This window comes from Rhinolophus ferrumequinum, chromosome 20 (assembly GCF_004115265.2).
Source record: "Rhinolophus ferrumequinum isolate MPI-CBG mRhiFer1 chromosome 20, mRhiFer1_v1.p, whole genome shotgun sequence".
Lineage (NCBI taxonomy): Eukaryota > Metazoa > Chordata > Mammalia > Chiroptera > Rhinolophidae > Rhinolophus > Rhinolophus ferrumequinum.
In genome coordinates, this window is record NC_046303.1 from 11,817,078 (window position 1) to 11,961,256 (window position 144,179).

Here is a 144,179-nt window from a genome sequence, read left to right on the forward strand (position 1 = left end):
CTTCTCATGCCTTCACTGGAAACAGATTCTGGGCTCCGCCTCACCCTCTCCCACCCCTTAAGTTGAATGTTAAGGTCTTTATGGCTGAAGGAAGGAGAAGGACGAGGTCCTTCCTTGGAAATGATGGATTCTTTTCCTTAGAAAAATAGAAGTGTCTAAAATGTAAAATTACAGTGTATTAAAGAGTGCACAGAATTTGTACAGAAATCCTCAGAAGAACCACAGACCCACGTTTAAGAGCCCCTGACCCCATAAAATTGAAACGCTCTAATTTAGCTGATAAGGACTAATTGATGGTGCTCAAGCCTGTCTGTGTTAGAAGCACCAGGGCATTGTACGCCTCTCGGCTTTCTGAGCCCACTCCAGATCTCATGAAACACAAGCCGGGAGGTGTGAACGTGCACTTTTCCCACTCCAGGGTGGTTCTCGCGGAGGCAGGAGGGCTCCGTGGCTCTTCGCCTCTGCTTGCTGTGTCCCCATGGTGCCACCACCCCCCGTGACAGGCAACGCCACCTTCCCGCCTGGGCCAAGCGCTCCTGGGTGTCCACACTCACCTGCTGTATATAAGGCTGGCTCTGTGAATAGCTGGGAGGCAGGGCCTTGTTTGGCCCAGCCCCGAACTGCTAGTACCCGAGAAACATCAGGGTTCCAAGACAGATTTCATTTGAACAAAGGATTCCAAAAGCATGAATCTGAAAGCTACTAAATGTATACCATCTTAGTCCCTTGTACTCTTTCCTCTTGGTGCCTGGGGATAGGGAATTGTTCTCTAAGTGAGACTGCTAGAGGGACCTTCTCCTGAAGCACAGTGGAAGGAAACAAGACACAATACACAGTACACAGGCCAGGCCAGATGTAGCCGTCGTGGAATGCGGAGGGCCAAGGACGGAAGTGAGCACTGCACGCCTCTGCATGGCAGACTAGAGTAAAAGTCTCACCAGTACTTTCTCATTTAATCCTCTTGAAAATCCTGCAGGATGGGAACATTCAGTTTAAAAAGGAAAAAGAGCAAAATGAGCTGAACGATCCAAGATGGCAGAGCAGCTACACGCTGTGCTTGCCTCATCCCGTGAACATATCAAAATGACAATTAAATTATAGAACAATCAACCTGGAGAACCATCTGAAGTCTAGCCAAACAGAAGTCTTATAACTGAAAATATAAAGGAGCCGCGTGGATACTGGTAGGTGGGGGCAGAGACGCGAAACAGGCTGCAAGCCTCCGTGTGGTGGATGCCAACTGGGAAGGACATCTCGGCCACGGAGGTTCCCTGGGAGGAGCAGGGACCCCAGCCTCACACCAGGCTCCCCACCCAGGAGTACCGGCGCCGGGAAGAGGCGCCCCCATAACATCTGGCTGTGAAAAAGTGGGGATTCCAACCATCCACGTGGGATGGAAGGCTGCGGGAAACCCAGACGTCCTCTTACACGGCCTGCGCAGACTCGCTCGCAGGCGCTCACCTTGGGCTCCGGCGGAGGGATGGGGACTCGGGGAGCGTCTGAGGCATGCGTGGGGCAGACTGAGGTGTGTGGCATCGGCGGGTGGCCTGGAGGACTGTCAGCACTTTCCCTGTGAGGTCTTCCTCCCAAGCAGCAGGCAGGCGGGCGCCCTCTTTCTTGTGTTGAGCCTGCCCCCTCCGTTACGGCCAAATCTGAATCTGATTGGCCTGGTGAGCTCTGCAGCTCCGCCCTGCCGGCTCACCGAGACCCGCCACACCTAACTCAGCACAGCAGGCGGCTTTATCAGCAGCTGAACTTGACTGGAGCCAGCAACCAGCAGCAGGTGGCAGCAGGCCTCGGTCTGTTGTGGCTTTTTGCAGTTACCCCAGGCCCGGTACTGTCGGCAGCCATCCTCAGTTCACAGCATGGCCTCTCCCACATGCCTCCAGGTCCAGCACAAGCAGCAACCAACCATGGATTGCTTTGTAGCTCCTACCAGGCAGTCCCCAGGCAGTGGGTGACCTGGGCCTGCACTGGAGACCCTCCCAAGAGGCTCCAGAACCAACATATGTGGAGGCTGGCTTCAGACCACAGCAGAGCACCGCCCAATTAGCCCCATGAGTGGCACACCCAAAGGGCGGCCTCAACAGGCACTTGCTGGGGTGAATCCTGCTCTGTGTGTTAAGCCCCCGCAAAGTAGCCTGTAAGCTATGGATGTGGCCCAACTGCACAGCCAGCCTGAGGATCAATCCCATCCACTGACATGCAAATAGCAATCAAGCCTCAACTATAACAGGAGGGCAGATACAACCCACACAAGGGACACTCCTGGAATCCTCGGAGCAGGTGACCAGGGAGACTGTGACAGGGCCCCAAAGGTCACCTATTACATAAGGGCACCCAGCAAGAAACATAGCAGATCTGCCTAATACATAGAAACAAACAGAGGCAGCTAAAATGAAGAAACAAAGAAATATATCCTAAATTAAAGAACAGGAGAAAAATCCAGAACAAGAACTAAACAAAATGGAGGCAAGCAACCTACCAATGACAGAATTCAAAACAACAGTTATAAAGGATGTTCAAGGAACTTAGTGAGAACTTCTACAAAGAGATAGCAAGCATAAAAAAAGGACATTGAAACCATAAAAAAGAACCAGTCAGAAGTGAAGAATACAATAAGTGAAATGAAGAATGCAGCAGAAGGAATCACCAGCAGACTAGATGAAGCAGAGGATCAAATTAGTGATTTGGAAGACAAGGTAGCAGAAAACACCCAATCAGAACAGCGAAAGGAAAAAAAAATTTTTTTAAATGAGGATAGTTTAAGAGACCTCTGGAACAACATCAAACATTACCAACACTTGCTGTTCTGACTGGATGTTTTCTGCTACCTTGTCTTCCAAATCACTAATTTGATCCTCTGCTTCATCTAGTCTGCTGGTGATTCACCTCATAGGGGTACCAGAAGACAGAAAGCAAGGGATTGAGAACCTATTTGAAGAAATAATGACTGAAAACTCCTAACCTGGCGAAGGAAACAGACATACAAGCACAGGAAACACAGAGAGTCCCAAAGAGTCCTAAACAAGATGAACCCAAACATACCCACACCGAGGCACTAATAATTAAAAGGGCAAAGGTTAAACACAAAGAAAGAATCCTAAATGCAGCAAGAGAAAGGCAACTAGTAACTTATAAGGGACCTCCCATAAGATTGTCAGCTGATTTCTCAAGAGAAACTTTGCAGACCAGAAGGAATTGGCAGAAAATATTCAAAGTGATGAAAAGCAAGGACCTACAACCAAGAGTACTCCACCCAGCAAGGCTGTCTTTTAGATTAGAAGGACAGATGAAGAGCTTCCCAGACAAGAAAAAGCTAAAGGAGTTCATCATTACCAAGCCAGTATTACAAAGAATGTTAGAGGCACTTCTTTAAGATGAAAAAACAAAACAAAACAAAAAAACCCCAAAAATATGAATAAAATGGTAATAGTTAATATCTATCAACAATTACTTTCAATGTAAGTGTATTAAATGCTTTGATCAAAAACATAAGGTGGCTGAATGCATAAGAAAACAAAACCCTTACATATGCTGCCTACAAGAGACTTCAGATTGAAAGACATACACAGACTGAAAGGGATGGAAAAAGGTATTTTATGAAAATGGAAATGGAAAGAAACAAAAAAGCTGGGGTAGCAATGCTTGTACCAGACAAAATAGACTTTAAAACAAAGGATTGCGGGGCAGGGTGAAAAGGGGAAGGGATTAAGAAGTACAAATCGGTAGTTACAAAACAGTCACGGGGGTGTAAAGCCTAGAGAATACAGTCAATAAGATGGTGATAACTATGTATAGTGCCAGGTGAGTATTACATTAGTCAGGGGATCACTTACATTATATAAATGTCTAACCACTATGTTTTGCACCTGAAATTAATACAAAATAATACTGAATGTTAACTGTAATTAAAAATTAAAAGAAGGGGGAAGTGAAGGGGAATAAGAGGCTCAAATTTCCAGATATAAAATTATCAGTCATGGGGATGTAATGTACAGTAGCATGGGGAATATAGTCAATAATACTGTGACAGCACAGGACAGTGTCATATGGTTGCTGGACTCATGGTGAACACGTCTTTAGGTCTATAAATGTTGAACAACTATGGTGGACACCTGAAACTGATGTAATATATTGTATGTTAGCTATATTTTTAAATAAAAATCTTAAAAATAAAAAGAAAAAACATAAAAACAAAAACAAAACTGTAGCTATGATAAGCTACTAGTTCCTTTCAAGGAGCCTCACCCAGCCCCGGGAATTCCTGTCCCCAAAAGGTCTTTAAGTCTTAGAGTTCTCTGCCTAGAACCTATTCTCAGAGTCTCCAAGTTTTATAAGAATTTTTAAATTTACCCTTTTCATTTTAGTGATTAAAATCTAGTGATAACCTTAAAAATGTAGTAATCTTAAAAAATATTTTGCCTTAAAATACCTTTTCACAGTGTCTACGGGAAGATAGTTTAATTGTACAAAACATTAGCGGAAGTTTCTCACACCGGGGATTCCCTGATGAATTCCATGGGGTTTTGAGATTGTGTTTCCTCTGCAAAGGCCACCACAATCCTAAGTGTGAGAACCTGCCTTGGGACGAACCACTCAGTGGCCCCTCGGCTTTTATTAAGTGGGGATGAGTTTGGGGCCAAAAGCTGAGCCATGTAGGTATGTCAGGGAGTAGACATTTCGAAATAAGCCAATGTTTACACCAAAATACTAAATGTGGGAGCTCCCCTGGAGGAGAAGATTCATTTGTAAGTCATTCACCTATTTATTGAGCATCTACTGAGTACAAGGCACTTCTCTGGGCATAACAGGCTATAGCCTTGAATGAAACAGACCCAAATCCTCGTCCTCGTGGAACTTACATTCTGATAGAGAGACTGGAAATTAAATAAGACAAAGACGTAACATATGCTATGAAGTGTTAAGCATGGAAGAGAGCAGAGAGAACAGGAATGGGCTATGAAGTGTGTGTGTGTGTGTGTGTGTGTAGAAGATGTGGCCCACCACTGAAGTGGCTGGGGAGGGCTCACGGAGGGCCTACTGAATGAAGCCCGGAGGAAGCGAGGGAAACGTGAGGATCAGCGGTGGGAAGCATTGCACAGATGGAGCAGCCAGTGGCAAGGTCCTGTAACCGAGGGAAATGCTCGTCTCACTCCATCCGGTTCAACCTGAGGGGTTCCCGTGGCCTTCAGGCTAAGAGCTCCTGCTTCAGACATGCTAGTCATTACAGGAATTCTGCTTGGGGATTGAGGTTTTATAAAAACAGCGTCCCCCTCCCCTGCGATTTTCCCTCCTCTAGACCTAAAGAAGCCTGAACGCTGTACTTTCTTAAGATGGATTTGAGGAACTACTAGGGCCCTCATCTCCTAGGCTGGCACCTTCCGAATCAAGAAACCTTTCCTCGTTCCAAACTCTGACGTTTTGAGTTTTGGCTGTTTGAAGCGTCAGCCAAGTGGACTATGGATGGGTAACAGCAGCAGGCCTGCTTCTGGGTGTGCTGGGGCAACAGGGAAGAGAGAGAGACAGAGAGAGACAGGAAGGGCCGCGCTGGGGTCACTCAGGGGTTCGTTCTAGACAAGGTCTTTCGCAATAAACCAGGTGGGAGATGGTGGTGGCTTGGACCAGGGTGGTAGCCCGATTCTGAATATCAAGTGAAGCTGGAGTTGATGGCCTGGACGTGGCCTGTGAGAGAAAAGAGAAGTCAAGACCGTCATGAGGAGCTGTCACCAACCGAGACGACAGCTTCATGGAGCGGACTAGCTTGCAAGCTTGCTTCCGAATTCTTTTCGGAAAAATGAAAGGTCTGGTCTCAATTTAAAAAAGAATGTTAATAAAGATTTTTTTAAAGCTTGTCAGAGTTTCTTTTTTCTTTTTCCAATGATCTCATTTTGCTTCATCTCACTACCAATTAGCTCACACTCAGATGCCGAACAGTGAGTTTTGATGAGCCAAAAAAGGTTTCAATTAGAGTAAGCTGTTTTAGTTAGCATACCTGCTTTTGTGCTAATTGTTGGTGACTGAGTTTTAAGACCTAACCACCACTGCAGACACAGGAGGCCTCCCTCACATGTGCCCCAAGTCCTGAGCCTGAAAATAGGAAGGCAGAGAGCTCTGGCTCCCAAAGAGAGGGCTCTCTCTTCCCAGCCTCAAGCTCATGAAACTACCATGAGGTTCAGACACAGGTTGTGGTCTGGAACTGAGGCAGGGAAGGTTAGAGCAGGGCTGTTCCAGCAGGATTCTAGAAGAGTCAGGACTCGAAGCCACTTCATTCCCAGCGTAAAGCTCACCAAACCCCTCTGACTTCAGCCCCACCCTCGCCGTCCAGCATGATCATGACTCAGTAAGAGCATCCAGGGACTGAAATCCCACTGCTCGCCTCCCCACACCCACACCTGCCTGTTTCATTATCTCACTACATACAAGGTTTGCATAAATTTACATTCTCAAAGGGAAACCCCTTTGGGGAGAGCAATGGGTCCCGCCTTCCACACAGCAATAAAGTTCACAATGCAGCAAAAGTAGGAAAACACTACAAGGCAACGACCCCCGCAGAGGGATCCCCTATAGCTCATGTTGACGACCTCATCCCGCCTCCAACACACACAGTACATAGAATCCAGGCTCCCACGGAGTCAAGAGCCAGTGCACATTTGTAAATTCAAACAGACCCCTTTCTCTTTGAAATTGCACATAACCCAGACTGATGCCTCCCCATCCAGTGTCCAGCCAGGGCTGTGGCTCCACCGTGCCCTCTTCGGCCACTTTCAAGGCGACTTGGATTAAAATAATAATAATAATAACAAGGCAGAAATGACTCCTTAGTCAGCTTTGTTCACTTAACACAAGGCCCATCCAGCCCACTGGGCCCAACACAGGTCCATCTACCCGAAGCTCTGCTGATGGAGGGCTTTTTTTCTTCTTTCTTCTCTTTCTCTTTCTCTTTCTCTCTCTCTCTCTGTCTCTCTCTAAGTGAAGACAGTTTCTTTAATGGTCAAGGATGGTCTGCTTTAGGTCATACAAATTGCAAGGTAACAAGGTAACACTACCCGTAGTGTCAGAGCCTGACTCTCACATCTGCCTCCAACGTCTGTCGTCTGACTGTTATAATACCGCACCAGCAGGAAATGATATTGGGCAAGAAAATGAAAATGGTTGCAGATTCTGAACCCAGCTATTAACAAGCACAGAGAAGTCAGGCGAAGGACAGTGCCCTGATGGCAACTCCAAGGAGTGCAGGGGAGAGACGTATTGCTCAGCTGTTTCATGGACAGACTTACTAAAATCATTCTATGCAACCAGCTTTCAGAAAAGGAAACAAACCCTCAAGGAGAGGAGCAAAAGGACCGAGTGACTCAAGTGACAACTCAGCGCTCCCCTCTCCAAGCAAGGGCCCTACCTCATAGTTCCTTTTAGAACAGTTCTCACAGCATTATCCACCACGTAACCTGCCGAGCTTTATGCCCTAACTGCTTGGACTGGGGTCTCAGTTCCCTGACACGTGCGTATCCTGGCCAAGAGAACCTTAAATGGCTTCACAAATAACGCGTAAGTGCTTTTGGTAAATCGAGGTACCAAGGCAAACAGGAATGCTCTGAAAGGACCACCTGATGCCAAGTAAAGCTGTATATGCTTTGTGGTAACCACCCCAAGTGGGCTAACACTGAAGAGTGGACAAGAGGTGAAAGTGGGGAGATGAGCAAGGGCCAGATCAGACAGAAAGAGAGAGAGGAGAGAGGAGACGAGAAAGCAAGCCAGACAGGACATTACGCAAAACCAGTGTCTGAGGACAGAAACCGGGGTACGTGGAGACAGAAACTCACAGAGGGCCGATAAACAGTCTTCTCGCCCCTTCTCTCAGCGTCTCTCCAGTCCTAGCAACACCCTCAAGGAGTTCTATAGACAAGGTTCCCTTGAAACAAATCTTGGCTGATAAACGACTTCCTAGCCCGGCTAGGAATCTGCTTTTACCAACTTCAAAGTGTGGGGCAAGAAGGAAAAATCTTGAGTCGTGGGGCAAGGTTATGGACAAATAAGCATTTCTCCATAGCAACGAACTGTTTCAACTTTGTAATGAGGGACTGAGTGTGGCTGCGGTGCAGTCAGGATGGTGAGAGGACAGGAAGGAAAGCAGCAGGCTTCTCCGGACCTCTTCTCTTACAGACCTAGGAGCCTGTCCAGTTAGCCACAAAGCCGCCTCCAGGATCCCGAGACAGTGACGAAGCCGGCTCTCGGCTCAGGGTCAGCCTTTCTGACGGCAAGAGCTCACGCTTTCCCTACACTTGACAAGGTAAGTGTGCACCGCTGTCAGAGCACAAGGCTTTCCTGGTTCAGCGAGGCTGCTCTCCTGGAGTACTTCTCTTTTTAAAAGAAAGCTTTCCTGAGACCCTTCCTCTAGTCCTCTTCATCCTTAGGCACAAAAGCTAGAAACTAGCAACACAAATGGCAGCCTACTGTGACATAATCATGGACTCTGAACATGGTTCAAAACTGGTTGTCCCCTGCTATCAAAGTGAACCTGAGAAGTGAACATTTATGGAAAAGGACTATAATACTCAAATGACTGTGAGGGTTAAAAGAGATCAACACATAGGAACCCCCTTAGCAGACAGCCTGGCACATAGTAGGCACCCCACAAATGAGCCTTTCTCCCTGGAAACACTGCTGCGACTTCACTGAAGTCTCTGGGGAAACAGGCGGCCACGCTCACGAGGCAGAGAGGGATTCAGCCCCCAATCCTACACAAGGGGGGCAGGACATAAGCTGTCGAGATGCCTGGGGTTTCTGAGAGCACATTTATGGTCATCTCAGTGGAGTAACACAAACAGTGCCCCTGAAAGTCATCTTTTCTGGACACTTTGGTACTGACAGCTTGACCCCTATTGTCAGAAGACACCCCTCGTTCAACAGACTCCTCCCCACTCTGGGGGTCAAGCTGAGGCATCCGTTATAGCAGGGCTTCTCCTAAGGAGCTTTCAGAGTAATACTGATCCCCAGGCCCCACCATTGAGAAACCCATTATATCGGTCCGAGGGGGGCACAGACGTGAGTATCTTTTAAAGCTCAAGCGATTCTAATGTGCAGCCAGGGTTGAGGACACTGCCCCTACATCTTCTGTTGCTGCAACAGGTTTAAAAAGGTGTGTCCTCTGACATGCAGGGAAGAGGTACCATGCAGCTGGGCGAACAGCATGTCACCAGCACAAGAGGAGCTCCTGGAAGGAGGGCAGAGCCACAGGCTGCTTCTCAGGCAATTCCTGCCCAAGCTCCCAAATTATATCCCAATTTCCGGAAGAGACATTAATTCCATCCACGTGGTCTTAACACAATTACTGCACAGAGGCAGCCCAATGACCAAGAATTACTGAAGAGGTAATCAGAGGTGAATTTTGAGGCACAGCAAAATTATTCATCTGTTCACTTACTGCATCTTCAATTACATTTCTTTGCGGTATTGGCGAAATGCCAAAAACAAAAAACAAAAAAGCCCTGCTTTAAACAGTCAGACTATCTGCAAAGATGCTGGTGCCAGGCTGTTTGACAGGTGCGATGCTAGCAAAAACCTCTCCATTCTAGCCCCACCCAAGAGATACAGAGTAACACTTTTCCCTGGGGACAGGGGCTTAATTTATATGCAGCTCCATCCAGAGATAATTAGGATTATTTCCAGGGTATCTGCTTCTTTCAGGAATAGATTCCACTGGCTGACAGTCACTACCATTACCCAAAGTTTATCCTGGTTAAGGGAACAGTACATAAAAGTCTAGAATGAACCTATTTTCAGTGATTTATTGAACAAAAAACTTATGCCAGTTGTTGTCACAAAGAACTCTGACATCTCTAGTACCAGCTCATGCAATGGGTAAGATCATTTCTACACTCATGACTTAACAATGAATTCTTTTCCCAGAACATCCATCTATATTCAGTATTTTGCTATTTAAGCCGTTAAGCAATAGTACGTTTCTCCTACAGAAGGCAGGCACAGACCCCTCTCTAGACATAACTCCTTATGGTATTTGACTGAATACCCTAAATTCCAACCCAAAATAGATTTTTAAAGAAACTACTATGTTATGTAATTCCATGGAAACCAGATAGAATCTGACCTTTCCCCAAAACTGCTTTTGGGGAGAGTGATGAACAGGAGCAATTTCTCTGAGAGACACTGCTATTTATCTAGCTCTGATTGAGCTAGTCCAGTTTGAGACAAACAAATACATAAATAATAATAAAAAGGCCTCACAGAGCATCAAGCCAAAAAGACCCTGGTTTTAAATCCACATTGGGCTTGCACAGAAGAGGGGGTGTGTGTGTGTGCGTGTGTGTGTACAACTAGTGTGTAGAGACCTTCTTCGTTTAGAGAACAGCTCTGCACCTGCTTGTGCTAAGAATCCAGCATACAAACAGAACTGGACAGCTCTGCTGCCGGCCCTCCTTCCCGACTCAGGTAATCAATCCCTTTAGAGACAGCACGTGTTCTCTCAGGAGAAATCATGCACTGCACTTAGGGGAAGGAAGAGAGAAAGGGAGGGCTTATGCATTTAATATCCAGCATCTAACTCAAGACAAATGTACTTGCCAATGAAAAGTGAAGAGAGCTTTGGTTCCAATCCCTTTATGATCCCACTACGTATTTAATACATCTTTTCTTGTTAGTGAGCACCTAACAATGCCAGAGGTGGTGTTGATCGTTTGACTATGGAGGTACCTGCTGTAAAAGAAGCACACAAATGGGAAGAAGTAAAGACAAACCGCTGTGAGAAAGCTCGAGTATATGTTAAGGAGCAGAAGGAATTTGAGGGGAAAGGACTCCCTGGAAACTGAGAACTCAGTTTATTTAAAACTGAGTTCCTTCTGATCTGATCACGAATGCTTTAAAAAGCACCCAGCAGAAGAGAAAAAAGATTTGTTCGGAAATTCAAGACTTACCCAAAGTCTGTAACTGTGCTGAGTCCTTGCTGTGCTGAGCATCGTCGGAGATAAGACATGAACGAGAGCAGCCCCGTGACTCACTGCACTGCTCCTAACACTCAGGACAAAGGAAAACATTCTGGAGGACACCTTTCCCCTCCCCTTACTGTACGAGGGGAAGTACAGGCACTAGGCAAGGGCTTAACTCTGCAGATAAAAAGCGCATCCTTCAATTTTTTCCTAACAAACACATGTGCTCCGAGTGGTCTGTACAAAAATATAATGGAAGTAAAGTCCCTCAAAAGCTGAGCCAAAACCTCCTAGGCTAGAATGAAGAACTGTGATGGCTGAAAACTGCTAAGCCAGACAGGGCAGGTGGGTTCCTCCAGCATCGGGACCGAGCGCATTGATTTCCAGGGCTACTTCTTCTGCCCACACACCCCTCCTGGAGACTTTAAAGAGCAAAGACTTCTGTCCGTCGAACACTGGGGTGGCAGCCCTACACCTCACACCACAATGCCCCCTTCTCCCCACCCATTGCTCCCCCAACCCCATCCCACCTCAGCTTTTCCACATGCCGTTCCACCCACTTAGAGATGGCTATCTCTTGAACACAGTGCATCACTTTCTCAGAAAGACAGAAAAATAGAACAGGCAATCTAGAGAGAGAGAGAGAGTAGAGAAGTGGCTGCCTGGGGCTGGGCTGGGAATGTGGAGTGACCCAAACGCGCGGATTTCTTTCCGCAGCGATGGAAATGTTCTAAAATTCAATTTAGTGGTGGCTGCACAGCACTGTGAATATGTTAAACATCACTGAACTATATATGTAAAACTGGTGAATTTTATGGTATGCAAATTATATTCCCAAAAAGCTATTCATTAAAAAAAATTGTTAGTGTTTAACATTAAGCTATGAGCATGTCCATCCAAAGGCGGGAGAAAGAGCTTTGCTACAAATGCGGAAATACGAGCCAGTGGAGTACAAGTTTGTTCAGAATTCCTCCAACTTTAATTATGGGTCAGGTCAGGCAGCCTGAGGGTCAAATGCAGTCCCTGGGAGCGTCGCAAACAATGCTGTTTTTTTATAAAGTGGACACGATAAGTTATTTTATTACAGCAAGTGGTCACAGGTTGCCAAAATCGTCCTCATTCCTCACTATCTCTTTTTTACCAGTCTCTTGCCCTTCAAAGAGAGGATACCTGGCCTCCACATTGGCCCACGTGATGCTGCCATTGGCCAGATCGCGGACGACACTGGGTAGTTCAGAGACCTGGGGTAAAACGAAAGAGAAGTCCAAGAATCAATCAACTTGATTAGACTGCCGGAAAGGATTCACCCTGAATTCAGGAAACTTTAGAGAGCCAACTTGGTGTCTATATAATGACAGGCTGCCTCTACAAACCGGTCCCCACAGAATGCTTCTCGTCGCTTCTTACTTCATTACACTCACCTCCCTTCCAGACCTGGGTTTCTGCCTAGAACGCCTGCCGAGTCCCCCTGGATCACTCAAGTCTCCCACAAGGCCTTTCCTGATTATTCCAAATCTCCATGTCACCTGCAGTTACTTCAGCATTCAGTCAAGTCACAGGCGTGAGGGGAACTAGGGTAGACCGGCACACTAGAGAGCCCGACTGAGGAGCCAGCCTGTTCCTCAGCCACACAGCAGTGCTCAGACTTGGGTAGGTATGAGCCTCACCTGGAGGGCTCGGCAGGACGGTGCTACCTGCCCTGTCTCCCTCCCCAAGCCCTGTCCCCACCCCACACTCTGCCCGGGATGGAGAAGTCGACCAGGTGATGGGCGCTGCCGGTGCGGGGAGCACATGCAGAACCACTGTCAGATGGGAATGCAGGGCTAGAGAAGCCAGATGGGCTTTTGTAAAACAACAAGCCAGAAACCCGTGACTTCTGAGTTAGACTAGAAATGCCTTTGGAAAAAGCCACCTTTTACTTCTGTTTTCCCTATTACTAACTCTCCGTGTCAAGCTGAGCACTTAATAGACACTCTAAATAAAAACCTGCTCAAAATTAATAAATGAATCAGGCGGTTGTCAATTAAAGTGGCCACTCTTTCCCTCTGTACTTTTCCCATCTCCATTATTACCTTCCCATTGTGTAAAATTACAGAAACATTATTCACTGCTTTGAATGGACTAGCATGGACAAGTTTATACATATACATGTATACATTTCTAGAGAAATATAAAAGATAAAAATGTCTAAGCCCCCCAACGCCTGCCACAAAAACGATGGCAACAACCACTGGGGATCCTATTTCTCTTGCCCAAATGTAAACAAACACTTATAAAAGCAAACTGCCAGAGAATGAGCCCAGAGTGATCCAAATGGCTATAAAATATTGGAGAAGCGTTAATGGATATTTTCATAATGAAACCAAGGGGATTTGGTATCTGTACTCCGTCTGCTACAAGCCTATGATTCTAATTAAAAAGAAAAAAAAAAGGGGGAGCATAAATACGTCAAATCCCGCCTCCGATCAGAAGGAGCCGGCTTCTAAGGAGCCCATTTCTAAGACCGAGACAACCAAAGACAAGGGCAGCACCTCTGCTCGTATCTGCCGCATGGAGTCTCGGTCCCGCAGAGTTGCCGTGTGCGGGGTCTTGTTCACGGTGTCAAAGTCGATGGTGATGCCGAAAGCCACGCCGATCTCGTCAGTCCTGGCGTAGCGCTTTCCGATAGACCCAGAGGAATCGTCTACTTTGTGAGAGACGCCGTTCCGTGTCAGGGCTTCCGCTGTCCATAAAGAAGTAAATTCAAAATAAAACAACCGAGAGTCCCAATGTCATCTAAATGTTGTCTTAGGTGTTGAGGAAACTTACAAATGGGACGAAGGTAGACATGCATAAGTTACCGTTTAAGGGATAATGAAGTCCCTGGCTGGAGCCCAACCCGTGTCTCCTACCTTCACCTCCCACGGCTCCAGGGGAACGAGTTTCAGCCCAAGAGCCAAAGCCGGAGGCTGCTCCTGCCGCCACCACCTCCATGGGCGGGACCTTAAGCAGCCAATAAACTCTTCCCACTGCCCGACTCGGAAATGTGTGGGCCCCACCAGATGACCACGAGGCTCCCTTTCCGGGCTATGGGCCCAGTGGCTGGGGACCCACTAAGATTGTTAAGCTCCACCAGGGTCCCCCATGGAGTGAGCACTAAAGTCAATAGGAGAAGCAAGGATGTTTGTAATCTGGCTCCAGGGTCCCACCCTGACTCATTCAAATGCTAGGAGAAAACCTCCTGAGCAAGCACACTCTCTCTTGGAGCTAAGAGCAGAGGCTAAAATCACTTTGATTTATTCCTTATTCAATACATATTTTTATTGGGAAAAAAAGAGCATTTCCTAAAATTCATTCTACTTGACAGTGTTCCCATGACAATTACTCAACTGGATTTGCTTACATAATTCCCTGACAAATGGCATGAATTCCTGGTTTTGGCTCAGTGGAAGGACGGAACATTTGAACGGAGCTACCACGGCAGGAAAACTGAAGAACTGGAAAGAAATCCAAACATGTTAGCTGATAAAAATCTGAATATGAATGTCCAAACTTCACTATCAAAATACCAGAAAACACAATATGAAAAGCTGTGTGACAAATGAGAAAAAGCAGGACAACCAGAACCAGAATCGGAAAGATCTTCTGTTCAGCTTTGAATTTGGACCAACTCAGTGAACTCTCTCTGCACATTAGTTTCTCCATTTAAAAAGCAGGTCTCTACCTCTGCTCAGCTTGCTTCACAGGTCTGTTGTAAAAGTTAAATGACGTGAAATGAAAGCACTCTGAAACCTACCACAGAAGATGCTCTTTTTTTTGGTGCTACATAAAAAGCCTTACAGCCTCACTTCTTTCTGCGGAGCTCCCTAAAGAACCTCCAGCCAAATCGTCAAATGATAAGTGGCAGTGCCAAGAAACAAAATCCCATTCTGTTCTTCAAGAGTTTCAGCATAACAGACGGATCTATGAATCTTGGTGACCGAGTAAAACCAAACAGTTTAATTAGCGCACGAACGTATGTCTAAAAGAAATCATACAGAATGAAATGAAACAAAAAGATGTTCTGTATACGTATACTGAAAAGTACAGCTCTCTCAAACTGCCATTGAAATACATTTCAGAGGTATTCAGAAATAAAAGAAAGAAAAGATATTCTGTGGAAGATAAACTAGTCTACCATTTTGGATTGGAAATAAGAGCTGAAGACAATTTTTAAATAATATTTATACATAAGTTTCACTTGAAGGCAAGAATATGGAACTCAGAATGATTAGGTCCCATAAAAATAATAAATGACACAGGTTCCAGTTTAGCCCCGAACCCCCAAAACCTAATTAACGCTAAGTGCCAAGCAGTGGTGTATATCCCACTGTAAGTTCACCCCAGACACCACCAGTATGTCTGAGTGACAGAACACCAATTCTTAGAACAGAACAAGTATCTTGTGATAATTCTATGTGAGAGAGAAATGGGGACCTGCCTTTATAGAAATACTTTTTTTTTTTTTAAATCTTACAAGCAATGTTTTTATACCAAATTTATAGGAAAATGGATTGAGGGCCCATGTGCTAATAATTTAGAAACAGTTTTGGTTTCCTATAGCCTAACTAAATTTTTCTTCATGACAGGAAACTGCAATTCATAAAACACTGTCACTAATTTATTATTGCTCAGCCCTTATGAAATTGCTATCAAAGCTCTAGTTTTATCAATACTGTTACAGTTAAAGGAACAGCTAAAAGATTTTTTAAACACTTTTGTATTAGCACCATAAACAGGAAGGGCTAGAAGCAAACTTGACATGTAAAAAGAACACATCCAGTCATGTCACCAATTCCTCAAGAAGAACCATGCCTACGTATATATGTACGGTATGCCTGGTGTCTAGCCCAGGTTTTTACTCTGGTGAATGAATGAAAAGCTGCTCCTTAAATATCAGGAGATGAAGATATAATTTTAGGGCAGAGAATAAAACAGTAAGTTTACTAGCTACATATTACCAACAGTACGCCAGACTTTTTAAAACACTGACCCCAAGAGCTCAGCAGTCCATTGTTTAGGGTTAAATGTCCTAGGGAGAATCTCAAAGTTGACGTCCAACACTAGCACACCGCCAGCTTGAGAATGGTCTTAATCTGACATATACAACCTCTCTTGCCTAACCATTTTTCTTCTGATTGATTTTCCTGGAAATCTGTGCCAGTACGTTAAAAGAGTTTAATTTCTGCAAGCAGAGGCGAGGAGAGAAAGGTGAAGTCAGGCAGAATGAAGAGATAAAGTGGAAAGCATGGAGCCATTCAGAAGCATCAGAACCAACAGAAAACTTAGGGAGTTGATGAAGACTTTTTACAAATATTTACCATTAGCAATGCCCAAATGCTAGGAAAGGCTATACCCCAAATACTAGTGCCCAATCTGTGAGCTGTCAATTTCCCACACTAGAATCATCTGCGGTTCTTGTTAAAAAAAAAAGAGTACAGATCTCTGGGTCTCAGACTTCGTGAGTCAGTTATTTCTGAAACAGAACCCAGGAATTTACATCCCCAGAAAATTTTATGCCGGTTGAGGTTCCCTTTAATGCTTTATCAGCACAGAGATACTGTTTTTTGGTTTGGCTGAATTCTGAGCTCTCTTCCTTTCTGATTTTCTGAAAACACGAGTATATGTAGAATGTGTCATTCCTTCCATTGATGCAACACAGACAGTTTCCTAAAGTCGTGTGTTCTGTCTCAGAACAGAAAGCACCAGGCAACTAAAACAATGGCATCTAGAATAACCTGCACACTCTACACGCAAATGAAGCAATGCAAGACAGTGCACTGCTTTGTCAACGGTTATGCAAAGACGAGTGTTAACAGCATCAGCACATTACAGTGAATAACAAACAATTGATCACTCGGAGTCTTATTAACGTGCTTGAGCACATTTCATTTCTGATACTATCAGAGAAGAGTATAGGACAACTTACTGTTCTCTGTTCGTCTCCCTCTCGTACATGGAATGTATGTTCAAATACCGTATACATGATCCTGCCCAGGCCAAAGGAGGGTTCAATTACATTCGGAACAACTTCTTCCACTGCAAGAGAGAAATTCAATAACATTCTCTCAAACTCCACATACTGCATTTCGGGTCCTCTCTAAACAATCCTTATTAGCACTAAAAATATCTCTATTCTGGATGAAACAAAGAAATTAGAACAAAAAACTACTTGCTGGTAGGAAACACGATGACTTTCAAGAGAAACCTGGAATGAAAAAAATGTTTTCACCAAATTAAATTCTTTGTTTACATAGCATCAAAATGAAACAAGGTACCAAGGTATTTCATCTATCATCTGCCTTGCCTATGCAGAAAGTATTAAAACTCTAGAGCTTTTATAAGACTTTGCTAGAATTAAAAATCTACCACCATAGCTGGCAAAATGAACAAGAACAATTCCTACACACAGGTATCAAATGGTTTGTTTGTTTTACTTCCTATCTTGCTATCTTGATGAGAACTCTTTTTTAAGAAAGCCAAGTTGCTGCCATTGTATTTCCAAGGTTCTGGGGTCAGGAGGCCCTTACAGAAGTTTGCTCAGGGATCAGCACTCAATCAAAGACATTTACCAAGCTCTTGCCATGGGTGAGGCTGTATCTGTGACATATTATAGGAAATGTATTCATTATTACCTATTCACAAAAGAAGCACTGGCCAGGTCTAAGGCAACTGATCCTAACCTTGGAGAGTTTGTTTCAAGGGAATCAGATAAATAGAACTAAAACATTTTTGTCTATGATAAAGAGTAACTCTTTAGAAATATCATCAAGGCGTTTTCTGCCCATTCTTCCATGGCATCTGAGCAATGGTGAAGTATGGCTCCGAAGCACCTGCTAGGTCGGTGGCTAAAAAGCCCCAGATCATGAAGAATCCCCTGCTTACTCTTACCACTGCAGACTGCTTCTATAGCTCCCTGAAGCCTGGCTACCCAGCAGGCAAGAAAAAGATGGAAAAGGAGGCCTGTTCTCTCAATTGGCATAGCTTCCAAATGCCGACTGGAAATTAAAGCCATTTCCAGCTTTAATTCAGCCACAATTAACCATAAGCATTCTTCATATACGTTCCAAAATATTCAGTTCCCAATTCACAGAATTTGTTCTATGAAAAATCATTATCTCCTCGGCTTTTAAAAAAGCATGAAAGATCACTAATCTAAATGAATTTTAGCAAGTTAATTTGCCAACAAAAGACAGAATGGGTGAATTCCCTCTTTTGCTTAGGAAAAAAAAGCACTTTTCCTTAAAATGAAAAAAAGATCTTTTTAATCAGAGATAAATTCTTCATATGCACCTCAGGTCATAGAAATAATAAAGCTAACATCATAAATTATTCTGCTGTATGAGTATAATTATGTTTTTTTAAAAAGAGGCCCAAGATAATGTCTTAAACATACTCATTAAATTTAGGGTTGTGACATTAATTTTTTTTTCCTCTTCAAATTTTCTGTAAAATGGTTACATTATAAAACTTAAAAAAAAAGTTTAAGGAGTAATATTTTTTTGTTTCTTAACTATTTTTACAAATTTACCATATAGTGTTTTCTGGAATCTCTTCACATTAACCATGTCTTCCGTTAACTGAAATGTTTTCCCTTCAGTTTCAATAGTGAATTCCCTACAAAGAAACAAAGCACATTATATGTTAGTAAAAACATGCATCCCTATGCCTTAAAGATTGCCAAACTGTTTTTCATTTTAGGTATAATACAACTCAGTCAACTCTCCAGATATAACAGCTGAAGTCAAATTTAAATTATTTCATAACGAATACCAAATTAAATATTATTTTAACAATGGCACCAAACTATTCTGGGAGGCATCCAAACATGTGACTAGTTTTACAAAATTCCACAAGTGACTTAATGACTAATTCCTTTGGTTTTGAGATCAAGGTAAAACTAAAAACAATTTTTTAAAAAAAATTCCATTTTAGAATAATTACAATAAATTTGTCAGAAACAGGCCTGTTGGCAAAAGATCACTAGTCTCTTTATTGTCTGAACAAACGTAAACATGACCAGCTTGCCGTCTTACATTAAGTAATTTTAAAACCCTCACACTATTTCCAAATAAACTTTGCTGTTTATGCTGATGGAGATCAGCTTAAAAGAAGCTTAATAATTCAGTTTGATATGTCAATATAAACTCTCCCCCCAAAAATCACTGACCACAGTGTATTCATATCCTGAGATACACCAGTTTTGGTTTCGGGTTATAAGACTTCACTTGTATAAAGCGTTTCGTGTAATGCCTCTATTTCAGCTTATGGGGTACTTCCTCATGTTATGAAGATCAATTTGCCTCTGTCCTGTCTCACAAGCACCTCAGTGCTGGGAAAAGAGCGCCCCCGTGTGGTGTGTTCGACGCTGTGGAGCGGGTACACGCCGCACTGCGTTTTACAGCGGTGATAATTTCGTGCATCATAGGAATGGTTTTCATGCTCACATTCTGTCTGAAGTTTGCGTGCACGTGCATTAAAGATTCCATTACATAAGCATCACACATATTCTCTCTGTAAGCATAGTCTAACTGCAGAATCGCTAACAGTTATTAAAAAGCTGAAATTAGCCATTAATTGAGAACAATTAAAGGAAAGTGATTTGTGGATAATGGTACCTAACTAGTGATCTAATAACTATATCCATTTTAATGGGATTTGATGTTTTAGCATAAATAGATGTTAATTCTAGGCGACCAGAAATGTTTTAAAATTTTCCTACTGAAATTTTCCTATTTTCAACCTATAAGACTTCATCTTGTGATAGTTCTTTTGACAGGCACATGCAACCACTATCACCCTAGATGTCCCGGGTCCCTTCTCTTTCAATCCCCCCCACCCCAGTTAACCACTGATATGCTTTCTCTCACTGTAAACTAGGTTTGTCTTTCCCAGAGTTTCACACAGAACCTTTTGTGTAAGACTTCTCTCACTTCGCCTAATGTCTGTGACAAGTGTTGGCAAGCACTCTGTACAGGGCCAGATATAAAATATTCCAGGGTGTGCAGGCCATCTGTAGTCGCTCGTATTCTTTGTTTTTTTAAACAACCCTTTGAAAATGCAAAACTCATTCTCAGCTGGAGGGCTGTATAAAAAACAGTATGAAAGCTATTTCAAGTGCACTTAAAAAAATGTCCACACTGATTTTTAGACAGTCTATAACTGGCAATGAAGTCGACTGATAGTACTTAGATCTTCGAATTCCTATTGATGTTTTTGTCTACTTGCTCTACCAGTTACTAACAGATGGGTGTAGCAGTCTCCAACTAGAATGGTGAATCTGTCTATTTGACCTTTCAGTTCTGTCAAGTTTGCTTTATATATTTTGAGGTTCTGTTTTTCGTTGCATACCCAGTTTAGAAGCGATGTGCCTTCCTGATGAATGGAACCCTTTACCATTATGAAATCCAATTCTGTCCCTGGTAATTTTCCTTGTTCTGGTGTCCACTTTGTCTGACATTAATACAGCCATTCCAACTTGATTATGGAAATTTGTATGGAAATACTTTCTGATTCTTTTACTTTTAGACCTATTTGTATATTACAATTACAGTAAGTTTCCTGTAAAACAGCATCTAATCGGGTCTTGAGTTTTTTAAGCAGAATGACAATAAATGGCTATTACTCAAGTATTTAGGTCATTATATCTAATGTAATTATCAATATTGCTGAGTTTAAATCTACCATCTCACATTTTCTATTTATTCCATTTGTTCTTTGTCATTTTTCCTCTTCTGTCTTCTTTTGGGCTATTTTTTTATTATTCTATTTTATTTTCCTTATTGGTTTATTAGTTATATCCCTTTGGTTTTTATGTGTTTTTTCCAAATAGTTGCTCTGGAATTTACTGTTATGTACTTTTTAAACTTATCGTTGTCTACCTTCAAATAACATTATGCCACTTCACTTTATAACAGTACATTCTCAATTCTTTGCTCCCATCCTTTGAGCTATGGATGGCATATATTTTACTTCTATGTGTATTCTAAACTTCACAATATATTGTTATTGTTTTTGCTTTAAACGGTCCATTCTCTTTTTAAAAAATTAAGAGATGTCATTTTAAAGAAATTAAGGAGAATGTCATTTATATTCACCCACATATTTATCTAGAGTTCCTAATTTTTTTGGATAGATCTAGATTTCTGCAATTCTGCCTAAAGAACTTCCTTTAACATGTCTTGCACTGCAGGTCTGCTGACAATGTATTCTCTGAGCTTCTGTTTATCTGAAAGTATTTTCTCTTCACTTTTGAAAGGTATTTTTGCTGAGTATAGGATTTTTGTCTGTAAGCACTTTAAAAGATTTCACTCCATTGTACTGTGGCTGGTACGGTTTTTGAGGACAACTTTAATCATTCTTATTTTTGCTCCTTTTTATGTAATGAGCCTTTTTTCCCTGGCTACTTTAAAGATTTTTCTCTTCATTATTGGTTTTTAGCAATTTAATTCTGATGTGCTTTTATATGGTTTCTTTGTGTTTATTCTGCTGGGGCTGAACTTCTTGAATCTGAGGGTTAATAGTTTGCATCAAATTAGAAAATTTTTCAGCTACTGATGTATCTTTAGATATTTTCTCTGTATACCCTCTTTCTGTGACTCCCAATTACACACTAGGCTGCCTCATATTGACCCAAAGGACATTTTTTTCTCCCAGTCTCTTTTTCTATGCCTCATTTTGAATAGTTTGTATTGCTATGTTAAGTTCAATGGTCTTTTCTGCAATGTTTAATCCCATTCAGTTATTTTAATTTGAGATATTGCCTCTAGATGTTCCGTTTGGTTCTTATATATATTTCCATTTCTCACCTCATCTGTTCATGTTTTCCCTTATGTCTTTGAGCATATGAAGCATATTTATAACTGTTTTAACATCCTTATGTATGTATTCCATCATGTTTGCCATTTCTGGGTGGTTCTTTTCATTGACTTTCCCTCATTATGGATCACATTTTCCTATGTCTAGCAATTTCTATTGTTGGCCAGACATAGTACATTTTACACTGCTTAGTGCTGGATTTTTGTTGTATTCATTTGAAGATTCTTCTCTATTGTTTTTATATTTATGCTTAAAACAATTAGAGACCACGCCAAAGCTCAAAATAAGAACACTGACTTGAAGATAGATGTAGTTTCTAATCCTTCCTGAGGCACTACCTTCGGCAAGTCTCCCCATCCAAGAAATTTACTGAGGAAAAAAAGATCTTTATAGTCCATTTCAAATCCATTTCTGGCTACAATACCCAAATCTCACCCAACCCAGTCCTTTAAATGTACTCAAGAGATAGTACTTACCTGCAAAAAATTTCTAAAGAAACTAATCTCACCCTAACTTACAGAACTGGCAGAGTCCATATAATAGCACAGATCTTAAATCTTACCCTTTTTCATTCAATAGTTTCTCCATTTCTGTAATGTAACACTCGTCACACATGGCAAGGTACTCCATCACCAGCTTTGCATCCTTCTTATACGCCTTCCCAATTGCTCCCTTATTGGGTTCAAACTGAACAACATTGACTGTTTTGTATGCAGTAGTCAAGGAATCCAAAAGTACAGAGCTGCCTCAGTATTTCGAGAAATGATTTTGAGAACCACAATATCATTCAAAATAAGTAAACACCATCAACAGAGACTTTTTTAAAATTACAGTGAGATAAAAGGGATATTATCTAATCAGAAATATAACCGAACACACAGCTTAATAACCTCTGATAACAATTTATTCATTTCTAAAATGTTCCAACACAACAGGATCTATTTCCTGCCAGTGGCCTAGCCCTAAGCTCAGCTCACAGCCTCAATCCCTGGTAAAGGAAGGAAATTTCTACTGTGCTGATTAAGATACCAAGTGAGCTAAATTATTGTTTCATCTACCATCAAATCGCACTTGTCTTTTAATAGAGCCAGTATTCACCAGGTACCCTTTATCTAAAGAGCATGGAGGAAGGTGCAGGTGTGGAGAAATGCATTTTGGAAATGGCTGAGAAAAACAGGTCCACACTCTGAAAGACATTTGGAGCATTTTTCTGAAAATGCTTATTTTAAGGACCAAACACTGAGTGGGCACATTACAAGTAAAGAGAATAGGAAAGGAGCAGTGAGATGGTAAAGTAATAGGGTTAAGTAAGTGTTGCCACCATATCCCAAACATCTCAGTTTATCCATAGAACAAGGCACAGACCAGGACTCATCCATCTCCAAGATGCTGACACTTGAGTCTTGAGGTGTGACGTGACTAGAAAGGATATGGGCTCTTTCAGAGACTTCTCAGCTACAAGTGGGACTTTGGTGGCTCGTGCGTGACAAGAAAGGTCATAACAGGACCTATCAGCACATCCGACAATCTCAATCCAGCCCTAAGAAGACAGAATGGATAGAAGCATTGGTTACTTACACTGGGTTCATTCACAAATGTAAGCAGATTGTAACTAACTCACATCCTCAAGAATAACTCAATACAGAATCTCCCCTCAACTTTTATACATGTTTGAAATGGGAACAGTTTTATACATCAGGCAGCTAACAACCCTATAAAAACATAATCCACACAGACACACAAAGTAGTCTTATTTTCTGGACAGATTTATTTTGCTATATTGTGAATGTGGGGTAAACTAATACGTTCTCTGATTTAATTATGGAAATAAAATGTGAACCAAGACAAAACTGGCAGAAAAAAAAAATCGGTTTCAAATTTGTGACCAGGCTTTCCAATGAGTATGGCAGAAACCACTAGTCTCTTTGCATGAAGTGTCTTAACTGCTCTCACAACTTGGCAGCAGGTGGCGGAACGACACACATCTCAGCACCTGACCACAGACGTGGGCATTTGTACTCGATTCACTTTCCTACCCAACAAAGGAAAGTTCAGTAAAAGAGCAGGTAATATTTAGGTCACAGAATATAATAACAGCGTGGGTGCCAGGTTCCATTTCTTGTTAATACTTAAGTTACTTTTCAAAAGCATAACCTAAATTGTTTTCAAAGACCCTTAAGAACCTGTTATTTGAATAGGAACAAAAGAGGTAAGAGGCTTATTTTAGCAGCCATCTAGTTAGTCTTTCTCATGACTGTTTATTTTTTGCCTTTGGTCCAAAGAGTTTGGGAAAATTCAACCATCATGACCTTTCCAAGCACCTGTTACCACATGCTGCACTTGGAAGAAAGAGGGCAAATATAAAACTCATGTGAATTCAGAAACGTCAACACACAACACCAACAACCAAATAGGAATTAAAGAACAAAGCCTAAAAACATGTAACTTATCATCTAACATTCACTAAAGACGTCAACTAGCATATTTACATTCTTAAATGTACAGACTTGGTGATGACCAGTTACCAAAGATGTCAATTAACAAACTGATGTAGTAAAAGATAAAATTACAAAAACATGCCTGAGAATGGTAAACAACTTTGGGATAGTGGTTACCTCTGAGGAGGGAGGGGCGGGTGGAGCATTAGCTGTGATCAGTCACTTTTTTTGAATTAAATAAATAAAATATGAAACAAATACAAAAAGAAAGTATTACAGCCTTTAAAGGCGTTCTCCCCTCTCCTGAAGTTTCTGTTACTCTAGAGCTTCTGGTTTGTTTAGTCCTGGCTTCCCACAGCCTTAGCTTCAGCTCAATGCCAGGCTCATGTCATCTCTTTTCTCATTTTTCTTCAATTTTTTTAAATTTCGGAATAACTTACATATACTAGTTCCAGGCATAATGATTGGGTACAGCGTAATGATTGGGTATCTGTATATATTGGAAAATGGTCACCACAATAAGTCTAGTCAACAACCATCACCACACATAGTTACAGAATTTTTTTTTCTTGTGATAAGAACTTTTAAGATCTATTCGTTTAGCAACTTTCAACTATGCAACACTGTGTTGTTAGCTGTAGTCTCCATGCTGTACACGACATCCCCAGGACTTAGTAAGCCCACGATTTCTGATCCCGTCCTGGAGTGTTTGGCCACAGCTCACGGCTGCACTCAGTAGACAATGATCAGAAACGCCGGAGGGCTGAATTACTACAGCAGGGAGGCACGCTGGCTAAGGGTCTGGCTAAGGGCACGGACCCGAGACAGACAGCCCCGGGTTCCTGTCCCAGCTCTACTCACTAGCTGTGGGACCCCAGCCAATTAATTCCTTTACTTCTCAGCACTTCAGTTCCTTCAGAAATAGGACCTATAAACAGGATTATTGTGAGGATTACATCAAGTAATACATTAGAAGCACTTAGAAGTCTATACAGCTCTTGACAATTACAAATGTTGGAGGACTAAAGAAAAGAAACAAATGAACTGTAATCCAGGACAGATTCAGAATCTAAATTGAGAGCAAGAATCTGTGTCTGGTTTAATTTGAATTTAGAGTAGAGCAAACTCAGAAAGGGAACTGGTATGGAACAAAGAGAAAAGAAATAAACTTTTCTTACACAAAATTGAAAATATTTTATTGGTTTGATATGAAAATAAAAAGAAATTCCAGAAAATCTAAAACGTGTAAAGAAACATCTATAATCCAAAAATAATTACTAAGATTGTTTTGACCTACACATGTCAAAGAAAAACCTAACAGATACAGAAATGCTTTCCTCATTCCACAAAGGAAAAAGAATATATTAAAAACACTATCAATAATGGCCACTATAGCTAGACGCATATCATTACGCATGATGTTTGTAATGCATACATATTAAAGCATCTAGAATAGGGTTTGACAAACCAACGCCCATGTGGCTAAGAATGGTTTTTACATTTTTAAAGAGTTGTAAAAAAAACAAAAAACAACCAGTCAACAACAAAGAAGATGGGCAAAAGAGATCTGCAAAGCCTAAAATATTTGCTATATTTACTACAGAAAATCTCTGATCTAGAAAAGAAATCTGAAACGCTTTTGGGGAGACATTTTACTTTCTATACAGTATTCTTCAGAATTTTTTGGTTTTTTGTTTCAGAAAAGGGAGTATTTTTTATGACTAATTTTTATTTTTAATTTTAAAAATGAATCTAGTAAAAGAAAGTCACTTGAAAAAGTAAAAAGTGAAACCAAGGGCATTGGGACAATGACCCTGGGCTAAAGTGTCTAAATGGGTTTAAGTAAGGGTTAAGCTTCTAGGACCAAATAAGGGGAATGCCAGAAGGCTCTCACCCCTTACTCCCACGGCCACCAGTGCACAAAGCATCTTTTATATACAAACGCCTTTCAATCCTAAACTTCAGTACAGATGTTCACGTTTGGGGGGTAGGGATGAGAAGGAGCAGTGAAGAGGTCACCTGGAGGTCTTCTTCGAATTATCATTAAATACAGAGAAATTGAGCAAAGGTAGTTCCTAAACAAGAAATCAGAATCTACTAGTCTATCTCCAAATCTACCAAATAGTTCTCTAAACAAAGAGCATCATGACTTTCTTTGCTCAGCCCACCCCATTTCCAACGTTTGCGGGGTCCTTGTCAGGAGGAAGGCCCCCCACACCCACCTTAGCTGCACTCAGGGAGAAGACCAACGACACTGCCCACCCCAGGGATGTACACCCAGCGCAGCCTCATCATGGGCACCTCCTTTCTCTCTCTCCCCACTCCCCAAAAGCCATCTAAGTCTAAAAGGGCTCCCTCCTTATGAGAAGACAGGAGGGCAAGTGCTGTTTTCCATTTTGCTCAGGGTCTCTTTTCTTTGTGTTCTGTTCTGACATACAGTATACAAAAGGCCATTTAGATATCCGTGTCTAAGGATTCACAATGTGAGAAAGTGTCTAAGTTCACAATGCGAGAATCACCCTAAAACCATCCCACTCTGCTTACATAGGACGTCTTGGATTCAGCGTCCCAACAGTCACAGGCGTAATGGGCCATCTCGTTCTCCATGTGCTGCCGGAAGCGGAGTTTATCTGGAGACACTCCAACCTTCATGAGGTAGAGGTAGATGCGGCCAATGAAATAGCCTAACACTGAGTTGTTAATCACACCCTGCAGTAAATGAATAAACAAATCAGTTAATAAACACGAAAGTAAGCACTGAGGATGGAAACACACCTACTGAGACTTTGAAGGCCTGGTACCACAACCTGCTGAGAGGTATCTGAAACATGAGGGACACTGTATTATCCAGCTTTCAGAAGAATCTCAAAACCAGAACGTGACTGTGGCTATTTCCAAAGGGGTTAATGTCAAGTCAACAGGTTGGTAATAATGGAGTTATTTAAAATCGTTCTACCAGAGTCACTGGTCAGCAAAAATTCAGGCCAATACTTCATACCTTCTACATCTATAGTACCAAAAAGGACATTCATAATAATGACCCCAGGAATGGCAAATCTACTCCTCCTGAATTAACAAAAGTAGTGAGACATGTTGAGGGGATTTTAATGTATGCTATCCACCGAAATCTGGGGACCCCCTACAGTATATGTACTCTTACAATTTTAGTACCGGAAGGATCTTAGCCATCATCTCGCCCCATCTCCTACCCCCCACTACAGGACTCTTCTCTGCAAAATGGCCTAGTTACCACCCAGCCTCTCCTTGAATATTTTCAGGGGCAGGAAGCTCACTGCTCCCCAGGGCAATTCACTGCATTATCGGGCAGCAGCTGCCATTAGACAGTTTTCACTCATTTCTTTAGGCAAATAATTAGAGAAATTCTATTATATGAAAGACTTTATGCCATTTGCCATGGGGAACAGAGTTTAAAACCAGAGGGCTTACTCTCTGTAAGTCAAAGTGTCTCCCCAATAGTAGTATATATTGTTAAGGGTCGGATTGATGGGCACAGTTCAAACCAAGACCTCTTTTCCAAGTGCTCTCTGAAACACAGTTTTCATGTTGGCCCCAATGGCCCCAAAACTGCCATGTTCGGGTAATTTCCTCCCATATAATAACAGTATATAATAAATACTGTATAAAAGCGAATAATAAAATGACTACTAAAATAAAACACTGTGCCATCCAGTACATAGAATTTGCTAAGTGCTTCAAACCCTGAATAGGTATAATCTGAATTAAGCTACCTATGAAATCTTACCTGTTCAACAGCATCCCCGAGGCGCATTTTCCGAGCAGACTGTCCGCTGACCTGGGCTTTTGCTGAATACAAATAAAGGTGGAGGTCTGCAACATTCTGGAACTTCGGGTGGTCTTTCTCATTGGGATCTACAAAGTGCTCGATTTCTGCCATTGTGAATTCTCTGAAAGCAAAAAATAGAAGGGACAAAAGTTGCAGGCTCAACTATAAAAAACAATAAACAAGGCCCTTATTTTCAACTTCATTCTGTAACGGTATCGGCTCTCACGCTATAGGAATCTCATCACTAAACAGAAAATTGTTTCCTAAGGGAATGGTTAAAAAAAAAAAAAAAGGTTGGATTAGATTGTGGTTATTGTTAAACACATTAATGAAAACAATTACTCATTTAAATAGTATTTTAAATAAATACAATCAAACTTCTCTCAAATATTAATTCCTTCTGTGTAGTGACAAAGATTCTTTACTTGACCAAACTTTAGCCAGTCTTCTGAAATTTCTCCTAGGCCCATCTGTGCAATTCCTTGTAAAATCCAGTTTGAGCAAGAACTCTAAGTCAGTTTGACCAGAACCGCTCCCCCTTATTATCTGATCATCCTCAATATTTTATCAGGTTGGTCATCTTGCACCCACGAGCCCCCGCCCAGGTGATGTCTGATCACCCTGGCCTGTCTTCAGCAAGCATCCTGTTAGAGCAGTTTAGCCAGAATCCCCTTTGGCCCTGACATTCCCTCTTAGTAATTCCCTATCCGCGGACCTCCACCCTGCTCCTTGGCTAGAAATCCCCATGATGTACAGTAGAAGCCCCTTATCCACAGTTCTGCTTTCCATGGTTTCAGTTACCCTTAGTCAACTGCAGTCTGAAAATATTAAATGGAAAATTCCAGAAGTCAATAATTCATGTTTTTAATTGCATGCCGCTCTGAGCAGCCTGGTGAAATCTCACACTGTCCTGTTCCATCCTGCCCAGGATGTGAATCATCCCTTTGTCCAGCATGTCTACGCTGTATCCACCACCCGCCCATTAGTCACTCAGTAGCCTCTTGGTTTTCAGATCGACTGCCATGGTATCGAAATGCTTATGTTCAAGTCACCCTTACAGCAGCTCATGTTACATCACGATGCTTCCATCATTCACCTCACTTCATCTCTTCACACAGACATTGTATCATCTCACATCATCACAAGAAGGGTGAGTACAGTACAATAAGATATTCTGAGACCACATTCATGTAACTTTTATTACAGTATATTGCTACAACTGTTCTATTTCACTATTATTGTAGTTAATCTCTTACTGTGCCTAATTTATAAATTAAACTTATCACAGGCGTGTATGTATAGGAAAAACATGGTATACGTATATAGGCTTTGGTACTAAACGTGATTTCAAGCATCTACTGGGGGTCTTAGAACACATCCCCTGCGGGTATTTCGGGTGAAAACCCGTGTTCAGAATTGAGCCCTGTTCTATACTGAGATCTCTCTGTCCTACTGCAATAGTTCTGAATCAATTCTGTTTTTACCACTTTAACTACTGTTCATGTCTGTTTTTTTCTTTGACACTAGCCACAACCACAAAAGATTATTCCTTTTAATGGAAAATAATTTTTAAAGAACAGATTAATAGTTTCTAAAATTAAAAACTTAAGCAAATTTAAAACTAAAGCAAATGTCAGACACAAAAAAAGAAATGAGATACTGAATAGTGGCTTCCAAATGAAATGGTTTTCCTTAAAGCAAAAGCAAGTCTTATAAATCTACACTAAACGAAACTCCCAATGTTTACTCTTCGAAGAATGGGAAATTAAAAGTGAATCAAAATTGTTCTTTGGCTTTTATAGTAGTTTGATTTCTTCATTTTTATTGCTCTGAACAAGTAAATGACTGATAATGACACCATACAGCTGGTTTCTTTAGAGTAACAGCTTCTTAAAAAACAGTATTATTCAAGACAGAGGACAGAAGGCACGAGTTGAACAAGCTAACATCAAGCTAACTCCATATTGATTAAATAAATATGCACATAGTAATGGTTTCCCAAAGAGATTCTTCTGAATGACAATTTCACAGCTATTGGAGGGAAAAGTGTTTTAAGTTAATTTTATGATTTAAAATCAAATCTCTCTTTAAAACACACACATTTACTAGAGTGCTTCATGATTATATCAAGTGTTTTAGAAGTAATGAAAAATTGCTTAAATGGGTCCTAAAAATATATGAAATGCATTGCAAAAGAGCTTTGATTTTTGAATTTTATTTTTTAATGGTATCTCTTCTTTGGTCCTGTAGCACCTATGTCTTAATTGTCTTTCAACAACTATCAAACATTTTCTGTGTGCACAGAGATATGAGAAAGACAGAGAAGCACATTGTCTGTCCTCGCAGAGCTTATAAATGGGCTGGGCTGACAGCAACAGAATATCTAAAATGCAAGACAGATCAAAATAAGGGCCTGGCCCAGATTCCCAAAAAAAGCTGCTGCCAAAGTCTTTACATCTGTTCTGTCAAACCATTGCAGCTAAGACAGAAGACAGAAATCAACGCTAACACTGATTTTACCAGCTGTCTCTTGTCTCTGAGTTCAGAGACTATATCTGGAACTACGGAGAACTAAAAAATACATATAGGCTATTGAGATGAAGCAAAAAGCCCCAAATGGAGTCACTTGTGCTAAGCCCCATGACAGCAAACTAAGACTTAATACATAATCTAATTATAGTTTTCAACTTCTCCCAGAAATGTAACCTGGAAATGTTGAAGTTCCAATGTGAACTTGGAAATTACCTGGCCATCACTAGTGAGGTGTATGGAGGCCCCTTCCGTTCCTCTTAAGAAAGTGAACATGCTGAACCAATGTATTCTTTGCTAATCATTCCTTTTACCACCCCCTTTCTGGCTTTAAAAAATCTTCCATTCTGTACAACCCTTTGGAAGTCCTTTCTATTTCCTAGATGGGATGTTGCCTGATTCATGAATCATTCAATAAAGCCAATTAGATCTTTAAAATGTACTTGGTTGAATTTTTGTTATTTAACAAGGCCTAGAAGACAAAACCAATCTAAATTAAATTAAATAAAAAAAAATCATATGAACAATCTAATACACCCAGCCTAAACAGAAGAAATCATAGCTATACAAAACTAATCACTTGATAAGTCTGTTAACAAAAAGAAATTATAACACTAAACAAATTCTAGCCCTACCCTGGAACAAAAAAGAAGGGGACACTGACTCATGGAAGAAAGAGTGTACTTTGAGTCAGGATCTTGCAGAGGCACATGACAAAAATGAGAGAAAATCCAGATAGGGTGCTCTGAAGTGAAAAAGACCAAGGGATATAGTGTCAGGAAGCCCCAAGGGCCCTTCACCAGTTAACACCTGGGATGGCTCATCAGTTCTGAGCTGCTTTTCCTGTCTGCCACTTCTTAATCCACAAGCCGCAGGTTTTGCCTTACTTCACAGTCCTTTATAATCTCCTAATAGCTACTCTACTTGTAAATGCTCTCCAAAACACTGGTGTTGGACAAGGTCAGTCTTACACAGCTGCCTCAGTATTTTGAAAGCAGGCTTGCAGATGCTACTGGAACAGAGCGGAAGCCAAAAAACAAAAGGAAAAACAGATAAAAAAAAAAATCCAGACATTGAGAAATAAAACATACTCAAATTTGACAAGTGTTTCATTGTGACAATACCTGGTTCAAGTTTCTGACTGCCTCTTCTTTCTTCATGAAGGCCCAGGGGGTTCCTCCCCACCCCATTTCTCTAAGTTGAGCAAACTCTTTCCTCGTAAGTCTCTCCTTTCTAATAGGCTGAAGGGACTATAGGCCTAAATATACAGTTTGGTCAGAACATAAGGACATTTCCTCATAGGGTGTCATGGGGACTAACAAGACGAGGCAGACGAGGCAGGCGGTTGGGGTGCTTTGATGTAGAGTCAGTGGCTGGGTTGTGCTTTGACTGAAGTCTGTAATTACAGCGAGTAAAAAAAGAGGAGAGGAAATGGGTGGGGCTGCAGAAAATACTTTGGGAGCCTAAGAAAGTTAAGTTTACTAGCATATCCTATTTTTTATTTGGAATTTATTGTCCTAAGAGATATCAGTAAGAAAATGTACAGAAATCACAAAAAGCTTAAGTCATACACAGATAAGTCAAAATAAGTCTCTAAGGAAAAATGTAACTAAACAGTGTCACTGTGCCTTCCCACACATGTATCCAGATGTTCTGTCTGGATACCTCTGACTAGGGAAGGTTATCAGAACCAGCCAAGAAAGTGTCTAAACTAGAGCAGATGGAGTAAGCTTGCTAGCTGGCCTTTCTGTCACAAAGGCCTTTCTTCCCCAAATATCTGGAAGAATGGTTACTGAAACACCGTCACCCCAACTCCAGCAACGCTCTCCTGGACACCTACATGTCATGACGGTCACCCCAGCCCCACCTCACCCTATTCTTACATCCATCACCACTGCCATAAAATGCCTTGGTTTAGACAATCAAGACCTTGCCGTCTTCAAAACATATGATGAACAAGGGGAAAAGATCATTTTGGAGCAGGAAAGAAACTTAGGCCACTCTTCACCTTCCTTTCCTTTCCCTTCAAGTTTACTTTAGTTCCTCAAAACTGCCAATCATCTCAGAGATTACATTTGGAGATATAAATGTAAAACATGCTTTTTATGTGGGACAAAAAATAAATACATAATCATGTAAGAATTAAGCAGAATTGTCTAAAAATAGCACACTTTCATTCCCAATTCAATGCCAAGGCATTGCCTCATTTACCAGCAGAGTAACATGGGCAGTACCTGACTCGGATCAGTCCAGATCGAGGGGAGATCTCGTTTCTGAAAGAATTTCCAATCTGGGCAGCAGCAAAGGGTAACTTTCCTTGGTTGAATTCCAGAAGTCGTTTGAAATTCAGGAAAATCCCCTGTGCAGTTTCTGGTCTCAAGTACCTATAAATTTAAATAAATCAGTCCGTTATAAAGTAAGAAATTATGTTTTCTACCAAATCTGAAATTCCTAAAAGTCCTAAATGGACTCTTTTCACACAATGCTGTATAAGCCCTAAAACAAAGTATTAGAAATAGGTATTTTCCTCAGTAGCCAACATTCCCAAGCCAGGATTAGAGAAAGCATCAGTAACAGGTATGGCAACACTTCTGTCAGAAATGTCACTTTATTTCATCACTTGGGTGAGTCAACACCACGTCTCGCATAATGGCCTTAAAACGTCTGATATTCTCCTGACTAACCATTTCCATGGAGACAGATGACAATTGTATTCCTTCTGAAAATCAGACCCATGCCTAAGCATACCTCTGTCACCCCACGTATTAAAGTGTAACTGTGGGCTAAAAAGAAGCCAGTGTGGCTTAGCATGTCACTTCAGAGTTCACGCATTGCAATCACCACACTATGCCAGGCAATTTTTGAGGTTTTTCATGTCATGTTCTTTTTTGTGGCAGTTTACGTTTTTAGCCAGAGGCTGCTTCTAATATTTCTCCAGATTTTAAAAATAGAGCCAAGCAAATATACCATTAGAGTCACGGTCCCTCTTTGAATTTCACAGAAAATATTCTGTGCAAAACAACTAAGAAAACATACCCAACAGCCTACTTCAAAATCAGTATTTTACGAAAACAACTTTAAAACAAAGGAAAAAAATCAATAAAATGTTACTCTCTTCTCACTCTAACACACCCAGCTCTTTTGATATTTGTGGTACTTTCCAGATTTCACCCAAATGTAAGTATAGCTACAGTTTAGATGCATATTTATAAGTAGAATGTATAAAATTATGTACTTTCATTTATTTTGTATTTTCCCATTTTCTAAATAACTGTAAAATTTTTTCATATTTAATAGCTACAGAGTATTCCACTAAAATGTTCTACTTTGCTATAATCTATTTAACCATCTTCAAATTATTGGATAAATAGGTTATTTCCACTTTTAATTTATAGACCCTTGACAGCTATAACTTCCTTTCCTTTTGAATCATTTTCTTAGATAAATTACGTGGAGATGGATGATAGATCAGAAGATATGGCCCATCTTACGCCTCTCTGTATGTATTGCCAAGATGAAAGGCTTACCTTTGGCCTCTTTCCACAAAATATTGCAAATCAACCCTGCGTCTTATTAAAATAATTCCAGTAATACATTCTGCCACATTAATTTTTATTATTCTTTAGTTTCTATTCCAGGAAACATGATCCATTTAGTTTCATCTTGTAAAAAACCCTACCCTCTCTTACCCTAAAATGAAACCATAAGGTAAATATCTGAAGCTATGAAATGGAATACTTTGGCTAAGTTTGTTAACAATAGACAAGGAACCTGGAAATACAGAGTCTAGTTCTGGATCGTACTGTAAACTCCAGGTTTTCTTTACTCCGTGAAAACCACATCTTTTAAATCAACATGCTAACCCTGTGTTGTGCAATGTGGTAGGCCACTAGTCACATATCTATTTAAATTTAATTAAAATGAAATCAACTTAAAAATCCCATTCCTCAGAAGTACCAGCCCCATTGTAAGTGCGCAACGAGCACACATGGCTACCACACTGGACAGCACAGAATACAGAACATTCCATCACTGCAGAACACTGTACTGACTGGACAGTGCTGATCCTGACGAAACGGTTTCTAAAAGTCTCCCTCAGCAATAAGTTCAATGACTTTCAAAATCATTCTTCAACTGCCTTCCTTGCACGATGCAACTGTAACTACAAGATGTGATGCTCACACACTTTTATGTTTATTTTATGGCAAGAAAATCAGCATATACACTAAAAAAATAATATTCAGAGAGAATTAGAATTTAAGAATATGTCTGTCATAACTTCTCCTTAATATATTTATCTGCACTTTCTCCATATCACTTTTCCAAATTTTTTCTTTGTGGCTGAGATGGTATTTACCTTTTATTACAAGCAATTTTAATAACTTTGTTACATAAACAGTAAGTGGTACATACCCAGGCATGTTTCCTCCAGGCCCAATGAAGGTCTTGAACATTAAGTTAAAAGATACTGGAGGGGACAGATCATTTCCAGTAATGGGAGATTTTACATTATAGTTCACAAAAAGATCCCCAAGTTCTTGCTGTCCATAGTTATCGAGCTAAAGAACATGCCAAGAAAATAATTAGTGTAAAAGACTGGGAAAAAACAAGGCATAAGATAAAGTATTGCATATTAAATTTCATCCATCGTTAAAATTCACCCAAAATGAGATCGGAATTAACCTAACCTTCAAGATATCCACAGTAAAACTACAACCAGTCTACATGCTTTTCATTTAGCGATAGGGAAATGAAGTATCTTTCTGGGATTGACCTAAAACTCACGCATTCACCATTTCACAATGAAAGATAATGCAAAATACCTCTCGTTCAATTGTAAATTACTGGTTGTCAAGAAATCTGAAATCATTGTAAATAAATTTTCAAAGTTGAATTTTACCACTCTTTATATTTAAGAGTCAGGTGTACATCCCTGTCTGTTAATTAAATGCGCACATAACTTTCCTTTCCCACTCTACATTAAGCTTCTTGCAGGTAGAAGCTGTGTCTTATTTCTCTGTGTATTTGCCAGGATATTGAACATTCTATAGATTGATGATCAATGCCAAACCCTCTAAAATGACATTTGACCTACAATTCAAGAATTTCAAATAACTATGACAAACCATCTGATAGTAAAGAATATTTAAAACTTAAAAAATATATCCTAATGGAAACAAAATAATTAGATAAATCAACTCATGGCTGTAAGAACTAAGGCTGTGGAGTCAGAAAATCCTGGGGAAATCATTCAACTCTACCACTTATGGGTTGTGTGACTCAGGATTAAGCTCTTCCCTAACCACTCTGAGTCTCAGTTTGCTTATGTGGAAAATGGGGGAACAGAATCTACCTCACTATAAAGGGTTACTATGAAGATTAAATAAAGTAACATATGTAAAGTATGCAGCACGGGGCTGGCACATAGCACTGACTCAATAAAATGACAATTTATATTTTCTCCCCTCATAAATCCAGTGGACACTTTCATTCCAGAGAAAGGTATCTTACTCACATTAACTACATGTCCCAAATTTGAATGAACAATTAAAAAAAAAATTAAGCCCTCCAGTCTCTATTTCTATGGACATTCTTGGGAAAATTCACTAAATGTTGTATCATACCATTGTCCAGGAGACTGGATCAATGAGGAAACTGTTCCAGAGTCTTCAAGATATGAATACCATAAAAATAAACGGTTCTCCCTACTTGAGGAGAAAGTCAGAGCATGGGGAACATCTGTTTCCCAAGCAATTCAAGAATATATAGTGCTTTTCAGTAGAAGACATAATGAAAAAAAAAAGTCAGGAAGGAAACGTTCCAAGGACACAGACAGAAATCAAAATCCCATGAAAGGGAAGGATTTGGCAGTATCTAGCAAAATTATATTTGCATGTACCTTTTGATTGAGCAATTCCACTTCCAGGAATCTATGCCAAAGATGCAACAGCAAAAATATGAAAAGATACAAGCACAAGGCTCACCGCAGAAGTATTTGTAAAGGCAAAGGTGGGAAAGACTACCTCCATCAGTAGGTGACTGGTTCTATAAACTCGTGCATCCACACAATGGAGAATTATGTGGCTATAAAATGGAATAAGGTGTATCTCTATATACTATTCTGAAGCATTCTGAGATATTTTGTTATATGAAAAAAGCAAGTTGGAGAAATGTATGGAATGCTACCATTTACTGTGTTTCCCCAAAACTAAGACCTAGCTGGACAATCAGCTCTAATGCATCTTTTAGAGCAAAAATTAATATAAGACCCGGTATTATATTATATCATATCATATTATACTATACCCGGTCTTAAATAAGACCGGGTCTTATATTAATTTTTGCTCCAAAAGATGCATTAGAGCTGATTGTCCAGCTAGGTCTTATTTTCGGGGAAACACGGTACCTAGAAAGGGGACATAAAATACCTGTACGTCTTTGTTCATATTCCATAAAAAAAAATTAAAAAGGTTTTTTATTCCCCCCCAAGGTTAAAACTGATTACCTGTGGGAATAGGAAGGGAATAGGGAAAAGGAACAGACACTAGATTTATTTGAATGTACATTGTTTTGAAAGTTTAACTTTGAATAGGAAATTTTTTTGCTGTAACTATAAAATAAACATAAATTAAAAAAAATAAAACTCTAAAAATTCAAATTAAAACAAAATAGTAGACTAACTGCATATCCAGCTGGTGGCTGAGCTATTCAGAGAGAATGACTCCATGTGATTTTAAACAGTTATTAGACTCCAAGTACTAGTGTGTCCCTAAGGAAATAAAGAACAAAACAATTTTTTCAGCGGATTTCAATATTCATATTGTTGAGGGTAATGTTGGTGTCGTTATTCTGAGGCTATTCATGTGTGTAGTATGGGACAAAGCATATCAGAAATTATCCTGGAGCTACTGAGAACTCGAGTTTTTGGTGTAGATAAGAGAGATACAGGTTTAGACTAATAAAACAAAGCCAAGTCCCATACCCAATGTTAAGTAAAAGTATCAATATGAACTCATGATTTTTATTTTAAAACAAACAAAAGACCAATTCCCTAGCTCAGTCCACTTAAAAGGTCTGATAGCAATGACTAACAGCAGTCCCACTAATAACCACCAGGGTTCCTTGGAGAAATGGCTGATTAGAAGTCTGCGACAAGAAATGTACAAGATGAGTCTGAAATATCTTATCACTCAAAACAAGTGATCAAAGATTACTGGGCTTGTGTCAAAAGGATTTAGCAAACAACTACTATTGGCAAAGATTAGACAATTTGACCAGCAATAAGAATAATAAGTACAACTGAGTGAAAAAGATCAAATGTTTTCATCTGTAAATTCATAATGGAAGAAGGGAGGGAGAGAGGAAGAGGTACACAGGAACTCATTGCACATTTCTGAAGGACGCCAGGGACCCAACTAATTGAAAATAGGTTAAAAAAAAAAAAGATGGGAGCAAAGGGAGTGGAAATCAAGCCTTAGCCTCACTTTTCATTAAAAATGGTGTCTCAGAAATCAAAGAGTTGATGAGGGAAAGTTTTTCTATATGGAAATACTCTAGCTAATAAAAAAAGGAAGAACAAAATGATAAAATCATCATTTGGAAACTCCTAATCAACTAATGAATCCAGACAACGATCATCTCACAGAAGACATAACCAGGCATCATGTGCCTCCTAATAGAAGTACGTTTATCACTTGCTAAGCGTCTTGCCAAAAATAGCTGATCAAGACTCTAGATCCAACTGCCCAATTATAAGAAATATAGAAACAAAGGAACATATTAAACATCACCAAACGAATGTAATCAGCCAAAATCCAGATAGTAGAAAACGTTAAAGAAATGTTTCAACTTAAAACATTTTTTCAATGAAAATATAAAGAGATAAAGAACCTATAGACTGAAATAGATTTAAGAAACATATCAACCAATCACAAAGTATGAACTTCATCTGAATCCCAATTTAAACAAAGTACTTGTAACATTTAAGACCATCAGGGAAATGTGACAATATTACACCTTATTAGTATTTACTGAAATAACAGCAGTGAGGTTCATGTTTTTGGGATTTTTATCTTTTAGAGATATATAATGAAATATTTACAGATGTAATAAAATGATATTTGAGATACGCGTCAAAAAATTGAGGAGGGGCAAAGGCAGGAAAGAGTAGGGAATAGGCTCAACAAATCTGCTAACACGGAAACATGCTGATGAGTATAAAGTATTTATTATTTGATTTTCTATTTTTAGATGTTTTGAATTTTTCATAACACAAAGTAAAAAATGACTTTACAAACTGGTATATGCAGAGATGGGTCAGCAAAAATGGACAGAGAGGAAAAACAAGAGAATTCTAAGCTGCTGAATCTAAGTAACAGGAATAAAGCTCTTCCTAGCACACAGGGTCAATGAGAGCCTTTTAAAGAAAACAGGAGTGCTTCATACAGTTTAAAAGTTGTCACAGGCACTAACAGGTGCAGAAAATGCTATTATGTGCTCAAGCAACAAATAGGCCTTTGGCCATGAATCCACAGGGGTCATGTGCGAGTACTGGACCATTTCCCAAAGGTCCCTAACTTTTCACTGAAAATTATACTGACAGCTGCATATGCATGTGATGTGGCAAATCACAAAACAGAGTGCTCTACTAGAACAAGGATATGTGATGAAACACAGTGCTCAAACTATAAAATATGACTTAACAAATCAACTAATTACTTCCTGCTCCTGACAATTTACTTGGAAATGAATGAAACGTGTTATGATCAAAGGCATATGTAGTAAGTCTAACATTCTGAATAGGAAACAGAGTAATTTAAGGATAATTAGAAGCGTTCTTCATTTCTTCTTTCTAATAAAGGTCATGTCTTTGGAAAAGGAAGGAAATGAGAAATGAATGTGTGGCTATAACTGTGTCAAAATATAAGAACTGATTTTCTAAATCATAAGTAACAATACTAAAGCAATGAGCTTCAAACAAGGGATAAAATGTACTTCACAAGGACCCAAAATAAATTGCCAGATGAAGAAGATTTTTAATTTAAATGAGGAAGGAGAAATGTTCTCAGCTAATGTTGGAAAGCTAGCTATTACATGGAAAAAATAGCATGTTAAAAAACAATTAGGCCGACAGTGGAAAAATGTCCAGCAAATTCTCATGAGAAAAAGAGCAAAGAGTGAGGGAGTCCTACGTTCAGCCCCACATATTTACATACCAATGTAAAGAAAATATGTATGAACACAGCACTGGTTGTTGTTTTTTCTTTTTACCCAAGGAAGTGAATAAAGTTTACGAGGTGAGTCAAAGCAGACCTCAGGATCAAATATGGTGTTGGCAGAATGGACTTTGTTTAAATCAATACATGAGGTGAGAAATCAGCAACATATATAGATGGACATGTGCGTCTTCCTGGGGCGAAGATGTTAAGTTTTCATTAAAATCGTAAAGTGGTCTGTGACCCACAAAAAGGGTAGGAGCCACTTCTGATATAGAAGGTATTCCTGCACTTGGTAAAAATCAGAGTAGATGGTCTCTATGGTCTCTTTTGTCTTCCCTAAAACCTGTCAACTTAAATAGAAATGATAAAACTTGAGTCTACCGGAAAAGCAGGGCCTGCGCATCAGGTCCTCAGAACAACAGCATGCCGTCAGAGACAGGGAACCAGAAGCACATCAAGTGGCTGACAAGACAGTGCTCATAAAGATATCTGCCCCCAAATCTCCACCTTGACACTGAACACTATCCATCATTAGTCCCTCCTCTGGTTTTGCTATTCAACCCAGAACACTGGTTTCCAAGGAGAACAAATTTTATGCCTAGTTAGCTGAATTTGCTAGTTTTGACTAAAATAAAGGGTTAACCACAAAAGGTAGAGAAGGGAAAAAAAAATGCCAAAACAGGTGCCATGAGGAGCAGCAGTAAACTTGGCTTAACAACTGTGTCACAGGGTCAGCACCAAACGGAATTTAACAGTCATCGAATGCTCAAAGAAAGACAGCACCTCCCTGAGCTACTGTGATAACATCTCTCAGGTACTCACCTGAGCCAAGACACTTTCCATCTCTGATTTCTTGTCAGCAGAACACTTCTTATCAGACATCAATTTCTGTAAATGAGCTACAAGAACAGTTGGTACATGTCAATTTCAATCAAGAGGAAAAAGGGCAATGCATTTTTGAGTTTCAATGCTAGACAGGTAAAAACAAAACAAAACGAAACAAAAACAAAAACGAATCCAAAGATAATGTTCTTAATTTATATGAATCCCTTGGTTGATTCTACAGGGAAAGTCATGATATTGTCTTTCTTTTTTTTAATTTTACTTATTTCACTATGTTTCTCCAGGACCCATCAGCTTCCAAATCAAGCCTTCGTTCCAATCCAGCTGTGCAGGGCGCAGCTCACAGTGGCCCATGTGGGGATCGAACCGGCAACCCTGTTGTCAAGAGCACCACGCTCCAACCAACTAAACTAACCAGCTGCCCCCGTGGTATTGTCTTGATTCTTTTGCTGACTTAGAATTTCTAATTATCTGCATATATTGTTTTTTTTTAGTAAGGGACTTGATCTGTGTACTTAAGATCTGTGAACTTTAGTCTTTGTATGTTATGTCCCCAAAAATATTTAATAGAAAAACTTTGAGAAAGTTTAATTTAAACTCTTTGTTTTGATCAATCGTACTTAAAAGGATATTTATCTGAGATGAAGAACAGTACCTTTTAATAGATGGTCAGCACGAAAACACTCTCCATTTTTTACATCTTTCACCATGAAGTCAGCAAATTTGTCTACGTGGCCAGAGGTCCTAAGTTAACAAATGCCAAGTCAATTTGTCATGTTGACACAAATTGACACATAGATTTTACCTTATGACAATCCCCCTTCCATATGTTTATCCACAGTCTATATCTGTGAGCCTGGAAGATGGAAGCTCCCATTTGTAGAATGATGTATATCCATGGTAGATAATAACGTACACCAGAGAAAATTCTTCCTCGAATTTACTCCTATCTTCTACCCAAGTTCTTCCTTCCCGTAAGGAAAAAAGACATCAAGTAGATTGTACTTTATCTCAACTTGTCATAAAGTCTGTACTACTTTGCAGAATCAATTAAGCCATGCCTTTCCCATTATTACTAAGCAAAGACCAACACCATGGTGAGTGTGACTAGCCAAGAATCACAACTCAGTACAGACACTGAATCTGAATCAAAGAGTTCTGTCACTGAAACCTGTATGGACACTGGTGTTATCTCTCCACAGTTCCTATTTGTGGAGCAAGTAGCTAAAGAATAGGTTGTCCTGATCTTTTAGATCCATCATTAGAAATTCATCTTGTCATAACTGGCTGAAATTATTGAGAGCCCAAAGGATGCAAACAGTGAAATTAGCTCTTTACCAGGCAACATTAGATGGAGTGACGAGATTAAAAAACGATTAAGAATTCCTCTTTTTCAGTTTTATATTCAAGAAACCCTGCTCTGCTTTCAATAGTGTTGGTAGGAACAATCTAAATTTCTGCACTGAAACCTCAACACAAATAGTAGTATTTGATTAAAATGTATACACACCTTTGCCCAGAACTTCTAAGAATTTACACCAAGGAAATAATCAGGGATATCCACAAAAATTCACCTCCTAGGACGTTCAGTGCAGTCAAAAATCAGAAACAATTTAAATGCCTACAATATGGCAGCAGCTAAATAAATTACAGCATATCCATAAAACAGAATACTACGCTGTTATTAAAAACGCTTTTGAAAACTAATGACATAAACAAATGTTCACCTACGCTACGTGAGAAGCAGAGTGCTGCTAACGTTGATACTTAGATAGGGACTTACAGAGAAAAAAGGCAGGAAGGACCAATACAATGTTCACATGGTTATCTGTGAATAGTAGGTGAATGTTTTGTTTGTTTTTCTTTATTTTCTAGATTTTCACAAGGCACATGTAATCCAGAAAGGGACTGAAAGAGGCATAGTAGGGAATGTCAGCCCTTACTTTAACACTGGCTCGGGGGTGAGCATGGTGCAGTCGATCTCCAGGATCTGCTCCTCCTGGATAAAGTGCTGCCTCCAGGTCTGAATGATGTTGTTCTTCAAAGCACAGCCGACTGGCCCGAAGTCATACAGACCACTAACACCTATAAAACACCAACGAGGAAAATGTGCACTTCTTGTCACGCTGAACAAGGGAAGACAAGGAAACAGGAGAAACTCATACCGGTCAGACTTCACATACTCCCTAAACATGTATGAAAGTCAACAACTGAAATCGCTCAGTACTGGAGAGCCTTCCCTCCGCTAGCTGACAGAAGTAAAATTCAAATGCTCTTACTGTTTACTACTTCCGTAGTAAGAATTTCAAGTAGGATTAGGCAAAAAGAAAAAAAAAGAAAAGAAAAGGAAGGACGTCTCTCCATATACAAGAAACAGAATGCAAAAAGATTACAGTTTTCTGCCATAGAAATTAGAAAATAATTTGTTGCATCAGCTGACAACAATAATCTAAAATTTTAGCACCTACTGTAATTCTCTAATTTATTTTTGGGTATTTGAGCCACTATTTAAACCTCAAGAAGTTAAACATTTAGAGATCTGCTGAGCCAAACTCGAATCAAGTTTCAGTGGCAAAGTATTAAAAGTTTGTATTGTTTAAACGATCTCTGTTGACTATGAAAAATATCGTTCTACATTTCATCAGTGAATTATACTCACCTACATACCTTCACATAGCATTCAGAAAGATGTAGAGATTTATCTACATACCATGTTTCCCCGAAAATAAGACCCAGCCGGACAATCAGCTCTAATGTGTCTTTTGGAGCAAAAATTAATATAAGACCTGGTATTATATTATATTACATTACACTATAATATATTATATTATATATTACATTATATTAGACCCGGTCTTATAGTAAAATAAGACCCGGTCTTTTATTAATTTTTGCTCCAAAAGACGCATTGGAGCTGACTGTCCGGCTAGGTCTTATATTTGGGGAAACACGGTACCTATGAAGAATGTTTTCTCCTGATAGTTGCCATAAAGGATAATCTAGGGACTCTGGTTTATCTGGTTTACCACTGCACTTCTGTGGAGGTGCACGGTATAGGTGCCCTGTGTGACAATGGCCCTCTAATGCTCCAGTCTCCATTGCATTTTAAGAAGTCTAACACATACCTTTGACGCTTGAACAACATGGGGGATTATGGATGCCGACCCGCATGCAATCAAAAATCTACTTGTAACTTTTGACTCCCAAAAATGTTAACTACTAATAGTCTACTATTGACCGGAAGACTTACTGATAACATAAGTCAATTGACACATATCTTGTGTGTTATATGTATTATTACACTGGTGCAAAAGCAATCGCGGCTTTTGCAATTGTTTTTAACCTTTTAAACCTCCATTACTTGTGCACCAAACTAATATATACTGTATTCCCACAATAAACTAAGCTAAAGAAAATGTTATTAAGAAACTCATAAGGAAGAGAAAATACATTTACAGCATTTATTTTAAAAAATTCCACATATAAGTGGACCCGTGCAGTTCAAGGGCCAACTGTATATTAAATGCTTAATACCTGGGCCTCCAACAATTTTATTACACTGTAATGAAAAAGGAGCAATCTTCAAGAATAAGTAGGGTGGAAGGAAATAAAAACTGATTTTATACCAAATGGCCGATTCTAAACAAATGGAAGAAAAATATCTACCCTTTGCTTTATATGACCTCATACAATTAGATATCAGTTAGCAAGCCATGTTTTTAAAAACAATATTAAAGCCACTAATAACACAATTGTTCTTTCTATCATTAATCTCCTACCTCCATAAATAGCAAAAGCTTGATCGTAGAAAAACCTCCTCTTCAGGGTATCTTCCATTTTTGCTCTGTCTACAATGTCATCTTTGGGTTGTAATGCCAGCTCCTGGATGGGAGTTTTAAATAGAAAACGTGACTGGAGGGATGCATGGGAATTTGAATTTATATATACAAATTTAGTTTATTCCTCAGCAAAAGTCAGTATAAAATTTACCAAAATTTTAATAACCCTAAAAAAAATAGCAAACTCAGGGTTTTCTTCCCCCTTTGAGTTACAGAGAAGATGCCTTTCCTTAGTTATTTCGGAAAGTATATGATCATTTCCAAGACTACAAGCCTATGTTTACTTAGACGCAGATACTGATACGCAATATCTGAATTTTCAGTGGATCACTGAGGCAAAATACTGGCTTAAAACTCCAAACTGTTTCAGCTTGGTGATGGGAGATTTATTGTTTGAAAAATTTGAGAGTGTGTATCAGATGGACAGACCTTCTCCTTAGCAGGAAAAAAAAAAAAATTGTAAACACAAAACCATTATTTCCGAGCACAGGAGAATTCATAAAGAACAAACACAATGCCTTGCAGGGAAACTCATGGGGCATACTGAGCCTAGGATCTGGGGGGAGGGGCAGGACAGCGACCAGGAAGACGGCAGAGGAAAGGTGACATTTTTGAGGTGCACACTGAAAGGATGAGAAGTCTGCCTGCCAGGTAGAGGAGATGGGGCAGGCATTCTGAACAAACAGAGCTAAGGCAAATGGTACTTGTTCAGAAACTTTTCTAGGTCTTTCTCACCCACAGAGATTAAACAAAGATGAACAATCCTATACCTACTTATGTTTCCTATTTTAGGATCCCAACACTCACCTTTGCTTCCAGAACCCTCTTCCGGGCTTTGAGCTCAGCCACTGCTTTGTCTACATCTACTTGGGGTGCTTTGTCTTCTTTCAGTTTTCGCACAAGATCTCCCTAGCCAACAAAGAGAATATACAGTCAGGACTGGTTTCAGAAGTCAAGAAAAGTTAGGAATCAGTTTTTAAGCATGCCTTTTAAAAAGCATCTGTCTAAGATTCAAATATTTATTATGTGAAAGGTCATTGTGAATAACTGAAGGTCTCTCCTCAGCATTTATACTCCAGAAGAACATACAAACAAGTATACAAATAACTATGCTCTAAGGGTTTAAGGTGATTATTACTAGTGTGGGTTTTTTTTTTCCTTTGGGGGAAGGGGACAGCTGGAGAAGGAGGAGGAAAAAAGCACTGATAAAAAGCATAAAAGAGCAAGATTAGTACTATGAACAGAAAAATCAATAAACTGACCACCCTCCTCGAATCTCTCTCCTCTCTACTCACAAAAAATGACTGTAGTTCTCCACCTACTTCGCCAGCCATTTCTTTTCAGTTACTACTGGATCATCTTCCTCTGCCCTTTGCTTAATTGTTGGATGTTTTTCCTTGTTAGTTTCTCTAGATTACTTTGTTCACGTACAACAACCTACCTCTTGTACACTGATTCCCACACTTAAAATAATGTGGTGGAATAGGTAATCTGGGAAAGCAAACTAACAAAACACTACCTACACAGTCCAGGAAACTCCAAGCTGAGAAATTAAAGTTGTCAAATTGGCAGAGCCCTTGGGTGCTGAACAGAAGCCACTGCCCTCTGAAGGAGTAAACCTTCCATGTAGCTCTTTTAGGACTTTCCAGATAAATGTCACCAAAGTAAGAAGCACTCAGCTCAAAATTAAAAAACCCATGAGGAAACAAGCCACCATGAGTGAGACTCAACACAAATGACAAATAACAGAATAAGATGCCCCCAAAGTATCAGAATGATGAAATATACTTTTTAAATGCTTAAGGCATTTAAAAAAAATAAAGGGAGAAAAAAACATGAACAAAGAGCAAGAGACTATCAAAAACAATTAGGGAATTTGAAAGAGAACTACACACATCATCTGGAAATTAATCACTGACATTAAAAACTCACTGGACAAATTAAAAGGCAGATTAGATACAGTTGAAGAGAGAATTTGTGACCTAGAAGACAGACCAAAAGAAAGTATCCATGGATAATTCACAGAACGAAGCAGAAAGACAATGAGTTAAAAATATAGATTAGGTAATAAGACATAGAGAAAAGAATGAGAGTCTGACAATCCAGAAGAACAGAGAAAATTTATAAGAGATTATATCTGAAAAGATAATGGCTATGAATTTTTCTATAATTGCTCAAAGACTGAATTCTCAGAATTACGAAGCACAATGAAATCCAAACAATATATGAAAGTTCACACCTAGACAAGCTGTATAATATACAGTACTTAAGAGGGATTAAAAGACCTGGGTTTTAATACTTGATCAGCTGATTGTGAAATCCAAGCAAACTAAAACCTCTGTAATATCAGAATAACAATACTAACCTCATTGGATTGTTATAAAGAATACATGAAACAACTTAAGTAGACTATTTTCAGTAGTACCTAACACAAAGTAGGCACACAAGTGTTTTATAGCTGTTATTATGCTATAAAAACCCTCAACTTGGTTGTGGCCTAATTGTTTTTTACATGTATCAAACCCATCTTGTTTAGAACTGAATTATTTTTCTCTGCTCCAAACTTGTCCCTTCTTCTGTGTGTTGCTCTCCATTTGTGAATGGCAACAAAATCTACCATTTCCCAAACAAGAAACATCAAGTTATCCTACTTTGCCTCCCAACATCTGGTGAATTTCACTTCAGAATTTCAAAGCTAATCTCTCCCTTTCACCTTTCACAGAGGAGACGGCTGTAACAGATCACCAGTTTGTCTCTCACCCAAAGGTGTCTACACGATTACACCAGGCACCAAATTCCCTAATTCATGTTATCTCTTTCCCATCTTAGTATGCCTTCTTTTCACAGACACATAGCATCCCTCATTTGGTGACTGATTCTACCTCAATGTCTTCAATGGTATTTGTCCTCTTATTCAAAAGTGCTTCCCTTTACTTAATGAAATGCTACCACATCCTCTGTGAAGTATTTCCCAAATATTCCAACCTTACAATAGCCCCTTGGAGACACTTCTCCCTTGAAGCTGTCTCAACGAGGGTAGTTTTTTCCCTACCCCTTTGATCCTCAGGGGCTGGAAATGGAATAGATGTCCTTATTCTCCTCTGTACTTTCAAACCGATGCCTCTTTCCTCCTTCTAAAACCCCTGCTCCTTTAAAGGGCTTGTCATCATCCTTTCCCCTTACTGACATTTTCCAAGCTCCCGCCTACTACCCCTCATTCAATGACAGCCTCCCTCTCCGGCAAGTCACCCTACTTTAGAATGCCCCTCTCAGGAGGTGAGAAAACTGTTTATAGTTACCTGAACCTAGAGCCTGACTCTGCTTACATATAATCAGAAGTATTTTCCCAGTTTTAGCATACACTCAATTTTCCAGGAATGCACCCAGGAAAATGTAATTTAAAGGAAGACTATACCTTGTTTCATTCAGTTTTAAAAAGAGTTGTTAGGATTCGAAACAAACAAAACCATGTGACCCACAGCAATGGTACTGTGGTGTTTGAGCAATCAACACAATTTACCTCTAACAATGTGCACGTATAGCAACTGCATTCACAGTAAACATGTATGAGCATCTGCTTACTTCAGCAGAACTTCCAGTGGAGTCATACCCCAAATTTGCATATTAAAATATATATTATTTTAATAGCAATTCTTTTTATTTCTTTGTATTTTATTTAGAGCATTACATGTCTATATATTTTTTCTATAATTAGATTTAGTATGGATTTCGTAAGAATTTCATTACAGGATAGTAATGGCGAATTCCAAAATACCTGGTGTAAAAGGGGAAGCTGGGTGTGAAAGCTCAGAGCTACTGAATTTGTTTTTCCTCTTATTCTCTTGTGTACAAATAAGTCTGGTCTGTCATTATACTATCCCAGCAGTTTTTATCCTACTATCCTGAGCTCTCTAGCTAATGCAATGGCCCCAGTCAGCTTCTAACTTTATTTTAGCTTCTTCACTACACTTACAAGACCGGAAATCATCCCTTCAATGCTTTGGCTCACCTATGTACATGCATTTTATCTGTCTCTGTCTTAGGACAGAATTTGGGCATGTTAATTCTGACACTCAAATATTTGTGGACTGATATCATAACCTAAACCCAGCACAGTGCCAAGCACTCAATACTCAGTAATATCTACTGGTTTACTCTTGACTCATTCGGTGTTCTTTTCCCTTCCTCTATCCATCAGAACATACACTCAATATAAAACATAAATGTTTGCTAACGGTGCTTTTTGATGGGGATAAGAACTCTGTGAGAGCCTTTATCCTGAAAAGGCTGGCAAGTAGTAACTCTGAATGTCTGAAAGAAGCAGGCCAGCGATTCTTTTGACTATCTACCCGTATGTCAAGTACTGCCAATATCTCATATTTCATCTACTTTTTCTTTTGGAGCTTCCCGAAGGGCACTGGCAAGCCCGCCACAAGTAAAGGTACAGGTAGGAAGAGTTTAAAATTAATCTTCCTCCATCACTTTTAAAATCATGATTTGTAATGACTGAATCCTGAAAACAAAAGAATTGGAGGTGATCTAAACATGGATGAAAGTACTTAAGGATTCCTAATTTCTAATTACTTTTTCTCTCTCTTCTTCACCACCCAAATGTATTTTGTGTGTTTGTGTGTGTGTGTTTTCAATGAAACTGATGTTAAACGTCATCAATGTCTCTAAATTAGCCTTAAGAAACATCAATTAGAAGCTTAGTTCCTGGATAAATTCTTGCCATAAAAACATATATTTGAACTAAGAGCCTGTGATTATAAAGCAAAGTAGTTATTAGGTGAGATATCATTCTGCAGGATCTTCATGGATCCTTCATACAGATCAGGACACGTATTCAGCCGGCCAAGAAAAACAAGAAAACATTTCTTCAACTTTGCAAGGTGTTTGCCTTTACACACATGGGGCTAGAGGGTTCTGGTTTAGATTTATGGGTTCGTCTCAGATTTCCAAGTGTTTTATAGCTATGGACAAAAACTTCATAAACGTTTCATATGCCCTTTGTGGATTAAGCAAGAGCTTTAATAGGCACTCTCAGTTCAGAAGATCAATGCAGAGAAAACTCCAGGGCTCTTCACCCTAAGTCTCTAACTACTACTAAGATCTGGGTTTTATCTGTATCCTCCCAATTACAGTATAAGAAAACATGAAATATCAAAACACAATGTTAATTCACATGTCTATTCCTATCGTTAGTGATTTAAACAGTAAATCATCATTTAAAGACCACCCAAGAACTCATTAAAAAGGCTTTTCTACTATCCTGTCTTACCAAATTCAGAAGACGTCAACGATTTGGTAAAACCAACATTCCACTAAGCCACACTCACTTCAGAATGATACCTAACATTTTACCAAGAACTTACTACGTATTGTGGGCGGGGCAGCACTGTCAGTCCTCACATGAACCACGTATCACATTTTAATCTTTATAACTCCAGTCCTGTATTATAGATGAAGAAGTTTGACTACAGAAAGGTTAACAAATTTGCTGAATGTCACCAGCTAGTAAACCGTGAAGTCAGATCCAAACTCTGGAAATACATCTTCAGGGATATAACGAAAGCCCATCCAGCAATTCTTCAAAAACCTCTCTTATCTTGACAATTACGTTTCAGGGTGTTTTTTTTTTTTTTTTTTTAAATCCTTGGCTATTTTTCTCCATACTAGTTACTTTGGGAGAGCATCAAGCTACATCCACCTGTCATTTTAGCATGGCCTCTTAAATCCAGACAATGATATGAAAACATCTCACCAAATCTCTACACCAGTTCCCCTTTAAATCTCTAGATCAAGTAAAAATCATCTCAACAGGTCCTGTTTGTACAAAGAGACCCTGACACATACACTTCTTCAGCTAATGAATGTCACTTAATGTTTAGACAAAGCCAAGGGAGAGGGCAGCAATTGTTGACAGGGGAGTGTGATCAACACAGTTAAACGCTGAAGACAGGTCACATGATCACAGAAAGGTACCCTTAGGGTAGTAGGCAAGGGCGGTGCTGGCCACCACGGGCAGGGTGCAGTGGATAGAAGAATGATGGGAAATGAGAGAGTGAAAACAGGAAAGTATTGGGGAAAACTCTGGGCTGCAAAGGGTACACAGACTGCGAGAAGGGGAGCTCCTGGGGGGCTATTCCAGCCAACAGACCACACTGGTCTTCATAGAAATCAGATACGTCCATTCCCCTAAAGCAACAGTTCTAGAACTTTTGGTCCTAGAACCTCTTTATACTGTTAAAAATTACCAAGGACCCCAAAATGCTTTTGTTGTTGTGGGTCATTTCTATCAATTTTAACTGTATTAGAAATTAAAATGCAAATTTTAAATATTTATTAATTCATTATAAACAACAGTAATGAATTTTCCAAAATTCTAAAATTTCCTAAAAACTTAATTTTATTATTGGCCACAAATATGATCAGCTGTTTTCTTGAAATGACAGGCTCACTTCACTCATTTTCCCGAAAAACGAATGCCCAGTACCCAAGACTGAATAACAATACTTTCTCAGACATTTTACAAAGTGTTCAATTAAAAGAGGCAGATGGTTCAGCCTGGAACTCAGTCATACAAATGTTTTCCCTGAAACAGTCATCATATTTCAATATGCTTTATGCATACTTCCCATTTTGTCACACGGAAAATTAAAATGATGGATGAAAACAGGTCTGGATTTAATAAAATTAATAATTTTTACTGCTCCGTCAAGGACACTCTACAGCAAAACTTCTTGTTTTCTTTTTTCACTGTTCTGTTGGAGTGCGATGAGGAATCCAGTGACTTAGCTTGGTGTCCCTCACTTGATCAGTGCTAAAGGCAGGCAGTTTTACCCATCAGTGCAAATGTGAACACAGTGCAAAAGGAAAATAGCATCTTATTATAAAAATGGCTTTGACCTTGGGGACTTCTAAGGATTTGCTGACCACAATTTGAGACCAGTGCCCTAGAGCAATAGATCCAAAACAAGACACTGCAGAACAGAAGTTTCATTACTATATGGTTAAAAAAAAAAAAAGTATTAGATCTTTTTTCAAAGCTAAACCTACTCAACATAAATAACTTCTTTATTCTGACTTACGGTCTGCCTTTTTTTCTTATATATTAAAATATCCTTTTTTTAATGAAATGAAACACGAATTCAGGTGGCAGTTTGATGCCTGTACTCATTTTTTAAATGTCCTTATTTGGCAAAATAAAAGCTGGCCACCCTATGCTAATTCCTAATATTTTAAAAACTAAATTGTCCTATAGTGCCCTCATCAAACAACTAATGCAGTTTTCCTGATATTCTGAAGCCCTCCTACAAGTTTCTAACTAATCCTCCAAGAAATACCTAGGAATATGCCATGGGAAAATATGTCAGTCAATCAACAAACCAAACCTTTAAAAGCGACAGCATCTACACAGCCCAGTCAATTACCAAATTAATACAAAACACGTATTTGTCGGAAACACATCCCACCAACAAGACCAGTTGTTAAGCACCTTAAAATTCCCACTCCAAGGATGTCTTCAATTGCATACACTTCACAATGGAAATATGCAAAATGGAGAGATGGGACAGTATGTCTCATTTCCTCATAAGCAAAAACCAAAATGGGTTTACCTAGAAGTCTTTAAATCCCTTCCAGTGTGATTTAAAGTTCATATATGTGTGGTCCTAGAAAATTAGAAAAAGAACGTGAACTAACTTACATAAACTAACTTACATATTCAGAAAATACCTTAAAGTACAGAAAAAATTAACAAACAAGCCAACATAAACAATACAGGAGATAGTCATGGCATGGGGAGGTTGTTCCTCCATCAAAGTTAACTACTTCCCCAGTTCTGACTACAGATGAGTAATTTGCACTCCACTTCCAGACTAACGTGGCAGAGGGAGGGGTTTGGGCATGTGCTTTGGTTTTTTTCTTTTCTTTTTTTTTTCAATTAGATGTAGGACATGAAAGTGAAGGACATGACAAAAAAATTGAGAGTCACAGAAAAGACAAAGGGACCACACCTAATTTTATTTGGGGACCGTGGGTGTAGAGAGACGGACAATAAGCATACACAGAGTCCTGATAATAATGAAAAAAATTAAGCCCATAGTGAAATTGCAAAATAAAACACTACTGACTCAGTCAGGTTCACAATAGCAAGAAGTAGACATTGCAAAGTGGCAGGATTTGCTGGATTTGTAGCAGCTCTACCCAATGAATTATTGCTGAGAGAGGGTTCCACCCTCTGTAGCTAAGGCAAGTTATTGCATCAGGCGCCCGTGCAGGAGAAACTCGTTTCATGTTTACTACGAAGTCATCGATCCCCGGGCTCCTATTCCAAGCTTCTGGCTCTACCTGACTGGATGTGAAAATTCATCTGAAATAATCCTTTCCTCGTCCTCTCTAAATTCAGTTATCCACGCAGTGCCCTAGGAAAAGCGGGCCTGTACAAATCACCAAGTCCTCCAGCCATAAAACGTCCCTCCCTTCCGCAAAATCAAATTTCGAAATGTTCCAAACGAAGGATGGCTGACTTCACCGAGTAACATTTACGGTTTCCCAGGTTTACGATCTGAAACTCACTCATTCCAAGTGGCCCTTTCGGAAACCAGAAAAAAATGACAGGAGCGAAGGATGAAGAACTCACATCATTATTAGAAGGGGAAAAAAGAAAAGTTCAACACACCCCCACATCCACGTTTCAACTCTGTCTTTTCTCAGCCGGTCGTTCGGCAAACTAAGCACTGCCTGAAGGAAGGTGTCAAGGAGGAAACACCACGCGAAGCATCCCGAAGAGCCGGGCTGTGAGAGGAGAGAAGCCGTAGCTTCGGCTCGTGACTGACCAGGGAAGAATTAGGAACCTCGGCACCCAGGGTGCACAAAGATCACAGCGGAGGCTGGAAAAGCGAAGTTGAGGTTACTGAGCTAGGACAGGAGGAGAAGCAAAGGGTCACTGATCGCAACGCCATCGGGGAGAGAGCAGGCGCGGGCAGTAACAAAGATGGGGAAAGGAGGACAGATCGCGAGCGAGCGAGGGATGCAGTTGTCCCAGGGGATCCGAGGGAGTCCCCCAAGATGAGGGAAGGACGGCGGTCCGTGGGAGGGAAGGTGGCCGACGCACCCGAGGACCTGGGTCCAAAGTGGCGGAGGCGAGGAAGATGCCAGGAAACCAAGGGCTTCCAGAGAATGAAGGCGAGGGGTCACGGCCAGGTGGACGGGTGCCCGGGGAGAAAGAGGACAGGATACAGGACGGGAGGGTTGCGGGCAGCGCCCGGGCCAGAGGGAAGGCGCAGAATGCCGGTACCTGCTGGCGCACGGCGAGCCTGAGAGGTGCCAGCACCTCCTCAGCCCCGGCGCCGTCCATGCTGCTCCGGGAGGCGGCGGAGAATAAGGTCGGGGCGGGGGCGCGCGTGCTGAGGGGCCGGCGAGGCAGGAGCGGTGGCCGGGCCGGGAGCCGGGCTGGCAGCGACAGCAGCAGAGCGGCGCTGGCGGCTCTAAGCAGCGCCCGGCGCGGAAAGGGCATGAGCCGGCGGCCCTGGGCGGCGCGGAGACTTCGGCGGCGGAAGCGGCGCGCGCCGCCGGGCCCCGAGCATGATGAAATCGCCGCGTAAACGCCGCGGCGCGCGCGCAGCCGCACATTCCACACGCCGCAACGCGGCACCGGCTCGCCGCCAGCAGATTCGACACAGAACCCCGGAAGAACCCGGGATCCTTCGGCGCTCCGGGAGGGCTAGCCCCACCCGGGACGCCCGGGAGGGCTGCGGGGTCGCAGGTAGCCCCCTGCCAACAGCGTTGCAAAATGATGCCTCCGGCCACCCCGAGGGTGGACGTTCAAGGACACAGCTCCATTCGAGACGTGCAAACTGAAACTCACGCGGACCTTCAATGCATAGGCTTGTACACGGGCGGGCGCTGACACGGCTGACACACTGGGAAACACACTACTGTTTCTGTTCTTTTGCCCCGTAGGCCTGAAAGGGTCTTAAAACATCAAATCTGATGGGGGCTTACATTCAATGTTGCTCAAGCTCAGATGTTTCTCAGATGAGGAAACAGGGCAAGAGGGTTTAATGACTTGCCCATCTTCACACATCCACGCCTTGCCAACGTCAAGACAAAAGCTGGGGAAAGGGAGAGGAGGAGTGACGGACTTTTGGGAGATCAGTGCTGATCAGCCTTTGCAGGGTGAGCAGGATTTGAACCAGCAGGAATGAGGAAAAGAAAGAGGCAAAGGGACGAGAAAAAGCAGGGAAACATGATAAAGCAGGGCAGTGAAGAGGAGCTACCTCAGCGGACCTGCCTATTGGGGATGGCTCCCTTCCTCCCTCCTGTCCCAAGTGTGGGTTAGCTGGACAGCTGGATTCCCTTTGCAGAGAGGGAATAGAAAAATAAAAAATGTGTTGGTTAGTAAAATAGCATCGCCAAGAGAAGGCCTAAAATGAAAATGATGGGAAATGCCAAGGGATGCACGAGGGCTCTCCTGCACTGAGAAGAGGGTCAACGGGAGAAGCGACAATTGGAGACCGGTTGGACAGCCATACACACCTTCCCTGTGACCAACAGTGCCACCCAGGAGTGTACACCAGCAGACAGGCTCACCAGAAGGACGACCTTCCCCAGTAGTAGGAAAGTCCATGTTACTTTTCTGTCTGTTCCAATTTGTAGAATCGCACTTTGTGAAAAGTATTCGCAATTTAGCATCAGCAGGGAGGGTGGCTGAAGAACCTTTTGCAATATGAAACAATTTGTATTTTTAAAACTTTTATTTCGAGATTTGATATTTTATTCATCCTAATTTTTCTTTGGCTTTGCTTCAATCGGTAATTTTTCATTTATCTTAATATTTTTAAATATGAAAACCGATCTTAATTTTTATATCTGCTCTTATTTACATTGTTACTAAAACATATTCAAAGTCTGTATCCTTTGACTCCAGTTATATATTTTTTAATTCTTTAGATCAATACTGTCTCCCATGTTCGTGTGACGACAGTCCTATCACTGGTCTCCCAATCCGTTCTTCCCCCGTCCAGTCCGCCCTCCCCACTGCTGCCTCAGTGATTATTTCTAAAAGGCAGAGCGGTGGCACGTTACAACTCTGCTCAGGATGCTTCACTAGGTCTATGTGGCTCTTAGCAGAATTTCCTGCGTCGTTTTCCTTAGAAAACTACCTCTGCAGACAATAATAATAGCTTATAAATGTTGAGGGCTTACTGTGCACGAGTTAGTATTATAAGTTATGTAATTTATTTACCAATCTAATGAGATAGGTTCCATAATAATACCCATTTTACAGAGTCGGGATTCAAGGCACCAAGCTATCAAACACCTTGTCCACAGTCACGCAACTACCACGTGAGCAGCGGGCCAGAATGTGAGCGGGGGGCAGAGGCAGCTGTACCATGTAGCTAATGAAACCACTGAAGCTGTAAGTGAGCTTCAGGGACCCTCATTTGGGTGGGCTCTTTCAGGACCCACGACAGGCCCTAGCATTGTCATACATGGTCATAGTTTTTTTTTCTTTTCTTATGAAAGTTCTTTTCTTTATTTGAAGAACGAACTTTGTGCCTACATTGAGATGTACAAATCTTAAGTGTGCATTTCAAAGGATTTTGATAAAGGAATACCCTCTTATAACCCATGCCTCAATCAAGATAGAGCATTTCCCTCAATTCACAGAGTTCCTCCTGTCTCTTCCTACAGACACACAGGAGGGCTGCCATGTGAAGACAGTGACACAGCTGTGACCCCAGGAACAGCAAGGGTTGGCGGCCACCACCAAAGTGAGGAAGAGGCAAGAAAGGATTCTGGATTCTATCCAGAGTCCCAGAGGCAGCCTGGTCCTCCTGACACCTTGACTGTGGGCTTCTAGCGTCCTTAACTGTGAGAGGATACATTTCTATTGTTTTAAGCTACTGGTTTGTGGTACTTTGTTACAACAGGCCTAGGAAACTAATATAAAGAGCATGGTTATTTTTTCATCCTCTCAATCTTTATTCTTTCTGATTATAAAAAAAAATACTTGCTCCTTGGAAAATTTCAAATATTACAGCAATATATAACTTGGAAATTGAGAGACAGAGAGGGAAAGAATAAGGAGGGAAGGGGCCTTATAGTTTTTAAATATATAGAATGTATCTGTGTTACTTGCATTGTTTTACAGAGTGAATAACCGCTGCATTTTGAAAATATTTTGAAGTGGTATAATATGGAAAGTCCTTCAAAATCGAGTATCTCCGTGATAAACACTATTTTAGCTGGGTCCACAATTTGTACTATTTCTAAGCAAAGCCAAGTCCATTTCACATACATACATAATTTCCTACATAAGTTAGGGAGGACTCCTTCTCTCTCATCTGCTCTTTCTGTGCTCTATTTCCCTCTGTTGTTCTCTTTCTCCTTTCCAGAAGCTTCCAACAGTTAACCCACTCCTTAACTCCTTTGAGTTCTAGCCAATGGAACATGATTGCACTTGCCGCCACCACTTCCCAGCCTGGCCTATATGAACTCCCATGTGTCACCCTCCATGCTGTTCCCTTTGCTGCTGGCTGGAAATCGATGTCCCTGTGTTAAAGATGGCAGAGCCTGGTTCCTGAGTGACGATGTGGAACAGAGCCCATTGCCACACCCCTTTCCGATAAGCTCTTTGAACTGGTGACATGAGTGAACAGTACATTTCCATTGTGTTTAAGCTATTATACATGCTGATGTTTGTCAGAGCAGCGAGCTTGCCCTAACTACTCCACGAACACAGGGCCGTGTATGAGAAAGGTGGGGGGGATATCTGGGACACGGGAAGAGGGCGAGGGTGACATGAGCAGCTGATCGGCCAAAGTTCTGTTTATACATAACCTTTTCAGGAGTGCGGAGTTAGGCAAGGCGGGGCTCACTCCCACAGGCTGATGGGGAATTATCCAGAGTGAGTGGACTGACTGGTGGGCCCTGGGCCACTTCCCTGGGTGAGCACCTCTCCAGCTTTCTGATGCCTCTACTTGAAGTCAGGTACCCACCCCTTCTCCTTCTCCTGCTGCTTGTCCTTCGAGCTAAGGTGTGTGCAGAGTTCCCAGGAGCTGGTTTTCTTCCAGCCCACACCTCCAGGATTCTAAGGGATGCTTCCCAGACTTGGTGTGGATGGGAAGACGTCACACGCCTCGTCCCAGCTCCTCCTGTAACTCTCTGGCCTCAGTCTCCCCTTCTGAACATGGGGGGGACTACACCTGACCTCTAGCCCCTTCCAACTCTCACTATGGGTTTGTGAATTTGTGACTTAGGGAAGAAAATCTCTAAATGGAAAGAGAACAGGTTTCTATCTGTCCAGCAGAGGGGAGCAGCTCCCCACAAACCAGCTCCCAGGCAGAGAGTGCTGTGCAGGGGTGCTTGCAGGCCTGGCCTTCAGAGGGTTGCTAAGCAGAAAGATGTTTGCACACAGGAGCCATATCCCCTTACAAACTGTCCAATCCCATGTCCCTCAGAACTTCCTGATTAGCACGGTTTCCTGATGGTCACCTTACCTGGACAAGTTCCGGTTGATAAACTCCCCCTTCATCAGGGACCAAGACTGGACATGATACACCTGGTGGATGTTCTAACCAGAATCAAGGGAGCAAGACCATTTCACGACCTTTGATGACGTGACCTGAGACCCTTTGAAGGACTGTGACTGTTGTGACTCCAGGGTGGGGATGAGAGATGATGGGTTCTTCGGCCACCAGGAACCCTTCCACGGGTACAGGGGTGTGGTGTGAGGATGATAAACCGCCTGCTGGAAGAAGGGATAGTATCCATTCAGGGACTCAAGCCAGAATTTTTCATTCTGAACTTGACATCTTTCTCTCCTTTACCCACTAAATACAGTTCTTGCCTATTTTATTTATCTCCAAGCCTCTCTCAACTCTGTTTCCCCTCTCCCCCACCTCCTTCATTTCTTACCTGGATCCCTGCAATCCTAGCTCCTTGCTATACTTACAGTGAGCGTCCCAATTTGGAAATGTGATCATGTGACACACACACGCACACAGAGCCTACCCATGACTTCCATACCCCTCGAGATAAAGTCTGCTCTCCCCATAGCCTACCTCTCGGTCTCCCTCTGGCCAGTCTCCCACACTCTGTGATCCAGCCTTACTGACCTACAGGGCGTGTGGCCTTTGGCCTTTGGCCTCTGCACAGACTCATGCCTCTATCTGGAACCTACTTTCATCTCTATCATCCCTCTCCCACATCACCCCCAAACCTCCTCAGTCCCTTCCACCTGGCTTATGCCTTATATAGGGCAGGGTTCTTGGATACAAACAAGAGCCCATTCGGGCTAGTTCAAGTGACAGGACATCTGTTGGAGGGACAGCTGGGAGACTCCAGAGTGAATGGAAGCTTGGGGGCCAGGCTGAAGAATGCTCAGACCTGAGACAGCTCTGAATGGCCAAGAAGCAGAGAGCGGTGTATTAATTAGGAATTGCATTTGGCTACAAGTAACAGCGACATGAAAAACAGAGGCATAACAACACAGGGCTCTACTTTTCTCTCATCCAAAAAGAAGTGCAAAGGCGAGAAATCCAGGGCAGGTGCAAGGCATAAGGATATAGGGGCTGAGTTCTCTGAGCTTCTCTTGGCTTTTCCCTCAGGGCTAGTTCAAGATGGCTGATGAACTGCCAACCACTAGGCTCACTTCTCAGGCAGGAAGGATAAAGAAAGGAAACTGCCCCCCTCCTCAGAAGCCCTCCCAGAAGCCCCCTCAACAATGTCTGTTGACATCTCATCGACTAGAACTGGGTCATGGTGTGATGATCAATCTCATGTGTCACCTTGACTAGGCCACAGTACTCAGGTATTTGTTCAAACACAACTGGACGTTGCTGTGAAGGAACTTCTTAGATGAGGGTAACATTGAAATCAGTAGACTTTAAGCAAAGTAAACCTCTATAATGTGGGTGAGCCTCGTTTAATCAGTTGAAGGCCTTGAGGAAAAGGCTGAGGTCCCCTGAGGATTGGGCCCTCAGGCTATAGTTTGGAAACCCTTGTCCTAGGGTAGCTGACAAGGAAATAGAAAGGATAGTGTAGGAGGGGAGAAAAAACTGGCATGAGAGCCAAGGGAATACTGGCAAAAGAGGAGCCCTTTAAATCTTCTGGGGACAGAAAAGAGGAAGTTTCTTTGATGTTACCCAACAGTTTACCTGCCGGAGAGAAAAGCACAGAAAGGTGTGTGTAGCTAGAAAGACTGTCTTGGCCATCTCAGGGTTGGCCGGACACGCATCCTCGTTAATTCTGCAGGTCATACTGGCCAGATGCCAAAGTGCGGTCAGCTCCGGGTGATTTGCTCCTCCTGAAAACAGCAGGTAGATAAATCTCTGTGAGCATCATGGCAACCAGATCGCATTCTCCTACAGCAGGAGGATGGGCGAGTGCACGCCTGCCGGCTCTGATCCATTAGTGTGCACTGAGCTCCTTTCAAGGCCAGACCTGTGCTGAGTACTTGGAACATAAAGACGTATAAACCCAAGGACTCCAGGCTTTAAAGGAGTCCACAGGCTGAAGGAGGAGACAGAACGTGCAAAGCCAACAGCATAACAAGTGATCCAAGGAAGGACCACATCAAGGCCTGCGGAAGCGGCTCCTCCCCCTTGGGATCAAGGACCTGACCTGCTGGGCCTCTCTGAAGAGCTGAACTTGGGAATCAGTGAGACTTGGTCGAAAGGCTAAGCTGGGAAGCTTGAGAGCCATGGCACCTTTGGGGAACGGCAAGTGTCGCCCCAGCCCAGGGCTCTCGAGGGTGCTGGAGGTGGACAGGGAGAGGCCCACAGGTGCTGAATCCAGAGCACTCTGCGGACATAGTTTTCACTGGGGTCCATCCAACCGGGCGCCCCATCCAGGGGCCATTTTCCCGTCCACTGTTTGCCCCAGCCCTTCTCTGAAAGGATCCTGTCTTGATATCATGATAGCATGATACCACCATCTCCTGATGTTTCTTCTGCAGTTCTGGCTGCCTTTCTCACTCTTCTTATTTACTTCCTCGGTTCCTTAAATTCTAACCTTCTTCTTAGGCTATACTATCTCTAGGTATATTGGAGGCAGACCACATGACTCTCCATTTCTCTTTGCATCTGTGTCTCAATTTCTCCGACCACGAGATAAGCCCCCTATACACGTCTAGGAATGTGGCTGCAAGAACCCAGCATAGTAATCCCCATTGGGGATCCCCATAGCCATCTGTGGGTCAGTGTGTCCCCTGTCCATCTACCAACCCTGGGGAAGGATCTAACTGATACTGGTTGGGTCATATGCCTGCCCTGGGACCCCTCACGGTTTCTGAAGTGATGGAGCTTATGATTTATGATGAGAGAAATGAGGTTCCATGATGGACCCCCAAAGTCACACTGAATTAGAGAAGAGCAGTTCCAAAGGCAGGCATGTCAGTCGGGGTCCTAGTTGGGAGATAAAAACTACACAACGGTAACAGGGAAAGTTTAATATAAATGATTAGTAACTGACAACAGAGGCTTAACCACTAAGGGGTAAAGAAAACTCTCAAGAATACAGGAACAGATGAATGGATACACAAAGTGTGGTATGTACATAGCACAATGGAATATTATTTCACCAAAGAAAGGAAGAGAATTCTGACACGTGACAACATGGATGGACCTTGAAAACATTTCCTAAGTGAAATAAACCAGACACAAAAGGACAAATATTGTGTGATTGCATTTACATGCAGTGTCTGGATAAGGCAAATTCCTGGAGACAGAAAGTAGAAGTTACCAGGGACTGGCGGAAGGGGCTGGGGAGTTATTGTTTAACGGGTACAAAGTTTCAGTTGGAGATGATGGAAAAGTTCTGGAAATAGATAATGGTGATGGTTACCTAACATTGTGAACGTACGTCATCACACTGAACTGTGCACTTCAAAATGGTTAAAATGGTAAACTGTACTTCTGTACATCTTACAATAGATAAAAAGAATACAGGAGAAGTGGGTAAAGGCAGCAGGCCCCAGCCCTAGGACTGAAGCCGCGTACCCAGGGAAGAAACCTTGCTGGAAAAGGCTGAGGGTCGGACCCTAGTGGAGCGGCAATTCCCAGGGGCAGAGGTCATTCCAATTTGAGACGTGGTGTTCAATTTGATTTGGAGCACGACTACGTTGGTTTGGTTAAGGCACGTGAACAGGTTACCGAGCCAGTGCAGCCTGATTGCCGTATGTGGCATAACCCAGGACCACTCAGGCATCGGGAGAAGCATGTGAGTTTGTACCAGTCAGACAGAAACCAGGTTGTGCCATCCGTGTGTGTGAACAGGATGCAGGGAAGCCTCTCCAGGGGCTGCTATCACCAGCATCAGGCACAGAAGCGGCCAGGCCCACGTGAACTGTCCTATTTTCACAGCATGTGGGCAAGAATGACACATCCCACAGAAGGCAGGTTGTAGCAATAGTGCTGCCAGCCCCAGGCAGACCGTGTGATGGTTCCAGGTCGTGTGGACCAGGAACCGTGTGTGCATTGCACCCCTGTCCCCACAGCTCAACTCCTCCAGGGTCCAAGGTGTGCCCTGCACAGAAGCTGGGTTCTTGTTCTTCCTCCAATACTACAAACTTGGCACATCCCATTCCAGGGCCTATCTCTCCTTCAGTCATCCCCACAACATGTCCAGAACTTCTGTCCAGAAGGGACAGGGCATGCAAGTGACAAGGGCATTTTTACAAACTTGGCAGAGACCCAGTACAGTCCTGGATGGGCTGCTGCAGTGGGATTCAGCGAGCTGGGTTTTCAGTCAGGTGACCATTATCTTTATGATCTAGGACCATCTCGAGCCAACAGGAAAATCCAGGGCCAGAACCAGAATTTGGATCCCCTCGGCCCCAATTTGGCTGGGCTGGCACCCGAATGGTACACACCACCCTGGCCTGGTGTGGCTTTTAGAGGAAAGAAAGAAGCATCATGCCTAGGAATGGCCAGGGTAGAATCCCAAATTTTCCAAGTAGGCTTATATAGCTCACCACCCTTTTTGTTCCGGTCATTACCGAGGAAGCCACCAGGGGGAGGTGATCCCTTTCTAGGCAGGGCCACATTCGTGACTGTATTAGTCTGCTCGAGCTGCCATAATGAAATAGCACAGGCTGGGGGGCCTAAACAACAGACATTTACTTTCCGACAGTTCTGGAGGCTGGAAGCCCATGATCAAGGTGCCCCAAATTCAATTGCAGGTAAGACCGTCTTTTGGACTTGCAGCCTGCCGCCGCCTTGCTATGTCCTGACCCGACCTTCTCTCTCTCTCTCTCTCTCTCTCTCTCTCTCTCTTTCTCTCTCTGCACACTCCTCATGTCTCTTCCTCCTCTTGTAAGGACACCAGTCCTCTTGGATCAGGGCCCCACCCTTATGACCTCAGGTAACCTTAATTACCTCCCTACAGGTCCTATCTCCAAATACAGTCATTTTGGGGGCTAGGGCTTCCATCTATGAATTTGGCAGGTGCGGGGGACACAATTCAGTCCATAACAGTGAACAAGCTAAAGAGGAGGTGACAAGGTAAAGTTCAAAATCTTTGTAAATGACTTTTTGAGGAGTCTGATCCAATGCTGTACAATATCAGATGCTTACTGATGGCGGGGAGCACGAGGGGCCCTTGTCTGAGGGCGCTTTGTTGGGTGGCCATCGCAGTGTTGACTGTAGATGGTCTGGAAAGCTGAAAACAAGACACAGTTTTGTTTCAAGGGCCATAAGGGCCTGGCCAGTGTCGGTTATACAGCTACTGTATTCCAGTGCCTGGTATATCATAGGCGCTTAATAATTTCATAAACATCAGGTGTCTTTGCCTATCTAATTCTTTTCAACTCTTCTAGTTCCATTTCATTTTGCATCCTTACAATATTTGCAGCAGTGTTTTTTCTCCCTTGGGCTAACTTCCATTTTCCTTTATTTTATTTTATTTTCCCACTGTTTTTCCTGTACTCTTTCTTCTTAGAGCCAATCATTTCATGACGTTTTTAAATGCCTGGCAATTGTCTGGTTACAACTTTTCCTGCTCTGTGGCAGCATTTTCCTGGTGAGGATCCTGCATCTGCCACTTGCTTTGCCTGTCCCTTGCCTGTGTTCGGAGCGACGCTTGGGGCTTCCTCTGTGATGACTCATCTTTGAATGAGTGGAGGCTTTCCTGGTCCAGCTCTTTGCTGGAACGTCATGTGGGAGAGGTTAGAGCAATGTTCCCCGTTAGTTGGAAGTTTCCTCATGACCCAGGGTTTTGGAGCTGAGCTTGATTAGCCTTCACTTCCCAGCTTAGGCTCCATCTGGCAACCCAGAGACAGTGGCCTCTGCGAAGGAGATTGGCATGATTTAATTTTCACTTGTTTTTCATTTGTTGCTTAGATGATGAGAGCAGAATTTTACGTCCCGTGTCTGGGGACAGAGACAGAAGGTAGAATGACAGAGTGCCTGCACCTCAGCCTCACAGGGACTGGGTGTTTGAAGCGAGAGATGCTGCAGGCGGCAGAAGACGGCTCTTCTGCTTTGGGCCCAGGTGACCAGGATAGATGCCACAGCAGCACAGAGACACCCAAACCTTCTCCCCACTCCTGCTAGAATCCTTAGCTCAGAGGGAACACTGCCCTGTTTTGGCATCATGTCAACTGAAATTTCTGGTTACAATGGACAGAAACCCGCCTGGCCAATGCGTGCAAGCCCAGCTTTCCTTTCTCCTTCGACTTGTTCCTGATGCCACCATCAATGACACGGCCACCATCACCACAACTCACCACCCTCGCCACATGCACCTGGGTCCTGGATTCCAGATTGGCCTGGAAACTTTTAAGACCCAGTTAGGAGTCTAAATGTTTGGACAACTTAATCAAAGGAGAATCTAGTGTGGATCGCAGACTCAAAAAAGTAATTGAGCATCAGACTCTATATAGAGCGGGCTGCTCTGGATTGTCCATGTCTCTCAGGGGCCCTACCTCCTTCAGATTCCCTGGAAAGAGATAGTCTCATGTTTCTCAATCATGTCAGGGAAGAACTAAAATGTATCAGCTGCCAAAGGCTAATGTCCGCTATTTTGCTTTTGCTTTTATGAAAGAAATCCCAGGCAGTACCATGCTTGAGCTTATCCTCCCTAGAGAATGCCAGACCATTTCATTCACTCAAAGTGAAGATCAAAGGAACCAAATGGTAACAACAGCCAATGTAATCACCAATAACCCCACAGTCCTTACCTCGGGGAAAACCAACCACCCTCTTCACCATGGGGTTCACATGAAAATATGACACATGTCTGGAAATGTCTATTTGCCTTTATAATCTCTTTATATGCTCTAGGTTATCCTGGCCCTTGGGTCTTTGTTTAGCTACTAAAAAAATTTTGATCTCAGTTCAATGACCCATCCACCTCCCTGCCTGGCATGAGTTGTGTGGAGCTCAGGTGAAAAGCTTTCTGGAAACCTGCCTACAAGCAACTCAGTCTAAGAGGAGTTCTGACGGGGAGGATTTGGAGAGGATTCAATTAAGTGGTAAAAGGCTTAGAAATGGGACCTAAATAAGAGAAAAGAATCCATGGAGAAGAAAAAGATGTTTTCTTACACGGAGAAATTAAAACCTGAAGCTATTACCATTGAGACTTTGTTCAGGCAACGAATACGACTACCTACTTGAAGTCAAATGATGGACTTAATGTTAAAGACCCCCCAACAGATAAGACACAGGCCCAGCCCCAGAGCTCACTGAGCCGTGAGGAGCGGATTTGAATGTCGCAGAGGAATCATCAGGCACTGAGGTCAACACTCTATTATATTTTAATTGCCCTGTTTTCCTTATTATGAAAACACTGCCTGCTTCCTGAAGAGAATTTGGAAAACAAAGAAGAAGAAATTTAAAACCATCTTTGGTCCTGCCACCAGCAGTACTCACTGTTAATAATTGTATCTTTTTTTGGAAGTATATATGGCTGTACTACTGAGCACCAACGTTGATGAAATGCATTCCATGTGCCAGGAACTGTGCTAGACGCTCATTGAATCTGCATGGGAGCCCTATGAAGTGGGTACCGTCATTGTCACCATTTTACACATGAAGAGGCTTTGAGGTTACTTGCCCAGTCTTGTAGCTGTAGATGGCAGACGTAGGACTCATCCAAGATCTGTCTTATTTCCAAGCTCTTATCCAGCCCAGGGAACAGAAGGACCCAGCCAAGTCTCATTTAGAGAGGCACGGCAATTCTGAATACAGCCCTCTTGGCTTTCGGGGACTAATGTCTGATCCCTATGAACACACAGGGGCTGAACAAGCTCTTTTATCCTCTAAAAGCAAACACAAACACTTGGGCTCTTTGGGAACTCTTTCACAAGAGTTTAATGCAAAGGGGAGAAAAGCCTTCTTTGTCACACTTCTGGCAGAGGGCTGCGCCTGCTACAGTGGTGCTGCCACCTGGTGGAAGGGATGGTGTACGACACGGTGTCCAGCAAGACCAGCCCTGAGAGCCAGACAAGACACTCCCTGGGATGGAGGAGAAATATTTGGAGAGAAATTTGCAAGTTTTGCATTTGAAGATTGGGAAAAGACTTAGAATTGCTACTGTGACCCTTTAACTCTCCCACTTCTTGATGAGGCTTGGAGAAACTCAGTTATGTATATTTTCCTATACTTACAAAATGTTTTCTTGTATACTTCATTACAATGAAATTAACTCTGAAGCTCACCCACTTAGATACTTAGTACATGTACTAGGTAATTTTCAGGAGTAGGTCGAATGGCATCTAACATCATGAAAGGCGCACAGACTAAGTAATCCAAAAGGGCTATCTCCTGGGTTTGTCTATTCCACTCTGCCTAGGATGAGAGGATCTCACGCTTCCTGGTACTAATAGCAAAAGTGCCCTCTTGCCCATGCACTCATGTATGTTGGCTACTTGACTTAATTCTCTTTGCTATTCCCTGTTCTAACAGTTCTAACATAACTTAGGCAATTGTGATCATTGTTTGACATACAGATGAAAAGTCCTGTCCAGATGCTGGACAACACAAGTACTCAAGCTGCTGGTTTGAAAATTTTGATTTACCAACAGTAATATGTCTTCTCTGTTTTTAGCTGATAGAACATAATGATAGCTACGTAACACTCTAGCGTTTGTAAGACCTGGATTTGTTCATTCAGGAAAGCCTTACTAATCTCAGCTTCCTAAACTTTTTACTAGTCTTGCTCTTCAGATCAGCTTACAGTACCAATTGTTTAATAATATTAAAATGTTAAGAAATGCATATGGCCAACTGAGTCATAATATTTTTAAAAGATTTGCTCTTGTGAACTTCGGACCATATTAAAAACTATTTAGAATTAGTTATTCCACTTCTACTATAAATTTCCACGTCTATATAAATTTCACAGTATCATCTCTTTGATCACCTTTTTGATATCAACAGTGATTATATCATTCTATAGTGTCAATTTAAAACTGTAAGGCCAAGATTCTAGATTGACTTTGATACCTTGGATTAATACTTGAGTTAATTAATAAATAACCTTTGGATGCCCAGATGATGTCTTAGCAGATCAAAATTCAAAAAGGTAGAGAATAGAAAAATAAGAAAGCATAGTTTTAATAGATCGGCCCTTGCTTATTTTTATTCTTTAGGGAGTGACCAGCGGTTAGTAGATGAACTAACTGCTCATCTAGTAGTGATGTAGTGATGTACAAATGCCTTCGAGTCAATATTAGCTACGTGCTAATGTTTGCCAAGTCGGAGACATGCAGAACGGATGCGTGTAATGTGTGCTTATGGTCCACCAGCAGGTGTCAATGCAGTGCTTGTTTTGCTGAAGGTGCTGGAGTATGTCAGATGGCGCTCGGCTACTTCCGTCCCAGTTTTCTCTGTGCCTGAGTGGGAACAGGAGTTAGTTTCTTTGGTTAAAAGTTGGAGTAAGGTGGGCACTGCAATAGTGGTAGCAAAGAGGTACAAACATGTAAGGTGATGGGAGTCACCGTCACCTTTTGTTGGGTTTTCCAGGAAATTGCTGTAGTTGTATTAGGAGGTGCCATATGTAGTTCTATTCAATGCGGTATATGTTTTACCTTACATGATATGCTGAAAAGAAGTTTTGTCAAAGTTTTGGTTAAAAGCTATATAGTTACCATTTAACTATATGTGTGTATCTAAATATATACAACTAAAGGCATGCGAATTAGTAAACAAAGTTTGGGAATGAGAAATATGGTTCAGAAAAAGATTGATCTTTGACTGTCCTGTTTTTTGCTTTTGCCATGCTTTTGAATCATTTTTAAACAAAAGTTCTTCATTTCTGAAAAAGTTAGGATTTCTAATAATTAGCGTTGCTTGTCACTCGTGGTCTCAAGGGGAATGTAAATAACCATTTATTAAGCACTGACCGTGTTCTAGACACTGTCTGTGCTAGTATGAACTTGACATGCATTTTATAATGTACTCATTTTAAATTGTCCATCTGACAGAGACTGTAACAATTTTCTTATCTTTAGGCACATACTATTTATGCTTTTTATGTATGTTCGTATCTCATCTGATAACTCTTTTAATTTGCATTTCCCATATTCAAGCCCTAAATTCGAAATATTAAAACTGTTCCGATATCTCTTGCAATCTGGACACCTCTCAGATGGTGGCTGGGCAGCACCTACAGCGGTCTCACCTTTTCATGGGAGACATATTTGGTTTGTCCATCTTTCTCTTTGCTCGATCACTACAGAGCTCTCTATAACACACATTCCAGAAGCCCTCCCTTTCTTCCTTTCCTAAGCAGACGTGAGAGCACCTCCTGACTCTGGGCGCCCTGACCATGCTAAATCCTTCGAAGCTGTGTTTTAGAAGTGCTTTTGCAAAAGCTGAAAACTCATCACCAGCCCATGGCCTACCTTAGCCAGGTTTCTCTGCTTTGTTTATCGCAAAGAACCGGTACCTCTGTAGACACTATTTTAGCTCCACTTCTCACTCTCTGCCCTCATAGGATTTGCTGTTCAAACCTATTGGCCTCGAAACAGGGCATAGTCGTTATGTGCATTTCCCTCATGACATTTCTTCATTGACTGCTTCCCATGTGATTGTCAAGCACCACTCCAGCCTGAGCGATCCAGCCCGAGAAAACCAATCTCACTCCCCCTGCTAATGAAAGGAAAGCCCATGACTGCTGAACAGCTCTTCAAACTCTCAACAGTCCGTGTCCTGACTGACACTCCCTTGGGCAATGCTGACGTGCTGTTTTTCCATGGTTCATATCTTAAAAATAATCAAAGCACATTCTGTGCTGTATACGCGGTACCCATCTGCCTCTTATCAAGAGCATACCACCTTGTTGACGATTTAAGAATTCAAGACCACTCTCTGATAGCATATGTGCCTTTGGGTCATTCAAGATTTGGCACGCAATGAAAGAAAGTGGATTTCCTAACTTCTTTGCGCACCTCAATCCAAAATGGAAAATGAATTACTAATGTATTAGAGACAAAACAACATCTGAAAGAAATATGATTTTTAAAATACTATGAAAAATACTACTTAAATCCTACTATAAATACATACTAGTAATACTTTTGAAGCTAAAGGAAATGCCCTAGCCATCTACTAAGCAAAACAAACAACCCTTACTGATTTTCCCACAACTGTTATTATTATATAATGAGAGTTACTTAATATAATTTCATCAATCCAGAAGGATTAATATATAGTGATCGGCCCATACAGAAGGGAAAGGACAGTGATATATCAAAACTGTCATGCATTGCACATCTGAAACTAACATAACTTAATAGTGTATATCAACTGTACTTAAATGAAAAAACAAAAACACAACAAAAAACTCTCATGCAGAACTCTGGGTTTTGGACTTCCCAGGATGGCCATCTGGTGGCTTCCAAGTACACATACGTACAGACCTTTATCACATTTGTTTTATGGGATCATCTATGATGCCAAGGCTGAATCGATCCAAAATACAAAAAAGAAAAATATGCTTGGAGGAATATTACTTGATGCTCATTAGGTGACTAAAATTTCCCTTATCCGTAAGTGTCAAAATCCAAGAAACACCGTGAAGCTAGGGCAAGACTCAGAATCTCACCTCAAGATTCACTTGAACATTTACAAATGGATTTGTAAATATGTTTCAGTAATAGCCTGCATTTTGCTTGTTGGGGGGAAAAAGTTTTCTTCTGCTAAAAGGATAAACTTTAACTGATTTAAAAAAAAAAAAACCCTTGGGATTTTGTTTTTTCCACCCAGAAGGAGGAACTCACAGCTTCCCTACTGAAGGAACTATGTAGAATCTTCAAATAAAACAGAATCTTCATTGTCCATATAAGCCCTAAAATTCTAGAAAGGTAACAAAATGAATGATATTTTAAAATGAACACTATCCAAATATTTAGAAAAGCTTAGCCTTTCTTGACCTGAAGTTTGGCCCTCTGCCCTCACAATGAGATGTACACCACTAACCTCAAACTTTCACTGCATGAAATTCAAATCAGACAACCTATGACTCTCAGATTATCTCCTCCTCCAACAGACTTCACCTTGTTATATTTCAATCTTATCAGCTATTTTCAAAACTAATATATACACAATCATAGGCCCAAAAGGTGCAAGCCATATTTTGAAAGAGACATCAGACACATTCTTACATGATGAAAATCCAGGAAACTAGGCAGACCGAGAAGGACACCAAGACATCAGCCTTGGGAAGGTCATATCAAGTTTTTGTTCTGTTTTGTTTTAATTGGGGAATATTGGCAAACAGTGTGTTTTTCCAGGACCCATGAGCTCCATGGCAAGGCGCTGTTTCCAATCTAGTTGGGGAAGGGGGGGCGCAGCTCAGCTCCAAGTCAAGTCATTTTCAATCTAGTTGTGTAGGGCCCACTTACCGGCCCATGTGGGAATCAAACCGGCGACCTTGGTGTTATGAGCACTGCACTCCAACCACTGAGCCAACTGGCCGACCGTATCAAGTATTTTTAACCACAAATATTGCTCTTAAACTCTAGGGTATATGCTCACGGACTCATGATTCCCAGTCTAAATGCGCTAAGGATTCTACAACTGGGACGTCCAGTCCCACTGGAAATACGTAACCCTGAGGCTCAGTAAAAAGCTTTCAGAAGCACACAGCTCTGAAATAGCTACTCTCAGATTTTTGGATCAAGAAGATGACATAAAGTATAGACAGTTTTTATGCAAGATTTTCAGATTAAGATTGTGAATCAGACTTAGTATTTGTCTCCTTTTATAACTTCTATCCTTTCCTTTGTGTGGGTCAAGGTATTGGATTGTAAAATGACTGCCATAGTCCTTTTTTGCCTTTCTCTCAGCTGTCTTCTTTCCTATTTACTCTTTGATTCTCTAATTTACCTATCTCAAACAATTGCGATGGCTGCCAGTTTTTCCAACTGATGAATTTGCCCGCTGTCTTTAGACCCCTCTAATAAGACCTATTAACATATTTATATGTCTTAACTGAACCTTAGGTCCCTAACCATTAGCTGCTGTTCCCGAAATCTAAAAAAAAAAAAAAAGTAATTCAAGGAATATCACAGATAAGAGACATGAAACTTACTCTCCTGGTTCCCTGGGCCAACTAAGAAACAGGATACCAACTGGTTCCAGGTGTGTGTTTTTTTAAATTATATTTGTGATTGTTCTTATACTTATTGAGCTCCTCCACTGTCTGATACCCAGCTGCTTAAATAGGACTGTGAGCTATAATCGTAAGCATGCAGTGGATGGCACTGCATCAAGAAGACACTAAAGTCACTAAGGTCAACCATGGAGTTGGATCTTTCACCACAGAGGAGAGTGAGGAATTATACTGAAAGAAAGAGGGAGGGCCTAGCATAACTATGGCATAGGTACCAAAGGAAGGATATCAGCAACCAAAGATGAACATACCACCTACCCACTCCACAGCTGAAATCACAAGATTTCCTGGGAGAATCGTGGACAACTGTAACTGCCTAAGACTTTAATGCAGTCTGCCTGGGTGCAAATTGCCCCTTTGATAGTTTTCAGCCAATTAGCAAGCCCAAGGACAAAACAAAAAGTTCTGCTGACTGAAGGTTTTCCCTCCATAGACCCTGTTTTGCCTATATGGTGACAATTTATATATGACTGATCTCCGTTATATATGAATAAAGGTGAGCTGTGCTTTTGGCAAAACTCAACGTCTCTTAGATATTCTTGATAATGGTGATGTCAACATCTAAGGTAGGGAACAAAACAGCAGGGAAGTCGTTTTGGAAAGGGGTTAAGCCTGGGAAAACACAGAGTTTGTAGTACTGGTAGCACAGACACATAGCTGATAAGCAGTTAGTTAAAAGGAAAGATGGAAGCTGGAGCAGAAATTAGGAGTTATTAACGTGTGAAAAGAAAGATTTTGTAACCCAGTTGTGCATGAAGGGAAAAAGGTGAATTACCAACGAACTCTCTATGCCACCATCTGAGGTTGTCTGAGGAAGAGGAGCTGAGGAAGAAGACTTAGGAGAGCTATGAGAGAGGAAGGAGGAAAACCTGTTCACAAGTCTGTGGCACAAGAGTGGAGACTCCAGGAGATGGGACTGAGCCACGGTATGAAATGTTCAGAGGAGCAAAGAAATGTATAGCATCAAATACAAAGTGCTGTTGACCTGAAGACATCCCGATGTCAGAAAAATTGAAAATTGTATGTGTCTTAGAATTGATGAAATAGAACAGAATGTGGGCTGAAAAGAACACATTGGATTGGAAATGAGGACATTGCTGGTTGTCTTCGAGAAATCCTTTTCACTAAATTGGTAAGTGCAGAACTGGATGGCTGTGAGTTGCAGCCAATGGGAGGTGAGGAAGTAGGAATGGTATGCTGATGACTATCGTAAGAAATATGGGGTGATGGGAAGATATGGGGAAGCTTGGGTTGAGGCAGGATTGAAAGGAAGGTAATTTTTGTATGAGAAAGAATCGAGTCTGTTTGAAAGCTGAGGAGAAGCTAATTAGAAGAGGTAAAGAATAAAGGATCATATGAGGTGGGGTGGTAAAGAATAGATTAGTGGAGGGAGATGCAGCTATGGAGACAGTCAGGGCTGGGTTTACATACTAGCTTTTCTGCTTACTAGTCACCTGACATGGGGCATCTCACTTAAACCTTCTGAGACTTGTTCTCCTTATTTGTAAAAGTGAGGTGATCATTCCCCTAATTCATGGAGTTGTATGCAGAGATTATCCACATAAAGTGCTTGGCACAGTAGCCAGGACATAGTAAATGCTCAATAAATGGGATCTACTATTAAGAGATGAAGAGAGAGCATAATTGATTAGCTAAGTCCAGTTGGGAAAGGATGGGATCAAGTACACAGGTGAAGGAGTAAACCCTGAAAAGGAAGAGGGATCTCTCTATGCTGGCATGTCCACAAATTCTTTGATACCCCTTCCCTCAAAAGATGGAGCCTAATTCCCTTCCTCTTGAGAGTACGTGGTACTTAGTGACTCACCTCAAACTAAGAGAATGTGGTGGAAGTGACAATTTGCAACATTGAGAGTAAGAGGCATCACGACTTCTTTCATGCTCGTTCTCTTGGGTCCCTCAATCTGGGGGAAGCCAGCTGACATTTCATGAGAACATGCAAGCAATTGTGTGGAGAGGCCCGCGTGATGAGGGATTCAGGACTCCTGCCAATAGCCATGTGAGTGATTCACCCTGAAAGTTGGTCCTCTAGCCTCAATCAAGCTTTCAGATGAATGCAGCTCCAGCTGGTATCTTGACTACAACCTCATGAAACACCCTTCCAGCTAAACTACTTCCAGCAGGAGAGCCCTGGGAATTCTCCTGATTTAGCCAGCCAGCAGTCTTTATCTCAGAAGGGGGAAGAACTCCAGCACCTACAGGAGACCAGGCTAGGACGGCCCCTTCCTAAAGTTATACCACTTTACAGCATTGGTCTCCTTAACCCCCAAAGGCCTACCAGGAAATGAGCTATGGTGTCTCCTTGCAGAATGACAGGTTCTGCTCTCCTTGGGAGCTTAACTTCTCTCTGCACTGATTCTGTTTGCAAATTGGGAAACCGAAACGTCACTGCAAAACTGGTGCCTTGTCTATCTTATATAACAAAGTCCATTCATTTATTCATCCTTTCACTCTCTCTGTTGTGCAATTATTTAGCAACTCACTATTAAGTGTCTACTCAATAATGGGACAGGCACATACCAAGTGTTGGGAAGAAAAGGTGAATCCTGTAATCTTGAGGAGCAGCCAAACGGCCTGCTGGCGCGTGGTAAACACTCACTACAGACGTGTTGAATGAATGATAATCCCTGCCCTCTGTGGGCATCCTGGTCTAGCAGGGGAAGGAAGCATGTCCATAAATAATTAAAATAAATTCGTTTTAGTGCAGTCATAAAGGAATCAATAACTGTATTATAAGTATAGAAGACTACATTTACCTGGAAGTTAGGGATGGTTTGACAGAGGAGGTACCATTTGTTTGATCTCACAGAGAAAGTAAAGAGTTTTCCAAGAAAGTAGGAAAAGTCTTTGCAGGCAGACCAAAACTACTCACAGTTCCTATTTTTAGCAGGATTCTTTTCACTCCAGCCTAATCCCAACTTGCTAATAGAAGCATTAACCAATATTTTGTTGGGTTTCACATTTTGAGTTTATTTTTGGTTTTGTTCCCTAGGCAGTGATAGGTTGGTAAAGTCAAATGCAAAACAATTCTACAAAAGAGATTATTTTTGACAGAGTGGATGAAATTAATACAAGGGGAAAAAAAGAGGATATATTCCAAGTTTCTTCCTGAGAAAATCTTTAGTATCTTGTAATTCCTAAACCAGATGGAAGATATTTTTCCTAAAAATGGTCTCCCTATTATCTCTAAACCTTTCTCCAGACACCTGACTGAGAACCTGGAATGCACCCCCCCTTGTACCATTGCAAGACAGGTACTTACTATTATTTGCTCACTTGGAGCCATTCAGGAGCCCATCAGACATTGTACACACTAAACCAGATTGGCAGAAGGACTTGAAACAGCCAAATGCAGTCATCTACTTTGTCATTATCAATTCATTAGTGACTACATATATTGAGAAAATTCTTAATTGCATGACAGCATGGAAAAATCGTATTACACGAGGGAATAGAACTTGCTAAACCAACAGATTCCTCCAAATTGGAATTTGGAAAGATCTCTCATTTGGATCGAGAAACATAAATCAATGCTGACACTTACTAAAATATTTCAATGAGTAAGTTCAAGCATTTTATTTCAAGAAGCTACTGGCCTAACAAGACCTGCCACTGTCACCAGCACTAATTAGGTACATTTCCATGAAGTTGTCTAACCTGTTCTATTGAGCCTGTAAACTAACTGCTTTGACAATCTTAAAGGTCCTAAGAAAGAACAAAGTAAAAAGGAGGAGAAACAAAGGGCCAAGGCGCCCAATCTTTTTCCAGTTTAATTGAGAATTTTGGACTCTATCACGCTTGCTCTCAGCCTTCCAATCAAATTCTTATTTTCACCAGCTTGTAATCATCATTGCATTTGGTGAGGTTGATGGGCATTTTTACATGTAATTCTGCCATTTCAAACTCATTACCAGCAAAGCCCTGCAACATTGCGATGACTCGATTTGTGGTAAAAGGTTATCGCCCACCGAGCCAGGCAGTTGCAAACCAGAGCAGAGATTTGTTTGGTTTGAGGCAGCAAAATTATGCTCAGACATTGATCTCGTCTTTGCCAGCCATTTGTTTAACACAGGTTCATTGCAGGAATGTCACAAGCCGAAAGCATACGGAATGATGTCTCTCAATAAGCCAATAAAGAAATACCATATTCCAAAGCAAGGCTAGATTAATTACACCACAGTTCCAGGCAAGGGGAGGTGAAAGGAATAAAGACCAAATCTAGCTGAGGTGCACCTGTTCCTGCAGAGGCACTCGGGAGAGCAGACTTTAACCAACCTTGAGCTGTTGGCGGGCAGAATGGTTCCTTTGAAGGGCTGCTGCGTGGTTCATGGCCACTGTCTACGAGGAGTGGCCTGGCCAGGCCAGGAGCTAATGCCCCAGGGTCTTTGGAGAGATAGATCAGCAAAGTTTGCCTTGCCCAGACTGAAACTCTTGAATAGTACGCACACACAGTCAGTATTTATAGTGTAAGTACTGTATCTAATACTAGTACTACATGGAATACTAATATAGCCATAGTTACCTCGCTACATGTTATGGATAAGCCCCCAGGGGGCCCCTCAGCCCCTGAGCTGATGACTGCTTCTCAACAAGGGTACATCTCATGACATCCTGACACAACTGACTCCATTCTTGTATCAAAACGACTTTACTTTTAAAAATAATGTTTTTGGTTGTTTTGGTCATAAACAAGTGGATTAAAACAACTTTGCTTAAGTCTTATAAGCAAGTGGCTTTGGGATCCTATTAAACCAATACAGAACATCTAGCTAACACTCCATTGCTGCTTGTCTTCAATTTTATGGATAATTTAAGATGTTAGTTAATATGATTGATTCTTCAAGAACTGAACAGACATCCTAAAAACAACCAAGGCCAGTCTGTCACCCCAGGGCAGCATTTCCCACATGCTCGCTTGCTCGGGAATATGCTTTTCTCATCAAAGGGTCCTGCGACCAAAGAGGTTTGGGAAAGTCAGTGCTCCACAGAACTCACCGGATATTCTCAGGTTCCTTCAGGTGGTAATGGACAGTGTGACTCTCCAACACATGTGCCCACCGAAGCCATTTTTGGGTGAAGGACCATCCAGAGGGACCGATGTCCTACAGAGCATACTTTGAGAAATATTGCTGCTCAAGAGTCATTGTTATTCTCGAACATCCCACAGCATTAATGGAGCACTGAACACTGTTAAGGGGACGCCAGGGAAGGGGCAGCACATTAGCAGCGGCTGATTTTCTTTCCCACGATAATATCCACCAAGCCCATCTGGCACCAGCCCTTTTGAAACAGTAAGGACTCCACCTTTCTTCAGTGCAGTACACGGGGACGGGAGGGACGCATCAGGGAGACATGTCAGACCTTTAAACTCCTCACCCTCACTTCAAACCAAAGGAACCCGATGTCCAAGTTATCTACCAACATTTTGCTGTGACTACTTCTTACAACCACTAATCCTCGGAAATAAGGGTTTTTATGTTGTTTTTTTTTAATGAGGTGAAATTCACACAACGTAAAATTAACCATTTCAAAGTGAACAAGTCAGTGGCATGTAGTATATTCACGATACTCTGCAACTACCACCTCTTTCTAGTTCCAAGACATTTTCGTCACCCCAAAATAATACTTCATACTCATTAGTTCCTCCTCCTCCCCTCGGCTCGTGGTAACCACCAATCAGCTTTCTGTTTCTATGTGTTTTACCTATTCTGGATTATTTCATATAAATGAAATCATATCATACACTATGTCACCTTTTGTGTCTGGCTTCTTTCAATTACCATAATGCTTTTTCGGTTCATCCACATTGTAGCATGTATCAGAATTTCATTTCTTTTTATGGTCGAATACTATTCCATGTACGATATACCACCTTTTGTTTATCCATTCATCCGTTGGTGGACTTTGGGTTGTTTCCACCATTTGGCTATTGCGAATAGTGCTGTTGTGAACATTCCCGCCTAAGTATTTGAGTACCTGTTTTCTATTTGTTTGCCTAGACATACCTAGGAGTGGAATTGTTGGGGCATGGAAAAACAATTTTGTGGCATCCTCCTAAAGCAAATCAAATAGTTTATGTGATTTAGCTAGCTTGAGACATAGTTGTTATAGTCTACAATGATACATATAAAATGCACTACCCACGGGAAGCTTAGAGAATGACTCACTGAAGAAGCAATTTTCTTCTCTACGCACAAAACATACCCATTTCTCCGTGAATAACTTACTTTCACTGAGTTATCGGAGTTTCTGTTACTCAGCTGTACAGAGTTTCTGTTGTCTTCTCAGCCAATAAGCATTTAACAGAGACAATAAGTAGAGATACTGTTTGGGAGTTCTTTTATTGGGATGTGCTGTATTCATGTGAGAGCAGAAAACAATGAAGAAGGAAAAAAGTTGACACCAGCACTAGATCAGCTATTCTGGAAAGAATTCCAAACATCCAGAGTTGTTTTGTAGTCAAGTAAAGCACTGCATTTGAGTGTATGTCTCTGAAAAGAGTTAATTATTGATTAAATATTGTTGAATAGACTGAAAACATGAAATCCAAGCACATTAATTAAGCAGAGAACTCAAGCATAGTTCTCACTTTGCATAAATGTATCCAAATGCTTAAACGGAGCTTCAGTCCAAAGCCATTCTTCTTATGGGGTCATTAAAAAAACCTTGGCTCTTATCTAATTGTACATGATATTAAGGATTTACTGAGTGTAAATGTCTAGGGAAGAAAGAATGAGGTCTATCACCAAAGGAAATACTGGGATTTTCACTTAAGTAAATCTATATTCTAAAGTGTTGTTACTTATGTACTGCTATTATATGCAGCAAACTTTTTCTTTTACATTTTAATTTCAACTGAATTTAAGGTGTTGCAAAGAACATGGACATACAAGCTGAGGAAATGAATGTATCCATTATGATGCAGTTTGTCAGAATCGAATGGTAGTAAATCTTAGGTATGGTACATGTCCATCTAATGTAGCTGGGCTAAGTGACATGGAGATAGCTGACTTGCTACACTCCCAGGACCTTCTGCAAGTGGCCTGAAGTTGACAGTAGGATCTAGCAGGTCATTCTCCTAGAACGTACGTGTGACCTTCTCCTAACCCTGACTTGGAAAATATTGTGGTTCTTGTGTCCTCTGACATCTCAAAGGGCAAAGAAGGAACATTCAAAGGCACGGTGAGATTGATCTGCAGCGGTGGGCCTCCCAGAATGAGATGGTATCTTTCACACAGCGAGGTTAACTGATCTGGCCTAATCATCTGATTGATGTGGTAAGACGCTGTTGCGTCAGTCTCACTGGGTAGTTTATTTCATCACCCTCTTTTTATCTTCTTGACATTAGATCTCTAGATTTTGACCTAAAATTCCATAAGGTACATATTTTGGTTCCAAGTTTTGATAACATATATGTTAAAATAGCAAAAGTAACAAGGAATACGTGCTCAAAGTACAAAAAATATGAAGGAATACAGAACACAAAAAAATGAAAGCTTTTTTATCAACTTGCTCCCCTACCCCCGACCCCTCCGATTCTATTTCCCTTCCCTTAGATAAGCACTGTTACCAGTTTCATGTATGCCTTTCCAAAATGTATAGTTATAGAGACAGAGGTATCAAAGGAGACCATTTACTAAGCACTAAATAATAAACTGTACTGGAACTACTTTTCAGGGTCAATCTCAAAACAAGGATATAGTCTGTCATATATCCTGAAACATTACTGCCTACTGGAATGTTAATATATTATTTTTCCCTTTCCCTCCCAGAACATTTCTGATTTAATATATTCTGGCATGCTTTCCTATCATTTGCCAGACCTGGGGGAGATATAAATAGCACTATCGCTAATAAAAATTATGCAGACTCTCATATGCTAAAGCATTAGTATAAATTTTTAAATCTTAAATCAGAGCTAAAGGACAAGTGCCCCTCAGTAAATCAAGGAAAGTTGGAAAACGTTATAGGGAAAAAAGGATTTGGGAGCCTATGTGAAGTACAGGGGAGATTTTGACTCTGGTCCAATTGATCAGCAAATATTTATTATTCACCTACGCTGTGGTAAACACTGTAGGTAAGCAGAAATACAAGGTGTGGTCCCTGCCTCCAAAAGGTTTACCATCCACTGAGAAATCAGACTGTCAAGACATAATGGAATCGGATAATAAAGGCTTGCATAAAAGCCTGAACTTGATAAAGTAATCAAAACATACAGCCTCTAAGGTTTCTGCACAAAGGAGTGACATTATAAAGCAAATTAAAAGAACATGTCTTCACTCCCTTCCATCCCTTCATTTCCACTCCGTAACTACTGCCCGAACGCAAGGTTTTCGTGACCTTGCCTATTGCAGTGAACTTGTACCCAGTACTCAGCCATCCACCTGTCCTACTCCCTCCTAGGCCATCCCATTCACAGCCACAAGAACGAGTTTCCAAAGGGGCAGGAAGGCCCCTCTGCTCAAAAGTCCAAAATGTCTTCCCTTTGACCACCAAATAGTCTGAACTTTTAATGCAAAATTCAAGGCCCTCCCATAGACTATGCTAATCTCCTTCCAGATTTATCTCCTATTTCCTAATATGAGCCCTAATATTGCTCTGCTGAAATTGAACTACTCACCATTCCCCAAAACCACCTCTGTGCTCTGTGCTACGTGATTTGTACCCTTGCCCCATCTCCACAGAAAAGCTGAGTCAGGGAAACCAGTCAGGAAGCTGCTGCCCTAATCCAGGTGCAAGACGATGACCCCAGGGAGGAGGGAAGGAGTGCGGGAATGAACAGAAGGGTGGATACAAAGGGGGTAGCTGCAGATCTTATTGACTGGTTCAATGCAGGGTTTGAAGGAGAGGGATGAGTCGAAGGTAACTCATTTTAGGCTTTAGGCAGCGAACAGAATTCTTTCTCAATAACTACTTATTCCACATCTTTGTTCATGTTGATCTCATATATGCCTGTGCAACCTGGGACTGCACATAATGAACAACAACTTCTCTGTACTTGAGATCACTCACATATACTTATTTACAATAATACAGGTGTAACAAAATACTTTACATTGGGAGCTGGAAGTCTTCAAGATACACTCTAAAATATTGTTGCGGGATTAAATGTGCTGCTTTCCATATAAACTATATGCATTTAATAAGAATCTTTTATTTCACGACCAGTGTGGAGTATAAGGCTTATGAGACTATCTTGTGAAAACTAAAATGAGAAATTGAACTGGGTCTTGGGAACAGCTGGAGCCAAACCCTTGATCACGCTCAGGACTCAGATTCCTCTGTCTCCCTTCTCTCCTTTGACTGTGGTCTGCTTTCTTTGTCACTCAGATCATCTTCCTCCTCTTCTGATTCCACCCGTGTAAACATGGCTGAGACCTGCTCAGAGTGTTACAAGCTACATTCTAGGCACTCAGAGAGTAACCTAACCCTCAGACTCACGTTCAAATTCTCCGGGAAGAAAACTAGAATTAGCAGGAAAGTCAGAGCCCTGTGTTCCCTGATCATTGCTTCCTTCTCCAGAAGGAAAATGTACTAAGAAGACAGATTAGAATTGGAAAGTTGTTTGGTAAGTAAGCATGGACGCAGACCTCCAATCCCTCAGCAAGTCTGGTCTTCATTACCATAAAACAGCACCCCAAATCAGTCCTCCTTTCTCTCGCTTCACTCCCACTATCCTGGTCCAAAGCCACCATCCACTCGTGTCAAAACTTCTGCAATAGCTTATCTCTTAATTATCATTTTTATCCCCTTAAAATTGATTCTCCACTGAGCACCCAGAATTATCCTGTTTAAAAGTAATTCAGATCACATCCCTGCCTATAACACCCTAATAGCTCTTGATCTTAGAATAAAATCCAGACTCCTTCACGTGGCCTTCGAGGTGCTACGTGAGCTGGCCCCTTACTTCTCTCTCGATCTCCTTTATTCCTACCCCTCCTCCCCTCCTCTTATTCCTTCCACTCTAACCACCTGACCACCCGTTATTCCTCAAACATGCTAAGTTCATGCTGGAAGGCTTCTCCTGTGGATTTATTTTCCTGGTGGGAGAAACTGCACTGATCAATGAACACAAGTCTCTGGTTTATCGGTTACAGTTCTCATTGTACATCAACAAATTGGCATCCTGATGTGTACATCTGTCTCTTATGAGTCTGGTTAGTGTAAATCTGCTCCCAGAGCCAAGACTGAACTTCTCAGCCCACAGAGCTAAGAGACAGACTCATGAGACCTAATCCTTATCTGCCCCCCACTAAAGCACTACAGCCCCGAATGGTCTCTCCTAAAGCAGCCAGCAGGCTCTCTCAACAGACACACTGCCTTCTTACTATACGTCTTCAAACTTGCCATAATGTGCAAATGTTTTGCCTGGAAGTGTTTTTCTTCAAATGATGTGAAAATCGATTACAACAATGGCATTCAAAGTGGATAAGCGAGTTGATCCATTGAGGTATAAAAACAGTTAAAATTCTGTTTTTATTTAATCCAAAATATTAGAAAGTTTGCTTCACCGTACTTTACCTTTACTTTTACTATACTTAATAAAAATACTTATATACTAATATGAGAATTTCGTTTCACTCTAACACTAGAACCCTCAGTCAGTCATCAGCTGTCTCATGAGAGATGTGAGGTGTCCTGGGGGAGGAGATGGGGTGCCTCCCCGAGAAGGGGTTGCCAGTGGCATTGGCCTTCATTCATTCACTTTTGGTGTCTTGTGATTTACTGTAATGTCCCTGTGCTTCAGTGGGTTGAGAGAGAATTCTCACCAAAAAAAAAAAAAAAGATTTCTGCAAAGAGCTGGACTGCACATCTTACTAAAATTGCAAGCACAACAAAAAAGATAGGGACAGAGATGACATTTCTGACTTCTGGTACAAGCTCTTCATCAGTATAAAAATAATGAACTAATAAAATCTGACAAAGTCAGCCAAAATAGGGAAATTTCCAGGACTACTTGAAATCGGATTTCCACTCAGTATTATTTGTAATTAACTTGGCCCCACATGTATGTTTTCCTTGAGATGGGTCAATGATGAATGAAACTATTGCAATTAACACGACAGTTAAAATACTAGTTGTTTAAAGATTTCTATTTTGTGGATATCATATATTACATATATACTGTGTGTGTGTGCTCAAAAATTTTAATGATACAATCAAAAACTTTAAAGACCTCTAGATTTAAAAGATGGTGTTTGGAAAAACTTTCGTGTCATTATCTTTATTATCAAGTGATTGAAAGCTAGAATTATTATTTCATAATATCGTTATACATAACATAGAGATTATACTTGAAATACAGGCTGCCCCAAGGTATTCCACAATGGGAGGTGTACTGATTATTTTGAATTAAAGTTACTTAAGAAACTGCCCATGCAAGAAGAACACCTTTCCGTCCTCCTCAAAGGAAATACGTCTCCCATGGGATAGGCGTCCTTCCTTCTCCTGAGACTGAGACAACCTTATCACAAGAGCTAAAAGCAGCCAGAGTCAAAAGCTTGTACCAACAAGCTGTGTATCACCTTTATGAATTTACTTTGTTTAGGTTCCTCACTAATGAATAACCAAACCTTGCTGGGATTCCTCTCTAATGAACGCTAACTTTGTCCTGCTGATTTCTCACAAATTTATTGTTTCGTTATCCAAAAAATATTAAAAGGTGCCTGGTTCGATCATTTCTTTGAGCCTCATTTTATGACCTGGGCATCATATTATGACTCTCCCATGTGCACGTATTAAATTGGTGTTTCTCCTGTTTCTCTAGTCTTGTGTCAATTTTATTATTTAATTACTAGTCCAGCTATAAGAACTAAAGAAATGTAGAGTGGGGGGAATTCTCCCCCTCCCCGACAATAACCAATAACCAGTTATGTCTAGACCACTAGGGCTTTACAATTTGAGAAATTCGGGAAGCAGCATCTGGTAATGATTCTAGAATCAGACTGCTTGGGTGTTAACCTCTGTTTCAGTGGTTGCTAAACTGCAACCTGGGCAAGTTGGTTAACCTACTGTACCTCAGCTTCTTCAACTGTAAAATGAGACTATTACAACTTTCTGCATAGGACTATTCTCAGGATTAAATGAGCTGTTGGATATAAGCTTTTCAACTAGTGCCTAACATTTGATAAGCGCTCAGTGAACGTTAACTAATACTAACCAGACTTTGGTTAGATTTGAAAAAACAAAAACAAAACAAAACAGAACCACCTTGCTACCTACCACCCCTTGCTGGACAACAGGGGTCCACCATGATCTACGTGGAGAAGCTAAATAAGATGATCAATTGGAGTTAAGAAAAGATTTTCAATGTTTGAGGAAACACTGATGCCTGTCTTCAGAAAATTTTTGCAAAATGGTCTTGAGAAAAATCAGTCGCCATAACATTAAGCAATTAGTGAGAAGTATAGGAAGAGAAACCAAATATCTTAAAAATAATTAATTAAATAATAAATATATGTTAAGTGTCTAAAAGCAGTTTATAGAGCAGAAAGACATTTTAAATGGTAGTGCTCCAAAGCAGAGACCTTGGGAATTTATGGTGCAAAAGAGAATGATCTTGCCAAGAAAAGTAACTTGCTTAATGAAATGACCAAGCGCCTATTTCAAGTTCTGCCTTGATGTGGGGGTGGGGGGGGTGGGAGGGGAGAGGATATAAACCTTCCTGTTTGCAGATTTTATAATAATAATGTTATTGCTTATTGAATTCTCACTAATATCCCAAGTACCTTACATATATAACCTTTTCCTTTTTTGACTTAACATGAAAATGTTCAAATACATAGAAAAGGTAGAATAATAAAATGAACGTCCACATATACATCACTCAGTTTAACATTTAACACTTTCCACATTTTTATTTTCCTGATTTTAAAATAAACATAGATATCAAACATTTTACCCCTAAATACACCAGTATGTATATCTAAGAATAAGACATTGTTTTACAAAAGCATTATCATACCTAATTTTTAAAAATTGTCTAATATCATCTAACACCCTAGTCTATATTCAAATTTTTCCAGTTGTCCCCAAAATATTTTCTGTATCTGGTTTATTAAACCAGAACCAAGGACAAGCTGGTGCATTGGTTATTATATCTCTCAGGTCTTTTCATCTAGAACAGCCTGCCCTCATCAACTGGAGCTACTTGGTTACCCTGAAATGCAGCTGTAACTAGAAAAGCAGGTTGTCTATTATATTACCACTTTTCAGAGCAAAGAGTTGGTGTAATAGTCACCACCAGTAGTATGGCAAAAGAGGTTTTTAAAAATTGTTTTTTAGATTTGACTTGCTGTTTTGGGGGAAGGACTTTTATATGTTTGACATTTTCAATCAATTGCAGTCGTCATTTTTGATGCTCAAATTATTCTAACTGTGGCCAGTGGGCATACCTTCAAGCTGGCTTCCATGTCCTTTTGAAATGACCTCGTTTTTCTTGGATACTTCCTTACTTTCTGTCAAAAGATGTTCCATGCACTCTTATTGTTCATTCCCAGCTCTTGACCTGGCCTCCACCATTTCTCCAACGGGCTCTGGTACCTTTTAGTAGAGAGTGGTATTTAGAGATCAAAATCTGGGTGCCAAAGATAGTCATTGTTTCTAGGCACTGAGTTCATATTAATTATTTTCATGTCAAAGTTAACAAAATAGGATTTATTTCATTGTTTTCATACTTCCACATCTTAGTTGACACTGGAGTTTTTGTACCTAATGACATTAACAAACAACTCTTTTAATACTTACCCCAACCTTTTCGATAGGGGATCATAACTTATGAACCCTATTTTAAAAGGGAGAAAACGAACGAGAGGTGGCCAAGGTTACATGGCCAGTAAACGGCAGCGTTGGGATTTGAACCCAGCCAGCTACTTCCAACAGGGAAGGGAGCCCAGACATTCAGAGGGGCTTCTCCAGGAAGCAAAGAGTCCTTAGAAAGAGTACCAGGGAGACCATCAGAGCTGGGGATGCAGGAACCAGAGTGTGGGGTGAACAGACCTGTCTTGACAGACTCCCCTAAACCCGGGGGCGGGGGCAGGACTGTGGCGAGCTGCCGGGTGAGGAAACCGTCGGGGGAGGGGCGTAGATAGGGCCGCTGTTTCGCCTCAGAAGTGCCCAGAGGTCCCTAAAGCGCACACACAGCCCGTGACTAACATGCTCACCAACCTACGATGGAAAAACAAACCCTACGCACTGGGTGCCACGACCCCCAAGCCGAGTCCAAACAACCTCCGCGTAGCGCCCGCCCATCCGCCAATTAGAGGGAGCCTTGAGCGCGGAGGAGGGACAAAAGTGGAGCGTGTCCAATGAGGAATCAGCACCGGGTTGCCTCAGGTCATAGCATCTAAGATTCCAGGGGCGAGGAGGCGGTGGGCTTGACCTATCAGAGGGGGGTCACTCGCACGGTGGACCGACAGCCAATCAGAAGAGCGCTTGCACCCGACTCGCCCAGCCCACACTTCCCACCTTTCTCTTAACTCCGGAGGCAGCGGCACCACGGCCACTGTCCTGGAGTCACAGGCCAGCGTGCTGCGTTCGGCGTTCTCTCTTCATACCCGCGCTGCGGACGCAGGCAGGAGCCGTGCAGGCATCTCGTGAGTGGGACAAGGCGAACTCGGGCTGCGAGATCATGCAGAGCCAGGAGGAGGAGACTTTTCTGTACTTTGCCTATGGCAGCAACCTAATGAGCGAGCGGATTCACCTCCACAATCCCTCGGCCACGTTCTGCTACGTGGCCCGCCTGCAGGTCAGTGCTGCCCGCCGGGCCCCTGCGACCTTGTGCCCACTCCACAGACGAGGGGGCCAGGATTCCGAGTCGTCGCACGGGGCCAGGAATGCAGCTCTTCCTAATAAGAGTCCATCTTATCCTCACGATCTGGCTGCTGCCCACCTGGGCAAGCCCACCTCGCTCTCACCTTCCTATGCTTGACCCCTACTGAGCTATGCCACCCCACCAACGGTGCACCCCCAAGCTGCCGTGAACTCCCCCTCTAACGTTTCCACAAGCTGCTCCTTCTACCCAGATCTGACCGCCTCTCTCTCATCCGCTAACGTAGGGGCATCTTCACAGAATCCATTCAGTTGGTACCTGTGAGAAGCCTTCTCTGACCCAAGTCAGGAAATCAATTACTTTCTGTACTGCACATACCTTTGCTACAGGACTTGTCACTGGATATTAAAAATTCGCTTCCCTATCTTTCGCTGCCGATCAGAGAGGTCCTGAAAGCTAGAACTGTGTCTTGCTCGTAGTAAGGGCTGTGGCTGTGCTCAGTTCGTTCAAGTGGCTGGATGAACCACAACCCACTTCGGTAAAAATCATTGCTCTGTAGTACAGTCCATTCATTCATTTAGTACCTATTCTTCCAGCACTTACCTGGAGATGCAGATGATTGAGTAAAGGTGGCTGCTTTGAGGACCTGCCAGGCTATAGGACAGACATGTAAATTATGTACAAAACCTTTTGACTTGTTGAACGAGACAAACATGGTCACTGCTATCATTGCCGGGGTTCTTAGTTGCAAGCAACGGAAAGTGGCTGACTTAAGGAGAAAAAATGTGTTGAAAGGCTGTTGGAGAACTCACAGGATGACGAGGAGGGAGGGCTACAAAGCTGACAAAACAAGCAGGCAGAAAGGGAGATGTGGCAGCCATAATGCAGCCAGTATCACAGACAGAACCGGCCCGGGCCACGGCTGCACCACTGCTGAACCTGGTAAACATGGACCCGGCCTCTTACATCACCAGATACTATCTGCTCTGGACCCTGCCTGCCACTGTCATTACACCCCTGCAGTTCCTGAAGCCCAGGTGTGGCCACCACCACCAACGTGCAGTTTCTACTGTCCGTGGGCACCAGCCTCTAATTCAATGCCCCAGAGGGTGTCCTGATTGGCTAAGTCTTGGCCACAGGCCCATGCCCTGACTGCAAGCAAAGCTGGGAGAACCAACTTCTGGTGTTCAAAGCTTTAAAAATAGGAGTCAGGCTGAGGCACCGTGTACCCGCCAGGCTCATCAGGTAGGGAATGCCCCAAATGTGGGCAAGACGTTGAGATGCTTATAGTTGGGACTCAGGGAAGAGTTACCACGCATATGATTATTCAGTTATGGGGATGGTTAGTCTTAAAAAGGAGATACGCTTTACCTTCCTCTCAGTTTTGTTGTGAACCTAAAAAAGTGAAGTCCTTTTTTATTTTTTAAGGAGACATACAAGGTATTATGGGAATGTAAGACTTTGGATCGTCTGTGAAGCTCTTCCTGAAAATGACATTTAAGCTGAGACCTGAATGATTGGGGGAGAGCAAAAGCAAACAACAGAAGGAACAACCTGTGCAAAAGTCCTCAGGAAAGAAGAAGCTGGGTCATCCAGCGAGTGTGGCTGGAGTTGAGTGTGTGAGGAGGATGTGGCATGACTGGAGAGGTAGGGCAGGGCCACATGTTACGGGACCACAGAGGCCAAAGAAGACTTGGGGCTTTATCCTGAGAGCAATGAAAATACCCATTGCAGAACTTCAGCAAAGGAAAGGTCCGATTTGCATTGTGGAAATCTCATCTGGTTGCTCTGGAACATGGACTGGAAAAGGGAGGGCAACAGTGGATGTGGGGACCCCGATTAGAAAGCTTTTTGTAGCAGTCCATACGGGAGATAATGGCACCTTAAATGGTAGCAGTGGAGGGTAGATGGGTTGGGGAGATATTTAAGAGGTAACAATGTTATCTCCATGGTGATTGATTGTAAAGGGAGGAGGAGATAATAGAGATGACTAAGGTTTTTGGTGCCACAACAGGGTGGTGATAGTGATTCATTTTGTAAGGAGAAGAGGAGAATCAGGTTTGGGAGGGAAAATCAAGCTCAGTTTGAACATACTGAGTTTGAGATGCTTGTTTTACATCCCAGGGAGCTGAAAAATATTAGGGGACATTTATTAAGTCCTCAGTGTGGGCTATGCCCCATGTGTGCTAAGCACATTGGAAGAATGGATTAAAAGATGATTGGAATATTGGATGGTATTTTTGAAGCCATTGGAGGGGACCAGATTGGCTTGAGCAAGTTGCTGAATGAACAGAGAAAAGGGCCTAAACTAAGCCCTTAGGAACGCCAACATATAACGACCAGGTAGTGGAGGAGGAGTTGCGAAAGGGAACTGAGGCGATTGGGGGTGGTTAACTAGTATATCAGAAGCAGCTGAAAAGTGGAACAAGATGAAGAATGAAAATTGTCTTTTGGATTTAGCAACCAACAACCTGTCCCTCGTGTGCCTGTAATTTATCAAATCCTCTGGTGTCCTGCCGGGGATACTTGGTCCTAGGACATCCAACATACCAGTTGAAGGTACTGATCACCCAAAGCAACCTTTTTCCTAACATGTCTGACAAGGTTTTTAAGAAAATAAAGGTGACAGGGATCAAATATAAACCTTAGATTTATTATCTAGCCCAACCTTTTTTATCTCATTAAGGAAACTGAGCTCTGGAAAGATGGAAAAAAATCTTCCTCGACCAAACAACTAAGTAAGGATTTTTAATCTTCCCAGGACTCTGTCCTCTGATTACTCATCTCTGTGAAGGAAGAAGCTAAACTGGAAACCTGGCTCCGTTCCTTATTAGTTATGAGGTCTTAACGCAAGTTGTTTAATCTTTTTGTAAGCCACAGTTTTTCTTGCTGTTAAATGCGTAGAATAATTAAGTTGTTGACAGAATAAAAATGAGGGTCCTATAAAGCTCAGCACAGTGTATAAAACCCAGTAATTTTCCAGTAAATGTTAGCTGCTCTTATGATTATTATAGATATATTAGTATAATTTGTGAATATTCATATTCATAAGTATATAAAGCACCGTCAAATGCCAGTTCCCCTAGTGCAAACATAGTGACATGTGATAGTAAGATACTCTCAGAGAGAATTTTATAACCCCTATATAGCCTTCACCCAGTCTCAACAATTATGTACACATATACTATGTTTGCTTCTAAGTTAAAATCTATGTGTAAGTAGACTGGGAAGTAATTTTCAGAAGTGAAAATGGTTGTGTTAAGGTATCGGGATTATGGGATTCTTCCCCCCTTAAGTCATCTGTTTATGGTAGGAGATGTGTATCTATTCAGTATCTATTTCATTTTTAAAGAAAAATATGAAAAAATATAGTCCTTCGGATATGGGTCCCTATTTGTTTATCTTTGTATTTTCCACAGCATCTTACACATAGAAAGATCTCAAAGTTTATGTTTTAATTGCATAAAGTTCAGGTAATTTTTTTTTTTTTTACTTTGAGAAAGGAAATTATAGTTCAAGAGGATATTGATCATATCACTTTGGTTTTCTTTGTAGGATTTTGAGCTCGATTTTGGCAATTCCCAAGGCAAAACAAGTGAAACTTGGCATGGAGGCATAGCCACTGTTAATCAAAGTCCTGGCAATGAAGTATGGGGAGTAGTATGGAAAATTAACAAAAGCAATTTAAGTTCTCTGGATAAGTAGGTATCTTCTCATTATAAGTTAAATAATGACCAATTACGAAAGTGGCTCATATGCAAGGATGTATATGTATATATGTGTATGTTGGTTTTTCAAAACCATATATTACAGACATATTCTTTATACTTTAGAGTGAACATAAAAGGTACAATGTGCCTTTCCTAAAATGAACATCTTAGAATGATCACTCTTTGTGACTGAGATTTGGGGGTGACCTGTGTAATCTCATCTATAAAAGATGGAAGTCCTTATTTTCATTCCATTTGTCTTTTATAAAAATCTTTGTAGCTTTATATTGTGAAAAGGCATGAATATTTTTGTAATTGTTACATATTTTTATTGGTATCTAAAGCAACTGTTCAGTTTTTATTACAGCCGTTTTTAAAAACTAATTCTTTAAGGTGGCAGTTGGATGAGTCAAAGAGTAATAATAATGTGTAAAAACTTTAACAACATATTAGGAATGCTTTGATACTTTCTAGAACTAGAATTCCCCAAAGTTATGTGACAGAGCATTTAATACAAAGAAAATTGACAGAAAAGATTAAGACTTGAGAAGAGCAGATTATCCGACATGCTTGATACTTTACCTCCCTTATGAAAGAGAATGAACCATCTTCTTGACTCTTCTCTGGTGGATAGTCTCTTACTGTCAGAACACATAGTCTGTTTTTTGTAGCCTAGAGAGCAATGTTTCAGAAGTGTAAACATTAACTGCATTGAAAATAACTGCATGTTTTTATATAGGATAAATATGGAGATCTGTTAGAAGTATACGAGTACCAAGTAATAGTAAGTTTCAGGCTTTCTAATTGAAACGCCGTTTACTTTTGATGTGGTACTATTATAATATGTTCTACTATATCCCAAAATACATAGGGAGAAAATACATCCATATATAGTTAAAATTTTAATCCAGTAAATTAAATTGGGTAAGTTAAGTATGGTTAAAATTTGGCTGTTCTTGTTTCAGGCAAGAAGGGGTTAATAATGGAACATATGTCCCAATAGAAATTAATGTCTACACTCAAGAAGGAAAAGAAATAACCTGTCGAAGTTACCAGATGAAAAATTATGAGCAAGCTCCCCCTTCACCCCAGTATAAAAAGGTAAGCTACTTACAAAAATTTTCATTGAGCTAAAGAATATCTTGCTTTTTAAAAGGCTTTGGGTGTTTTCAATTCTACATGAACAAATTCATTTTAATCAAAAAAATTTAATACAAAAGTGATAGTTATTTACTTGAAGTGCAAATTCAAAAATGTTTAGATTTATTTGTAATGATAGAACTGTTTCTAAAACTTTGTTTATGAAGAAAAAGCTTTTAGAAATATACATGAGTCATAATTCTAGATATATATTTTCCTTCTTAAAGTAGGCAATAGTATGCATGGTATATTTTTAGTAAACTTATTCTATACACATGCTTTTGCAGTCATTTTTTATTCCTCCAAAACATGAACACCAAGATTCATTTTAATGGGGAAAAAAATATATGTTTCATACTGCTGAAGTGTTTTCTATCTCCAGATGGAGGGAAAAAAAGCTCACGCTGCCTTTCAAAATCAGAGAAATCATTCCCCTGAAGCACAGGAAAAGAATGTGGGATAGAGACCCTAATATCCCTTTTCAGAAATCCAGACTTAGGTATTATTGGCAAGCCCAATAAGGACATGGCACTGGAGGGAGTGACCCAGTTCCTGGGACTAATCTGGAATTTTGTAGCATGGAACCTAGACGAATTAGCCTGGTATGGACCAGGAGCCTCCACTAAACAGTTACCCTTTATTTCCTCATGTCTAAGTCAGGTGGAGTAGATGCTGGGTTTCAATTTAAACTCCCCGTAAACTTTAGATTTTTTTGAAGAATGGTATTTTTTCCTTAAAAGGTCATGCAAAGTCTGTACAGTAAGTTTTTGTCTTAATATAAAAATACTTTAAATCACATTATTGAGTAAAATTGATATTCCATGAGGTTGTATCATGGGACTTTGAAAACTTCCTGCATATTCATACTCAATGAAATAAGACTGACTATCTCCATTTTGTTCTATAATAGTTTGTTCTAGAGTTATCGTAATCTGAAAGCTAATATTGCATACTTTGATACTGCAGGTAAAGCTGCCGTATTCTCAGTTAAATTATGTTCCTAACTAAAAGGGGTCTTTTGGTTTATTTTAACTATTTCTAGGTCATCTGCATCGGTGCAAAAGAGAGTGGTTTGCCACTGGAGTATCAAAAGAAGTTAAATGCAATAGAACCAAATGACTACAAAGGAAAGGTCTCAGAAGAAATTGAAGACATTATCAAAAAGGGGGACACAAAAACTCATTAGAACATAATAGAATATATCTGCAGATGCTTTTCTATGTGCTAATATACTTTTAACATTTAGAAGAGGGATTTGGGATATCTTTGCATTTAACATATTTTCAACAATGCTCTGAGGGGATATCTCGCTTGAGTGATTCCCTACTTTCAGACTATGAAAGAAACTGGGTCAGGAGTTAGACAATTGCAAAGGAGGCGTGAAGCACTGGAATGCATGATAAACGGCTCTGGGTACTTCTTCTGTGAACACTTATTTTCTTGAGTCAATCTGAAGTATATTTTTGCTCCATGACAAAGCGTAGATTTGCAACTCAATGATGGTGCTGGTGAATTACTTTACTCTGGAATTTTTCTTATCAATAAGAGCTAGCCAACTGCAGAGATAGTTGGCAATAAAATTGTTTAAATTTACAAGCTTGCATGCTGTCCTTAGATGAATAAATGTATCCGTGGTGTAACCTGTACTCCCTACTAAAGTTCTGCATTTCATTTTGTTAGAGATTCACATCATCGCATGCAGTGGGTCTGGTCTTGGCCATACCAACTCCGTGCTAGAGGACTGTTGCCGAGTCTGGAATCAGACAGCCTAGCATCAATGGTCAGTTCCACCACTCTCTAGCTGGGAAAGTTTGGGTTATTTGACTCGGTGCCTCAGTTTCCTCACCTGTAAAGTGAGGACGCCAAAACACCTATGTCTTAGGATTATTCTGAGGAGTAAATGTATGTAATGAGCTTAGAACAGAGCCCTGCATATAATAAGTATCAGCAATCATTATTGTTCTTATTGAAGGATTAAGTTTGCAAGACCCAACCTTGAAATGGGATTTTGAAGTAGAAGAGTCAAGGTGATGATGGAAAAATGTTTTCTGGAAGCTATAGTTTGATTCTTGGCTTTTCAAGAAATGGTCACCTTCGTAAATTTATTTACTGAATAAATGGAGAAAAAAGAGTCATGAATAAAACAATACTGGTTATCAAAAAATCTATCTCTGGAAGACAGTGAGCTGGACCTTCAAAACAGGTTATTAGAATGATAGTGAACTGACTACAGGAGCATAAAATAAAGATTTGGTTTGTTCTCTTGGAAAAAATGGCCAAAGGACTTTTCAGCTACAGCTGCAATTCTGTAGTGAGCCGTAGACTACAGGTTAGAACATGTTTTATAGCTCTTACACCTCACTATTTTCAAGGATACCCTCCAATATTCTAGTATTCTCTAGTTCTTAACTCCTCCAAAGAAGACCAAGTTTGTCAGTGCCCTGGAACCCAATTATGGTAATATAGTGAGCGAGGCCCATTTTTGCTGTAGATACTACAAATTGAATATTAATCCAATAATGTACCTCACCTAAAATGACAACCTTTATTAAGGAATTTAGAACACTAGCAATACAACCTTCATATCTGGTCTTTTAACAAAAATCTGGTAACCACGAGGAATAGTTTCTCCAGTCATTTTCAAGGTGATACTTCCAAATGTCATATGTAAGGGATTTCATTTCTAGTAGTGATTTTAGCCCTCTAACCACAATACAAACCAGTTCCTGGTTAAACCATAACAATCATAGTTTTTGAAAAGCATTTCTGGGCTTGCAAGGAAATAAGGAAAATCTTCAAAGTATATCAGTCCCTCTCCCACAAAAAAGAAAAGAAAGCTGTGAGCTAAAAGGATAGGCAAAGTGGTAAACGACGCCCTCGGGTATAAATGCCAGTAACAGCCCTGGAATTAGACGACTAACCCTTGAGTACCTGCTGCAGGACAGGAAAACTGAACCTACGAATTCCAATTCCGTATGAAACTAGGATCCTTGAAGAGAGCTAAAATGACCCTCAGTAAGCCTTGTGGCTCCCAGCAAAGGCAGATGCAAATCCTCTGAAGAGAGCAATCCTCCCTTAGATCCTCATCTCCACTTAAAATGTAAGCGATAATTAAGGAAAATGATACACCGTGAGTGGGAACAAAAAACCATCAAATCCCCAAGGTTTTGAGGTATCAAAATGATCAAAAGCAACTTAAAAGAAGTCTATATGGTGAGTGTGACTTCCGGGAAGATGGAGTAGACATACTCTTCCCTCTTCCTTTAGTTAAGTACCACTGTCATGCAGGGACTCAGCTTCTGCTCCCCTCACAAGAACATACTATATGGTGAGGCCAAAAAAGAACACCAACGGAGCCATAGGTAGGGGAGTCATACCAGTCAACGCTGGCGGCTGCGTTGGAGACACAGGAAGCAGGAGCCACACGATCCGCAATCTGCCATCTGCTCTGCCAACCAATCAACGTAGCCACGGCAGTTTTGTCAGTGTCTAATGGCTCACCAGTAACAGCTGATGGCCAACTAGTCACAGCTGATGGCCATCTACTACCTGAGCCAGCACCTTTCCACATGAGGCCGAGAGCCTGGAAACTGCTCTCTGGGACTCTGTCCCCACAACAACTATTAATAAAATCCCTGTACATTATTATATAGCAAACAAACAGAAGATTGAAAGCTGGAGAGAAAGCAGACTAGCCAGGGACCTCAGGACCCACAGCACAACATAGTGCTAAATTCCCTGGGTTTTCTTTTGCCTCACAAATCTCAGACTTGTAGCTGAAGAAGCCAGCAACCCCAAAGCACCAATGAGCACAAGAAAGCAACAATAAAAATGTTTAAAGCTTACTCTCTCTAGCGAAAGAAGTAGGAAACAGATGATGTAGCAAGACCGAAAACTTTAGAGAATGAATGCTCTACTCCAGCCAAACACCACAGAGAAAAATTCTGGACACCCCCCCAACCCCACTAGCCAGCAAAGGTCAAGAGAGGAGCCTAGACTTTTACCCTTGTCAGGCTGTAATAAGGCACCCTAACCCAGTCCCCTGCTGCTACTACCAGGGTAGTGTCAGAAAAGGCCAAGCAGGGAGCTACCAGCAATAACAAGCCCCACCTATCCCCCTCCCCAAAGTGACTTATTTAACACAATGCTGGAAGTTCTAACCAGTGCAGTAAGGCAAGAAAAGGAAATGTAAGGCATACAGATTGGAAAGGCTTCCATAAAACAGTCCCTATTTACAGATGACATGATTGCCTGTGTAGAAAATCCCTAGGAATATACAAAAAAAGTACTCCTTAGAGCCAATAAGAGAGTTCAGTAAGGTAACAGGATACAAGATAAACATACAAAAATCAATTGTATTTCTATATAGTAGAAAACATGGACACTGAATTTAAAATCAATGCTATTTACAATTGGCTTTTTTTTTTTTTTTAAGATTTTATTGGGGGAAGGGGAACAGGACTTTATTGGGGAACAGTGTGTACTTCCAGGACTTTTTTCCAAGTCCAGTTGTCCTTTCAAGTTGTTGTGGAGGGCGCAGCTCAGCTCCAGGTCCAGTTGCTGTTGCTAGTTGCAGGGGGCACAGCCCACCATCCCTTGTGGGAGTCGAACTGGCAACCTTGTGGTTGAGAGGACGCGCTCCAACCAACTGAGCCATCCGGGAGCTCAGGGGCAGCTCAGCTCAAGGTGCCGTGTTCAATTTTAGTTGCAGGGGGCGCTGCCCACCATCCCTTGCGGGACTCGAGGAGCAACCTTGTGGTTAAGAGCCCACTGGCCCATGTGGGAATCGAACCGGCAGACTTCAGAGTTAGGAGCACGGAGCTCTAACCGCCTGAGCCACCGGGCCGGCCCCTTTACAATTGCCTTTTTAAAACTAACTTTTTTGAGATGAAATTCACCTAATATAAAATTAACCATTTTAAAGTGAACAATTTAATGGCATTTAATGCATTCACAATGTTGTCCACCAGCTTTACTTACTTGCGAAGGTTGTCATCACCCCAAAAGGAAAACACATATCCATTAAGTAGTTACTCTCATTCCTCCCTTCCACCATTTCCTGGCAACCACAAATCTGTTTTATGGCTCTATGGATTTACCTGTTCTGGATATTTCATACAAAAGGAATCTTACAATATAACACCTTTTGTGTTTGGCTTCTTTCACTTAGCATAATGCCTTTGAGATTCAACATTTAGTATGTATCAGCACTTCATTCTTTTTTACAGCTGTTATAGTATCTGTTGTATGTGTATGCCACAATTTGTTTATGCATCCAATCATTGATGGACATTTGGACTGTTTTCCCCTTTTAACTATTGTGAATAATGCTACTATGAACATGTCTGTACAATATCTGAATATCTCTTTTCAATTATATTGAGTTTATACATAGGAGTGGAATTGCTGGATCATATGGTAATTCTAGTGTTTAACTTTATGAGGAACCACCAAACTGTTTCCTATATTGGCTGGACCACTTTACTTTCCTACCTAAAATGTATGCAATTGCTTCTTTAAAAAGGGGAATACTTAAGTGTGAACCTTACAAAATGTGTAAAAGTGTATAATGAAAACTACAAAACATTGATGAGAGAAATCAAAGATCTAAGTAAATGGAGAGCCATACCATGTTCATGGATTGGAAGGCTCGAGTAAAGATATCAATTCTCCCCGATACAGGTTTAACACAGTTCCTCCCCAAATCCCAGCAAGATTATTTTTCTGAAATTTATACTGAAAGTCAAAGGAACTAGAATAGGCAAAACAATTTTGAAAAAGAAGAAGAAAATGGGAGGACGCCACCCAATTTCAAGACTAGATGTTATTGGCAAAGGGATAAACACATAAATCAATGAAACAGAATAGAAACCAGAAATAGACCCACACAAAGGTGCAAAGGTAATTTATAACACTGGAGAAAAGGTAGCCTTTTCAGCAAATGGTGCTGGACATCCATAGGCAAATCATCATCATCATCATCTTAAGTCTCACACAATAATTAACTCAAAATGGATCATAAGCTTAAGTGTCTGACATAAAACTATAGAACTTTTAGGGTAAAAAAGGAGAAAAATCTTTGAGATCTAGGGCTTGTCAAAGAGTTCTTAGACTTGATACCAAAAGCATGATCCATACAAGGAAAAGTTGATGAACTGGACTTCATCAAAATTAAAAACCTTTGCTCTGTGAAAAATCCCATTAAGAGAATGAAAAGACAAGCTAGGAGCGGGAGGAAATATTTACAAAGCACATCTGACAAAGGACTAATATCTAGAATATATAAAGAACTCTCAAAACTCAACAATAAAAAAACAAATAATCCAATTAGAAAATGACCAAGAGACAAGTCACCCAAGAGGAGATACAGATGGCAAATAAGCATATGAAAAGACGTTCAACATCATTAGCAAATTAAAACCACAATGATCTATCACTATCACCACACACCTATCAGAATAGCTAAAATAAACATTGTGACAGCACCAAATGCCGATGAGGATGCTATGAAACGGATTCACTCATGCATTGCTGGTGGGAATGTAAAATGGTACAACCACTCTGGAAAACAATTCGAGAGTTTCTTAAGAACTAAAAATGCACATACTATATGACCCAGCAGTTGCACTCCTGGGCATTTATCCCAGGAAAATGAAAACTTGTGTTCACATGTAAATCTGTACATGAATGTCTACAGCAGCTTTATACTAAACAGCCCAAAACTGGAAGTAACCCAGATGTCTTTCAACAGGTGAATGATTAAACAAACTGTGCTAATCTATGTGGTAAAACCATGGAATACTACTCACCAATAAAAATGAAAAAAAAATACACAAACTATTGATGCATGCGATGACCTCTAGATGAATCTCCAGAGAATTACGCTGAGTGAACAAAACCAATCCCAAAATGTTACATATTGTATGCTTCCATTTACATCACCTTCTTGAAATGACAGATTATAGAAATGGAGAACAGATTCGTGGGTGCCAGTGGTTAAAGAGGGGGTGGTGTGGTCTAAAAGGGCCACATGAGGGATATCTGTGGTGATGGAAATGTTCTGTATCTGGACTGTATCGATGCCAGCATGCTGGTTGTGATATTGCAAAATGTTACCGTTGGGAGAAGTTGGATTCAGGGTACATGGGTCTCTCTGCATTATTTCTTACAGCTGTGTGTGAATTTATAATTATCTCAAAATAAAAAGTTGAATGAAAAAACAAACAGAAATAACTACATATTCATTCTTTTTAAAAATGATGGAATCAGCAAAGAACAGGAGATTATTAAAAATGACCAAGAGATTATTTTAAATGACCAAGAAAACTAGATATAGAACCAAAAGACTCTTAGAATGCAAATACACTATTGTTGAAATTAAGAACTTAAATGAATGGTGTTAGTGGTTTCCTATTGCTGCTGTGACAAGTTACCACAAATTTAGTGGCTTAAAACAACATAAATTTATTCTTACGGTTCTGGAAGTCAGAAGTCTAAATAGGTCTCACTGGACTGAAATCAAAACGTCAGCAGGACGGGGTGCCTTCTGGAGGCTCTACAGGAGAATCCATTTCCTTGCTTTACAGCTTCTAGAATCCACCTGCTTTCCTTGGCTCATGGCCCCCTCCTCTATCTTCAAAGACAGCAACATCAGGCCAAGTCCTTCTCATGCTGTCATCTCTCTGGTTCTCCGTCTGCCTCCCTCTTCCTCTTATAAGGACGCTTGTGATTACTCTGGGTCCACATACCAATAATCCCTGATCATCTTCCCATTGCAAAGTCAGCTGATTAGCACCCTTAATTCCACCTGCTACCTTAATTCTCCTTTGCCATATTTACAGGTTCCAGGTATAGGAAGTGGACATCATGGCGGTGTGGGGGGACTAGACGGGTTAAACAGCACATCCAAACATTTACAAGATAACGGATGAATGGGAAGACAGAACTGAAGAACTTACTCAGAATGCAGCCAGAGAAAGGATATGGAAAATAGGAGAGTTTAAAAGACATGGAAGATAAAGTTCAGTATCCTAGAAAAAACAAAAATTTCTAATTTTTCTACAAGAGGTTTATAGAAGGGTAAACTGGAGAAATTCGTGTCTTTAGCATCTTGTCTTCATTTTGGTGCTTACAAATCTGTGCATTGTATCTCATCAGTTTTATATCTGCAAAGTTTCACTTTTGAGTTACGAAGATACTTTTATTTTCTCAGAAGGCAGCCTTTGAGGGGAACTTGAATTCTTGAGCATATGTGATCACGTGATTGAAAGTCCTTCAGTGAAGGAAATGTTCTGTATCTGGACCTATTGATGCCAGCCTGCTGGTCGTGGTATTGCAAAATGTTACCACTGGGAGAAGTTGGATTAGGGTCCATGGGTCTCTGCATTTTTTCCCCCCAGCATCAATATACCTTATGTAGACCTTCCTCATTTAAAAGAGTTAAAAAGTATTTTATTGGGGAAATTTATTAGTACATTAAAAACTCCTTTGCAAGTCATTACAGCATAATGTGTAGACTATGAAATGTACACTGCCAAGAAGATTCAAAGACAGGAAGAAAACTTCGATTTTAGAAAGTATAAATCCAGGTAAACGCTCTGCTGTAAAAGGTTTGCTAACTTGGAGCCAGTTTTCCCAGGAGCACGTGTCGCGTTTTAACAAGAGTTTCCACGTCGTGCCGAGGTGTTGCATCTGTTGCATCTGCTGGGTTGGCACTTTTAAGGGGACGGGCCTGGGCTCGCGGCGGCTGCGCCGGACTGGCGCGACGAGTTCCAAGTGTCACCCCTGTGCGAACTCTCGAGCCTGCCCACCGCCCTTGCGCGGCGGTTGGGCGGCCGGTGCGCCGGCAGGGAGCGCCCCAGGAGCTCCCGGAGGCCACCTCCTGCGTGCCGGGCTTCCTGCCGCCCCCGCCCCGTCAGCCCCGGCAAGGCCCCGGCCTCTCCGCTCAGCCGGCCCGAGGGGCGCGGCCGCCGCTGGCGTCGCAGCCGGTTTCCGTTCCGGGCCCGCCAGGCGGCAGCTCCGCTCTGCTCCTCTCTCCGCTGTGGGCGTCGCACGCTCCGGGGCCTCGACCTGGGCGCCCCGGGCCGTCGCTCTGGCTCCGCGCTGCTGCGAGCGCTGCAAACCGGCGGCCGAGTAAGCCCCAGCGCCGGGGTGAGTATTCGCACCAGGTAGAAGTTTTCTGGGGTCCTGGGCGCCGCGAGTGAGGGGACGCGGGGAGACGGGATCCTGCGGGCGGGCGGGACGCAGCGCGGCGCCGGGGGAGCTCCGAATGGAACCGGGCGGAGAAACCCGGGGTTTGAGGAATGCGGGAAAGTTCGGAGGCGTGGACGTAAGCGTCAGCGGAATCGTTTATCCCACGGTGGTCTGGGCAGCGTTTCTCCATCCAGACTGTACCTTAGAATCAGTTGGGACGCCTTTAAAATCCAGATGCCCAGGCCGCACTTCACGCCGGTTCCATGAGAACCCCTGGGGGTGGGACCCAGACTCTGCATTGTTGACACTTCCAGGGTGATTCCAATGTTCTCCCAGGGTTGGGAACCAGTCACCAAAGTGTGGCTGCCAAGAGAAGGGCAAGGCAGGGGCCTTGATGGAGTCCAGCCCGCGGGAGATCCCGCTGCTCCCAGGGCCCGGCGTGGTCCTGTGGACCCGCAGTGGACTTCCCTGGGCTTCCTGCCCCTCAAAGAAGGGAAGTGAGACAGTGCTTGGCAGTGCCACCTGAATAGCGAGCGTGTTCAAAATAGCCTCAGATATTAGGTCTTTTGGCACACTGTGAAAAACAAAAGGAATGCCAGATTCCATGCCCCCTTGGTCCTGCATTCTGGGAAATGCCTCCATTGTTAGCATTTGAAATTATTTTGGGGAAACCAGTGAACCCATGGTCTCGTCAACTTCTGGGTTTTCTGCTTTAAGGATGAAGCCAGGTGTGCTTGCCAGAGAGGGTCCTGTTTGTCCCTCCTTCTAAAAGTGAACCTAAGAGGTACCATGTCCATGGAACTGTAACTCTACCATGGATATTAGGCGTGCACAAAACGGACCCATTCTCACCCTGGGGTCTATGGCTGTGATCCCAGCAAGCAGGGCCTCTGGACAGACTTGTTCGGAATATGCAGAGCAGATAAGAAAGGTGGATTTACAACAAACAGCAGGTGAGAGGTCAGAGAAGAGCGGACTTCCAGAGGGTCCAAAAAGTAGGTTTTATTTTTTTGGAACGGAGAAATAAGTTCAAGCGTAGGAACACATTAAACCTGGCTCCAAATTCAGATTCTGTCACATGGGACATGTGATCAGGGATGAGTTATATGACCTCTCAGGAGTCCCTGTTTTCTTACCTGTACAATGAGGATAAAAATTGTAACTCTCTTCTGGGGATAATCTAGTTAAATGAGATAATGTGTGTCAAATGACAAAGCAGGTGGCGCATGCAGGTGCTCTGTCATTGGAAGTTATTAGGCACAGTAGCAGTGATTTGTGTCTGACAATTGTTTATTTAATACAGCCACGATGAGGGAGAGAGTTTCTCCAAAACTTGTCTCCCTTGAAGCACAATTCCGCTGCTCTCTTCCTGCCCTGTCAGGGGAGGGCTCTGTCGCTCCTTCCCTCTCTGAGCTCTGGGTGCTTTGAGATCTGCAATGTCAGGCCACCAGCTTCTCCTCACCATGAAGGCTCCTTAATGGCTCTGGAATATGATTCTATTCCATGTGATAGGAATGAATTTCTTGATATAAGAAAAGTGATCCTTAATCTTGAGATTTCCTCCACCCCACGGCCACATACATCAAAAAAATGGGCTCCCAAGAAAGCTGGGCTGTCTTGGGGTCTCAGCATGTGGCTCTTCTGCTGGCAGTATCAGCAAGCCACACCCCGACTGTTGGCTGTTTTGTTCCTGACTCTTGGCCGAGGAACAATGAATTCTTCTTTGATGACTAAGAGCAGTCAGGAATTTGGGGAGGAGGGGACCCACATCTTACAATTGTCAATGCCAGCATCCCAGCTGAATCTTTCATGCTGGTGGCTGCTCTGTGTGTCACTGATGGTCACTTTGATAGTAAAAGCAGCACTGTTTTTAGACATTAGCAATATAAACCATGACATCACGTAGGTATCAGCTTAAGTGTTTTTACAGGGTGTGTGCAATCGCTGATATTTAATTAAATGAGAATACCAAATTCTTGTCTCTTTTTAATCCAAAGAAGAAAGTTCAGCGTTTCTTCAAAATCTAAGACATAAACCTAGGATTTGAGGTTTACGTTGCCAGTTTCTTTTAGGATTCTTCTTTTGGGGGAATTTTAACCAAGATGAAATTAGAAAAGCTAAAATTTGTACTTGTGCTGAATTTTTGTCATGCAGAAGCTGTAGGTATTTTGCAAGTTTCTGGAAGTCCTGTTTTCTTTTATCTTCTGGGCAGAGTCAGTTGCATCTCACACCAAGGGCCTCCTTTTGTCCATCCACAAAGTCTGAACTTGTTTTGAGGAAAACTCTTTGGCACATTTCATGCTCACTGAGGGCAAGTGCTTTTTTCCAAAGTTGACTCTTGTACTAAGAAGTGAGTAGTCACTGCCATTTCAGTTAATTGGTGTTTTTCACCCAGCGCTAGGAAGTTTGTCAAAGCAAGACTTTCCTGGCTCAAATTCTTATTCTTGTGCTTTATCTAGGACAGCCGCAGACCAAATTGTGGACAGAGATTAGGATGCCAAATTGGCCAAGGCAAGCTCACCACCCCACTTTGACATCCTTCCAGCATCTGGAGCCATTGAGTCAGCCTGTCACTCTGAGGGTTGTCATGGCCCTCTGACAGAGCAGCATCCCCTAACAACGGGGGTGCTTCTTTAAAGCCAGCAAGGCAATTTTGAGTTACGTTTCATTAAAAGCAATTGGGTACCCCTAGTAAACTGCCACTTTGGGATTTGTTTTGCTGAGTAGTCATTTTCATCTAAATTATAGAAAACGATAGGTTAAAGGGCTAATAAACAGGGCTACATGATGGCCCAGGTAATTGCAAAGTGAGCACCAAATTAGCACCAGGTTTTGGTAGGTTCATATTTTAATAAAACATGAAGTCACCACTGTGATATCTTTGTTTAAGGACGTTGATATCCCTTTCCCCTCTATGTGTCATCCCCACCACACAGGTTAGGGGCAGAAAAGATGTAGGGACTTGGTGGATATTTTCAGAACCACGTGAAACTGAGTAAGGCAGTCATGTAGTGCTAAGGAAAATCCTTACACGGTAGAAGACCTGTGAGCAGATGAGGTTTTAATTGAGAAAATATTTGTGTTGTTCTAATTCCCAAAAGATAAAAGTCTAATGACAAAGAACGTCTAGTGATTTGTTTTAACACATTTTCCAGTTGCTGTCTCTGACACCCAAAACCAAACCTTCTAGAAGGAACTGGACGGAAAACTAGGCTTTTATTTGGGGGTACCCTAACTCCTTACAATTCATGACAACGGATGGGTCCTTACATGGAAAGGGCCATTCCTGGACTCCACTTAACAAGGCCAGTGTTTTATATTTAAGATGAATTCAGGCACATTGATCATTTCAAGTGGATACAAGATCTATAGCAAATACCAGACAGGCAAGACTGTAATGGGAAAAAACTATGGGTCTTGGTGTCAGAATTAGGATCAAGTCGCTGCTTTATTCCTTGACTTACTTTGTGACCTCCGCCAACATATTTAACCTTTCCTACTGTGTCCTCCTTTGTAAAATAGTTATAATACTTCTTTCCTTATAGAGTGGTTTTGAATAGTTAATGAGATCATTAATGTAAAGTGCCTAGCACACCACCTGGCTTTCAGAAAATGGTTATAATAATAATAATAATAATAATAATAATGATTATGATGATGACTTGGGTTCAGGTGCTGGTCTTGCCATCTCCTAGCTGTTTAGTTTTGAACAACATACTTAACCCTCATGAGCCTCCATCTTATATCTGTAAAATGGGGAAAACTCTACGTATCTGGAAGGATTGGTTTGAGGCTTGATTAAATGAAGTTAAATGACAATGTGTCTGATCTGGTAGATCCTCGATAATAATAGCAAACCATACATGACGTACTATGTGCAACGCTGCTCTAAGGGCTTTAGGTTTGGGTTATGTCCCCTCCTCATTTAATCTACCCACAATCCTATGCAGTAGTTAGCATTCTTCCCTTTTTACAGATGCGACAACTGAGGCTCCCTGAGATTAAACAACTGTCTCAAAGTCAACAGACAGTAAGGGCTACACCCATGATGTGAAGCAGGATGCCGGTTCCTAACCACTGAACAGCGCTCAGTGACTACTCCACCCTCTATTCTCACCTGCCCCACCGCCCCACGATTACTTCCTGTCATTGACGAGCAGATTATGGGTGCTTATGCTCTTTGTAAAGCTGTATTTCTGGATACAGGGCCCCAGCTTCCACAGAACTGTCTGCTTATGAAACAGGTCCCCCCCCACCCCCCACTCAATTTGCAACCTTTAAACCTCAACTGTTGCTTACACTGGATGATCTGATACCCACTGGGTGGGGTCAAAACCCGATACTGGTATTGACTAACGTTATTAGAGTGGGTTATGATGCTTATTTGGAGATAAGTGTCCTCTGAGCGCTCTGAGCTTTTTAGCCTGGGTATAGTAAAACGTTCCTTCAGACAGGTGTGCTGGGTATTTGTCCTTCAGACAAACCTGGCAGTTCCTGGGGTGGGGCTCAGGTGGACATGACAGGACTCAAACAACATCCCATCCAAAGTGCAGTGGCCTGTTCCAAGGGCATTCACTACTTTAAAAAAATTCCTTACTCATCTCCCTTCTTCCTTACACCTCAGTAACATTTGCCTCTGTGGCTGTGACCATCTTCGAAGAGGCCTGAGCTAGTGGAACTCGGGCTAGAAAAGCAAATTCTCCAATGAGTGTGTTGTGTACGCTTTAGCGTTTCTGACTGTGTGGTGGTTTATCTGGCTTTCCCGCGGATGTGAAGTGCTTTGCTGGCCCTCCAGTGTGGGGATGAGTGAAGGCTGTTAGAAAGCTATTTGTAGCTCCTGGTGGTGCCTCCTGGCTCTTTGGGGCTTCAGTTCTTCAACACACTGATTCAACAGATATTATCAGAAGATGGTGCCGGTGCCAGGAATCTAGTCAGTGTTGGGATATAGCAATGAATGAAACAGACCCAGCCCTGGCAAAATGGCATTTGCAGGCTGCAGGGAGGAAAGGGTGAGAAACACAACAATAAATACGTAGTCATAAATTGGGTAAATGCTGTCGGTGAAAACAACACTGTGCGTGAGACAGAATAGCAGAGCTGTACCACCAGGATTGGGGAGTGGGGGCTGTGCCTCTCCAGGAATGAGCCTTTTCAACTGATTCTTGGGAATTCAGGGAACGGTAGGTCTGAAGGCTCAAAGGACGTGCATGGAGTAGGGTATAGAGAGAGCTAAAGAATGAACCAAATCAGGCCAAGCAGAGCCTCCTGGGCTGAGAAGGATTTGGAATGTTATGGTAAAGGGCGTGGGAAGCCTTGAGGATGCCCCCTTCCTCTGCCTGTTCTCTATGTTAGTAATCGACAAGAAAAAGATGATGAACGGCCCCTCTCTGTTAACCTGATAAACCTTGTCCTAATGTGTAAAACAATTCGGAAGAGAGAAATTATGGTTTTCAATTTTCAGATGAAGGAACAGAGCTCAGAAGAAACCAAAAGATGGCAGAGCCAGGATTCGGAGCCGTGTCTGCCTGGCCAACCACCTGCTCTGTGGCTTTTGGGGCCGAGGTGTGCGAATGTATGTGGCCCTCCTGGGCGCCCTCATCGAGCTGGAGGCTCGATGGATAGATGTGGGAAGATCCTCATCCTTTCTGGCTCCTTGGAAATAGGAACAAAAGGTCCCACAGAACAGAGGCAGGTTGGGGGTGTGGGTGTCAGGATCTGCAGGTACAAAATTCTGGGGGTCCCCTGGCCAAGAGAAGGGATGTCAGATAGTTTTTCATGCTGGTCTGTTCCCCTTCCGGCGTTAGCTCCAAAGCCTTGAAGAGCTGTTTTCTCTGCCCTGTTCATCCACGGGGGAATCTGCATACACTTAAAAGGCACTGGGTTTGGGGGAAAAAAATATTTATTTGGAGCTTTCAGGTCACAGAACAGCCTCCAACGGCACGAGGGGCTGAGCCCTCACTGTGCATGCTGGCTGACTTTGGGGTGTCTGTACTACCCTGTTCTTCTTCCTCACTCCTGTGAAGTTGTCATGAGGTCACAGAGAGGCAACAGCAGGTCAGGTATATCTTGGCTGGCTGGGCGGGCCTGCTCCTAAAATAGCACCATACTGGTGAGGGCTCTGGGCCCGTCCAGGCCCACGTGTGCTGTCTGTCAGGAGAACTTACCATCTTCTCAACCTCTCCGTGCCCCTCAGGTACCGGACACATCGCAGGGACCCTTTGGCCAAGCTCCAGGGTCCTTTTGTGTCCCAGACAGTTGCTGGCTGTGGCTACACGTTTAAGTGGGGGTGAATATAAGTCTCAGGCTAAGTGTTTTGGCCAGCAATCAGCAGAATGTTTACTTACTCGAGGCCAAGTTCCAACACAAGCCTCTGAGATGGCTCATATATTTTGTTCCTGGGCGGTGCCTTTCATTTGAGAAGCCCCAGGCACTTTCTGTGTCGGTCCTCAATGCCTTCTTCAGATGTCGTCTGGCTTCCGGACCCTGCCGCTCTGTGTCACTTTCTCCTGCATAAGCACTTAACCCACTTACAGAGTTCCAGATCCGGGTTTCTGATTCACGGCTCTGTTGTCCTCTGTTGGCTTTCTTTGTTAAGATATTTGTATTCACAGACCCCTCAGCGATGAATACCAAGCAGGGTGTTTTTGGAACGTGGTTATTTCAAAGCTCGGTAACACGGGGAAAATGAGAGTCCACAGTTGCATGTCAGCCCCATCAGGCACTGTGGGGGGCCTTGTCACAAGCAGTAGGGGATTCTGTACGGAGAGAATGTATGGACATTGAGAGCTGGGCCCTGGTTAAACTTGTGAAGGCAGCAGCTAATATAAATGCCTTGGTGCAGTAAAAATACTGGCGCCCGCAAATCAGAACGTATCCACTAGGAAACTCAGAAGTGCCATTCCCGAAGTGAGTCTGGGAACACCGGAAATGCCCGTCTCCGGTCAGTGAGCACTGATGAAGCCCCTACTGTGCGCAGTGCACTGGGCCCGAGGCCTTCACTTGTCAGTCTCACGTCTAGCATCCTCCCTGTGCTGGACACCCAGTGACAAGCCAGGTGGACACTGTTTCTCACAGTCAAATGCTGGGCCCCAAAGGTGAACCAGACAAGTCCTGGCCGAGACCACATGCTCCTGGATCCTGACAAACGCTTACAGTGTGACCTGTGCTGTTGTAAACGCCATGTTGTAACTCAGTGAATCCTCACAGCAATCCAAGGAGGTAGGTGCTGTTATTATCAGCAGTTCACAGGGAAGAACACTGAAACGCGCAAGGGTGGTGGTGTCTCCACCACACAGCCTGTGATGGGAACCAGGGAGCATGGTTTTGGAGTCTTTGCCCTTCACTGCCACCATCAATCGCCCTGAAGGGAGAATTTAGGAAGGAAAGTAGCACATCCTCTTAGAGATGGGGATAAAGTACCACGGGAGTTTGTTTCCACTGGGGAGAGAGAGGGTGAGGGGAGTCCCTGCCCTTTCCTCATTTTGACAGGCATCGCTTCCTGCTGGGGCTGAGATGGGTGACACGTTCAGCTGCTGAAAGAGCTACTCTAAGCAGAAGTACGCAAAGGAAGCATTTGCCTCAGTGCCAAGAGACCTGGGTTCTAGTTCTCGTTGATCTAGAAAAGTCTCTGCCCTTCCCAGGGCCTCAGTTTCCTCGTTTCTAAAATGGTGGTGTTGGACAACATTCTGTTCTACTCCAGAAGTCCATGGTTTCAGCAGATTATGTGGAGTGACTGGCTCTGCACGCACTCAACAGAGGTATCTTTATCAGAAGCAGCAGCTTGGCTCGGCGGGTTGTGGAGCCAGACACGTGACTTCCCAGAAAGCCTAGGAAGCTGTGGATGCACTTCGCATTCCATCATTCCCACCCCCAGTGCTTCCATTGGCTGTGTCTGCATTCCTTTCTTTATAGTCAGGGTGTTTGTATCTGGCGTTCAAACTATGTGGTACTTTCAAAAGAGAGAAAGAGAAAAGGAAATAGCAAGATGGAGGGAGAGATGGAGAACGAACGATATTGAGAGAGACAGACGGATTTTTGTATCTGGTTTGAAATTCTGAGGAAGTAAGTTCTTTCAGATGCTTAAAGTACATGAGCATTAATGGAGCTTAAAAGCTTCAAGTAATAATTGTAACCTAATCCATCTCCTAAGTTTTCTCCAGAGGGGGCTGTTGGTAGTTGTTTTGGTATGGGAGAGGCCTACAGGACTGGGCTTCGTTTCCAGGGCAAGACATTGAAACCCAAGCAAGACAAATGAATAGACTGAAAACAAAGAAACAAACAAATAAACAAACAACGTCAACAACCAAAAAACCTCCACAAAAGACGAAAACCAACCATGAGAGATAGGGTTCTATGTAGACCCAATAGAGAATGGCACCTCGAGTTTATTTAGTTTCTGAAGGTGACGTTTTTATGGATTATGCAACACGGACAGTAAGACCCAGTTTGAGTTGATGCATTGTGTGTGTTCTCTGTGCAGCTCTGTCGATATTGGATAAAAATGCGCTTGATGTCAGCTTCCTGTTCAGTTGCTATTGGGGATGGGTCAGTCCACCCATCTCCTTGTTGGACAACTTGAGAGTAGTGGAGCCATGCTGTTCACATCATGACTTTATTCTTGAATATCCAAGTGGTTCATATGAACAAACATTGGTGACATTATGTTCCTTATGGTAAAACTGGGCTGAAGAGGCGGTGGATCCTATTCACCAAAATGAGTCTTATTCAAGAGAGAAGTAGTTTCCTTTAGAAGAATCTGATACCCTTTGACGTTCATGGATGTGTGCGTTCACATTATGCAGGAGTTTGCTACCAGCCTGACGGAACCTGAGCTAGTTGACGTTTTGCAATCTGGGTAATATCATGTCTGAGGTAGGCAGGTACCTGTTTGAGGTACACAGGGAATAATTGCTTTATTTTACCTTATCTGAAATCTGAATTCAATAAATAAATATCAATTTTTAATTCCTATTATCCAGGAATGTGGTAGACAGAATATTTTAGAAGCCCGTTTTGTGTTTGGCTAGTGTGGCTTTGCCAGATATGGCATTTGCTGGCTAGACTTTCAATTATGCAAGTATATATTATAAAAAAATGAAAGCATTGCAAATACAAGTACTACACTAATCTTGGTACCCTTCCTTCCCTGTTCAGAAGTAATCTGTCTCCTCAGAAAGCATGTCTTCTTCCAGATATTTTCTTTGCATTTATGTTCATGGATGTATGCTTGTAGAAAATATATAGTCTTGGGTGTGTCTGTAGGTCAGGCAATGTGGGAAAGTTATATAAGTTATTAGACTCTGTATTTCTCTCTGCATTTTGCATTTTTCAAGTGATAATATGTCTTGAAGATCTCTCTACGTCAGTACATATAGCTCCATCACGTTCTTGTTTATCCCTAGTCATGGTTCCTGCCCGAAGATTTTGATGGAAGTGATGGTGGTGGGCTGGGCTGAGATGACTGCTTTGGGGCGGGGAACGTAGCTGGATGAAATGAGAGGCAGGATCTGGGACCACAACAAGCAGACACGGCCACCTCAGTACAGATCAAGTGTATGTGTGAATTATATAAATGTAACCACTATGCTGTACACCTGAAATTCATATAAAATAATATTCAATGTCAACTGTAATTGAAAAAAAAAGACTCTGCATGACTTACTATCTATTTCAGCCTTTTTTTTCCCCTCCAATATATTAGTATTTTCTTATTTAGATTGTTGTAAGTCTGGGAAAGCAGGGAATGAGGCTTGATTTTAACTTAACTCTTAATTCTATAAAGTCCGTTTTATGATATCTGAAAAAAAATTGTGGTGACTTATCTTTACCACGAGTGGTCCTTGCGTGTCATGGGTTGTGTGCCATAGAAACTCCTGTCGTTTGAAGGAAGGGAGAGGGCTGTGGCAAGCATCCCGGGCCAGACTCGTAATGGTTCCCGCTCTGCCTCCAACCAACTGTGTGGCTTATGACAACTCATTGGAAACTGGGCCTCGGTTTCCTAATGTGCTCAATGCTTTTCTTGTCCAAAATTATGGCATCTGTTAAGCTGGGCTAAGTTATGCTGCAGTGGCAGAGACTTCCACCATCTCAGTAGCTCAGAGAACAGTTAGGCTTCTTGCTCGCTCTGTGTCCGGCACAGGTTAGCAGGAGGCTCTCCTCGTTGTCATTGTTTGTGGGCCCTGGCGGGTGGAGCAGCCACCACCTTGAGTGTTGCTGGTCAGAGTGCCCAAGGGAAGGAAAAGAGAGTCGACGCTGATAACTCGTGCACTGCTGCCCAAAGCTTCCTGGCCTGAGTAACTCACTCCACTTCTGCTCACATTTCATGAGTCAAAGCAAGTAACTTCAACGGAGTGGGGAAGTGTGATCCTGCCCGGTGCTTTGGAGGGAATCCCAACTGTCTAACGCGCAGCGTACTTCTGTCACTGTGATGTTTGTCAAGGAAGTGGTAGGAAAGCCTGTGAAAGCTGTCCTGTGGTCAGTAAAGTCATATCCTGGAGGCTTTTCCTTTCTGTGTGTATAAAACCATTGACCTTTTCCTGAGGCTTTGCAGCTTCCGGAGTGCAGGAGCCCATTTGGAAACTCACAGTACGAGAAATGAGCAGAACTTGGGCAGGGGTGATTGGGCTGGGAGCAGAGGCTGATAGCCTGGGCCAGATTCCACCGCAGCAGAGCTGGCCTTGGCTTTGCTTATGCTTCTGTTTGTCTCCCGTCTATATGCAGAAAGTGTCGGTGGCAGAAATACTCGTAGAAAGGCCTGATTACATAGAGCTCACAGTTTAAAAAGCTCTGGGTTGTAACTCTAAGTCGGCATCTGCTACCTTGTTAAAGAGTGTAAGGAATAGGACTCAGATCTGGTAGGAATCTTATCTGCTGGCACGGTAGCAGCAATTTGCAGAAAGCTGTGTCATTTATTTTGATATCTCTGCAGAAGAGTGAATGATGACTCCCGCCAGTTGGGTATCTCAGATTTAAGTGACATTGTGGGGCCAGGGTGGATAAGGAGAAACGATTTTCTCGAGGCATCTGTTCTCGGCCCAGCCCCCACCCCGCCAGCAGTGGGCTGGGGGCCAAGCTGCTCGCCGTGGGAGCGGAGAGTCACACTAGGAGCGGTGATCTCTGCGCTCGGGCTCTGCTGGGTGACGTGGCACAGAACGAAGCTGCTGCTGAATGGATGTGTTTGCTCGTGTCTTTCGGGGAACAAGCACACTGCGGTCCCCTCTGTTCATGGGCGTTTATTATAAGGATCCACGGGATGCGGGTGGGCATGCCTAGGCGGCCGTGGAGACTGTGTTCCTCTGCAGTGGGCAGCCTTGACTCCCGCCACTCGTGTGCTGTGGTTATTGGGACTCACTGTCCCTCTGGATGTCTTCAGTTCACATTCCCTAAGAGACAGGGGCTCTCGCTCCTTCTCCCTGTCACCTCCCACTGTGGAGGGCTCCAGTGGGGCCCAAAAAGCCTCCTACAGACCTATGGACTGCTCTGACCGTCTCCGTTCCTTTCTCCTTCCCTGTGCTCCCCACACTGTAATCTTGTCCCACGTCCACCTGCCCTGTCCGATAGTCAACTCTGTGAGGGTGGGGAGCGACTTCACCTCCACGCAGCTCAGTAGCCTCATTTGTAAATTGGCGGCACCAGTGACCTCTGCCACCTATGGCTGTCCTAGGGCCGAATGTTTGAAGAGTAAATGAAGTGATAATTACTGAGTATGTGCTGTATGCCAGCCCTGGTCTGGGTACTTGACGAACATTAACTGAGTCCTTACAGCGACACTTGGAGGCAGGGAACTCTCATTTTGAGGAACCTGAGGCACCGAGAGGACGGCTAACTTGCTAATGAGTGGTGCAGTCAGGATTTACACTCAGCGCAGCTGGCTCCAGACCCCACGTCTCAGCCTTGTGTTATCCTGCCTCTCACAGCGAGTGGAAAGCATTAGACTGATGCTGGCCCCTAGGAAAGGGCTTTCTCAGTGTTAGCTCTGATCATTCTGTGCCCTGCTGGGGCCCTGGCACAGGCCTCGACACTGGCTCTCTGGAAGGATGCATGAGACTGCAGCATTCTGGAGTCTTTCCAGCACCTCCGGCCTCGCCTGCCTCGGTCCCATCGATAATAGCATGTTGTCGTGTGACTGGCAGCTGGTGGACACATCCAGATCTACCCTGGCAGCTCAGGTAGACAGGTCAGGTAGGCAGCTCAGGTAGGCAGCTCAGGCTAAGGCAGGTGCTACCATTTAGCATCATCTTTGATCCTCTGTGAGGCACGTGGAATTTCTCAGGTATGGGCTTTAAAAGAGCAGAGTGGTGGGTGGCTCTTACTCTTCTTTATCAAATAAAAACCAGGTAAGCAAAGCATTGTCAGAAACCAGCTTCTGCAGCTCACCCCCGACCCTTTTGGACTCAGACCGATTGCCTGGAAGTAACCGTCTCCAGAAGGTGTGGCTTTCTGCTACGCCAGCCCCACCAGCCCTCCAGTTTCTCCAACATCATTCATGTGTTCCACCATTCATTACAAGCTTTTCTTTGATTTTGCGGATTCCAGGAAGAAACTGGAAATTGAAGATTTAAGGAGAGAACATTATTTTAAAATATTCTGACTGACTTCAGAGAACGATGCCAGAAACTTAAAAAGGTATTGTTAAACACTAACTTAAATTTAACATTATCAACTGGTACCCCTCAAAGGAACCAATTTTCTAAAGCTCTGGATCCTACAATGGGCCATAGGATTGACCACCGCATAAAAAGCTGAATTAGTATCTAATACATAAGTATATTTTCAGTGGAATAGTAACTAACTAAGGATTTTCATCCCTTCACATTTTTCTTGGTAAGCCTCTTTTGCCCTTCTGTTGCTTCAAATTGTACTGTTTCCTGCTCAATCACCCAGGTTATAAAAGGAAAGTGATTGAGTGGGGTCTTGCTGAGAATCTCTATAAGGCTTGCCATGCTCAGCAACCTGATAGGCAAAAAGGGAAAAATGGAAGTGTGTCAAAGACCAGGACTCATGTGTGACTCAGTGGAAAAAAATTTCAGAACCACTGGACGTGTGTCAAAAGACGTGGGCTTTTGACACATCCATTAATGATCTTGACAGTGTTTAGAGGTCCATGCATTTCTTTGTTTTAGCTCAACAAAAACATTTAAAAACCAGCCCTTTAGAATGTGTGGATTTTCCTACCTAGGTGAAGGACCAAGGGGCCAGTTCCATGCTTTTCTACTTCCAAGATTATGATCCATTTTGTATACACAAGTATGACTGCAGGAGTGACCGAGGGATCTTTAAGAAAGGAATCAGTGCGATTTGGGGGTAGCTTAGATGAACCAAGTAGTTTTTTTAATATGCATGTATCTTGGATCCCTGTTCCTACCCAGACAGGAAGTTCAGCATGTACACGGGGTTTCCAAGGATTTCCAGGGAGACGGCCTCTCCTGGTCAGCCACCACTTGGAAGTCTGTGCCAGTTGTCCCTCTTGCCCTCCCTCTGCCCCACTTCACTCCACACGTGGCATCACTCCTTCATTCCCCAAGGTGCTTGTAGATAGCAGGCTTTGCTAAAGGTATAAGGACAGCTGGAGTGGGGTTGTGGACAGGGCTATGGCACAACACAGAGCGGGCAATAAGGACTGAGATGTCATTGTTCCCAGGTCCCTGGGCTCTGGCTACCGCAGACTTCATGCTGGCTGCCTCTCTCCTCGGGCCTTTTTGTGTTCAGCTCCTCTCTCACCAACCCCCACAGTTCTGCTGCTCTCAATTCTGTCCCCTCTTAGGGCATGCAGAAACCTCCAAACCTAGTTTACCTTTTTATGGAAAATAATATACCTTTCCATCTCTATCCTAGTCTAGGATTGAGGCACACTTTAAAAATAATAATAATTAAAAAGTTTTGCTAAACAAAACAGGGTTGTCTACCTGTAGTCTCTACCTTAGCAAATAGAACCCACAAGCTGAAGCAATTGAATTATGATTTTTCTCTTTAATGCATGTCAGATCAATGTCTTAATAAACATGACTCCCTTGTGCTCTGAGTAAATGAATTCCAGGGCCAAAGGGAGAGGGAGGGACCTTTCCCACGGCCTTTGCTTTGTTGGTGATTTCATTTGTCTCCTCAGGGGCTGCACTGAGTGGCAGGGGCCCTGGATCCTGATTGCCCTTCTACCAGGAAGACACACGCAGCCAAAGATGCATTTGGAAAAAGCAATGGCTTGCACCTTTGAGCATGGAAAAGCAGGGCCACAGTGAGATGGAAAGCATCCTACCAGAGTCTCATTCCTACATTAAATTGTTGACAATCAACCGCGAACTTCTGGTCACTCACATCCACAACACTCAGTGTCTGGTGGACAACCTGCGGGAGAATGACTACTTCTCAGCCGAAGACGCGGAGATCGTGGGTGCCTGCCCCACGCAGCCCGACAAGGTGCTGGCCACAGGGCTTGGCCCTGGCAGGACGCAAGCCTTGGTAGCCAGAAGGGGCTTCTCCCGATTGACCTGAGCAAAGCGCTTTGGGAGTTTAGTACATTGGGCAGAATGTCCCACTGGGGTCATTTCTAGAACATAAAGCTGTTGAATTATGGGCTTATTACACAATTACCCTGTTGAACTTCTATGTTTGTGTTAAGAGCAGACTTTTTTTCTCTCAGCTCTCTTGGTTATGTGCATTGGTCCGAAACAACGCATTTTAAAATTAACTTTAAATTAGTAGGAAAGAGAAAGAAAATGAGCCTAAAACACTAGCGGTGATGTTCCTTCAGGGCCTCTGAACACCGCAGAGCTGCTCACGGCTGGTGAGACCTGAGCCCGGCCCTCGCCTCTGGGTCGGGAATTACTGCAGGGGAAGCCGGGTCCACACTTAGGAATTTCCCCACTCCACTCTGGGAAGTCTTAACAGCCCTTCGTTTTACTCTAGCTTTGTGTCGTCTTCTGAAAAATAAAATTGGCGAGACACCAAACTCCTTTTTATGCTTAGAGGACTGACAGAACCTGTTTGTAATATGATCCTGCTGGGCTCGGAAGAGACCAGAAGGCTTTCTAGGGAAAACGCAGTAGCACACTCCTTTAATTTTTCCCTTGCATTTTTAATAATACAATAAGCCTTTTTTGTTCTTTTAAAGGAAAAATTTACATGGGGACGTGTTATCCCCTAGCCGTATGGCCCAGGGGTGACTTTCTCCCCTCGGCGCTCATTCCTGGAGAGCAGCGGTGTTAGGTCAAGAGAGAGAAGGAGACAGAGAAAATTCCCGGGGTGGGCACGGCTCTTCTTGTGAGTCTGACCTTTTCATTTTTAGGCTCCTGGGAGCCTCCTGGTTTCTTAGAGCTGTGTGGTTTTATTTTTAGCTAAGGTGACCCATTCTACAGATTCTAGGCCTTCAACACACAGCACCTCAGACCGGCTGGGTGGACAGTAAGGCTCCAGGCTGCAGTAAGAGCCCTGCCGTGCGGGCCATTCCAGTGAGAGGGCACCTCTAGAGCCAGCTCACACCCTCCTGCTTGTGCTGCCACCAGGTCCGCAAAATTCTGGACCTGGTCCAGAGCAAGGGCGAGGAGATATCCGAGTTCTTCCTCTACGTGCTCCAGCAGCTCACAGACGCTTACGTGGACCTCGTGCCGTGGCTGTTGCAGATCGGCTTTTCCCCTTCCAAGCTCATTCAGAGCAAAGCTGTCGTCAACACTGACCCAGGTATGCGTCAGCCCCAGGGGGCCTGCAGACACCAAGCAGATGAGACCCTGGGGTGTGCAAATGCTGCAGGGCATGAAAGCTGGTCCACCGTGGCTGCAGGCCTGGGGGCTGTGTTCCTTTTAGAAAAGGGGAGCTGGTCTCTTGCCCAGGGGACTGCGCAGCACAGGGGACTGTGATTGGAGTGACCACAGGACCGCTGGTCTGGTTCATGGAGGGCCCATGGAAGTGTGGGAATAGCCTCTGTTCTGACTGACCTCTTGCTTCCCATTCTGACATACGGAGACAAGCTCATGGTTGCACACATTCAAGGTTGCATTTTTTCCTCTTTTAAAAATCTTTCCCGATTTGATTCTATGCAAAGTATTCTTGTCACCCCTGACTGCCAGTCTTTATTTCCAAAGCACCAGGGCCCCCATTAGTTAAGTGGTTAGTTCAACAGGTGTTAATGAGGTACCCATCAGGTGAGGTAGCCACCGTGCTGGATGCCAGGGTCCAATGGGGAGCAGACCCAGATGGTTCCTGCCCTCATGGCCTCTGAGGCTAATGCAGGAGAGTGGCAGTCAGTCACCCCACAAACGTATTGTCGCAAATGATGATGAGGACACCACAGTTCCAGGTGATGTGTGGGTACATACTCGAGGCCAATGACAGCGTGGTGCTTATGGAGCACGTTACTGCCTCTGTTCCGCTCTGGGCAGGCGCTCAGCCCAGGGCACGTGCTAAGCATCCGTGACGCTCGGGAGCAGGGCTGGTGGGCTCTGCCTGGTAGAAGAAGGCTGGTTTCATCTAAGTTTACTCGGCTGTGGTGTCTTAGATGCAGCCCAGATCCTTTGTAATCCAGATTGACACTGACTGTTGTATTTTATGACCCAAAGTTTTGGCATTTGGTTTTGTGAGAATACGTGTTGTTTCAAGAGCAGTGTTGGAAAGGTTAGGGCAATTTCTTCTTCAACAATATAGGTTTCAGGGGGCACTGGCTCCAGCTATTGGACCAAGGCCCTGGGGCTGGGGTGGGGTGGCAGGGCCATGCGGCCTGGTCCTGGAGTGTGAGAGAGCTTCCGTGTTTAGCTGAAGTTCAGTGACAACTTGTGGAAAGGAATATGGGAGCCTGTCGCAGACACTGATCCCAGGTACAGTCTGTTGTCCTCTGGCTGGCGAAGTCTGAGGTCAGGAACTGGTGTCCAGGCCTGAGAACCTGTAGTTACCGGAGCTCTGGTTCTTTGAGAGTCTTGAGGGTCTCCATTGGAGGAGTCCTTGCCCTTGGGCTCAGGGTCCAAGTCGTGAGTCTGTGTGCTTGCTTCTCCTTCCGAGACCTCCCTGTTTGATGCCGTTTGGCTTCTTTTCTCTCTCTCTCTGTGCCTCCAGTGAGCAGGTATACCCAGAAGCTGCGCCACCAACTGGGCCGGGACTCCAAGTTCATCCTGTGCTATGCGCAGAAGGAGGAGCTGCTGCTGGAGGAGACGTACACAGACACCATTGTGGAGCTGGTGGGATTTGGCAATGAGAGTCTGGGCAGCCTGGACAGCCTGGCCTGCCTCCTGGACCACTCCACGGGTGTCCTCAACGAGCAGGGTGAGACCATCTTCGTCTTCGGTGACGCTGGTGTGGGCAAGTCCATGCTGCTGCAGCGGCTGCAGAGCCTCTGGGCCACGGGCCAGCTGGACGCGGGGCTCAAGTTTTTCTTCCACTTCCGCTGCCGCATGTTCAGCTGCTTCAAGGAGAGCGACACGCTGAGTCTGCAGGACCTACTCTTCAAGCATTACTGCTACCCGGAGCAGGACCCCGAGGAGGTGTTCGCCTTCCTGCTGCGCTTCCCCCACACGGCCCTCTTTACCTTCGATGGCCTGGACGAGCTCCACTCGGACTTCGACCTGAGCCGCGTGCCCAACACCTCCTCGCCCTGGGAGCCCGCCCACCCCCTGGTCCTGCTGGCCAACCTGCTTAGCGGGACGCTGCTCAAAGGGGCTGCCAAGCTGCTCACGGCCCGCACCGGCATTGAGATCCCGCGCCAGCTCCTGCGGAAGAAGGTGCTTCTGCGGGGCTTCTCCCTCAGTCACCTGCAGGCCTTCACCAGGAGGATGTTTCCCGACCGGGCGCTGCAGCACCGGGTGCTGGAGCAGCTGGAAGCCAACCCGAACCTCTGCAGCCTGTGTGCCGTGCCCCTCTTCTGCTGGATCATCTTCCGCTGCTTCCAGCACTTCCACAGCACCGTCGACAGCTTCCTGCAGCTGCCCACCTTCACGGTCACCCTGACTGACGTCTTCCTGCTGCTCACCGAGGTCCACCTGAACAGGACACAGCCCACCAGCCTGGTGCAGAGGAACACACGGAGCCAAGCGGAGGCCTACCAGGCTCACCTGGCCACCCTGCGCTCGCTGGGCCAGGTGGCCCACTGGGGCATGGAGAAGAACCTGTTTGTCTTCAGCCAGGAGGAGGTGCAGGCATCCGACATGCAGGAGGGAGACCTGCAGCTGGGCTTCCTGAGGGCAGTGCCCGAGCTGGGCCTCGAAGGGGACCAGCAGTCCTACGAGTTTTTCCACATCACCCTCCAGGCCTTCTTTACCTCCTTTTTCCTCGTGGTGGACGACAAGGTGAGCACTTCGGAGCTGCTCAGGTTCTTCCAGGAGTGGGCACCTCCTGGAGAGGCAGCAGCGACATCCTGTTCTCCCCACTTCCTCCCTTTCCAGTGCCTGGGGGACAGTGGCCTGGCGAGGGAGGACCCCTTCAGGAACAAGGACCACTTTCAGTTCACCAGCCTCTTCCTGTGCGGGCTGTTGTCCAAAGCCAAACAGAAACTCCTGCGGCACCTGGTGCCTGCCGCGACCCTGAAGAGGAAGCGCAAGGCCCTGTGGGCACACCTGTTTGCCAGCCTGCGCGCCCACATGAAGAACCTGCCCCGCACTCAGTATGAGGGCTTCAAACAGGTGCAGGCCATGCCCACCTTCATCTGGATGCTGCGTTGCATCTACGAGACGCAGAGCGAGAAGGTGGGGCAGCTGGCAGCCAGGGGCATCTGCGCCAACTACCTCAAGCTGACCTACTGCAACGCCTACTCGGCCGACTGCAGCGCGCTGTCCTTCGTCCTGCACCACTTCCGCAAACGGCTCGCCCTCGATCTGGACAACAACAACCTCAATGACTACGGCGTGCGGGAACTGCAGCCCTGCTTCAGCCGGCTGACCATCATCAGGTGAGGCCGCCAGGCGCAGGGAGCACAGGTGGGAGGCGTGGGCCAAGGCGGGACACACAACTGGACTGGGTCGGGGAGCGCCATCTCCTGGATTCCCCTAGGAATCGTGACCACTGGGCCTGGAACGTCTGGACCTTCTCTGTCTCAGAGTGGCACAGGGCAAGGCACAAAGCTTCAAAGTCAGGCAGACCTGGATCAGCCCCAGCTGGGTTTCCTGGAGCAAGGTGCTTAACCTCTCTGAGCCTCAGCGTCCTCATCTGGAAAAAGGAGATGCTCAGATCCTACCAAGTACAGGACAGTTGACCCTTGAACAATGTAGGGGTTAAGGGTGCTGACCCCCTGCAGCCAGCAGCCCTGAGCTGTCAGCGATCTAGCCCGGAATGCCAACGCTTGACTAGTTTCCTGTTTGATGGTTTAGAGCAGGGGTGTCCAAACTTTTTTCAATGTTTTTCACCAGGGCCATATGTGGTAAAATATACAAACAGCCGGGCCACTCACTCGAGGTGAAGTACGTATTGCCTCTCCTGCTTTATTTAAGTAAACTAAATCTATTTTTGGAATTTGCTGCGGGCCAATTAACAATGGATTGCGGACCGCAGTTGGCCTGCGGGCCACAGTTTTGACACCCCTGGATTAGAGGAAAGAAAGGCCTGTCTGCTTTCTTCTGTTAGCATTTCCTGTACAGAATACACCTCATAAATCTCTCTGGGGTTCAGGTCTCCATTACTTGACTCATGCATTTCTGGAGAGCAAGAGGAATTTGGAACTGTTAACACCAACGCCAGAGTGTAATTCTCTGGGGACAGTGGAGTGTTAGGGAGCCCAAGGCTGCCCTGGCCTGGGAATTGGGAGGCCTGCAGTCTTTTCCCTGAGCTCATCCAGCATCTCTCCATCTGCAGCCTCTCACCTCCCTGTGCTCATCTCATGAGATGGAAACTCCACACCAGTGTGGTGGGTGGTCCTGCCCCAGGCAGCAGTGCCCAAGTTTTCCTCCACACCAGTAAAGGAGAAAGCAGGAAATGGGCCACCCCAAGGAAGCATTGTGAGTTCCCTGAGGGCATCAATTAGGATTGGTTTAGAGGGGGGCCGTTGGGGGCTGCTGTGGTGCTTCCATGACAAGCAGGAGCCCGGGCTCTCTTCTGTCTTGCTGCCCTGCTGCCCTCACTACCTGACTCCCGCTTCTGATGACTGCTCAAGCCCCAGCCATTGGGTCGACATTCTAGCCACCAGGAAGGAAGGGCAAAGGAGAACACACTCCATTGTCTGAAGAAGACTCCTTAACTATTATTGCTAATGAAACTTTGACTTAGATTTCACTGGGCAGAACTTGATCACGTGTGCCCAGCTAAACAATGGGGGATTCTGTTTCTACAAAAGCATAGAGATTGGGTACGTAGTAGCCTCTGCCACCCTGGGAAGGCCACAGAGTACACTGTGCCCCAGCACCAAGGTGGGGACCGTGAGGCAAGGGGGCCGGGGTGTCTGACCTAATCATTTGGATGTGGCCTAAAAATCAAGATTTCACCTGTTCAGTCTTTTACTTATTACAAAGGTCAGCTTGTGGGCCCAATGTGGCTCATGGATTGTGTTTATAAATAAAGTTTTATTAGAACACAACGACACCCATTTGTTTACATATTGGCTGCTTTACACTATGGCGTTGTGTGGTTGCAGTAGAGAACATAGAGCCTACAGAACCTCAAATATCTGCAATCTGGCCCTTTACAGAAAAAATGTGCTGACCACGGGTCTACGACCTCACCCAAGCCCTGACCCTCGCCTCCTCCCTCACTCCCATCCATCCTGGAGCCTTATCTGTCCCTCAGCCTCACATAGCGATGGGGTGGAGGATTGAGAAGGTCAGTTTGTTACAGAGATAATAGTCATAGTTCAGAGATATTATGAGTTCGGTTCCAGACCACTACAATAAAGCAAATATCACAATAAAGCAAGGCCCACGGATTTTTTGGTTTCCCAGTGCATAGACAAGTTTCGTTTACACTATACTGTAGTCTATTATGTGCAATAGCATTATGTCTATACAAAATGCACGTACCTTAATTAAAAAAATACTTTATTGCCAAAGCATGCTCACTTATCATCCGAGCCTTCAGCATGTCAGTCTTTTTGGTGCCAATCGACTTGCTCGAGGCAGGGTTGCCACAAACCTTCCGTTTGTAAAAAATCTCAGTATCTGTGGAGCGCAATAAAATGAGGTATGCCTGGTAGTAAAGAAATTATTTCGTACTTCAGCCACATCAAAATATCCTGCTAGTACAGGGATTTCGCAGGGCAATTCCAGCATGTGGCTGGCCTTTATCCAGATGTCCGTCATCCAGAGGCCTCTTTTCCTGTCCCCTGTCTAAGCCTGGCCTACGGAGGGAGCATTTGCATTAAAGAGGAGCGGGACTGTGCAGTTGCCTGGATTTGCCTCTTCTGATCACAACACTGGTGTTTCTCTATTGCCGTTTGCGCTTTTGCGCACAGAACCACACCCCATAAGCAGTAGCCCTCGACTGACCTTTCCGGGTGGCAAGTCAGGTTTCACCCAGGTGTTTCCAGCTGTGGAGGCTGTTGGCATTTGGGGTGGGACAGTTCTTGTGGGGACTGTTCTGCTTTTTGCAGGACACCTAACATCTCTGGCTCCGCTTGCAAGAGGGTGGCACGTTCTCTCCCCAGCCTTGTAACCACCAAATGCAGCTCCACATGCTCCCAACTGCCAGGGCTCCACTGCTCAGTTAGATCTGTGCTGAGGGTCTGGCTGGCACGTAGGCCACCCACAACTGCAGGGTGTCAGGGGGCTGTCCTCGTCTCTCATAGCCCTTGTGTTGAGTCAGCACCGTGTGGCAGCATCTCTGATGGGCTGGTTCTGGGGGGATCTGCCGGCCCCACGATGACCAGGCTCTCCAGGGGCTGTCTGGCTGACGGCTACGGCCATTCTCTCAGGCGGCATTTATAGCTGGGAGAACTCCAGGACTCAGGCTTCTGGACCCTTGTGGAATGAATGCTCCCTCAGAGTGAAGGGCTGCTCTGATTTGTAACTTTTTCTGCTGTTTTGTTTCAGACTCAGTGTTAACCAGATCACTGACAGTGGGGTAAAGGTGCTATATGAAGAGCTGACCAAGTACAAAATTGTGACGTATTTAGGGTATGTATTTCTCAAGAACACTGGGCCAGCTACGTAGTAATAACACAGAACAGCAGGAAATTGCCACTCACGTGGGTCACTAGTTGGTTGGGACTGAGAACCAGGAGCAGCAGGAAGAGCTGGGCTGGGAGCCAGGAGCGCTGGGCTCCGCTTTTGGCATGGCCGGCGGCCGGCTCTTGGAGCAAGTCAAGAAGTCAGGCTGGGCCTCCGCCTCCCCACTTGAATAACTGGGAACCTAATATAGGCAAGTGGCTGGCAGAGTGGTGACTGGGGCACGCAGTGAGAGAATATCTGGGGATAGGTTTTATAGACATTACTGTTTGTGTAATTTATGTATTAGATTCCACTACTATGCGTCCATGACCCCTCATCCAGAACCCTTGGGGCAAGACACGGGTTAGAATTCAGTGCACAGGTTACATAGTAGTGACATCACCAGAGGGGTCTAAGGCAGTACCCCATTTTCAACTACAGTAATATTCCTGCAGCAAAACGTATGAATGTTCAAACCAGTTGAGGAAAAGACCACAAATAGCTCCATATCAGTTGCCAAAATAGTTGTGAGAAGCTTTGGTTTTTCAGAGCCTTGAGTTTGGAAATTTGAGATAAGAGCGGGGTGCAGTCTAGCCAGCTCCACAGCCACTGTTGACTCTGGAGTCGCTTCTCTGGGCCTCAGTTCCCTCCACTGAGAAACTTGGGAGGTCTGTGTGGCTATGGAACCCTTTGACCCTGTCTAGTTACCACTGTCAGCTTCTTTCTGCGTGCTGCTGAGTTGGTATTAAGTGGTGACATGGATGAAAGGTAAACCCTGAGGAGCTTCCAGTACTCAGAAACCTTTCCCCGTCGAGACATTATCTTAACCCAAAATTACCCTTCAACTGCCATTTATCGAGCGCTTACATGCGAAAGCTCAGAATGATCTCATATCATCCTGGTGACAACCCCGTGAGGGAGCTGTCGTTCCGAACCCTGTGTCACAGAAGGAGAAACCAAGGCACAGAGGTTACATAACTTGCCCCAGGTCGTAGAGCCGGGGAAAGTGGCAGAGCGGCTTTGAGCCCCGCCTGGGAGACCCCAGAGCCCCAAACTCTGGTTTCCACGATTTCTCCCCTGGAAATCAGACAGCACATACTCATTTTTAAGAAGGGAGGTCACTAAGATGGCGTGGGCGTCACAGAGTCTTAGGGCGGTGCTTTCTCTTGAAGCTTATACAACAACCAGATCACTGATGTCGGAGCCACGTACGTCGCCAGAATCCTGGATGAATGCAAAGGCCTCACGCACCTTAAGTAAGTGGGGGGGCAGGGCAGGTTCTTCAGTGGCTCCTCTTAGTCGCCCTTCATTATTCAAACAAAGAATTAAGGTCACTGTAAAGAGCTCTCACCCTAACACCTTCTTCTGCTTGCCCCAGGGTCTTCTTGGTCATACCAGGAGACCTGAGCGGCCACAGGCAGGATTTCTGACCTGGGGGTGAGGCTGGGGTTTTGGAAAGGCCACCTGCCATTGGTGGGGGGAAAGGTTGGCATTTTGATTTCATTAACTTCCGACAGAAAGAAAGGCCACGGCCATCACCCTTTCTGGAGGGTTTTTCCCCCTAAGGAAGCTCCTAATTGTCTTAGTCCATTCAGGCTTCTATAACAAAGTACCATAAACAGGGGTGCTTATAAGCACCAGAAATGTGTTTCTCACAGTTCTGGAGGCTGGGGAGTCCAAGATCAAAGTGTTGGCAGGTTAGGGGTCTGGTGAGGGCCGGATTCCTGGTTCACAGATGGGGCCTCACTGTGTCCTCACATGGTGGAAAAGGGGCAAAGGAGCTCTCTGGGGTCTCTGATAAGTCACTAGTCCCATTCATGAGGCTCCACCCTTGTGCCCTAATCGCCTCCCAAAGGCCCCAGCTCCTAATCCCATCACCCTGGGGGGTAGGAATGTGGAATGTGGATTTTGGGGAGGATTCACACCGGAGCCCACACCTCGTTGCAAGCAAGAGCTTGATCCTTGGCCCTGTCATGGAAGTACCTTGCCAAGGGGATGGGGGAGGGCTTGGAGAAGCCCCCGGTGCTGACCTGGTGATGGGAACACCCATCTTGACCATTTCCTGTTGAAGCAGGAACCTCCCTGGTCTGCTGATGGAAATGAATGACGCTGCGGAGGTCATTTAAAGAAGCACTGGGAAATCTTATGTCCCTAGGTTTCTGCAGAGACTGTGACCACCTCCTGGACAGGAATCCTTACTGGTTCTCTTCAGGCTTTGGGTCCTTCCCTGAGTGGGAGCCGAGGGAATGGCTGCTGTGGGTCCCAGGAGAAAGGCCACTCCTCCTAAGAGGGGCCAGAGGGCTCTATGCTGGGGATGAGGGTGGCTGAGTCCCCTCACAGTCGCAGGCTGACGCGTGCACAACTCCCTCTGCAGACTGGGAAAAAACAAAATAACGAGCGAAGGAGGAAAGTGTCTCGCCCTGGCTGTGAAGAACAGCAAATCGATCTTTGAAGTTGGGTGAGTAGAGATGAGTCCACACGTGTGCGTAACACAACCTGTTCTGGGTCCCTGTGCACCTGTTGGTCTTCTGGTCCATAAAGACTCCAGCAGGACCCCTGGGCAAGCTGTGGGGGAGAGGCCCCAGTGGCCCCATTGGCTTTTGCACAGGAAACACTGGGAGACGTCCCAGGACTGATTGCAAATTCAATCGCATGGCCTTTTATTTAATTCACGCAAAAGTCAGTGTTACCACTGCCGGCGAGTGGAGGGAGCTGGTCTTACCCTGGGTGGTAAGTTTCCACAGGCAGACGTTCTTCCCTTTAAGAATAGTATATGTTCTCTGGAGATTTTTTTAAATTCAATTTTTTGTTGTGGTACAATACCCATCACATAGAAGTTACCATCTTAATCATTTTTCATCATGTACAGTTCAGTGGCATTAAGCACATCCATGTAGTTGTACAACCATCCCCACTGTCCAGCTCCAGAACTCTGCATCTTGCAAGAAAGAAACTCTGTCCCCATTAAACACTAACTCCCCATTCCGCCCTCGCCCACCCCCTGACAACCACCATTCTACTTTCTGTCTATGAATTTGAGTGCTCTCATACCTCATCTAAGTGGAATCTCACACTGTCTTTGTGACTGGCTGCTTTAACTTAGCCTACTCTCCTCAAGGATCATCCACGTTACAACATGTGTCAGAATTGCTTTCCTTTTTGGGCCCGAACAATAGCCCATTGTATGTGTAACTACATTTCTTTATCCATTCATTGGTAGATGGACACTTGGGTTGCTTCTACTACCACTTGGCTATTGTGACTAGTGCTGCTCTGAACACGGTGTACAAAGATCTCTTTGAGACCCTGCTTTCAATTCTTTTGGCTCTGTACCCAGAAGTGGGATTGCTGGATCATATGGTAATTCTATTTTTAATTTTTTGAGGGAACGCTATACTGTTTTTCACAGTATCTGTGCCATTTTACAATCCCACCAGCAGTGCACAAGAGTTCCAAATTCTCCACATCCCTGCCAACGCTTGTTATTTATTTATTTATTTTTATTGTAACCATACTAACGGGTGTGAGGTGGAATCTTACCGTGTTTCCCCGAAAATAAGACCTGGCCTCACGATCAGCTCTAATGTGTCTTTTGGAGCAAAAATTAATATAAAACCCAGTTTTATTTTACTATAATGTAAGATCGGGTCTAATATAATATAATATAATATAATATAATGTAATGTAATGTAATGTAATGTAATGTAATTACCGGGTCTTATATTAATTTTTGCTCCAAAAGACGCATTAGAGCTGACCGTCTGGCTAGGTCTTATTTTCGGGGAAACATGGTATTGCAGTTTTGATTTGGTGGCTTTTTAAAGCTTCTTATATTGTCATATTTTTTTATTTGATTATAAAAGAAACATGAATAATTTTATTTGTATACTGTGGAAAACATGAAAAGTATAATAAAAATCATGTTCTCAGACATAATTATTGTCAACATTTGAGGTAGGTTAAACTTTCTTGCTGTCGCTCACACACGCATGTGCGCTATTTTATTTTTTTAACATAGGAGAGGTCAAACTATACATATAGAATTATATTCTACCTTTTTCACTTAATTAAACTGATACCATGCAATTGGATAGCGCATCCACTTTTTAAGCAGACCTGAAAACTCTCATTCAGGGGTTTCACACGCCATCCCGGGAGGGGTGGAAGCAGATCGCTCGCTTGGGGAGAGCACGTAGCGGAGGCCGCCTGGGTTCTGCTGCGCCTGAGCCCAGCAGGCTTGCTCTGCTTTGTGTAGACGGTGCCACTCAGCTTGTTAAGACAAGCTGGTGCTTATCATATAGGCCAGGGGCTGTTCTAAATGCTTGGGGCATCTTAATTCACTTACTCCTCACAACAGCTCTGCAAGAAAATGCTCTTATTATCCACCCTTTTTAGATGAGGGGACGAAGACCCAAGAGACCACATAATTCGCCCAAGCGTGTTCAAAGCCCGGATATGAGGCATGGCTCTGCACAGCCTCGTGTTAGCCAGATTTCAGGTTAGCTGCTCTGGGGGAGAGAGTATGGCGTCGTCATTGCAACTCCCCCCGCCCCAAACCGCAATACTCCACACGGCACGGTGCGCTGATGTTCTCTCCATAAAGGGATCACGTTGTGCAGGTTTCTGAATGTGCTTCCTGATCTTTGCTTCATGGCAGACTGACTGTGTCTTCAGTAATGTCTGTCCCCGGCCCAGAGTCGAGTGGATGCTGGGCGTCAACACCTCTGCAGGCCTTCTGGTGAGGCTGCCGCCAACCTGTGAGCCCTGCGGGTGGCATTTCTGGGACAGACGAGAGGTTAGGCTCCCTCACTGACCGACAGCTTTCCGAAAGCTCAGGGGTGACAGCTGGGCTCTAATCGTGCAACGTGCTGATGGACTTCTGTTCACAACTGCTCTGTATCCTTACATTTCCCTCTGAATTTGAAATCCAGGGCAGCTCACTAAGGGGCTGCTGTAGGAATTCGTCTCCAGGCCTCGGTTCCAGGGAACAAAAACATCTGCCTTGAGTGTACAGTCCAGCTGTGAAATAAGGGCTGAGTGTGTGCTAACTTTCACTGTCTTGCCTCTGCCCTCAGGATGTGGGGCAATAGCATCGGGGACGAAGGAGCCACGGCCTTCGCAGAGGCTCTGAGGAACCACCCCAGCCTGACCAACCTGAGGTAACTCGCTGTCTCCAGAGGCCCACGTGGTCACTCTGCCAGTGTCTTGGTTTGCCAGGGGCAGAGCCAAGGGCTTTCCTAATGGGGGAGGTATTTGTGTGCGTTTTTTTTCTTTCTTAATTGTTTTCACTGAGATATAAGAGGCCTTCAGTAAAGCACATTACTCTTAAGTGTTCAGCTTGGTGATTTGATATAGGCACACACCAATGTAACCACCACCCAGATCAAGGCGTGGCACATTGCCAGCCCCTCGGCCGTCTCCCCATGTCCCTTGGGGGTGGGGAGGAATTCTTAAATCCAGATAAAACTGGAAGGGACACAACCCTTTCCTCATTCTCAGGTGCTGGGACAGAGGGGACCCTTCATCTCTGTCCAGAGACACGCTGGCCCTCTGGGGGCTGTGGCCAAACCTCCGAGCCGTGGGTGCCCCCTACTGCTTGTGTTCTTCCTGCTGATGAAAGAGAGTGTGGGATGGTGGGCACCTGGCAAATGTTAGCCCCCTGAAGCAGAGCTCAGCAGGCCCCCTCAGCCAGCAGGCTGCGCTGTGACCTGGCCTCGTCAGTGTTCTGTTTCCTCTCTGGCCTCTCCTTCATCAGCCTTGCACCTAACCTCATGCTCTGAGTGTGGGTTCTGGAGCAACAAAGCCTGGCCGGCCGCTGGCGAGGCCAAGCACTTGTCTCCTGCCCCAAGTCAGCCAGGCAGGGCCACCTCCAGGCGCATCCTCCCAGCTGTTTTGGTTGCTGAAGCCAAAGGCAAATGTAGGCGGGTCTCTTATCATCCACCCCTCGTGTTCTTCTTCCTAGTCTGGCATTCAACGGCATCTCTACAGAAGGAGGAAAGAGCCTCGCGCAGGCCCTGCGGCAGAACTCGTCTCTGAGAATATTCTGGTAATAACCAGTCATTTTGAAAGGTGGGGTCTTGGGGAGTATTCTGGCGCACAGCCTGGAATTTTAACTGTAAAGCCGCCTCTCAATTGAAAAGGCTCTAGGTCCTTCCTCAAAGTTAGGTTGGTAATTTCCTGCTAGAGAAGAAAACAGCGATTCCCGGAAGGGAGCAGTGGGCCCCGGAGCATGAGTTTGAGGCCTTCTTTGCCAGCCTGAGCCTCAGGAAAAACACAAGGCCGGCCATTCTGTCAGGAGAGGCCTCAGAACCCTCTCCGCTATGGCTTGAGGAGTCCAACTCTCATGCACGTGCCTCAATTTGTCTCCCTTCCTCCGTGCTTTCCTCCCCATGCAGCTCCCTTTCTCCTGGTCGCCACATCAGGATTGGCCTTCACCTGTCACCTGTCACAGGAAGCCCACTGTCCTCACTCCCTCTCTTACTCCAGGGGCACTAATCAATTAGTGTATGTTACCTTCGGACATGCTCTTTTTTTATGGTCCTTTCTTTTTTGGCCATTTACTCTATTTTACTTATTTACTTGTGTTTTATTTACGTGCCTGTGTCATAATTCCTTACGGGTGAGGAAACGGTCCTCTGTGTCTCTGTATCCTGTTCTCACAGCGCAGTGCTCATGAGATATTGGTTAAGTTAGTTAATGAAAATATCATCATTAGGAGGGTTCTGATACTAGGCCTGCCTGGCCAGTAAGAGCATTCTTAATTCTATTCCCCTCAAAAAAATCTTTTAAAATATTTTGAAAAGTAATATATGTTCTTTTGAAAAAAATGTAAGACACCGAAGTCTGAAAAGTAGGAAGTGAAAGTCCCTCCTCCCCTGTGCTTTCCAAATATAACCTTTCCCTTCTAGTCTTTGAGTATATTCTAGCTTTCTAGCATTCAAATGTACATATATTCAAATATGTATATATATATATATATGTATCCTTTTCTTACAAAATGGAAAAGCATTTAACAAGTGTCTTTGAGAAAATTTTAACCATATATTATCTGTATTTTACATGTCCCTTAATGTGAGTTTTCTCAATCTCAACACTGTTGACATTTTGGTCCAAATAATTCTTTGTTGTGAGAGGCTGTCCTGTGCATTGAGGGATGTTTAGCAGAATCCCTGGCCTACCCATTACATACCAACAGTGACCCCAGTTGTGATGATCAAAAATGTCTCCAGACATTGGCCAGTGTCCCCTGGAGGGGGAATCGCCGTGGTTGAGAACCACGCCTCTGTGTGGGTAATAATGTCAAGCCCAGCACTTCCGGAGTACTGATGGTGCGCCACACGTTCTTCTCAATCTGTACATGTCTTAACTCACTCTCACAACCACCTGTAAGGCCTGTACTATGACTGTCCACATTTACCGGTGAGAAAACGCAGGCCTAGGGCGAGCAGGTAAACCACCTGCCCACCCGAGGTCGCCCTGCGAGTTGGTGATACATGCCCGCATGTCTGGCTCCAGAGCACTTTAAACCCCGTGCTCTATGCCTCCTTCCTTATGAGACCTTCCTTCTCCAAGGGCTGTACAACGTCCCACAGAGAGGACACTAGCAATTTATTTTGCCAGTTGCATTTATTGGTAGATATTTAAATTGTTCCTCTTATGACTGATAATACTGCAATTGATACTGCCGGTATAACTGACCCTTGTGTGTAAGTCGTTGCACACTGCAGGGTCAGCTTCCAGGAGTCTAATCCTTGGCTCAGAGTGTAACACATTTAAAATTTGGTCAGCCGCTACCAAATTGCCTTTCGAGGAAGGATTTTTTTCTAATGTTCTTTCTAGTCCATTCACCTTCCTTATTGAGTCTTTCATCCACTGGCATGTCAGGGTCCAATCCTATTTACATCCAGGAGCTTCCAGCCCTCTGTGCTTTATCTAGACCACTTCCGGTTTTAAGAATAATTGAGAGACTTCTTGAATTTTCAGTCACCAAATTTGGGTCCCTTATAACTGGCCTCACAGCAAAGCGCTGGACTCATTTTAACATCAGTCAGCAAGATTTGGAGGTTTTCATCCGACTGACTTTGGTAACAAGCTCTGTGGTGGTCAGAGAATCTGGGGGCTGGAGGAGACTTGAGAAGCAGGCATTGGCCCCTCATTTTCTGGGGGCCCCATCTCCTGTGAGACCTGAGGGCTCAGCAAGGATGGGGAGGAGGTATGGGCTCCTCTGAAGTAGGAGCTCGGGTGAAGGGCTTGCCCTAGAAATGAATCACCACTTATCATCTATGGCGCTTGGACGCTGGGCTTTGAGCCCGGCTGTTTACTAGATTCTCAGCAAGTAATCATTAACATAACCTGGAGATACCTGGGCTAGAATCCCACTTCTGCGAATTCATTAAAAAATGTGTGCCAGGTACGGCTCACCCGAGTAAACACTTCCTTTCTTTCCTAGGCTCACCAAAAACGAACTCAATGATGAAGTAGCAGAGAGCTTGGCAGAGATGTTGGAAGTCAACCAGACATTGAAACATTTATGGTAACTCAGAGAACCTTAGAATTTCAGACTGTGCTACTTTTTAAAATATCGAGATAAAATGCACGTGCCATACAAAAGGTTGTGCAATTATCACTAACTACTACCTAATTTACCTGCTTGCTTCCTCCATCCCCCTGAACCTGCGTTCAGCAGTCCCATGCTGCTCCTCCCTGAGTCCCTGACAACCACTAACCTACCTTTAGTCTCTATGGATGTGCCTACTCTGGGCCTGTCATAGAAATGGAATCATACAGTAGGTGACCTTTTGTCTCTGTGTTCTTTCACTAGTGTAAGTCTTCAGGGTTCATCTACATTATAGCATATATCAACACTTCATTGCTTTTTATGGATAAATGATCTTCCATGGTATGCTTATTCCACATTTTGTATATCCATGCCTATGTTGGTGGCATTTGGGTTGTTTCTACTTTTTCATGGCATGTTACTGTGAACACTCAGGTACAGGCTTGTGCGTCAACATATGCTTTCTCTTGGGGATAGACTGAGGAACAGAAGTGCTGGGTCATGTGGTTACTCTCTGTTAACTTTTGGAGGAACTGCCAAAGGGTTTTCCAAAGTGGTTGCATCGCTTTATGTTCCCACCAGGAATGTATGAGGGTCCCCATTTCCCTGCATCCTCACCAACTCTTGTTGTTACTCTTTTTGAGTCTTGTCACCTAGTGGGTGTTTTGATTTGCATTCCTTTGATGACTAATAATGTTGGACGTCTTTTCATGTGTCTGGTGGCCATCTGTGTATCTTCTTCGGAGAAATGTCTCCGCATCATTGCCCATTTTTCAATTAGGTTATTTTAAATTGGGTCGTTGTATTGCTGAGTTGTCAGAGTTCTTTATATAATCTGGGTAGCAGACATTTATTAGACATATGATTTGCAAATACTTTCTCTCTGTGGAGTGTTTCACTTTCTTGATAGTGATCTTTGAAGCACAAAAATTTTTACTTTTGATGAAGTCCAATGTGTCTATTTTTTTCTTTGGTTGCTTGTGCTTTACGTATCTTACTAAGAAATCACTGCCTAATCCAAGGTCATAGGATTTACACCTAAGTTTTCTTTTATGTGTTATAGCTTTGCTCCTTCCTTTAGGTCTTTGATCCATTTGGAGTTAATTCTTATGTATGGTATGAGGTGTAAGGGTGCAACAACTTCATTCGTTTTGCATGTGGATATCCAGCTGTCCCAGCACCACTTGTTGAAAAGACTATCTTTCCCTTTGGAATGGCCCTAACACTTTTGCCCAAAATCAAATGATCATAAATGTATGGGTTTATTGGTTTATTTTTGGACCTTCTATTCTCGTCCATTGAGCCATATATTTATCCTTACACCAGCAACATACTCTCCTGATTATTGTAACTTTGTAGTTAAGTTTTGAAGTCAGGAAGTATGAGTCTTCCAACTTCATTCTTTGGTCTCAAGATTGGCTATTCTGGGTCCCTTGCATTTCCATATGAATTGTAGATCACCTTACCAATTTCTGAAAAAAGCCTGATTGTGCTACTTTTACATCTTTTTGTTGTTTGTTTTCCTTCTGGCATATATATATAATGTTTTATGCCCTTCCCCCGGTGCCAGGCCAGCCACTCCAGGTAGAACAGCACTAGACTATGACTAGGGAATGTGTCCTGGCTGCTTCATGCAGTCATGGGTCACACTGGCCCTAGTGGATGTGGCCCCAGCGGGCATATGTGCCTGAGCACTGCTGGCTTTTCAGCTTTCCTCCTACCCGGCCTCTTGCCAAGTCTTGGCTGGAGGCAGCTCACCCTGCCCCCAGCTAGGCCAGTGGTAGCAGCTATGAAGGAAGTGATTTGAAAATGCAGCGTTTAAATGAATGCAGAATTCTGTGCCCACTTCCGAGTTCTATTTTTGCTCCTTTTGCAAAAATATCAAGTTATACTGTGGTCAAGCTTACCAGAAGGTCATCAACTCTGCCACTGAGCCCAGGGGGTCCAGCCTGTGGGAAATGTGGCTGGGAGCATTGGGTCCCAGTTGCAAAACAGCCACCATAGTCCCGTGTGCTTGGGCAGTAATGGTGACAAGAGCTCCCTCCCTTCCACTGGGCACTGTGGCATAGGTGATAAGAACTGTTTCGTATATATCCTCCCACCCAGGGTAGAGGGTTCTCTTATAGTTATTCCCATTTTACAGATCAGGCAACTGAGGCACACATAGCTTAAGTTTATTTATCAAGGACCTGTAGTCGAGAAGTGGAGACTGGGTATGTATACATGAGGGGAGCTTTTAACCACTGGGCTCTACTGTCTCTTTAAAGGGTTGGCCCCTTCACGCTTAATTTCTATAACCTCATCAGTCATGACAGCATAGACCCTCATCTTCCTGGTAGGGCTGCCTAGTTGGGTCAGTTCCCAGGATGTCTAAGGGTCAAGCGTGGCAGTAGCCTTATTCTACAAATAGCTGAGTGAGGGATGAACCTGGGATGGAGCATACACACATCTCTGCCTTGTGCTGCATTTATTTCCTGAGTTGGAAGCATCGCTTCCAGGGAAGCATTTGAGGAATTGCCTCCCAGCTGTATCTGAGACCCTTGTTTCATTTGGATCACTGCTCCCCAACATTATGGGGTTACTCTTAGAGGCCCCCCTACCGATGTTTTTCCACTGGGACACATGAGTGGCACAGGGGAACTATTTCTCCTCCCTCCCTCTCACATGTTGGAGACCTCAGCCCCTCTTGGAGGACTTTGTTTCCCCCAAAGAAGAGAATGGCCAGTAGGTAGCTACTTAACTTTAAGGCTTGCCTTTCCCTAACCACCTGGAAGGAGAGCTCAGACTGCCTGTTCCCTGGATGACTGTCTTAGAATTTGTTGTTCAGACTGGTGGTCGCCAAACATGTTTGACTGGGCTCCTCTGCAATGAAAAATGTCAGGCACTCACTCATATTGAATGAGCTCCATATGAATACATAGATCTGGAATGCTCACTATAAAAATATACAGAAATTTAAACCTTTTAAAGGATATCCTTTCCTCTGGTGGATTGGATCTAGACGATCTTAGCCAGAATAAAAGTCACGTGGACTCAGTTCTTCCCCTGACCCTGTCTCTTTTCCTACCATCTCCTTACAACTACCTAATGAAGGGGGCAGATTTAACCCAGTATTATGTTATATTTGATGTTTGATATTGTTATATTTGATACAAAAGATATGTTGTTCTTCCAGGCTAATCCAGAACCAGATCACAGCCAAGGGGATCGCCCAGCTGGCAGATGCATTACAGAAGAACACTGGTGTAATGGAGATTTGGTGAGACCCTTCCACCACTTGAAATAATAATAGTGATTATTTACTCAGCACCATTGACTATGTGCCAGGTACAATGTAGGGCAATTTCCATTTACTCCTCATCTTTCCAACAATCGTGTAAAGTAGGTGGTACTATGTCCATTTCACAGATGTAGAAACTGAGGCCCAGACTAAGGTCACACCTAACAGGAGAAGCCGGCATTTTCCCAGACTGCCCAACTCCATAGTTGGGGCTCCCTTCCCCAGCCACCCGGTCCTGTCAACTGTCTTGAGGTCACATAGGGACAAACAGCTTGGGGAAAGGGATTCCCACTGACAATGAATCACCCTGGGACTCACGAGACTGAGAAAAGAATGTGCTAGCCTGGAGTTTGGAGCTCTCTCTTTCCCCTTTCTGGGCTTCCTGGGCTTCAGGACACTTCCAGGCTGGATTTGAGCTGACTGGTCCTCTTTCACAACTTCCTGTTGTTTCTGCCTTGAGGACTTGCTTATGCCAGTGGAAGGAAAGCACTTTCTTTGCTTTACTGTAAAACTGAGCCCTATTCCACTGCATTGCCTCCCACAAGACACATACAGTCTGAGGTGGCCCTGGGCTTGTAGCATATGCAGCAGTGGTGGCGGGGGTGGGGGCAGGAGCAGGGTTCCCATTAGTAACAACAGCTCTGCGTCAGGTGCTGGGGAAACAGCAGCCAGCTGACAGGCAGGGCCCTGGAAGACTCCAGAGTGCTCTGGGATTTGTTCTCCACCTGGAGCCTGAGACCGCCCTGCAGGGCGCGAGGACCCAGAGGGGCAGAGCTGGATTTCCCTTGAGGACACAGATCGCAGGAGTTCATACTCCCAGAGGCTTCCCGGAGGTCCAGGGAACTGCCACACTGTGACCCACAGCCTGCATTCAGCGGGCAGTTATTCTTAACTACTTTCTTTCTTCATGATGAGGAGAAGCCGTTCACAGCCAATGATGATGACAATAAGAAAAATACCAATAGAAATAAATCAAGGTACAGCTCCCTAACCTTGGCTCCTGGAACAGTGTTTAAACTTTGCTCTGGAAATTGTGAGTGGATCATTAAATCAGTTTGGTGGGTTGCAACCAGCATTATTTAAAAATCGAAATTGAACAGAATACCCAGAATGCACTGTGCGCAGCATGAAGCATTATTCCATAGTCTTGTTCCAGATGTGGGTATGTGTGTATGCATAGATGCCGGTTATCAATGAAACATGCAGCTCTTATTTGGGGTCATGGTCCAAAAAAAAAAAAAAAAAAAAAAAAAACGAGTTTGAAAAACTCTATCCCAGAGAAGAGAGCCCAGCTCCAACAAGACGGATGGAGGCCAGGGTGGTATGTGGGCCTGTGGAGCTGAGCTCACGCCTCAGCCCGGAAAGCATCTGAGAATGAACAGAATTTTGGTTTGCATTAATCTCCAGCCACCCACATGGCCTGGGATCCCTTCCCTAGAACTCCATTTGTTTCCTGCTGACCCTGTTGTTGGCGTTTTCCCCACTCCATTCCTGGTGACTATAGTGAGACCCAGATCACAGAGCGATGGTAGCTGGAGAGGATTTCTATGAATATCGAACGGGTACTCGGATAGAGCGTGTTCCTGAATTTCAGGGTCATGTGAAGCATGAGAGTGTGTTAGGAACACACGTGGCGAAGGAGCGTACAACAGTCCCTTACATTTTACTTGTGTTCTCGGTTTCTCTCCAACAGCGTAAATGGAAACTTGATAAATCCAGAGGAGGCCAAAGTCTTTGAAGGAGAGAAGCGGATTGTCTGTTTCTGAGAGGATGCTCTCCTGTTCTTGGGTCTCGGCGCTGGGAGGCTCTCTAGCAGCAGACGCCACTCTGTGCAGTCACCTCGCCTCAGATGTCCGACAGGGCTGACACGGGACAGCCAGGAGCCCACTGCCTTCATCATGCAAATCACTCTCCGTGCAGACGCTCTGACTGGCAAACTCCCTGCACGGCTAGTACCGTTTTGCAGGGGAGTGTGCTCTGTGTGCCATTTCTGTGACTGTACACATACTATGAAGAGACGTTCATGTATATCCATGGATATTTTCACCTGAAACGAGAGGAGTCAGACTTTGAGCTCCTCTGAACGCCTGCCCGAGGACCCGGGGGAGTGAGGTGGTCACTGCTGCCTTCACCGGACAGTCCACGATGTGGTGCCAAGTTTCTTGGAGAAAAGGTGCTCAGCCAACAAGTGTTGTACCTGAAATATTCTCTTCTTCCTCAGTCCTTCTCCGTGTGTTGGTAGTATTCTCACCTCCCAGCTGTAGATCCTGAGGTGTGTACAGTGTCTACACGTACTCATCCGAGGTTTTCTAGAAAGTTGATGGCATGGGAAGGAGTCGTCACAGGCTTTTGTTTTGGTCCTGGGGCCTCACTGTCTGCTGATCACTGGATGCCCTCTTAGCTGGTCTAAGAGAAAAGATGATGTCTTCATAATGCTGAGCTTCCCCTCAAGGCTTGACCTCTTCTGGAAGGCTAATACTACGGGCAAAGCGGGTCTGTCCCTGAAGAATCACTGCTCGCCCCCCAGAAGGAATAAGGCCTGGCTTACCTTTGTGGCCCTGGCATCCACATACAAGCTTCTCTCTCTCTCTCTCTCTCTCTCTCTCTCTCTCTCTCTCACTCTCTCTCTCTCTCCCCCCCTCCCCCACCTCTCTCTCTCCCCACCCCGCCCTTTGAGGAAGGGAGTCTTCCTGCCGCTGAGTAGTTCTGAGGGTGACTGAGGTGGAGCCAAGATGCAGGGAGCCGCTGAGAACCCGGCTACGAGAGCATGCAGACACCTACCGCCATGGCGGGCAGCTGGTAGATGCTAAATGGGGGTGGTGACAGTACCAGATAACGTTTTTTTGCCAATTCATTTGTTAATAAAATACTGAAAGCATTGTTTCTAATTGCGTGAATCTGGGATTTTTTAAAAGGGATTCAACCTGGGAAGCATGCTACGTTCCCTGAACCACATGCGGACTCCTCAGAAGCACCCAATGCACCGGTGGGGCCCTGGGGTGATGTGCATTGAGGAGAGCCTGATGAAGGGAGGTCAGAAGCATCATTCGTTTGATCCTTCACAGGCCTTTCCACTTACCAGGGGACCAGAAAACGCCGAGGAAGCGACTGAGAACATGCCATCGGACCACTGAATCCATGCAGGTGGCTTTTCAGAGGAAATGACTTGAGTCAGGGATGGGCCAAATTTCACGGCCCTCCCCACTGTGCCATGAAAGGTACTGTCAGGTCAGGTTCATTGAGTGGAAGACCCCGGCGGGCCGTCACCCACTGTGGCAATTGGCACTGAGCTGGTAGGAGTCGAACATGAGAGGGGAAAAGGTGAGGGGCCTTCCAACAGTACCTGTGAGTTCTCAGGGGTCCAGCCTGCTTTGTACAGCAGCCCTGTTAGGGAGTTACCCTGAGAGTAATGGGGAAAATCCTGTACCGTCAGTCAGCCACGTGAAGACCTTTCCCCTCAGGCTCCGCTTTGGTGGTTCCCTCCCCTCACCCCAGATCTGCGAATTCACCTAACAGTCCCCTGCTGAGACAGCAACTCTCCCTACCAGAGAATCTGGACAGTAAATGCGCCCAGAAAGTGCAAAGGAAGGAGTAGGCAAACTGAAAGCCAAGGGTGCTTGGAACACACTTCATTCCGACTTACCGAGTAAAAGAACTGCATTTCTCAGCTGACAAATTCTTATTTGATTAAACCGCTAACTCTAAACTTCTGAGAGTCTAAAATTTACTCAGAAACTACCTAATATGACTGCTTTTAGAACGATCAAAATTTGTATGATGTTGCCTTAAATTCTATTTGGAACTCCTTTGATCTCCTAGATGGTGAAGAGAAGATTTTCTATTTCTCTTATAAAAGTGAAATCAGGCCCCTAAATTTGCTGGAAAACTCTTCCATTGCCCATAGGCGTGCTTCTGTGCAGAGATGTGGAGTCTTTTCCTAGTCAAGAAAAAGACCATTGAAAAAAGAAAAATTCCAGAAACTTGGGATGTGACTATTTCTTTCCACAGGACATCTTGGTTGATTTTGAGAAAGAAACTAAAATGACAGCTCCCTTATTTCAGACTTGTATTAATGGCATGTTTGTGCTGATTTGGAACTTTAGAAAAAAAAAGCCACGTCAAGTCACTGTGGCTTTGGGTGAGGTCCCAAGACTGTCGAAATCTCAATTTCCTCGTTCAAAACTGGGACTCCATGAGTACTGACTCCCCGGGTTGTGAAGAGTAAATGAGCTGATGCACGCAAAACAGCAGAGCGCCAACACAGTGTCGCTGTTCAACTCACACTAGTTATTAAGCAACGGGTCTCGTTGCCACTCACAATGGAGCCCCCAAGTTGTTCTCATCTCACTCTTAGGCTTAGGGAACTTCCCACAAGGTCAAGCAAGGGCAGGAGGCTCTCAGAGTCAAGTCCAAAAATATTCACACCAAGCTTCCTGCAATTCCTCGCTTTGTCAGTGAAAAGCATGGTCATTAGTCTCCATCGTTATTAGCAAAGCGCCCTACCATCTAAGTGTCACTCACGGAAAAGGGGCGGCGTCAGCACCACTATACGAGCCCACGAGCCTTTCCCAGGCATCCTTTTCAGTTTCTGAATCTGGGAAGGAGCATTGGGCTCATTGCCAGTTTGGTCCATTTCCTAATGTGGCACACATCTGTTTCCAGTACCTAACTGCTCACTTACCAAGAACAACAATACCCTTGCTCTAAAGCTGAAAGACAAAACCACGACTATTACCCAGGTCTATCTACAGAGAGGAATTTCAATAGCTCGTGAGTGGGTCGAGGCTCCGGGTACCACACAGATGGGCTGGTGGCAGAGCGGCAGAGCCCAGAGGCCATCCCAGCACAATTCTCTCAGCCTTAAAACTGAATTAGCTGCACCTAAGACCAGCTTAAAACTTGTAGAGGCACTAAGCACTGAAAAGGTTACGGGTCGCCAGTGATCTGTTATCCAAAAAATAAAATAAAAATAAAATTAAGCAATAGTAAATTATAAAAAGAAGAATAAGTGCCAGGACGTCAAACAAGTTTCTGATTTTTCCTATGATGACTTCGGTGCTTTTTGGGGCAAAGAACAAATATCAAAATATCTCAAAAAATTTTCCTTGATTTTTTTCCTCTGTCACCGTGCTTTATTTTTGTTATAAAAACACCAAAATGTGAAAGAAAAATTTTAAATTAATGCTAATGATAACATGTTAACACAGCTATTTTAATTTTTGCATGCCATCCTCCCATGTTTTTTGCCTACTTTGAGACATCTTTGTTCCCAATTTTTTTAATGTGGTAAACTACACATAGATTTACCATCTTAACCATTTTAAGTTACAGTTCAGTGGTGTTGCGTACAGTCACGCTGCTGTGCCATCATCACCACCATTCATCTCTAGAACTCTTCTGGTAAAACTGAAACTCTACCTGTTAACTCCCTGTTCTCCCCTCCGCCCCAGCCCCTGGCTACCACCCTTTTACTTTCTCTTTCTATGATTTTTGACTACTCTTCATATACCTGGAATCGTGCAGTATTTATCTTTTGTGACTGGCTTATTTCACTTAGCATAATGTCATCCATCTTGAATTTCTTTCTTTTTTAAGGCTGAATAATATTTTGAGACATCTTTTATGTAATGGGGAAGGGGAAATGGTAGAAGAGGGTAAAGGGGGTCAAATACATGATGATGGAAGGAGAACTGACTCTGGGTGCTGAGCACACAAGGTGATATACAGACGATGTATTGCAGACTTGTACACCTGAAACCTACCTGTATGTAATTTTACTAACCACTGTCACCCCAATGAAATTAATTTAAAAAAGGTGTCTTTTAACATAGTTATCACAGTGTACGTTTGCAGTTTTTCATTTCCCCACATCGTTACAGAGTCTTTATAATTGTCATTTGTATTCTCTTGGTTTGATAATTTGCTTGGTTATATTCCAAATGCTAGGCACTCAGGTTTCCAGATTGAACGTAGTGGTGATTATTATGGACTGTTTTATGAAAGTAAACAATTCTTTACGATTATTTCTTTGGAATGGGATTATCAAAGAGTCTTGGAATAGTTTTCTTTCTTTTTCGACCTACATTAGCCCCTAAGGTTCAGGGGTGTGATAACTGGTTTGGAAGCGGGTAGAGTTAGAGAACAATGTAATGTGAAGCCAACCGTGTCTCCTCAGAATGGGAATAAAGCCTTCTGCCTGGACCGTCACCTTAGGCAGTGTTCAGGCACCGTAGCTCTTTTTTGGCCCCCCGCACCCGCAACCATCATAGCTGCAGACAGGCACTGGCAGTAACTACAAAGCAGGGAAGAATGAATAATCCGTAAATCGGCCTCTGTTTGAAAGTGGTACTCGGCAAGGTAACCACTTAGTAGTGCAGGTATCAGTGTCTGCAAAATCCGTTTTCCTTCATTTTAAAAAGTGTATAAATGTGTGTATGTGTAGGTGGCCTTGCTTTGCCTAAACAAACCCAGCCTGACTGAACCCATTAACACTGGGTCAGATGGAAACTACTCCTTTCTAACAACCCTGTGAAGTAGGAATTATTTCACGAATGAGGAAACTGAGAACTAGTGAGTACGGATTTGTATCTTGCCTTACTAATCAGGATGTGTATGCAAATGGGACAAAAAAGGCTCAAAACCCTTCAGAACAGGGATTTTGGCAAATGTAGAAAGTTCCGACTGGCAGCATCTAAGATTCTGAGCTTAGTTCAGTCCTCACTAACCACTCAGGAAACTGGTGTTGAGGAGCAAAAGCAACTTGCCTAAGGTCACACACACGCTTTGTTATTGGTAAAGCAGGAATTAAAAGACAGGCCTCTGGCTGGTTTTATTTTCCCTCCGTTCTGACAGAGTTTGTGACCTTCAGTTCACTGTGCAACGGACCTTTCTGCCATGTCTGTTAAACCTGGTCCCAACCCATGAGGGCAACAAAATGTCCTCTCCTCCTTCGGGCACACACAGGGTCTCTGTAGTGTCCCTGGGATTCTTCGGGAAGCCTGATCTTTCGTCCTAAATCCATGGGGCTAAACGGTACAGGACTCTGGAGTCACGTTGACAAGCCTCATTGTCTGAGAGTCGCAAGGATGGGAACAGCCTGGACAATGTCAGCTGACGCAAGAGTCTCACTCTACGGAGCCAGCAGCTTCATCAGGGGCCACACATCCTCCACTCCCACCCATGGGACTGACCAAGGAAGAGGGTGTATTCCAGAGCTGGGGAAGGTCCTATTTGGATGGTTTTCCTCACAAGAGGGCAGCATATGTCCAGCAATTGTCCATTATGTAAGTGCCACAAAGGAGCCAACTGTGCAGGGGGGGCCGTGGGCAGACGCCTTCGATTTAAATAAGACTCGATCCAAAGTGCATGGTGTTAAAGCAATTTCGTCTTAAGCCCATTCTTCCATGAGTCCAAAGATGCTGGTAAATGGGGAGAGTTGGCCCCAAGGCACATGACAGCACGCTGTTACAGGAAGTCCTCTGGGTACTGAGGATCTGGGTTCAAACCCCAGGCCCACCAGCAGCTGTGGGACCTTGGACAACTGACTTCGCTTTGCTGTGCCTCCCCTCACAGGGTTGTTTGATTATGAGGAGTAAATGAATGAATATATGCAACACACGTCAAACAGTACCTGACATGTAACAAGGGCTCCAGAAGTAGTGACTCTGTTTATCTCACTGGACCTCTTCCCTCTAGTACTGCCTCAACCATCACTAGGCATCAGGCAAGAGAAAGGAGGGGCCCGTGCTGGGCCGTCCTTCCTCTCCTTAGGAGCCCCTCTAAAACAACACCACCATTTTCAAACTGACAGCAAACTACACAAGGCTGACGACCTGAGGGGTAAGAACTAAGCATCCCCCGTCCTTGACATGGTCTGCGTTTTCATCTTGCTCAGAAACTACCCGTCCAGGTCAGATCCAGATGCATGGCCCAGGAAAGCCAAAGCCTGTAGGTGTTGTGACTTGGTGTCACAGATGTCACAGTGTATTATCTGGCTTTCCACACTAACATCAGATGGCTGAAGGTCATTTCTTAGATGTCAGCATGTGGTTCTGCTTCCAGTGTCCTTTCCTTTCACTTGGACATCTCTGCCTGTAGCAGTGAATGAGGGGAGTCCTGAGAGCATGCAGGAGAGGAGCACAGAGAGGGAGGCAGGTGAGAACAGAGTGAAACAAAACAAATCGGGAGGGTGGGAGGTGGGTAAGTTAACTCCTGGAATCCTGACTTCACCCTGCTTTGCACCCAGTGCGTTGGGGGCCATTGGCCTCACATCCTGGACATCGAAGTTCCACGGAGCCAGCGGCTCACCGCTGAGCAGATGTGGGGGGCGTCCAGATGCCCGCGACGCTTCTAGGTTCGCCAGTGCATACTCACTGGGCACTGTGTAGGGTGTGTTTCCTTCTGCTCAGCCAATGCACTTGTTTGCGATTCATTTTCCCAGGAGGGCCCACTGGTGGTCAAAATCCTTCCATTTGAATCGACAAGTCCAGCATATCTCAACTTTTTTTTCACAATTGCCCCTTGAAGGAGACTTTTTATACATTTTTGCCCACTCCCCGCTCCCAGTATGAAATTCGAAGACCACAGGTAATATTATATTCATATGCTTTATGTACTTTGGCCCTTTGGAGGGCCACAGACCATTGAATATCCAAGTTCTTTTTTGTCTGCCAAGAAGTAATTTTCACTCCCTTACTAGGGGTGATTCCCTCCCTATGAGAATGCTTCATCTAGTCAAACCCGGGGTAATTCTTGTCACCGTGCCATCTCCAGAACCCCTGTTACCCTAAAGGCTGTCTGCCTTTCTATGCATTATTGAGCTTCTAAGTCAACAAATCTTAATACTTATAAATTTAACACTCGCATTCTTCCTTTTCACTATTTTATTGTCCTGAAAACAATTTTAATCTCTGTGCAAAAACTTTGGTTATGCTATGAAAAGAAAATGCTGTTTGTGAAAGGGGAATAGTCTGTTTTAACGCGACAGTTGCTATCTGAAGCGCTCTGGGGTCAGCAGCTTCAGAGACGAGTTTCTATTATGAGTCCCCAGCTAGTGCCACAAGCCTTTGCTGCTGTCCCACTTCCCTTTCTCACTTCCTGGTTCCTCTACCGTCATACCCCTTGCCCCCAAGAGACCAAGGATGGTCCAGAATTCCTTTTCTGAAATAGAACTCAGGCCTCTCCCACCCCAGAGTGCCTACCTCACCACTACTAAGCTCAGCTAGCTATTAGGACATGACAGTGATTCAAGTAATTCGAAGTAGATGCAACTGTTTAATGGGACTGCCCCTGACAGATAGTTTACATGTCAGAATTGCAGCTGGCTGATCAAAATACTTTCCAATTAGACACTTCACGTCAGATTAATCTTCATGTCTCCTCAGTCATCTCCCTCACAATCAAAATAATTCTAGAACATGGCTGATCCCTGCAATGTCTTAAGCAGAGCTGAGAATGTTGGCCCACCCATCCATCCATTCATCCATCTGTCCGTCCATCCATCCATCCGTCCATTCACCTGTCCATCCATCCATCCATCCATCCACCCACCCACCCGTCCATCCATCCACCTGTCCATCCATCCATCCATCCATCCATCCATCCATCCACCCACCACCCATTCATCCATTTCACAATAAATACTGAACACCTACTTTATGCCAGGTACTGTGCTGGCTGCTAGGAGTATAATGGTTAACGTCATGCCTGGGATTTGACTTTACCCTACTTACAAGTTATTTAATAAGTTAGTCTATTACTGTTTCATGGATGCTGGCACAAGACATGAGACCCCTGGGTCAGAGACACAGGACTTTATTATTCACAGAACTGCAAAATAGCCAATGGCAAATAAAAGGGTTTCAAGGGGATGACAACCAACATTGTTGAATGTTTTGGTAAGATCACAATCAGGTTAGTCCTGAAAAGTGCCCATGGACTTAGTGACACGGAGGTCATGGGTCACCTTTAGAAGAGCTGTTTTGGTAGACTGACAGCAGGGAAGCCGGATGGGTTGGGCTGAGAAGCAATTGGAAGATAAGGATCTCTTTCAAGAAATACAATGTGAAAGACATCAGAACAGTAGCTGAACCGGGACATGGGGTCCAGGGAATGTCACCTCATCTGACTTCAGATGAGAAGGAGCTAAATGTTAATGGGGAAGACATAACAGGGAGGGAGACATAAGTATAGGACAGAGAAGCAGTGACTGAGAATTTGAGGTTCTTGAGATAAGCTGGGCGGGGGTCTCCAGCATAGATGAGTGCGTGAGCTTCATCCAGGAAGAAGGGCTTTGCCATTTAAGAGTAAGAAAGGAGAAGACAGGTGCAGACTAGATGGGTGTGTGAGGTTAGGATAGGGTGTTATGCCACCATCGATATCCAGAGTGAATGCA

At 43.4% G+C, this 144,179-nt stretch overlaps 3 protein-coding genes across 5 annotated transcripts; 2 read left to right on the forward strand and 1 right to left on the reverse strand.

The window, feature by feature from the left end:
• Window positions 1–11,899: 11,899 nt before the first annotated feature.
• GARS1 (glycyl-tRNA synthetase 1) lies at window positions 11,900–54,147 on the reverse strand. The gene is made up of 17 exons (XM_033088742.1): window positions 53,753–54,147; window positions 45,259–45,360; window positions 44,392–44,494; window positions 42,556–42,697; window positions 41,268–41,356; window positions 40,592–40,668; window positions 34,965–35,110; window positions 32,786–32,935; window positions 27,981–28,143; window positions 26,762–26,926; window positions 23,212–23,319; window positions 22,342–22,487; window positions 18,493–18,578; window positions 16,891–17,000; window positions 14,326–14,419; window positions 13,475–13,665; window positions 11,900–12,184 (listed from the first exon to the last, which is right to left on the reverse strand). The coding sequence occupies exons 1-17, from the start codon at window positions 53,969–53,971 to the stop codon at window positions 12,038–12,040; spliced, it is 2,238 nt and encodes a 745-aa protein (XP_032944633.1). The 5' UTR covers window positions 53,972–54,147; the 3' UTR covers window positions 11,900–12,037.
• Window positions 54,148–85,061: 30,914 nt separating this feature from the next.
• GGCT (gamma-glutamylcyclotransferase) lies at window positions 85,062–92,845 on the forward strand. Its single transcript, XM_033088005.1, has 5 exons — window positions 85,062–85,151; window positions 85,436–85,840; window positions 89,420–89,565; window positions 90,540–90,675; window positions 91,757–92,845. Exons 1-5 carry the CDS (start codon window positions 85,062–85,064, stop codon window positions 91,898–91,900), a joined length of 921 nt encoding a protein of 306 aa, XP_032943896.1. The 3' UTR covers window positions 91,901–92,845.
• Window positions 92,846–99,626: 6,781 nt separating this feature from the next.
• On the forward strand, window positions 99,627–140,083 carry NOD1 (nucleotide binding oligomerization domain containing 1). 3 transcript variants are annotated; one of them, XR_004421165.1, is made up of 14 exons: window positions 99,627–99,864; window positions 112,441–112,530; window positions 114,011–114,318; window positions 115,404–115,578; window positions 116,944–118,768; window positions 121,833–121,916; window positions 123,122–123,205; window positions 124,324–124,407; window positions 127,025–127,108; window positions 127,912–127,995; window positions 130,399–130,482; window positions 133,682–133,765; window positions 135,480–136,058; window positions 136,702–140,083. XR_004421165.1 is itself a non-coding variant. In XM_033088642.1 (13 exons), exons 3-13 carry the CDS (start codon window positions 114,118–114,120, stop codon window positions 135,550–135,552), a joined length of 2,862 nt encoding a protein of 953 aa, XP_032944533.1. In that variant the 5' UTR covers window positions 99,627–99,881; window positions 112,441–112,530; window positions 114,011–114,117; the 3' UTR covers window positions 135,553–136,398. The 3 variants fall into 3 exon arrangements, 2 of the variants coding, with proteins under 2 accessions (XP_032944533.1, XP_032944532.1); XM_033088642.1 differs by lacking the exon at window positions 136,702–140,083 and having other exon boundaries at window positions 99,627–99,881; window positions 135,480–136,398; XM_033088641.1 differs by lacking the exon at window positions 136,702–140,083 and having other exon boundaries at window positions 135,480–136,398.
• The last annotated feature ends 4,096 nt before the right edge of the window (window positions 140,084–144,179 follow it).

Coding starts and splice junctions, on each gene's coding strand:
- GGCT (XM_033088005.1), top strand. CDS start 85,062: ATGCAGGAACCAGAGTGTGGGGTGAACAGACCTGTCTTGACAGACTCC. Junction 85,841..89,419: donor GCTACGTGGCCCGCCTGCAG/GTCAGTGCTGCC, acceptor TTTTCTTTGTAG/GATTTTGAGCTCGATTTTGG. Junction 90,676..91,756: donor CTTCACCCCAGTATAAAAAG/GTAAGCTACTTA, acceptor AACTATTTCTAG/GTCATCTGCATCGGTGCAAA.
- NOD1 (XM_033088642.1), top strand. CDS start 114,118: ATGGAAAAGCAGGGCCACAGTGAGATGGAAAGCATCCTACCAGAGTCT. Junction 121,917..123,121: donor AAAATTGTGACGTATTTAGG/GTATGTATTTCT, acceptor TTTCTCTTGAAG/CTTATACAACAACCAGATCA. Junction 124,408..127,024: donor AAATCGATCTTTGAAGTTGG/GTGAGTAGAGAT, acceptor CTCTGCCCTCAG/GATGTGGGGCAATAGCATCG.
- GARS1 (XM_033088742.1), bottom strand. CDS start 53,971: ATGCCCTTTCCGCGCCGGGCGCTGCTTAGAGCCGCCAGCGCCGCTCTG. Junction 45,361..53,752: donor GGCTCGCCGTGCGCCAGCAG/GTACCGGCATTC, acceptor TTTGTTGGCTAG/GGAGATCTTGTGCGAAAACT. Junction 35,111..40,591: donor TGGAAAGTGTCTTGGCTCAG/GTGAGTACCTGA, acceptor CATGTTCTTTAG/CTCGATAACTATGGACAGCA.